The 144,179-nt window shown below is 41.8% G+C and overlaps 1 protein-coding gene across 1 annotated transcript; it reads right to left on the bottom strand.

Annotated features, from left to right (window-relative positions):
• Positions 1-54,231: 54,231 nt before the first annotated feature.
• On the bottom strand, positions 54,232-122,304 carry LOC145395626 (ionotropic receptor 21a-like). Its single transcript, XM_080269193.1, has 8 exons — positions 122,183-122,304; positions 121,431-121,602; positions 119,713-119,789; positions 116,143-116,302; positions 114,498-114,763; positions 113,425-113,559; positions 108,960-109,146; positions 54,232-54,510 (listed from the first exon to the last, which is right to left on the bottom strand). The coding sequence occupies exons 1-8, from the start codon at positions 122,302-122,304 to the stop codon at positions 54,232-54,234; spliced, it is 1,398 nt and encodes a 465-aa protein (XP_080125319.1).
• Positions 122,305-144,179: the final 21,875 nt, after the last annotated feature.

Here is a 144,179-nt window from a genome sequence, read left to right as displayed (position 1 = left end):
TATATATATATATATATATATATATATATATATATATATATATATATATATATATATATATATATATATATATATATATATATATATATATATATATATATATATATATATATATATATATATATATATATATATATATATATATATATATATATATATATATATATATATATATATATATACACACACACAAACTTACACGTACAACTTTCTCGCCCTGTCTCACACACACACGTACGTACATACGTACATACATACATACATACATACAAAGACACCTGTCAGCACCTTCTCACGTCCTCCTGGGTCATTCACTTGCGGGTCATGATGGAGGGTGGACGTACTGAGGAGCCACTGGAGAACTCTACCTCCAACCCACCACCTACATGCAGCATAAGGACCAAAGGTCAGGTCCCGAGGCGCGACATGAGGCCCTCAACTACTTATTTCGAAATGCCTTGCAGAAAGAATGTAAAAATAGAAAAGCAGGGAACACGCTTGAAACAGGTAGCTCGCTGCTTGAGTGAATCATTCATTGACCCGCCGCCTCCCTCCTCCCCTCATCTACCCGAACCAACCATCTCCACACAGCCACAACCACTGAGATATGATTATTGCGAGGACGACAGTGAAAGCAGCTCCATCACCCCTTCTAGATCATCTGTCCCTGCTTCTGCCATCTCAGATCCGAGTACTTCTGGGTACACGCCTGCACCACGCCCACGCCCACAGATCTTAACCCCAAGTAAATACATGCCACTGTTGTTTACTGAGAGCGACGACAGCAGCGGGGACGACTTTGACGTAACTGGGAGGGATTGTGGGTGGCAAGGCTCATCAAGCAGTGGTGAGGAGGATGACAGTGAAGACGGGGATAATGAGGATGAAGGTGAAAACAGTGAGGAGTCACAAGTTACCCTGCGTGAGGACTCAGCGTTTTCGTTTTCCTGGTCAGAGGGGTCAGACTTTGTACCAGACCTACCGAACTTTCGGCGTGAGAGCAGTGGTACAACTGAAGACTGGCCCTGTAACGACGAGGCAAGGGAAAGTGACTACTTCCGTGCCTTCTTGGATGATGAGGTGATGTCATTCGTGGCTGAGAACACCAACAAATATTACCGTTGGGTGTCTCAGCATATGAACTTCATCTCCCCGAATTCCAGGGTACGACAGTGGGTGGACACCACACCCAGGGAGCTCATTGTTTTCATCGCCTTGATGCTGGTGATGCCACTGTGCAAGAAGCATGTTCTTCAGCATTATTGGCGCAATGACCCCTTGACCAACACTCCTCTGTTCCGTAAATACATGCCTCGTGACAGGTTTTTATTGCTGTTAAGTTTTCTTCACTTTGCAGACAATGAAAACCCTAAAAACGATGATCGTATCTGGAAAGTGAGAGAAATATTTTCGATGGTCCTTTCACGGTTCAAGAAATATTTCTACCCTTTTCAGAAGATGGTCATTGACGAGTCACTTATGCTATTCAAGGGTCGTCTCATTTTCAAGCAGTATATCCCATCAAAGAGACATCGCTTTGGCATAAAACTGTTTGTGTTATGTGACTCTGAGACAGGATTTGTGCTCGACATGATCGTGTACACAGGCACAGACACAGATATAGGAATTGTCAGCAAGAAAGACCCCATGGGCATGTCTGGTGCCATCGTCAAAAAGATGATGGCAGACTACATGGGCAAGGGTCATATTCTTTACACTGACAATTGGTATACTAGCCCTGCTCTCTGTCAATTCCTACATGATAACAAGACTGGGTCAAGTGGAACTGTACGGACATCCAGGAAGTTTATGCCAAAGTTCAAAGGAGAGAAGATCCTTATTGACGATCCTAGTTCTAGTGACACGCCAGATGATGAAGAGGCAGCTCACGCCCATCACAAGAGAAGCCAGAAGCGACGAAGGGGTCGAAAGGATAAGTTCATTCAGAAGGAGAAGTCCGGCAAGGTTGTAGCTTTGAAGTGGAATGACAGACGTGCAGTCCACCTACTCTCCACTATCCACAAAGGCGAGCTTGTTCAAACTGGCAAGGTTCACTACCGCACCAAAAAACCAATCATAAAGCCTGATGTGGTGGTCGACTACACACATAATCTGGATCACTGGAGTAGCCAGGTGATGAATTTCCTGTTTGATGTCCCAGGTGCGCGTACGTTGTCAGGGATAGTGCCGTTACATCTCCATCTATGGCTACTGTCTTGCCGTCTAATTGTACCTCATTAGACCGGGCAGAGGTGTTGAAGGACGGAGCTGTATCACTGGACATCCTTCACAAGCAGAAACCAAGTTTCATAGCCATTTCACTGTTCTGTCATGTCAGACTGCTTTCTCTGTGGTGAGCTGCTGACTTTTGAGCCCTCTTCCAATGGTCTACCAGGCAGGTGTATTCCAGGAGGCTGTCCAAGTTGTGAGCAGTAGACAGGGCATCACACCACTGATAGCAGGTGCCACAACACTGAAAAATGAAGACATAGCCCTCTGTACATCAGGTGTGAGACTTTCAAAGCATACGGCCATCCCTACATACCCTCCCAAGGCATCCTCCGAAGGAGAAGGCTGACCTTGGTTGGGAAATGTCAGCCTGGGAAGGAGGCATACACAGAATCACAGAAGTTAGAAACAAAGGGCTGCTACCTCCTCCCCTTTCCCCTGTTGCTCTCCACATGGGACTAGGAAAAGTTCTGCTTAAGGGAACCTCCCTAGCCACATGCCCCAAAAGATGAAACAAAACCCCAGGGACAAATATTAGTGAGGGAAGGGCAGGTAGAGGGGGAAAGAGGATTAAGCAGGAAGATTCCTCATAAGAAAGTACACAGGTGGTCACCCTCCCCTGTTCCTAGAGGAGCGGAGGGTGGGGGTCGGCAACCACGTGGTTGAGAACAAAGAAAATAACACTGAATTACCCACAGAAAAAATCATGGCAGGAACCTAGGGCCGGAGACCTGGGCGAACATGACCTAGGGCAAACAAACTGGGAAGGAGGTAGCCTGCCAGGCACATGTGGCTTGCGGGCTGCACACCATGTGGTGAAGGCAATCACCAAAGTAAGCTTTAAGAAGTAAAGCCATGGCCTGAGCCCCGGGCTAAAGCAGTGACAGCAGTTCACAGTACTTGCTCAGTGTAAACACCATGTGCCACATGGGCCAGAAAGACCAAATGAACTTGGAACTAATGTTAAATTATCCGTCAGGAGAAAACAATGAGTGGAGCCTTGGGAAAACAAGGGAGAGCGTCATATGATGGAAATAGCTCGTCGTGCCCATTCAGACTGAAAACTATGCGCAATTGTGCAAGCCACACACTACTGTACTAGACCAATTATGGCCTGGGTAAACATAGTATGACAGAAGAATTCTGCCTAGCTAGAATACATTGAAAAAGTTGTGAACCTCATTCTCAAACAGCATATTAAAAACTACACAATATTAACATTATGAAGAGCAGAACACCAAAATCTGGCCTGAGAGGAAAAGTATAGCATGATGGAAATAGCTCATCATGATTGGACAGACAGACCACTGTGTGGACTTTGAGGCTTATGGCAATTAAGCCAAAACGCTTGTAACTACAAAAAATAACACAAATGGAACAAAACATGTCATAGCTCCATGCAAGCAGAGTCTAAGATGAGTACCGTGTTGTAGAGGAAGCTTGCCCTACTTGATGAAATCTGTGCTCCATGAGGAGCTAGTAGCCACACTAAAAACCGTATTTTCAGATGTCCTATAGTAAGGCAGCAGTCCAGTCCCCGACAGCCTAGCGTGGCAGAAGCAAACCACTGCAGTCATATCGACTGACAATTTGCACACAGTGTGGGGCTGCAAACCAGATATGAACATACTGAAACTACGAAAGACAAATGACAAAAAAAATGAAACAAGGGCACTTCCTGCAAGATGCAGGCTTACCATGCAACCGTGAAATTAGTAGCACAGAGTTAAGAAGATGTTGGTGCACAGCTTGTAGAGGACTGATGGTGTCCCCAGATGTTGCACATGCATTGCACGGAAAGAGAGAATAACTTGTCTTGCCGACACCAGCGTTGAGCAAAGGAAGGACAGAGAAGGGGTAATGGGGTAAGGATATGGGAGGATTGTCCTCACGTTTGCCAGCTTTCCCTTTTTTTAGGCTGTATTTATTTCCACGATTTTGGGGGCACAGCTCCCTGCTGCGTCCAGCAGAAGTGAAAGGAGCTAACTCTACAGCTCACTAAATACTGACTTGCCCACCTGGTTATTAATATTATTTTATCGAAAGAAAATGGAGAGGGGCACATTCACACACTGGCACTGAGGATCCACACTCTGTTTATACAGTATCTTTCAACTCACTCTTCTTCTTCAGGAAGGAAGATTGTGGGCTACAAGAGAAGGGCACCTTCACTCTGCAGTCCATTGGACTTACCTAAAGATGAGCCTCTGACAACGAAATCAACATTAAGTCTCCCTCTGTAATGTTAAGCCAAATTGTGTTAACATGCAACTAGCAGTGCCACCCATCTTTGCTAGAGTTAGCCATATTATGGAAAATTAATGACTGTGTTTTAGCAAACCTTAAAGGTAAATAAGTTCCTGGATGGACGAGACAGCAAGCACACACATTTCTTCACCAAATAATACACCGACTAATTCATCTACTGATCTTAAAGAACTTTTTTGGGGGGAGAGGCAGGGGCGTCATTTGGTGGGGGGGGGGGGCAGCCAGGGGCGATCGCCACCCCCAAGTTTTCTGAGGGGCCCCCCAAATCAACTACAATTAATGAAGAAAATATAAGGTTAACACAGTGAAATTAAAAGTATTTTGTATTTAGCCTCAATAGGGTTTGTGTGAAATAAATCGTGTGTGTGTGTGTGTGTGTGTGTGTGTGTGTGTGTGTGTGTGTGTGTGTGTGTGTGTGTGTGTGTGTGTGTGTGTGTGTGTGTGTGTGTGTGTGTGTGTGTGTGTGTGTGTGTGTGTGTGTGTGTGTGTGTGTGTGTGTGTGTGTGTGTGTGTGTGTGTGTGTGTGTTCTTACCTACCTAATTGTTCTTACCTAATTGTATCTTTACAGGAATGAGTCAAGCTCGTACTGTCCCGTGTCTTAGACCATATTTATCGTACATATCCTTAAATTTGTGAATTGTTTTGGGACACACTATTTCATTCGGTAGTGCATTCCATTGATCAATTGCTCTGTTTGGGAAAGTGAATTTCCTTACGTCTTTATCACCTCTCTTCTTATGCTGTTTTTTGCAGTGTCCTCTTGCTGATGTTTCTCCATATGTTAAGGAATCATTTATGTCTATTTTCTCCTTCCCTGATATGCACTTATATAGCATTATCATGTCACCTCTTTCCCTTCTCTCCTGTAGTGTTGGTAGATTCAGTTTATTTAGTCTTTCTTCGTAGCTTAGGTCCCTTAAGTTTGGTATCCATCTTGTAGCGGCCCTTTGAACTTTTTCAATCTTGTCTATGTGTTTTTTGAGATGAGGACTCCAGACTACTGATGCATATTCCAGGGTTGGTCTAATGAATGATGTTATTATCCTTCTTAGCATGTCTTCATTTATGTATGTGAATGCTATTCTCATATTTGCAAGCAGAGTATACGCTGATGTGGTCAGCCGGAGATAGTCTGTTATTGATAATCACACCTAGGTCTTTCTCTCTTTCTGATGTGTGTAGGGTTTTATTTTCTAACTTATAATCCCAATCAGGTCTTTTTCCACTTTTACCAAACTTGATTACATGACACTTGTCCACATTGAATTCCATTTGCCATGTACTACTCCATTCATGAAGTTTATTTAATTCTTCTTGTAGCTCTTTACAAGAGTCTGTGTTAGTAATTCTCCTTTGTATTTTTGCATCATCTGCAAACATATTCAGATAGCTCTCATTTCTAGTGTTACTGTTTATATCATTTATATACACTAAAAACCTGATTGGTGCCAGCACCGAGCCCTGTGGTACTCCACTTGTCACTTCTTTCCATGATGAGTAGTTTCCTCTTAGTACTGTTCTCATTTCTCTTTTTATGAGAAAGTCTTGCATCCAACAAAACAGTTTGCCTCGAATTCCTCCTTGATTGTACAGTTTCCATAAAAGTCTTTGGTGTGGTACTGTGTCAAAAGCTTTCTTGAAATCTAAATAGATACTGTCCACCCATCCTTCCCTTTCCTGTATTGTGTTTGTTACTCTGTCATAGTAGCTCAACAAATTAGTAACACATGATTTTCCTTTTCTGAAACCAAACTGTCTTTCTGTTATCATACTGTGTTCTTCTAGATGATTTACCCGAGCTTTTCTTATAAGCTTTTCTAATACCTTGCTTACAACACTGGTCAGTGATACTGGTCGGTAGTTGAGTGGATTTTTTCTATTTCCTTTCTTGAATAAGGGGACAATATTTGCTTTTTTCCAAATATCAGGTAGTTTACCTTGACTCAAGGATTTCTTGAAAATTAAAAATAATGGTTTACTTAACTCCCTTGCACATTCTCGTAGTACCCAACATGACATTTCATCAGGACCACTTGCTTTTCCTCTGTCTAATCTACTTAACTCCTCCTGTATTACTTTTTCTGCTATTTGTATATCTGGTAGTATGTGTGGACATGCATGTTCCACATAGTCTTTCTCAATATTTTTTTCTTATGTAAAAACTAATTGGAAATTCTTATTTAGTGCTTCACCAATATCTTTCTCTTGTGTATAAGTGATTCCCTCGTCCGTAATGGATTGTATTATATCTTTTACTTTGGTTTTGCTTCTGTTGTAGCTGTAAAACAGCTTTGGTTGATCACTACTTTTATTTATTATATCCTCCTCAAACTGTTTTTGGGCTTCCCTCCTTATTCTTGTATAATCGTTTCTTGCCTGTTTGTAATTATTATACGCCCTTTCGCGATTGTGTCTTCTGTATCTATTCCACAACAAATCTCTTCTTTCTTTTGATTTTTTACATTCTGTATTGAACCATTTCTGTATTTTCTTATCTGCTTCTTTGTGCTGTGGGATGTACTTCTGGACTCCTATTTCATAAAATTCACAGAATTTTTTATATACAGCATTTAAATCTTGTCCTCTAAGCTCATTTTCCCAATCATCTTCTAACAAATACTTCTTTAGGTCTTGATAATTTCCCTTTTTATAGTTTAGGCTTTTTACGTAACTGTCATTGCTGTTAACTATGTCATATGCTATCCTGAAGGTATAATTTAGTACTGCATGATCGCTTTTGCCGAGTGGAGGGTGATATATTAAACTGTCAATATCATTTTCTTGCCTAGTAAATATTAGATCTAGCACTGAAGGTACATCAAGTCCTCTTTTTCTGGTGGTTTCCCTCTTTCACCTTTGTCTGTCAACTTGTACCTTTCCTTCTTGCTGGAAGTTTGCTCTCATTCAGCCAGTCCCAAAGAAGGGTGACCACTCCCAACCCTCCAACTATCGTCCAATTGCTTTAACGTCCTGTATTTCAAAAGTTTTCGAGTTAATTCTCAATAGAAAAATTTTAAGGCATCTTTCTTATCACAAACTTCTTTCCGATCGTCAGTACAGTTTCCGTCAGGGACGCTCCACTGGCGATCTTCTCACCTACCTTTCAGACTCCTGGTCATCCTTTCGGAACTTTGTCGAAAGCTTTGCCATTGCACTTGACATCTCAAAGGCTTTCGATCGAGTCTGGCATAAATTTTTAATTTCCAAATTGCCCTTTTACGGTTTCTATCCTTCTATCTGTGCCTTCATCGCTAGCTTCCTTTCTGGTCGTTCTATAGCCGCTGTTGTAGACGGCCATCGTTCTTCTCCTAGATCTATCAACAGTGGTGTTCCTCAGGGATCTGTCCTATCACCAACTCTCTTCCTTTTATTCATCAATGATCTTCTAAGCTGTACATCTAACCCTATCCACTCATACACCGATGACTCCACCCTTCACCTTTCCATTCAGTTACCGCAACGCCCATCTCAACAGTTACTTCAACAAACAAGGGATGAGGCTATGACACACCTAATGTCTGACTTGGCTCGTATCTCTGACTGGAGTAAAAATAATATGGTTGTTTTTAATGCATCTAAGACTCAGTTCTTACACCTATCAACCCGACAAAATCTTCCACAGGTATACCCACTAATGTTTAATAATATTCAGCTTAATCCTGCATCATCCTTGAACATGCTTGGGGTTTCATTTACTCGGGACTTATCTTGGTAAGTTCATATTACATTTCTTGTAAAATCTGCTTCCAAGAGATTGGGTGTGCTAAGCTGACTCTGCTCTTTCTTTACCCCTGAACAATTGTTGACTCTATACAGGGGTTTTATCCGCCCCTGTGTGGAGTACAACTCTCATGTGTGGGGAGGCTCCCCACATACAGCTTTTCTCAATAGGGTGGAGTCAAAGGCTTTTCGTCTCATTAACTCTCCTCCTCTTACTGACTCCCTTCAACCTCTGTCTCTTCGCCGCACTGTTGCATCTTTATCTCTTTTCTATCGCTACTTTAATGGTCACTGCTCCTCTGAACTGTATGCTTGCATTCGTCCACCTCTACGACGGGCGCGTAGCACCCGTCTGGCAGCAAACTCTCATCCCTTTTCTGTCCAACTCTCTAATGCAAGACTTAACCGTTACTCCCAGTCTTTCATTTATGCAACAGGTCAGCTCTGGAACTGTCTCCCTCTGTCTGTATTTCCTGGTGCCTATGATCTCCAGTCTTTCAAATGCAGTGTGTCCAGGCATCTCAAAATGATCGGATCTTGAATTTGGCTCTCTATTGTATTTTGTTTTTCTCTTGGGGGGAACTGTTACTGCGGGCTCATGGCCTTTGGTTCCTTCTTCCTCGCATAAAAAAAAAAAAAAGATGTGTTAGGAAAAACTCTTGCACGAGATCCAGGAGCTTTTGGTCCCGACAGCTTTCGTGACTAATTATATCTAGAGTATTCCAATTTATATTTGTATTAAAGTCCCCAGTTAGTATAATTCTTTCCGATTTCTCTTCCAATTTATGTAGTAATGATCTTAAACTCTGAATTGTGTGTGTGTGTGTGTGTGTGTGTGTGTGTGTGTGTGTGTGTGTGTGTGTGTGTGTGTGTGTGTGTGTGTGTGTTCTTACCTAATTGTATCTTTACAGGAATGAGTCAAGCTGGTACTGTCCTGTGTATTAAACCCTTTTCATCATACATATCCTTAAATTTAAGAATAGTTTTGGCACACACTATTTCATTTGGTAGTGCATTCCACTGATCAGTTGCCCTATTTGGGAAACTGAATTTCCTTACGTCTTTATCGCCTCTCTTTTTATGTAATTTTTACAGTGTCCTTTTGCTGATGCTTCCCCATAGGTTATATATCCATTTATATATATTTTCTCTTTCCCTGAGATGCATTTATATAGCATAATCATGTCTCCTCTTTCATTCTATTCTGTAGTGTTGATAGATTCAGTTTTTCCAGCCTTTCTTCGTAACTTGGATCCCTTAAGCTTGGTGCCCATCTTGTACCTGCCCTTTGTACTTTTTCAGTCTTATCTATGTGTTTTTTGAGATTGGGATTCCAGACTACTGATGCATACTCCAGGGTTGATCTGATGAATGTTGTTCTTATCTTTCTCAGCAAGACTTCATTTATATATGTGAATACTGTTCTCATATTATCATGCATTGTAGACATGTTATGTACCCTTCTCACTGATGTGGTCAGCTGGAGATAGTTTGTTATTGATAATCACTCCTAGGTCCTTCTCCTTTTCTGATATGTATAGGTTGATCTTCCAAACTTATAATCCCAATCAGGTCTTTTCCCAATTTTACCAAACTTAATACATGACACTTATTCACACTAAATTCCATTTGCAATTTATTGCTCCATTCATAAAGCGTATTTAATTCATCTTGCAGCTCTTTGCAAGAATCTGTTAGTAATTTTCCTTTGTATTTTTGCATCATCCACAAACATTTTTAGATAGCTTCAGTTTTCAGTGTTACTGTCTGTGTCATTTATATGTACTAATAACATAATTGTTGCCAGCACTGAGCCCTGTGGAACTATGCTAGTTACTTCCCTCCATGATGAGTAATTTCCCATTAATACTGTTCTCATTTCCCTTTTCCTGAGAAAATCCTGCATCCAACAGTACAGGTTGCCTTGGATACCTCCTTGATGGTACAGTTTCCCTTTCTAAAACCTAACTTCCTTACTGTTATCATATTGTGTTCTTTTAGATGGTTTACCCAAACTTTTTTTTTTTTATCAGTTTTTCCAGTATCTTACAACACTGGTCAGTGATACTCGTCGGTAGTTGAGTGGATTCTGTCCATTCCCTTTCTTGAACAGGGGAACAATGTTTGCTTTCTTGCAAATATCAGGTAGTTGACCGTGATATAAAGATTCCTTGAATATTAAATATATTGATCTGCTTAACTCTTCTGCACATTCTTGTAACACCCAACCTGAAATTTCGTCAGGACCATTTGTGTGTGTGTGTGTGTGTGTGTGTGTGTGTGTGTGTGTGTGTGTGTGTGTGTGTGTAATAATCACAATAAGTTACCAGCTATATTAGAGGATGTCAATGTAAATATGTTCCTAGCCCGCTGTTCAGTTAAATTCAGTATCGAGCTGCCTTTTTTATTGTATTCCGGCTATCATTAAAAGATTTTCTTCATCTTGGGAAGTATGTTCCTGCAGGAAGGAGTCTTAAGAGTTCATTAGGTCATCGGTTCCCAAAGTGGGCGGTGGTCCGGAAAGATCCAGGGGAACGGTGAGGTACTGAGTCTGTGAGGAAAAAGGGGACGGTAGTGGGGCGGCAGGGTGGCATCAGAATCATGTAAGCATTTTTATTTTTTACAACATCTATAGGACAAAATCTAAGTCACAAACACTTAAGTGACATTTATGCTTTACAAAAAATACACGACAGTAAGTTTTATTTTATTTTATGGGTCGAAGTCAGAGTTTAAAGTTCGAACGTTTGCCAATGCTAGAATATCCATTAGTGTGTGTGCCAGGAAGTAGTTGGTTTAATAAATAATTGTATACAGTATATATATTTGTTTACTGCTTTAATTATCTAAATATAGCTTTGCATGTGGCTTCAAAATGGTCGCTCGCCACCCCATCCATGTGGCGAGGTGGGAGTAGCCTATGCCCCCCCCCCCCAAGGAAAATTGAAATGACGCCACTGGGGAGGGGAGATGATGAGGGATCAAGAATCTGAAGTGGAGGTCAGTATTTACATCTACTGGTCCCCATGACCTGTTTTAGTCCGTATTAACTCTTATCCACCAGGGCCTTCCCACCATCGTCCACTCCTCCTTACGGGGAAATTCCGAGATTTTGGGAAAAGTACCCTTATTTCAAACCCTGATGTCTTCTATATTATTATAACTAGAGAAGAAAGTTAAGTATGAGTTGAAGACTGATATGAAGAAGGTAAAGGGATTTACACTCAGGATCGTAAACGTAGACAGGATATATCGTTATTTATGCATATTTTGCCCTGTTTTTAAAAACACAACGGCGGCGGTTTCTTGATATTCCTAAAGAGTTTTTAGTGTCTTGCGGTTCAAGTTTCGCCGCCAGTTTAGTCCCGTCACACTTTTCTGTAACCTCAAATCAAGACTGGCTGGCAACCGATCTAGGCACGAGACTCCAAGAGATGTCCCGCGATTTTCGTATTATTTTTTGAGCCCCACAATGATTATTTGGCGATTCCAAGAGTACTGACTTCTTAAGCATGAAAAGGAAGAGGATATGCGTCCCATGAGACAATGTTTAATTTTGCACAAAAAACCGTGGGCAAGGAAATGAAATGACGTTGCTGGAATAGTGTGTTGTCTCCTGTCACTATGCTCGTACTCCAGGATGTGGTTCCGAGCTGACGTATTCTCTGACAAGTTTTGGCATCCACGTTTTTCTCCTGCTGCCAGCGGTGAATCCATCTGTAAATCGATGAGACACTTGCACCAGTCTCCAGGGCAATGTCTTTCACTGATACGCCTTCCAGCCACATCCTCACTATATGCAATTGATCTGCCATCACAGATGGGTATAGAATTAGGCACTTACGAATTTATTTTACAGTGTCAGACAAAATACTCATGCAGCGTTATTTATATGCTAAGGTATGGTCCAAAAAATAAATCAAAATAAACTATCATTAATTTCTTGTACGATCTTGTGATGTTGGAGTAACAGCGATGCATATTTGCTCTCTCTCTCTCTCTCTCTCTCTCTCTCTCTCTCTCACACACACACACACACACACACACACACACACACACACACACACACACACACACACACACACACACACACACATATATGTCACAAACTTCCATCAACTCCCTTTCAATCCTACGGTTGGAAGATGATAGAGTACAGTAGAAAGCTTTGGTCTACAGTCCACCAGGTTTACTTTCACATGAGCCAAGGGTTGCAACTAATACGATATATACAGTATAGTATAAGTATATAATCAATTGTATATGTTTATGCAGATTATCTCATTTCAGTACTCAGGTTCACAAGATCTGAGTGTGCCTTAACCCAGACTAAGTTACCCCATCACTGGACTAGTTCCCGCAACTTACCTTACCTTACAGTAAATTAAAGGTTATTTATATACAATGCATAGTATACCGGAATTATGAGATATTGCTGCATGAATATAGAGGTAAAAGTACCACTATTATCTCTTCTTTGGTATAGGATAAGGAAATGTGAGTACACAACCTCCCTATGCCTTTATTTCTTCCTGCAGAAATAGATTTGTGTAATGACAAAATAACAAATCATCTTTTATCCTAAGTCTGACCTCTGATCCTCGAAGAAAATAGGAGAAATATATTCCACTCTCTCAGAGAGTATCATATTCCTCTAAGGCAGGGGTTCTCAACCTGGGGTACGCGTACCCCCAGGGGTACGTGAGAGGAATTTTGGGGGTACGTGACAGGTTTCTCAAAATACTTCGGTTTTGAATAACTGCAAACCTGTTTGTAGAAAGTGGCCTACATGTGCTAGGCTAGATGTGTCCTCCACTAGAACCAGGACACTAAGTGACAACATTAACAAGGAAACTCTCGGAGTTATGTCATTTGAGAGAAAGCTCTCTTGGACTACACTTGCCACACAACCTTGCAAACCCATAATACAGTAGTCACCCTTGCTCATTTTCTATCGATCACGTCTCTCCTCACGCGTACCGAACAGGTTCCAAAGTGAGACGCACTGTTCGCCTCTCACTGCCACCCACTCACACTCTTCCCTCACTACCCTCACCCTCAGGTACGTTGAGATCTGCTTCATGGTTTTGTCGACAAGCTACGAGCTTTTCAAATGAAACTCAAACTTTGGCAAGAAAAAGTCACAGCGGGTCGGTATGACGTTTTTGAGAATATGAGCGACAGCTTGTCAGCTCTGTGTAAAGATGATGTGGATGAGGTCAGTGGTCTCATCCAGAAGCACTTGGTTTCTCTCATTCAAGAGTTGGATAACTATTTTACTGATATCACAGACTTAGATTGCCAACTCATTCGAAATCCATTGAAGATGGACCCTAGATCACTTCCAGATGAATTACAAGAAGTATTCGTTGACTTTGTCAGTGACTCAACTGCAAAAGATTCTTTTGATAGTTTGTCATTGACAAGATTCTGGTCAACAATGGCAAGTTCTTATCCTGCTTTAGCAAAGAAATGTGTACGGAACCTCCTGATGTTTCCTTCTACATACCGCTGTGAGGAGGGATTCTCAGCACTGTTCTTGATTAAAAACAAGTTACGTTCACGTCTTGCAGTCAAAGACGACATAAGAGTGGCTCTTTCAAAGACTGTGCCAAGGATTGACTTGTTGGTAGCAAAGAAACAGGCCCAACCATCTCCCTGAAATAGTATATACTTGTATTTTAATGCAGTCACACACACTGACTTCCCCATGAGTAAGTAACTAGTTACTAGTTAGTTGCGAAGCTTAACAATCAGCATTATTTCGCAGTCAGTGGAACACAATGCCTTCTTAATTCTACTTTGTTAATTTTTTTTTCATGCTAGTGACGCTAGTCACGCACACAGTAATTTCCCTATGAGTAACTAGTTATAAGCTGTATATAGCACCACTACCTCACAGTCACAGTTTTTGGAAAAATGTGTCGGATTTAGTTCTGTTTTATTATTATTATTATTTTTTTATGCTATTCACACACACAGTGACTTACCTATCAATGTTACTAGTTACAATTGCAACTAGCTGCAAGCAGCACTAGTTCACTGTCACAATGATCGAAAACTGTCTGCTATAGTTCTGTTTTAGTAAATGTATTGCATGTTAGCACCCAGTCACATAGTGTTTCCCTACGACAGTAGCTAGTTCCTATCAACACTACCTCATAGTGACATACATTAATTGAAAAGTTTGTCTGCTCCACATATATAACACAATTTAAACTTAATAAACCAAGTCAATAAACCATGCATTTCTTTTTACCCTTCCTGATGCTGCATTGTGGGTAAGGGGTACGTCACCAATATTGAAAGACTTCAAGGGGTACATAAGATTAAAAAGGTTGAGAACCCCTGCTCTAAGGAATAAAGTGTCCTTTTTTTTTCTATTTGTAAAGAGGTTCTTCACAAGGACGCCTTTGCTTGGTGACAGCTATATCACAGGGTGACTCCACTTCCTGGTTATACAAACGTTAAACAGCTTTCTACCTGTCACTCGAAACGAGGATGGCGGACTTTAGATGAAACGCAGTTTCAGCCTGCAGTTCACCGGGTTCCCAACCAGATGAACCTGGGGCAGCAAACACTCAGTTTAAACACTGTCAATTTCGAGGCGTGTGTGAAAGTGGCTCTGTTGTGTTGCTCTTACTGTTAACACTATACTGCTGTGGAAGGAATACTCCTTTCTTTGAGGGTTTCTATGTAACATGCAGATCACTGACGTTTGAAGAAATGAGCTTATTGACTATGAGCCGGTAGGTGAAGAAAGGTAGGCTAAGAACCATACCTCCCAAACATTATGTCCAGAGTAGTCAGGCAAGAATAGGTTGCCAGATATCTCTTTAAAAACAAATTATTGATTAATTGGCTGATTAACTGAAATAAAATCTTGCGGTGCAGCTGCCAGAGTCAATTTCCAAAATAATATGAACATGAACTTCAAAGTGAAAAAAAAAAAAAAAATAATGGCCTAGATGGCAAATTTTTATAAAACGATGAGCATTGCAACCGATCGGTGTATATAATGGCCTACTTACACTGTTTGCTGTAGTTAAATGGAGTCAGTGTTGGAGGACGACCCATGCCAATAATCGAACATCGATATTTCTGAGCCATCAGGGGAAGCGTGTGTCTTGGGTGATGAGGAACGTACGTGGATGTTGATATCTGTGAGGGGGTCAAGATTCCGCAACTTTGAGACGTGAGTGAATGCGAATGAGTCTCATTCAACTGAGCAGACTTTGGTTAGGTTACTCTCTCTCTCTCTCTCTCTGTATATATATATATATATATATATATATATATATATATATATATATATATATATTGTTACGGAACAGAGAAAACTGTCATGCAAAGTTCCAGGTTCAAAACAAAAGAGTTAGGTAAAATTATAAGTTAAAGTTTAATGCTCAAACTAACAACTAAACATTCAGAACTCATAAGGATAATGTAATGGGAAAAACAGGTTAAATATATGGTTAACTGCAATAGCCTCTATTAACACGAAATTAGCAAGAGTAAATTTATCTAAGTCAGCCCTGATAAAATGAGAAAACCAGATAATACTCAGTGATTGCAAGATATATTATTACAGATACAAAATATTATTACCACCGCCTGACAATATGAATTACAAAAACTTTACTAGGCCTATTAATCAACACCTTATGCTATACAGTACAAGAATAAATGCAATAACAGTTATACTCAAATTACACAGCTGCTAGATGGCTGGAGACCTCCTGAGCACTCAAAATAATAACAACTGTACAGGGGAGGACAGAGATGTGAGCAAAATGAGGAGTAGATCTAAGTGGCAATTAATGCAGAGACTGAGCTCATTATATAGGGGCCGGTAGAGCTTGATACAACTTGTAAGAAGGACGCGCAAATGAAGCCATGGACACAAAGAGTTGACACTCCTGCTCTGAACAACAGAAAGAACGACTTACTCTACTATAAGGGAGGAGGGGGGGAGTGAGGTAGAACACGCTCGTGATCAAACATGCAGCATACTGTATGTTAGAATTACACAAAGGATGATGAAATCATAGGCTATGTAACACCTCCCCACAAAGAAAAAGAAATTTACAAAGGAAATTTCTTATTACTCTAAAACAATCTGTCTAAAGTCTAGATAAGCAATCTGCAATAACATTTTCTTTCCCCTTGACATGTTGTATGTCTAATGAATACTCCTGCAGAAGTAGACTCCATCTTGTCAATCTCTGATTTTTATCTTTAAACTTACTAAGGAATTTCAGTGGGTTATGATCGGTATAAATGACTATGGGATCAAAACCAGACCACAAATAAAATGAAAAATGCTGTAAACCCAAAATCAAGGCCAAAAGCTCTTTCTCAATAGTTGAGTAGTTCTTTTGAGGTGGAGTGAACTTCTTACTGTAATAAGATACAGGGTGTTCAATACCCTGATCATCCTCTTGCAGCAAAACAGCCCCAGCTCCTGTATCACTTGCGTCAACAGCCATCTTAAAAGACTTAGCAAAATTTGGAGTAGCGAGCACTGGCTGACTTAATAGGATAGCTTTAAGTTTGCTAAAAGAGGATTCACAGTTATCGGTCCAGACAAATTTAACTCCCTTTCTCAGTAGATCTGTAAGTGGCGATACAAGAATTGAAAAGTTAAGAACAAATCTCCTGTAATAACCTACTATTCCCAAAAATCTTTGTAGCTCTTTCCTATTTTTAGGTCTGGGAAGATCACTTATAACCTGAACCTTAGCTGTTGGTGGTGCAACATGTCCATCACCAATTACGTACCCAAGGTACTGAACTTTAGCTTGACCAAACTCACACTTTGATAAATTAGCTACAAGATTAGCATGAACCAAACGCTCAAGAAATTTACTGCCATGGCATAGGTGATCTTTCCAGTTGTCACTGAAGATTAATACATCATCAATATAAATAACACACCCTGCCAAACCCTCTGTTACAACATTCATGAGCTTCTGAAAAGTGGCTGGTGCATTCTTCATACCATATGGCATTACAGAACATGCAAAAGTCTTTCCTATTGTTACAAAACATGAGATATCCCTAGCACGTTCAGTCATAGGTACTTGCCAGTATGCCTTTAACAAAACAAACTTACTTATGTACCTAGCCTATCCGATCTTGTCTATGCAATCTTCCACGCGAGGCAGAGGGTGTCTGTTTTGGTTATCTGATTAACACGTCTGTAGTCGATGCAAAGCCGCTGTGACCCACCTGGCTTAGGGACTAGAGTGACAGGAGAACTCCACTCGCTCTGACAGGGCTCAATCATCTTGTGGTCCAACAGGTAGCGAAGCTCCTTCTGGATGAGAGGGTTTACACGGTAAGGAGGCAGTTTAATTGGCTTTGCGTCTCCAACATCGACATCATGCATCAACACAGTGGTTCTTCCTGGAGTGGCACGGAACACTTGCAGGTACTCCTGCAGTAATGCCGAAAACTCCTGCCTTTCCTCAGGAGGTAGATGAGAAAGCTTAGTCTGGAGATCATTCATGATATCAGGATTCTTCCCCAAACTATCACTCAGGCTCATACTGCATGGGAGAACTTCATTGTAGACTCGAGTGGAACAGCTACAGTGCAGACTGGGTTATTTTCGTCCCGCCTTATATAACTTTAGCATGTTGATGTGACAAAGTTGCTTCTTCTTTCTACGATCTGGTGTGGCGATGACATAGTTGACATGACTGAGTTTCTTCTCCACGAAATAAGGACCACTAAACTTGGCTTGAAGAGGTTGCCCATGCACCGGTAGCAGAATCAAAACCTGATCTCCTGGCTGAAAGTGGCGTAACCTGGACTTCTTATCATACCAAGTCTTCATCTTCTCCTGAGTAGCTCCTAAATTCTCTCTCGCCAGCTGTAAAGCAGTGGACAGCCATTCTTTGAACTTCATCACATACTGCAGTAGGTTGACGTCATCTTCCTCCGACAGCCAGCATTCCTTGAGTAGCTTAAGGGGTCCTCTTACTTCATGGCCAAACAGAAGTTCAAAGGGCGAGAAGCCCAGTGATTCATTTGGAGATTCTCTTGCGGCAAATACAACGAATGGAAGACCTTTATCCCAGTCTTTCTGATGTTCCAAACAGTATTTCTTGAGCATCGATTTGAGTGTTTGATGATATCTCTCCAACGCTCCTTGGATCTGGGGATAGTAAGCTGAAGACGTGATCTGGGTGATGCCCAACTCTTTCAGAGACTGCTTGAAAACATTTGACATGAAATTACTTCCCCGGTCTGAATGTACCTCCTTGGGCAGACCAAACTTGGTGAAGAACCCTAGCATTTCCTTAACCACGTTCTTTGCTGAGATATTTCTAAGTGGAATGGCTTCAGGATAACGAGTAGCCATATCAATCAGGGTCAACACATAAGAAAATCCTGAAGAAGTCTTAGGAAGAGGGCCCACAATATCCACCAACACACGGGTGAAAGGCGCCTCAAAAGGACGAATGGGAACTAGAGGTGCAACCTTTTCGGTCTGATTACACTTCCCCACAACTTAGGTGTGACAAGACTAACAATACCAGGAAACATCCCTGAAAATACCTGGCCAGTAGAAGTGTTTTAAAATGCGAGCCACAGTCTTCCTCACTCCAAGGTGTCCTGCCAACCTGGAATCATGAGCCACTCTAATGATATCCTGCCTACAAACACGAGGGATGACAACTTGATGTACAACCTCCTATTCACAGTCGGCTGATGCTGTTGGGGGTCTCCACTTCCTCATAAGTACTCCTGACTTTATATAATAACAAGTAGAAGCAGTAGCTGACTCTTCCCCACTGCAAGCAGAGTTAGCTAGACCTTTCAACTCAGGGTCAGCAACCTGCAACTCAACCAACTCTTGATGAGACAAATTATCAACACTACGGGGTACTACCTCATCTGGTGAGTGGTCCAAATTAGCAAGAAAAGTGTCAGCTAGGATAACATCATCATCATCATCATCCTCTAAGACACCAGTAACTTTAGACTTAGCCCTAGTGACAGCACATGCAGAGAACACATCAGGGACAACACAATCCTGGGCCGCAGCCACTGGCTCAGTAGACAACTGAGGAGCTGGACACACTTGACTTCCACCTATATCATTTCCAAGTAAGAAAGTTACACCTGACATTGGGAGTATCTCAACCAACCCAACGATAATGGAACCATTAGCAAAACCAGACTCTAAAATCACTGCACAGAGGGACAGAGAAGAAATTACTCCCTACATCTTGTAAGATTACAGTTTCATCAGAGGAATTAACATTAGAGCCTAGAACACTGGTCAGCATAAGGGATTGGCAAGCACCTGTATCACGATATATTTCAACTGATTTCCTGTTATTACTGTCCAGAGGACTGACAAAACCTTCAGACAGGAAATTAGCACATGAACTCTTGAGAGTGTCACCCACGTTACTGCTCAAAAGATGAGCTTCATCATGAGAATTTAATTTACCACTCAAAGCAGGTTCAGTTAACTCAGTTAAAGAATTCTGGGAACTCTTAAGGGTGGACACTAGACCAATTGACTGAATATTTAAAGACTCCTTTTTGTTCACATCACTCTGTCTCCTGAAATATGTCTCAGTAGTATGACCAAGCTTACTACAATAAGTACATTTACTTTTCTGAAATCTAGAGGTGGAGCTGGTATTTACTTCATGAGAAACATCATCTTTATTCTCTTTCCTGTTACCTGTACTCTGAGTAGAGGCAACGTACTTACTCTCAGCTTTGCTTTTTTCTTTAGAATATCTCTTGTGAGTGAGAACATATTCATCAGCTAAAACTGCAGCATCAGACAAATTATCTATTCTTTTCTCATCAAGATATAGGCTTACATCATTATTAATACACCAAAATCATCTGCTTAAATTTACCAAAATCAGAATTCACATTCTTAGAATTTAACCACTGCTCTAACAGATCTTCTTTGATTTTTGCATACTCAACATGGGATTGCTTATCTTGCTTATAAGTTGTCCTAAATTTTACTCTATAGGCTTCAGGAACAAGCTCATAGGCCTTAAGAATCAAGGTCTTAACTACATCATAATTATCAGATTGATCCTGAGGCAAAGATGCATAAGTTACTTGAGCTTTACCGGTGAGAACAGTTTGAAGGAGTACTGGCCAATACATTTTGGGCCAATTAAAACCTGTAGCTACCTTCTCAAACAACTGAAAATACTTTGTTAAATCAGATTCATTAAAAGGAGGGATAAATTTAACATTTTTAGCTACATCAAAATCATCAGAGCTAGATGATCCAGTTCCACCTTGTCTCATGCGATACTCATGGTTTGCCTGAATCCTAGCAAGTTCAATTTGTGCCTGAGCCTGTGCCTCTTGAATACGAACCTTAGACTCAGTCTCCTTAGCACGAGCCTCCTGCAGGGCTAGCTGTAACTTAGCCATTTCAATCTGCGTTTGGTCATCTGGAGGAGTTACATTAAACAAGCTTTTATTAATCATGTCAACAATTTGATCTTTAGACTGATGAGAGCGAACACCAATTCCCAATTGTTGAGCAACAAGCTTAAGTTCATTCTTTGTTCTGTTTTCTACATCACACACTGTTTGCACATTTGACAAAAAATCTTTGGCTTCATCAAGCGTAGTAATAGTAGACATCATGAATAAATCACAGTCACAAAATATCAAGTAATATCCTTATGATAATATCCTGAATATCCTGATAAGAGGTCACCAAATTTATGTTCCGGAACAGAGAAAACTGTCCTGCAAAGTTCCAGGTTCAAAACAAAAGAGTTAGGTAAAATTATAAGTTAAAGTTTAATGCTCAAACTAACAACTAAACATTCAGGACTCATAAAGATAATGTAATGGAAAAAACAAGTTAAATATATGGTTAACTGCAATAGCCTCTATTTACACGAAATTAGCAAGAGTAAATTTATCTAAGTCAGCCCTGATAAAATGAAAAAACCAGATAATACTCAGTGAATGGAAGATATATTATTACAGATACAAAATATTAATACCACCTGCTGACAATATGAATTAGAAAAACTTTACTAGGCCTACTAATCAACACCTTATGCTATACAGTACAAGAAAAAATGCAATAACACTTATACTCAAATTACACAGCTGCTAGATGGCTGGAGACTTTCTGAGCACTCACGATAATAACAACTGTACAGGGGAGGACAGAGATGTGAGCAAAATGAGGAGTAGATCTAAGTGGTAATTAATGCAGAGACTGAGCTCATTATATAGGGGCCAGCAGAGCTTGATATAACTTGTAAGAAGGACGCGCAAATGAAGCCAGAGGGGACAATGAGTTGACACTCCTGCTCTGTACAACAGAAAGAACGACTTACTCTACTATAAGGGAGGAGGGGGGAGTGAGGTAGAACACACTGGTTGTCAAACATGCAGCATACTGTACGTTAGAATTACACAAAGGATGATGAAATCATAGGCTATGTAACAATATATATATATATATATATATATATATATATATATATATATATATATATATATATATATATATATATATTGTTACATAGCCTATGATTTCATCATCCTTTGTATAATTCTAATGTACAGTATGCTGCATGTTTGATCACGATTCGCCTCGTGGCTTCCATAGTGACCAGGCTTGCATGTTCTACCTGACTCCCCCCTTCTCCTCCTTATAGTAGAGTAAGTCATTCTTTCTGTTGTTCAGAGCTGGATTGTCAAGCGCCTTGTCCCCTATGGCTTCATTTGCGCGTCCTTCTTACAAGTTGTATCAAGCTCTGCCAGCCCCTATATAATGAGCTCTGTCTCTGCATTAATTTCCACTTAGATCTACTCCTCATTTTCTTCACATCTCTGTCCTCCCCTGTATAGTGAATTATTATTGTGAGTGCTCAGGAAGTCTCCAGCCATGTTGCTGCTGTATAATTTGAGTATAAATGTTATTACCATTTTTCTTGTCCTGTATAGCCTGAGGCGTTAATTCGCAGGCCTGGTAGGGTTTTTGTGATTCATGTATTGTTTTTAAAGTCAGCCAGTGTGAGTACTGTTTTGTATCTGTGATAATATTATATCTTACTTTAACTGAGCATTATTCGGTTCTCTCATTTATCAGGGCTGACTTAGACAAACTTGTTCTTGCTAAATTCGTATTAATAGAGGCTATTGCAGTTAACCATAAATGTAACCTGTTTTGCCATTACATTATCCTTATGAGTCCTGAATGTTTAGTTGTTAGTTTGAGCATTAAACTTTAACTTGTAATTTTACCTAACACTTTTGTTTTGAACCTGGAACTTTGCGGGACAGTAGTGATTTTAGTATTCTCACTTGAAGTCTTCATTATCTCTCTCTGTTCCATAACATAAATTTGGCGACCTCTTATTAGGATATTCAGGATATTATCATAAGGATATTGCTTGATATTTTGTGATTGTGATTTATTCATGATGTCTACTATTACTACTCTTGATGAAGCCAAAGATTTTTTGTCAAAAGTTCAGTGTGTGATGTAGAAAACAGAATAAAGAATGAACTTAAGCTTGTTGCTCAACAATTGGGAATTGCTGTTAGCTCTAATCATTCTAAAGATCAAATTGTTGACATGATTAATAAAAGCTTGTTTAATGTAACTCCTCCAGATGAGCAAACGCAGATTGAAATAGCTAATTTACAGCTAGCCCCGCAGGAGGCTCGTGCTAAGGAGGCTGAGGCTAAGGAGGCTGAATCTCGGGCTCGTATTCAGGAGGCACAGGCTCAGGCACAAATTGAACTTGCTAGGATTCAGGCAGATCATGAGTATCGCATGAAACAAGGTGGAACTGGATCATCTAGCTCTGATGATCTGATGTGGCTAAAAATGTTAAACTTGTCCCTCCTTTTAATGAATCTGATTTAACAAAGGATTTTCAGTTGTTTGAGAGGGTAGCTACAAGTATTCATTGGCCCAAAAAGTATTGGCCAGTACTCCTTCAAACTGTTCTCACCGGTAAAGCTCAAGTAACTTATGCATCTTTGCCTCAGGATCAATCTCATAATTATGATGTAGTTAAGAGCTTGATTCTTAAGGCCTATGAACTTGTTCCTGAAACCTATAGAGTAAAATTTAGGACAACTTATAAGGATGATAAGCAATCTCATGTTGAGTATGCAAAAATCAAAGAAGATCTGTTAGAACAGTGGTTAAACTCTAAGAATGTAAATTCTGATTCTGATAAATTTAAGCAGATGATTTTGATGGAGGACTTCAAAAGGTGTATTAATAAAGATGTAAGCCTATATCTTGATGAGAAAAGAATAGATAATTTGTCTGATGCTGCAGTTTTAGCTGATGAATATGTTCTCACTCACAAAAGATATTCTAAAGAAAAAAGGAAATCTGAGAGTAAGTACGTTGCCTCTACTCAGAGTACAGGTAACAGGAAAAAGAATAAAGATGATGTTTCTCATGAAGTAAATACCAGCTTCACCTCTAGATTTCAGAAAAGTAAATGTACTTATTGTGGTAAGCTTGGTCATACTACGGAGAAATGTTTCAGGAGACAGCGTGATGTGAACAAAAAGGAGTCTTTAAATATTCAGTCAATTGGTCTAGTGCCCACCCTTGAGAGTTCCCAGAATTCCTTAACTGAGTTAACTGAACCTGCTTTGGGGGGTAAATTAAATTCTCATGATGAAGCTCCTCTTTTGAGCAGTAACGTGGGTGACACTCTCAAGAGTTCATGTGCTAATTTCCTGTCTGATGGTTTTGTCAGTCCTCTGGACAGTAATGACAGGAAATCAGTTAAAATATATCGTGACAGAGGTGCTTGCCAATCCCTTATGCTGACCAGTGTTCTAGGCTCTAATGTTAATTCCTCTAATGAAACTGTAATCTTACAAGGTGTAGGGAGTAATTACTTCTCTGTCCCTCTGTGCAGAGTGAATTTAGAGTCTGGTTTTGTTAATGGTTCCGTTATGGTTGGGTTGGTTGAAACACTCCCAGTGTCAGGTGTAACTTTCTTACTTGGAAATGATATTGGTGTAGGTCAAGTGTGTCCAGCTCCTCAGTTGTCTAGTGAACCAGTGACTGCGACCCAGGATTGTGGTATCCCTGATGTGTTCTCTGCATGTGCTGTCACTAGGGCTAAGTCTAAAGTTACTGGTGACTTAGAGGATGATGATGATGATGATGTTATCCTAGCTGAGACTTTTCTTGCTAATTTGGACCACTCACCAGATGAGGCAGTACCCTGTAGTGTTGATAATTTGTCTCGTGAAGAGTTGGTTGAGTTGCAGGTTGCTGACCCTGAGTTGAAAGGTCTACCTAACTCTGCTTATAGTGAGGAAGAGTCAGCTGGTGCTTCTACTTGTTATTATGTAAAGTCAGGAGTACTTATGAGAAAGTGGAGACCCCCAGCAGCATCAGCCGACTGTGAATGGGAGGTTGCACATCAAGTTGTCATCCCTCATATTTGTAGGCATGATATCATTAGAGTGGCTTATGATTCCAGTTTGGCAGGACACCTTGGAGTGGGGAAGACTGTGGCACACATTTTGAAAAACTTCTACTGGCCAGGTATCTTCAGAGATGTTTCCTGGTATTGTTAGTCTTGTCACACCTGTCAAGTTGTGGGGAAGTGTAATGAGACCGAAAAGGATGCACCTCTAGTCCCGTTCCTCCTTTTGAGGCGCCTTTCACCCGTGTGTTGGTGGATATTGTGGGCCCTCTTCCTAAGACTTCTTCAGGATTTTCTTATGTGTTGACCCTGATTGATATGGCTACTCGTTATCCTGAAGCCGTTCCACTTAGAAATATCTTAGCAAAGAACGTGGTTAAGGAAATGCTAGGGTTCTTCACCAAGTTTGGTCTGCCCAAGGAGGTACAGCCAGACCGGGGAAGTAATTTCATGTCAAATGTTTTCAAATAGTCTCTGAAAGAGTTGGGCATCACCTAGATCACGTCTTCAGCTTACCATCCCCAGACCCAAGGAGCGTTTGAGAGATATCATCAAACACTCAAATCGATGCTCAAGAAATACTATTTGGAACATCAGAAAGACTGGGATAAAGGTCTTCCATTCATTATATTTTCCGCAAGAGAATCTCCAAATGAATCACTGGGCTTCTCACCCTTTGAACTACCGTTTGGCCATGAGGTAAGAGGACCCCTTAAGCTACTCAAGGAATGCTGGCTGTCGGAGGAAGATGACATCAACCTGCTGGAGTATGTGATGAAGTTCAAAGAACGGCTGTCCACTGCTTTACAGCTGGCGAGAGAGAATTTAGGAGCTGCTCAGGAGAAGATGAAGACTTGGTATGATAAGAAGTCCAGGTTACGCCACTTTCAGTGAGATCAGGTTTCGATTCTGCTACCAGTGCATGGGCAACCTCTTCAAGCCAAGTTTAGTGGTCCTTATTTCGTGGAGAAGAAACTCAGTCATGTCAACTATGTCATCGCCACACCAGATCGTAGAAAGAAGAAGCAACTTTGTCATATCAACATGCTAAATTTATATCACAGGCGGGACGGAAATAACCCAGTCTGCACTGTAGCTGTTCCACCCGAGTCTGCAAGTGAAGTTCTCCCATGCAGCATGAGCCTGAGTGATAGTTTGGGGAAGAATCCTGATATCATGAATGATCTCCAGACTAAGCTTTCTCATCTAGCTCCCGAGGAAAAGCAGGAGTTTTCGGCATTACTGCAGAAGTACCCGCAAGTGTTCCGTGCCCTTCCAGGAAGAACCACTGTGTTGATGCATGATGTCGATGTTGGAGACGCAAAGCCAATTAAACTGCCTCCTTACCGTGTGAACCCAGTGAAAGTTCCTCTCATCCAGAGGGAGCTTGGCTACCTGTTGGACCTCAAGATGATTGAGCCCTGTCAGAGCGAGTGGAGTTCTCCTGTCACTCTAGTCCCTAAGCCAGGTGGGTCACAGCGGCTTTGCATCGACTACAGACGTGTTAATCAGATAACCAAAACAGACACTTACCCTCTCCCTCGAGTGGAAGATTGCATAGACAAGATCGGAAAGGCTAGGTACATAAGTAAGTTTGATTTGTTAAAGGGATACTGGCAAGTACCTATGACTGAACGTGCTATGGAGATCTCATGTTTTGTAACACTAGGAAAGACTTTTGCATGTTCTGTAAGGGGATGGGTCTGTTATGATGTGGCAGGGGTAAACCAGTTCTGCTGTCGGGCCCTGCTGTGGATGTCACTGCTTGCATTGTGCAGTTGACCCTTGTGCGGTGTGGTGCGGTGAGGATCTGTCCGTTCTCCCCTTTGGGGCTAAGATGCGAATGAATGTGTTTGAATGGATGAGTAAATGGAGAGTGAGTCGTCCTGTCTCGGCTACCTCCCTTTCCTTGGGGGAAGCAGCCAAGGTATATAGATAGATAGATAGATGTTCTGTAATGCCGTATGGTATGAAGAATGCACCAGCCACTTTTCAGAAGCTCATGAATGTTGTTACAGAGGGTTTGGCAGGGTGTGTTGTTTATATTGATGATGTATTAATCTTCAGTGACAACTGGAAAGATCACCTATGCCATGTCAGTAAATTTCTTGAGCGTTTGGTTCAGGCTAATCTTGCAGCTAATTTATCAAAGTGTGAGTTTGGTCAAGCTAAAGTTCAGTACCTTGGGTACGTAATTGGTGATGGACATGTTGCACCACCAGGAACTAAGGTTCTAGTTAAAAGTGATTTTCCCAGACCTAAAAGTAGGAAAGAGCTACAGAGATTTTTGGGAATGGTAGGTTATTACAGGAGATTTGTTCTTAACTTTTCAATTCTTGTATCACCACTTACAGACCTACTGAAAAAGGGAGTTAAATTTTTCTGGACCGATAACTGTGAATCCTCTTTCAGTAAACTTAGAGCTATCCTATTAAGTCAGCCAGTGCTCGCTACTCCAAATTTTGCTAAGCCTTTTAATGTGGCTGTTGACGCAAGTGATACAGGAGCTGGGGCTGTTTTGCTGCAAGAGGATGATCAGGGTATTGAACACCCTCTATCTTATTGCAGTAAGAAGTTCACTCCATCTCAATGGAACTACTCAACTATTGAGAAAGAGCTTTTGGCCTTGATTTTGGGTTTACAGCATTTTTCATTTTATTTGTGTTTTGGTTTTGACCCCATAGTCATTTATACCGATCATAACCCACTGAAATTCCTTAGAAAGTTTAAAGATAAAAATCAGAGATTGACAAGATGGAGTCTACTTCTTCAGGAGTATTCATTAGACATACAACATGTCAAGGGGAAAGAAAATGTTACTGCAGATTGCTTATCTAGACTTTAGACAGATTGTTTTAGAGTAATAAGAAATTTTCTTTGTAAATTTCTATTTCTTTGTGGGAAGGTGTTACATAGCCTATGATTTCATCATCCTTTGTATAATTCTAATGTACAGTATGCTGCATGTTTGATCACGATTAGCCTCGTGGCTTCCTTAGTGACCAGGCTTGCGTGTTCTACCTCACTCCCCCCTTCTCCCCCTTGTAGTAGAGTAAGTCGTTCTTTCTGTTGTTCAGAGCAGGAGTGTCAACTCTTTGTCCCCTATGGCTTCATTTGCGCATCCTTATTACAAGATGTATCAAGCTCTGGCGGCCCCTATATAATGAGCTCAGTCTCTGCATTAATTGCCACTTAGATCTACTTCTCATTCTGTTCACATCTCTGTCCTCCCCTGTACAGTTTTTATTATTGTGAGTGCTCAGGAAGTCTCCAGCCATCTGCTGTATAATTTGAGTATAAATGTTATTACCATTTTTCTTGTCCTGTATACCCTGAGGCGTTAATTCGCAGGCCTGGTAGGGTTTTTGTGATTCATGTAAAGTTTTTAAAGTCAGCCAGTGTGAGTACTGTTTTGTATCTGTGATAATATTATATCTTACTTTAACCGAGCATTATTCGGTTCTCTCATTTATCAGGGCTGACTTAGACAAATTTGTTCTTGCTAAATTCGTGTTAATAGAGGCTATTGCAGTTAACCATAAATGTAACCTGTTTTGCCATTACATTATCCTTATGAGTCCTGAATGTTTAGTTGTTAGTTTGAGCATTAAACTTTAACTTGTAATTTTACCTAACTCTTTTGTTTTGAACCTGGAACTTTGCGGGACAGTAGTGATTTTAGTATTCTCACTTGAAGTGTTCATTATCTCTCTGTGTTCCGTAACAATATATATATATATATATACTGTATATATATATATATATATATATATATATATATATATATATATATATATATATATATATATATATATATATATATATATGGAAGAAGGAACCAAAGGCCATGAGCCCGCAATAACATTTCCCTCCAAGAGAAAAACAAAATAAAATAGAGAGCCAAATTCAAGATGCGATCATTTCGAAATGCCTGGACACACTGTGTTTGAAAGACTGGAGATCATAGGAAGCAGGAAATACAGACAGAGGGAGACAGTTCCAGAGTTGACCTGTTGCATAAATGAAGAACTTGGAGTAACGGTTAACTCTTGCATTAGAGAGTTGGACAGAAAAGGGATGAGAGGTTGCTGCTAGACAGGTGCTACGCACCCGTCATAGAGGTGGAGGAATGCATGCAGACAGTTCAGAGAAGCAGTGATCATGTAAGTAACGATAGAAAAGAGCTAAAGATGCAACAGTGCAGCAAAGAGGTAGAGGTTGAAGGGAGTCAGTAATAAGAGGAGAGTTAATGAAACGAAGAGCCTTTGACTCCACCCTATTGAGGAGGGCTGTATGTGGGGAGTCTCCCCACACATGAGAGTTGTACTCCACACATGGGGCGGATAAAACCCCTGTATAGAGTCAACAATTGTGCAGGGGTAAAGAAAGAATGGAGTCTGCTTAGCACACCTAATCTCTTGGAAGCAGATTTTACAAGAAATGTAATATGATCTTTCCAAGATAAGTCCCGCGTAAATGAAACCCCAAGCATGTCCAACGATGATGCAGGATTAAGCTGAATATTATTAAATTTTAGTGGTTATACCTGTGGAAGATTTTACTGGGTTGATAGGTGTAAGAACTGAGTCTTAGATGCATTAAAAATAATAAGATTATTTTTACCCAAGTCAGAGATACGAGCCAAGTCAGACATTAAGTGTGCCATAGCGTCATCCCTTGTTTGTTGAAGTAACTGCTGAGATGGGCGTTGCGGGAACCGAATGGAAAGGTGAAGGGTGGAGTCATCAGCGTATGAGTGGATAGGGTTATATGTACAGCTTAGAAGGTCATTGATGAATAAAATGAAGAGAGTTGGTGATAGGACAGAGCCCTGAGGAACACCACTGTTGATAGATCTAGGAGAAGAACGATGGCCATCTACAATAGCGGCTATAGAACGACCAGAAAGGAATCTAGCGATGAAGGCACAGATAGAAGGATAGAAATAGTAAGAGGGCAGTTTGGAAACTAAAGATTTATGCCAGACTCGATTGAAAGCCTTAGAGATGTCAAGTGCAATGGCAAAGCTTTTGCCAAAGTCCCGAAAGGAGGATGACCAGGAGTTTAAACGGTAGGTGAGAAGATCACCAGTGGAACGTCCCTGACGGAATCCCTACTGACGATCAGAAAGAAGGTTCTGATAGGAAAGAGTTTGAAATACAGGACGTTAAAGCAATTGGACGATAGTTGGAGGGTTGGGAGTGGTCACACTTCTTTGGGACTGGCTGAATGAGTGCAAACTTCCAGCAAGAAGGAAAGGTACAAGTTGACAGACAAAGGCGAAAGAGTTTGCCTAGGCAGGGTGTAAGCACAGAAGCACAGTTCTTGAGAACAACAGGAGGGACTCCATCAGGCCCATAGAGAGAGAGAGAGAGAGAGAGAGAGAGAGAGAGAGAGAGAGAGAGAGAGAGAGAGAGAGAGAGAGTGATGGTGGTGATGATGTTGATGATGATGATGATGATGATGAAAAACTTTATGCATCCAAAATGCGGGCAGACCTGCCATAAAACACTGTATTTATCTCCTGTCCGATGACGCCCTTTCAGTGTATTTGTGTTCTATCCAGATAATTTAGTTTCAATTTAAAAAGGATTTCAATGTGTAATGGAGATTTTTACTGGTATATCCAGTCAAGGTGGTTTGGGAAACCACTCCCAATACTGACCGTAATCGTCTGGTGCTGTTAGGATTGAGTGATTGATCGGTGAATCAGTTGAAAAAAATGACTGCGCAACTCCCTTGTGTGGCACCGGACAGCAGTGAAACAGACGATACGATAAAGTAAAAGGAATAAAATTAAAACACTAAAAGCACTAAACTCTAAAACTTACAAAGGAGTCTGGGTGCCTGCACAAAGGAGAGGATTCCCCCATCCCTCCCCATAGCACAAGCACCGGGCTGTGTTTGTAATAACGTAAAGAAGACGTAACATGAGGGACAGGGTTAACCTCAATCCAATGAAGTCTTTTTTAGTTTTATCAAGCCTTCACTAAACAGTTTTACTGCAAGTACGAAGGACATTTATTGAAGAGTTTACTGAAGGTTATATCTAGTCTATTACAAGCTGCACAAAACCGTCAAGATTATTAACCTGGTTACTGCGATGGTGTCATAAGTTTATTGTTACCCTCAAAAGTAATATTAAACTCAGGAAGAATTTCTCGTATTCAAGGGGTTCATGAAAGATAATGTGACCGCCCAAGATCAGGTTCAGATTGTTTTCTCCCAACCTCAATAAAATCGCTTAGAGATGTGAAGATCATATTATGAAAGATATCTTATTCTTATAGCCGGAAAACCAGTTCCTATGTTTACTTATTAACTACCATTTTTTTTTTTTCGCACCTCCAGATAGTTCTTTTGGCAACAGGATAAACTTGTCGGATTGGTGTTTGTACTTTCGTCGGTTTAGGAGCTCCTTAACTGCTCTTCCTTGACGATTTATATCATTTATCGGGATTCTTTTTACTCTTCACCTCTGCTCATTAAAATATTTAAAATACTTTCATTCACAGCACAAACTAATACAGACTGATATTAACCACCCTTGTCGAAAAATAAATCGCTAAGGAACAGGGGTTAGGGAAATTCGTTACGCGAGTAGAACGTGACCCTGGGAGAGTGAAATATAGTCTTCATTAACTTCACCTCTACTAGTGGTCCTTCCCAAAATACTATTAACTGCCAGCAGGAAAACTAATTTAAGACGGTACCGTGATGAAATGTTTAAACGACTTAGGCCCGCATCTCGTCGGCTAAGGAAGTTCCTTAACATCTTTCCCTAGGCGATTTAAGTTATTAGTTACATCTTACCGTCCTCTTCTGTTACAGAAATACTTCCAGTATCGCCATACCCCGCATTAATACCGCAAAAAAAATATATTAACCACTAATATCCATAATTAAATCTATTAGCAGAGGTGTTAGGGAGCTTCCAGAATAAGAGCTTTAGATCTGTCTATTAACAGCTCGAGGATGGTTAAGGCAGACAACTTTTATCCCCGTCTCAGTTTTCCCACAGGATATGACCCGCAGTATCAGTTTACATCCAGGTCCCTAATACAATGCTGAAAAACAAACTCAGGTTCTCCCAGTTGTGAGCTGATTGTACTAACAAATGCACCACCAGCTGGCATGAAAAAATTAACAATATTTCCGAACAGTTTTATCACAAAGAGTCACTATCTTAATTAACGTGCTAGGAATCACAAGGCCGAATTAACTAACCATTTTTTTTTTTTTTTCATATGGCTAGGTGATATATTGAATATTTTGCAGTCCAGTTTCCCGTCTTCCGAGTCCTAGGCAGCAGTCATTCGTAAAATATGAGTGGCCACCGAGTAGGTAAATAGAAAAAGAAACCCTTAACTTTAAAATTCCCATATGTTCCTCATGGTTTCTTGGTCTGTCTTATTCTGCTTGTGGGACGGAGCCACACCGTCGGCTGCCAAGCTCAGTAAGGGTCGTATCCACGTGTTTACTTGGCAGTCGACTGCATAGCTTTATTTCACAGGGATTTTGAAGTCCAGTTTTGTGTGGATCGTTCAGCCTCTGAAATGAATAACAGAATATCGATATCTAAGAGGACGTGTGGCCTAGTTCACTGGTCGTTGCTTCATGATTATTTTAATACTTCACGTTCCTGTTTCTTGAAACTTCCCATTTCATTATTTTATTAGTGAGATGATGATAATTTGTTTTAATAATGATTGCAAAGACCTCATATGTGTGAAATGTGAATATAGCGCAACGTATGAGAGGTAACGAAGTCTGGTCGACATGTCGCAGCAAATAAGTGATAACACTTCATATGGGCGTTATGGAATGGAATAAAAAACATGTCAGGTAATATACCGTATAATTTTATTAAAGGTTAATTATAATATGGGATAGGAGTGGCTTCCTGATGGTAAGATCGTAAGATAAGTCCCATCGGGATCACGGAATAAGGAGTTGCACTTCTTTGTGACTGTTTACTATACTTTCACAGGACTAACCGGCACGCCATGTAATATACCCCCGTTAATTCCATCACATTCAAGCCAGAATGTTTGCGTATAGATGATTCAGTATTAATGTGCAAGATGTGACATGTGATGGTGTATTTCTCACTGCCGAAGTGTCGTATGCACTGCTGAGTCTATGTCACATGTGTGACTATTCCCTTACCTTTAATGGACTGGCTACTATGTGAATCATAATCTCATTCTCCTTATTTATTAATTAATTACGATAAGTGTTCTCAGTGTTGTGCTGTCTCTAGGAAAGGTAACATTATTGCCTGCAAATTGGAATTCAAAAAGGTTGTGGGTACTGGGGGTGTGGATGCTTGGTATTCCTTTAATGCTCTTCACAATGACCGACTCTATACAGGATCCGTATTGTCCCTTGTGCAGTGTACGGACGTCGTGTATGGGCAATATCTGCTTTATAAAACATGTTGTACTAAGGCTTTTCCTTTCATCAACTCCAGTCCTGTCTTGGACTCAGTTCTCTGCAAAAATACATCACTATTGTTTTTGCTAATATGGAGGACACCGTTCATCTGCCCATTCTTTTTCTTATTATTATTTTACTTTATTTTTTTTGGTTGTGCTTGCTTTTACATTGGACCCTTCAGCAATATGGTGTTTTCTGTGCTTGTATTCCCTGTACCTTCAGGCGATGTTATTCATGGTAATCAAAACCTTCGTAGTTATTGTGTTAGAAGCTGTCTCCATCAAAATACGGTTAGTATCACTAATCAATCTATACATTCATCTCTTTTTCTTCTGCCCATATCTTTCATGTATTTAGTAATGGTTAGTTTCATTCCTTCATGCATATTAGTACAGTTGTATACAACTGGAATAGTCAACATTCATGGTGCCATTCCTTTCCCTGTAACACTATAGCCCGTTTTCCCGTCCGTTAACGAAGCTCCCTAACACCTCATCTAAGCGATTTATTTTGCACACTACTCCTTATTATCTTGAAAGTCATTTAAATCACTGAAATAACACCGTAATCATCATGCGTAACATAGAAACTGATAGTAACTAGCCATATCCAAAATTACATCTCCAAAGCAGAGGTGTTTGGGATCTTCCTTAACCGACAATAATACGGGCCTATGGCTGACAGGGGCCTTGTGAGAAGAGTGATGAGAGACTACCAAAGAAATAAGACAATTAGATGTAGAGGCAATGACGGAACAGGGATACCAAAGAGGAGATGGAATGATGGTGTGAAAGAGGCAGGGGCTTCGAAGTACAGAGTCTCGCATATCTAGGAGGAGGTGAGGCGGGTATGGAGCAAAACGGAATGAGATGATATCTGGGGAGGAGAGAGAGAGTTGAGAGTTGCAGTCAACGCTCTGTAGCCAGAGTGAGAGGTGAAGTGACCAGAGTAAACGGCATAACAATCAAGGGTGTCTAACTAGAAATTTGAAGTTAATGTACTGTACAGTGTGGTCGAGGAATAAACATGAAAAAACAAAAAGTGGTGCCGGACACAGGAAACCCGTCCCCGGCAGTCATTTTAGTGCTGACGTGTAAACACAACAGGATACCTAGTCAAAGATGTCACATATAAAATTAGAGTAAATCGGGTGACAATTGACGATATTATGCCCATTTGAAATTTTAGGCCCGACCCACCAACACTGACCCCCCTACCGCTAACTGGGGGGTGACCACCTTGATGCAGTGAGGCATGTTACAAGATGCAGATTTGAAAGATGTATCGTTAGGTTTTGGCGTCATGTCGATGTGATAAATTTGAAAGGAGTTATGTCGAAAAGACGAAATATACATTTTACATTTGGGGGACGTACAGCCTGGGCCTTGGCCCAATTTGGCCCAAAATTTCATCAGGTGATCAGAAGTTCATAGCCAAAATCGCCCCGGTAGATTCACGTAAAATTGTTAACAGACAGACAGACAGACAAACAAACATACAAACAGGAAGACGAACCGACTGAAATCAATACCCGTCCCCGAGCCCCTCCGGGGTGGTGACGGGTAATTAAGACAGACATGATTCCCCACTGCAGACTGGATTATTGTGTATATATTTGGGAATATGTTAACGTTGAACTAACTAGGTTCCTTAATAACTTAATAGGTTTGCTTCCAGTCTGTTATATTTATACTCATTGCATACATAGCCAGTTACACGACAACATAAAGATTACACCAGTAATTTTGGCGACATAGTGTAACATCAGTAATGCAGCCAACTGTTATTTCTGTGTGTGTGTGTGTGTGTGTGTGTGTGAGAGAGAGAGAGAGAGAGAGAGAGAGAGAGAGAGAGAGAGAGAGAGAGAGAGAGAGAGAGAAAGAGAAGGAGAGATGTTGCAAGTGTAAAAAATCACAACACGAAGTATTAACACACCTCTTTAAGGGCATGGCAGGGCCTACCTTGTCTTCGTAAGGTTTCCAAACAGCAGAAACTTCCATCACTCGGATACCTTCCCTACTGAGTGTCTTCTCGATCATCTCACTTTTATACATCAGCGCCAGGCACAGAGCGACGACGCAGAACATGCTCTGCTCTGCCGCATTTTGCTTGGCTTGACATTTTGTTTTCCGGGATGAATAAACAACGTGACGAGAACAAAAACAGCAAACTTACCTTAGAAATAACAGTAAATGCCTCCCAAGAGAACTGATCATTGTTGTTATTATTCTTTCTTTAGTGTATCGAGTCTGGAAAATAGTGTGGTATATGGAGGAATATTTTAGACCATATATCCATAGTCCAGCTCACGTATGATATCACGTAAATGTAAATGAACATAGTTTCATTTGTCCATATGCTTGCTCCAAAATTATCTGAACAGTAGAGATTAATACATTATTTTTTTGGTTATTTCACGCAAAATATTGATGTACAACACAACGGGACATGTCATTCATAATTCACGTTAAATTGTACCAGGAAAACAGAGCTACCAACAGGTAGCAATGCCCTCACTCAGCTGGAATTTGTGTGTGTGTGTGTGTGTGTGTGTGTGTGTGTGTGTGTGTGTGTGTGTGTGTGTGTTTGAGAGAGGAATGTTAATTTCTTACCTCATATTCAAGACTTAAACAAAGTATTTCATAACAAATAAAGATCCTGTAAAGAAATACTCTTCCCACATGTCTGTCTGACACTAAGAATCGGTAATAGTTTGGCACGTCGTGACATCAAGGTTTTCCTGCAAAACCAAATAATTGGCCAATCCATTATCAAGCCGTCCACTGTGACCCTATGTCATACAGGCTGAATGCCAATGATTTTGTGATTAAATAATACTTTCAAAGCTGAAAAAAAAAAAAAGATACAGAACGCTGTACTTTTTTTCCAGTATCAAATTTCGTTACTGTTACTGAAAAAGTCCGACATAAAACAACGGTAGTAGAATGATGAAACGTAATTATGAACGATTTTCTTCCAGCCCAAATATAGCTTTTTGTTATACCACGAGCTACTTCTGGCCACTTCAATCTGTAGATAGTAGAAATCTGGTAAGCACGCTTAATAATACACAATTACATACGCAGCAAACAGTAAGGTACTGTCCATGACAGGAACGCATTGTACTTTCGCGTTTTTCATCTCGAGGAAATATTTGCTGAAGTCGCTTTGACAAGATTTACTGTACTCTCCCTTTGCCCTGCTACCTTCATAGTCAATTCTACCTACTTCTGCATTTCCAATGTATCCTTAAATCTACCCCGTTACATGTTTTGCACCTCTGTTAAATCAGATCGCCACCATCTACACACTGTGTGTAATGCTGTCTTCAGGTGACACTACACTGACTGACAACCCAAATGGTTTCGTGTAGTCCAAACAACCGCATTAAGGCCTGGCGGTCTACTGGTGAAAGTACTATGATCGGATGTGGCCTGTAAGACAACCGAGGAGTGTTTTGGGTTTACGGGCAGGCGGTGGCCGAGAGGGTAGAGAATCGTCCTACAGTCCTTGTGGACCCAGGTTCGAATCCCAGTTTCACTAATGTTCAGTGATAGCTCTTCAGGACTTTGACTTTCAACAGCTGAGTGCTCCACTCTGGCTTCACACTTATTAACACTAATGCAGATGTGTGTGACTACCATTCGGTCTTTTTAATGTGGTTCTTCGCTTCAGCATCAACAATCCTCCAAGTATTTAGCAGAGCATTTGCTTTCGTTCTATGACTTCCTTTCATTTTTCTACACGACCCTTCTTTTTATGAAACAATAAAAACTTGGGAATTCTTCCTGGTCCGTTAGCAACAATGCTTCCATCTCTGTAGTCGAACTAACATGCTTTAGGGTCACAGTTTTTGCCAGTGGAAGTCACCTAAATTAATCTTAACTGCATTGCAAGAGGATGAATTTATTAAGTTTAATTGATCCACTCACCTATATCAACCATTTGAACGAGGCTTAAAATCGTTCATGTCGATAATACTATAATTATCTGTCACAACAGCTGCCTCAGCAAAATTATCCACCTCTTTCTTAACTAGGTGAGTGCCAACGTGCTTGGCAATACTCTTATTCCTTGTGAAGTTCTCCATGATTATAAGTTCTCCCAGCTTGGTGAAATCCTTATTAATTTTCTTTTAGAGTACTGCCACTGATCAAAGCTTTAAGTACTCAAGGGAGTACACCGTAGCACCAGTCGAACAGGGCGGTACTCCCGAGGTGGATGGCAGGCAAGCTGGTGATAGGATAGCTGGAGCTCCCGTTTCACCGGCCCAGGAGCTGGTCCTGCCCATCTGCCTTTGCTGAACATTTTCAGTGCTCTTACTTACACAGAGAGTAGGCCACCATACTCTCATACTGCCTCTACCTTCAACTGTCTACACCACACTACATGCACATTAGATATCACACCTATTTCCATTCAGCCGTAGCAATGGCCGCTCCATTAACTTCAGCAAACGCGGTGGAATCTCGGATTGCCACCACCGCCAGGGTGGGACTGGCAGCTCAGCGTCAACCCACTTGCTATCAAGTGACGACAGCGACTATTGCAAATACAGTTCATCCTCTTCAGCAGAGAAGCACAGGTTCGGCCCAATACTTCACCAATATCCGTGGTATTAGTACCAATTTGAATTCAGTTTACTTTATTTCTTCAATTAGTATCCCCCCCTAGCTTTGTTCCTCACAGAATCCCAAATCTCTTCCCCTATTGAAATATCCTTATTTTGTTCTCCTGGTTACCATCTCCTCACTAACTTCCGTAACAAGGGTGGCACCTGTTGTTATACCAAATCTGAATTTGCAGTTGACACTGTTTTGAACTTCCTTGCAGCTTATTTGATTATTCACTGTATAAACTGAATTATCTCAATATTACCATTTTTTTTACACAAGAAAGAAGGAACCAAAGGTTAGGAGCCCGCAAACCGTTCCTTCCAAGAAAAAAAAAAAAAACAATACAAAAGAGAGCCAAATTCAAGATCCTTTCATTTCGAGATGCTTGGACACACTGCGTTTGAAAGACTGGAGATCATAGGAAGTAGGAAATACAGACAGAGGGAGACAGTTCCAGAGTTGACCTGTTGCATAAGTGAAGGACTGGGAGTAATGGTTAACTCTTGCATTAGAGAGTTGGACAGAAAAGGGATGAGGGTTTGCTGCTAGACGGGAGCTACGCACCAGTCGTAGTGGTGGAGGAATGCGAGCAGACAGTTCAGAGGAGCAGTGACAATAGAAGTAACGATAGAAAAGAGATAAAGATGCAACAGTGTCACGAAGAGACAGAGGTTAAAGGAAGCCAGTAAGAGGAGGAGAGTTAATGAGACGAAAAGATTTTGAGTCCACCCTATTGAGAAGAGCTGTATGTGGAGAGCCTCCCCACACATGAGAGTTGTACTCTAAACAGGGGCGAATAAAACCAGTGTATAAAGGAAACAACTATGCCGGGGTAAAGAAGGTATGGAGTCGGCTTAGCACACCTAATCTCTTGGAAGCAGATTTTACAAGAGATGCAATATGATCTTTCCAAGATAAGTCCCGAGTGAATGAAATCCCAAGCATGTTTAAGGATGATGCAAGATAGAGAAGAACGATGGCCGTCTACAACAGCGGCTATAGAACGACCAGAAAGGAAGCTATAGATGAAGACACAGATAAAAGGATAGAAACCGTAAGAGGATAGTTTGGAAATTAAAGATTTATGCCAGACTCTATCGAAAGCATTTGAGATGTCAAGTGCAATGGCAAAGCTTTCGCCAAAGCCCCGAAAAGAGGATGACCAGGAGTCTGAAAGGTAGGTGAGAAGATCGCCAGTGGAGCGTCCCTGACGGAACCCATACTGGCGATCAGAAAGAAGGTTGTGATAGAAGAGATGCTTTAAAAATTTTTGTGTTAAGAACTGACTCTAAAACCTTTGAGACACAGGATATTAAAGCAATTGGACGATAGCTAGAGGGTTGGGATTGGTCACCCTTCTTTGGGACTGGCTGAATGAGAGCAAACTTCCAGCAAGAAGGAAAGGTACAAGTTGACAGACAAAGGCGAAAGAGATTACCTAGGCAGAGTGTAAGCACAGAAGCACAGTTCTTGAGGACAACAAGAGGGACTCCATCAGGCCCATATGCCTTGTTAGCATTGAGGCCAGTGATGGCAGAAAATACATCAGCTGGAGAAATTTTGATGTCACCCATGAGGAAGTCTTAGGGGGGAAGTAGTGGAGGAACAGCACTGGAATCGTCTAATGTGGAATTGGAGGAGAAAGTCTGAGTGAAGAGATCTGCTTTATCAGTAGAAGAAATAGCTACAGAACCATCAGAATAGAAAAGAGGAGGGAAGGATGATGAGGTAAAGTTGTTAGAAAGGTTTTTGGCAAGGTACCAGAAGGAGCGGGAAGAATTCACTCCCCCAATGCTTCTTCAGAAGCCAGTATATCTGACTCCTTATGCACACAGTTGACAAACCTTAAACTTACCCTTAGCATTGAAATTACCGTTTTGGGTGATGTTAACGTACATATTATAGAATGGTTATTGCATTCTGCCAAGACTGACGATACTGGTCTAGAATGTGAGCTGGTCGCAGAATCATTTAATCTCACGCAGTTGCTAAAGTAGCCAACCTGAATACCAGATAATCCTGACCGTAATGCTTATCTCATAGATCTATTCCTGACAGAAAATCCAGATCATTACAGGACAGTACTCTCACCACTTGGATGCTCTGAGCACAATTTCATCAAAGCCTCATTAGTCAGCTCCTCCAAACCTTCCCGTTCTGAACCAGTCAGGGTGACCCAATGGCACTTTGATAGGGCAGACCGGGATGGATTCAGAAGTGATCTTGCTGACATTCCATTGCAGTCTTTCTTCTCTACTGACACCAAATCTACCAGGCCCACATTAATGGCAATACAAGCTGATATGGAATTGTTCATACCAAGTTAACAGTTCAATAACAGATCGGACTCCCCAAAATGGTTTGATAGCAATTGTGCCACAGCAATGGCCCAAAAATCATTAGCATATAACTCTTACTTAAAATAAATAACATCTGAATTACTCAGTCAATTTAAAATTGCTAGAAACCATGCAAAAGCAGTAATAAACCACTAAATCAAACTTTCTTCAGAACGAATCATCCAAACTGCTAAACAATCCCAGTGACAAGGGAATATTCTTGTCAACTATCATTTCTTTCAATAATAACATTAACAAGTCATCACCCATTCCTCCACTAAAATCTTCAGACGGTAACATTACAAATGACCCACGCGTTAAAGTGAATATCCTTGCCAGTACATTTGCCAAAAACTTTACAGTAGAGAAAATCAAGCAGAACGTCCCAGTACCTGAACATAACTTTACCGAAATTGTTCCACTTAAAATACAGGCTAGATACATAAAATCCATCCTAGACAATTTACCAACCAACAAAGCTCCAGGTCCAGATGGAATTCCTCCATTTGTTTTGAAAAGTGCTCCCGAGAACTTGCTTCTGTTCTAGTTAAATTACTCAGACTATGCATACGTACGTTTGCGGCCAGGAGTTCTTAGCCACCCTCGTCCAGCCAACCCGTGTATGTGGCAGCGTCGCATTCACGAGCAGAGAAGTTGCCTTCGATGCATTTCTGTCGAAAAATATCCCTTCAGCTTTGGGCTTGTACTAATGGATAAAGCAATAGTAATATTTACTTTGAAGGTTTGACTCTGATAACACGAATATATCATACTGATTATTTAATAACTTGTTTCTCGTATAGAGCCAAGCAAGTGACAAATATGTATATTTGGTTCCACTCCACGACTTCCTGTTGGTTTGAACCAGCGAACACAGAGTGAACAAGTTCGAAGCATTCATTTGTTAACAGGAGAGAGAGAGAGAGAGAGAGAGAGAGAGAGAGAGAGAGAGAGAGAGAGAGAGAGAGAGAGAGAGAGAGAGAGAGAGAGAGAGCGTGTATGGTGGGCGCCTGTGAATTTTTGGAATAATGAGGTGGAGGCAGACTGGATTCCTGTGATCCAGTGAAAACAGGCCACAATGTGAATATTTCTTCCATCAGTCACTAGAACATGCCTTGCTTTGTGATATATATATATATATATATATATATATATATATATATATATATATATATATATATATATATATATATATATATATATATATACTGTATATATTTTTTTAAGCATTGCTTTCGTTGGATTAATGAATTAGGAGATGCTGTTGATTTAACAAAAAGCTGTGCTTAAGAAAGTAATTTGCCTCTCTGTCCAGAGAGAGATATCCAGCTACTGAGAAAAATACTCATGAGTTTGCCAAAAATCTCCAGGTCCCAACCACCAGAGAGAGAAAAAAATGCGAACATAAGGCATTTAACAGAAGTTATGCGGCCTGCCAAATTATTTGACGAAGTCAACTGGCGTTACCCAGAATAAAACCCATCTTTCATTTTGTCCGACGAGACGTTATCCTGGGATAAATAAACTCCTTCGTCATCAGCCAAAGGAAAAATTCCCTGTTTAGCTCGAACACCTTATTTACTCATATCGCATAAAATCATGTGTATGTAGCCGGAATGAAGCCCCTTATCTACGGCCTGGCAAACTTCCTGTAAAGAGTACCCGGTACTATTTTCTACCGACAGACTGAGTTAAGCGGTGAGAATCAACTTTCTTTTAAGGAAATAGACTCCGCCTGTGTGTGTGTGTGTGTGTGTGTGTGTGTGTGTGTGTGTGTGTGTGTGTGTGTGTGTGTGTGTGTGTGTGTGTGTGTGTGTGTGTGTGTGTTGAATTGAGAGTCATCTGACTTGTGGAGCATGGTATGCGGGTTGGAAGGTTGGTGACTGGGTGGGTGGATTGGTTAGTGTAGGCTGGTTGTTTCACAGGCGGATTAGGTGGAGTGGGTGGGTAAGAGGGAGGGAAAGGGTTGTTGGGCTGGTTAAGTGGGGTGGAGTGGGGTTCGTGCATTGTTTAAGTGGGGTGGGTGGTGGGGCTACCTGTAGGACAAGGCAAGAGACGGGTTTGTGTCGTCCTACTTTTGAGAGATACTGTATTGAGTAAGGTTGTGGGTATGTGCGTTGATGGGTGGGTGTGTAGGTGGATGGACGGACTGTGGAAAAACATGCCACTGGGGTTAGGTGATTTGAGTTGATGTCCGAGTTGGGAAAATCGGTGCACAGGGGATATTATTCTGGAATCATGCTGAAGTAGGTATATATATCCAGTGGGTTACAACAGGTCCATCGAGCAATACGTCTGTTGGTTAAGAGGTCTGTGTTTCAACTGCACGCATCAGTGGGTGATATAACCACGTCGGATAACAGGTTTATGGGGAAAATAGGTTCATTGTGAAAAATACATCCATGGGTATACGACCAAGTAGCAAACCTGCATCCATGGAGAGATTCAAGGTCGACGGAGAAATTGGTCTGTGGGGAGAAAATACACCAATTGGTAAAATTAGTTTGTGGGAAAATAGGTTACGTAAAATAATAAGCATCTTTGAAAAAAAAAAGTCATTAAGGAAAATAGGTCCATGTGGGATGTGCTCCGAGTGGTGAAAATGTCCATTGATAAAAATATGAGGTGAAAATAGGTCCAAAGGGGCATACACGTACTGTAAACATACATGGGGATATTTACAATAAATGGGACCTAAAATGTCCAACTTTTAACAGCGATCGTTGCCTGGAATTAGGCTTACCACTGCACACCTTGGACCAAACAACCATTAGCCAGTCATTATATTTCATAATTTACCTTCATTTAGACATAGAAAGCCAACCGAAACGAAAGGAAAAATCCCTGTTTACCTGTGTTGAGCACCTCATCTCTCCACCTCATTCCTCTAAAATTCACGGGCACCCGCTACTCTCTCTCTCTCTCTCTCTCTCTCTCTCTCTCTCTCCTGTTAACAAATGAATGCTTCGAACTTGTTCACTCTGTGTTCGCTGGTTCAAACCAACAGGAAGTCGTGGAGTGGAACCAAATATACATATCTGTCACTTGCTTGGCTCTATAAGTGAAACAAGTTATTAAATAATCAGTATATATATTCGTGTTATCAGAGTCAAACCTTCAAAGTAAATATTACTATTGCTTTATCCATTAGTACAAGCCCAAAGCTGAAGGGATATTTTTCGACAGAAATGCATCGAAGGCAACTTCTGTGCTCGTGAATGCGACGCTGCCACATACACGGTTGGCTAGACGAGGGTGGCTAAGAACTCCTGGCCGCAATAGTACTTCTTCATTCCCTAATTCATGGAAAGAAGCCAATATCCACCCAATTTTGAAGATAGGAAGGTCCCCTGACATCTCTGATTACAGACCAATAGATGTCACGTCTTCTCATGGTAAAGTATTAGAAATTGTAATGAATATGCACATAGTTCAACATCTTGAACCCAACAGCTTAATTTGTGATACTCAGTATGGTTATCACCATGAAAGATACACTGATATACTCGATCTCCTGATTCTCACCATCCATCAGTCAATTGACCAACATGGAGAAACTCATGCAGTAGCCCTTGATATTTCTATAGCTTTTGATAAAATGTAGCACTGTTCCCTGTTATCGAAACTCCCTTGTAGTCTAGTCCGGTTTTCAGGTATTTGGACAACTCCAGGCATTTTGGAGTCAAAGTTGGCAGATAAGCTTTTCTAGGGTGTTTTTTTGTGCAGAATCCATTTTTGCTGTTTGCCAAGCTGTATCTCTCAAGCTGGCACCGTCAGACGGGTAAATCCAAGATTTTTTTTTTTTATGTGTCCGACTCTGCAAAGGCTTCAGGGCCTATATCTCGGGGGCAGTAGCCTATCCCAAGGCCCAGTTGTCCTCCTACACCTCCACATGTCACCACTTCGGCGCTAACACCCACCGTCCATATTGAATACATGCTAGGGCTGTCTCATACAGGACTGGTGTATTGGTATTAGCGGGGGTATTTTTACGACATGTCGGCGGGTCATCTGGTAGACCAGGAAAGTCTGCTTCTATGAAATTCAAATCCTTAAACTGTTCCCTGCCCCAGCCAGGATTCGAACCTGGGTCCAAGATGGCCGCCTTAAACCCAAAGCATCATTTTTACAAGTGGTGCCTCGTCCGTATATCATTATGACGACCGTAAAACCTTATTAATACCCACTATAAAGTCACTGTACATTAATTATTTTATTGATATTACTTTTCTCTTAATTAAGTAATAAACATAAACATAAATCCAGGATGGCTGACAACACATTTATATTACAACAAGTTGCAGATTGCAAATTGATGAACAGGCATAGTGGCAGTGTGTTTTACACAGTGTCATTGTTGGGCTTCGACATTGCTACAATCGTCATCGGATGTTCTACATTTGCATGCTGCTGTACAACGCAAGTGGGACTTTTTACATATGCAACGTGCACTCATACATCGGTTGGCGCAGTTGCAGGTGATCAGTTCCACACATGAGTCTGGGACTGGGGGTAGAGACATCAGCGTTGGCACCAGTGATGCACCTTCCATCCTCCATCCCATCGTCTCTGGTTGAGGTAGTTCTGGATACTGTTCGTTTGCCTGTCGCCACACAGCTGTTTGATAGTGAGCTCTTTGGATGTGAAACGAAAGGGCATCACCAGTTGGAGGAAGAGTCTCTGGAGCACTGGACTTCACGAACAGGATTTCACGCGCCTTGTTGACTGTTGTGACGTTGGGGACATTGTACAACTTACAGATGAATAATTCAGCGTTCTTTGCTGTCGCGTCAACGAGTTCACCTTGACCTAGACCTTCAAGAAGGCGAGAGTGTTCTTGAAACACTTTCCAGCAAGTTTTCTTTCCATGCCTGAGGAGGTATGAAGTTGTGTCACTACCAGTGATGGCGTGAAACGCTGTAATGGATTCCATCTTATCGTTATCAAAAGCAAGCCATTCCACAATGGTGTGTATAGGAATATACTTCCTGTTTGCAGCTGTTCCTGCCTTCAACCAAACTTTGTCACTGGGCATTTTGTGGAAATGTGCAAGTAGTAATACCAGGACATCTGTTTCACGTGCAGCTATCACATTGCTAGAGCCTTGAATTTCTGTACAATGCAGAATCATTCTTGTATCTGCCTCTTCGTGCTGAGCTTTGAGTTTGTCTGTGTCCACTTCTGGATTCGATGATTCCACCTGTTCTTCATCGACGAATCCGCCAGATACCACAACAGTTTTGTTTGCTGAAACCTTCAGCATCAGTTGTTGTGAGAGGAAACTGGCCAAGTCTGCCTTGTTTTCAGGGTGTGCCATGAAAGTATCCCACTTTGCTGGGAGTGGAACATTCCTGCCTTCAATCAAACGTCGGATCGCCACTGATGCTTGACCACGTCGTGTCCTTGTTCCCTCTTTGATGGATTTCTCGTAGTATCTGTCAAACACTACATCAATTCGTTTGAACAGTGTCCCACATTGAAGAACAGCTCCAATGAACACGTCAACTAGGTCTCCAAATGTGGCTGCTTTGGGTGGTTCCCAAATGGAACAAACCATTGCTTGACCATCAATTATGTGTGTTGCTGTTTCCCCAAGGTCTGCAGCGCCTATGCTGGGAGGACATTGTATTCCTGAAGTGAGTACTTGAGGTAAGTTTGCTTTTGATCCAGATCGAAGTCTACCGTTTGTCTCAGCCAGAGCCTGGGGGACTGTTAAAAGTTCATGCATCATTACTTCTGACAGGTTTACACGTCGGCCACTTTCGTAGGGAGTGATCAGGCGCTGGATAATTAATTAATATATTTTGTATTTGAAGCAATTCTTCAAAATATGCATTTTCTAGAAAAATGGTGGCCATCTTGGATTTTGTCCGCTAGGAGCAAAACCGCACGAGATACAGCTTGGCAAACAACAAAAATGGATCCAGCACAAAACAAACACTAGGAAAGCCTATTTGACAACTTTGACGCTAAAATGCCTGAGGATTTTTATACAGCCACATTTTCCAGATATTCCACTAGTCTATTGCTATGGAGTAAAGTCTTTTGTTCCTCTGATTTCCTCTTATCTCAGTGACAGAAATATAGCAGTAAAAGTAGATGACGTACTGTATATTCCATTTTCAACTCAATTAACCCTGGCGTGCACAAGGATCAGTTCTGGCTCCAACCCTATTCCTAATTCATATTAACGATCTCTTATCTGTCACTCAGAATCCCATCCATTCATATGCAGATGACTCAACACTTCACAGTTCATTCACACTTAAACACCCATTCACAAAGTTTAATATCTCTAACTCACAAATCGGTACAGCCATCTCCATAAATCAAGACTTATCTAGTATCACTAAATGGGGACAAAATAACCTTGTCTCATGTAATGCTAGAAAAATCAAATATATACAGTATACTAATACACAATTATTGCCAGATTCCTATATTACCTTCAATCCTACTAATCTTCCTATCTCCAAAGAATTGAAATTCTCTGTGCGTCACTTAACAATGCTCTCAGCTGGACCTTTCATGTCAGATCACTTGCCATAACTGCCTCCAAAGTTATTGTACAGAGTTCGTAGCTTCTTTACTGACTGGCAGTTAAATGTAGTTTATTAAAGTCATGTGCACTCTGAGCTGAAATATTGCGTACTCATGTGGAATGGATGTCGAGAGGTTGCACTAAAACAGCTAGACAAAACTCAGACCAAAGCTGTTAGAATTATTAATAACCTTGCTATGACAAATAAACTACCTCCTCTATAGGTAACAAGGACTGTTGCCTTCCTTGCATTGCTTTACAAATACTTTCATGGCAAATGCTCATACGAAGTTGGATCCATTGTACCACCTCTCCTTGCCTTTCCCTGTGCTACACAGGCATCCGGTAGCTCTCATAACTGGACTGTCACATTGCCATATTGCAGAACTTCCGCCTGCCAGGAGTCTTTTATTCCCCGTACTGCATCTCTTTGGAACTCGCATCCCCAGATATGTTTCCCTCCAAACCTCAATCAATAGCTGTTGAAGTCGAACAGTTACAGATTATTTATGATTGGAAGACACCAGTAATCTGATGTATGGATTATTTTTTAATTCACTTTTTCTTTCCTCTCCAGTAATTTTTTAATAACTTACACATATGTCTGAACTTTTTGTCTGTAAGTGGTTCTAAACCTGAGACCGTATACCTCTGGTACAAGTTCATAAACCCCGCGTATTGCATCTTTTACCACCTCATAATCAGCATACTGGTCAGCTGATAAAGCAATATAGGCCTCCTGTGCTGTACACAAAGTGCGCACTGAAGTAATATCGATCAAGAGTTACTAGGCCAGGAAACACGAGCTGCCACCTCAAACATTTGGAAATATTAGTGACACTTTACGCCTAAAGGAAAGACTAAATGTTCTCGGCAGCATCAAAAGAGTTCCTTAAAGAGGCACCACAAGGACTAGATGAACCGCCAAGCTGCCTCAGTCTGCGCTCATGAATTAGTTCACGTTGTTACTCTCGTGCTTGAAGTTGTCTCATTTTGCAGCTGAATTTTAGCTATTCCAAGTTGTTCACTGACATTAGTATTTAAGGCATTAACATCTATTTCTGAGTAGTATGAACGTGCATATGTGGCTGTTGGTACAGTACAAAAACTTAGGATTCTGAACATTATCAACACTGTGAACAGATGACTCATGTTCCCTGAGATCATGACCAGTTGTAGTTATCAGTTTCAACATCTTCACTCACTCTAAGCACTGAGTCATGAATCAAACTAATTAAATTAAGTTTATTATTACTGAGAAGTTTCACTCATAAGACTTGAGTTGTCGGCTTAAGGTCAAATTTAGCAAGATTTTCTGCTTATACTATGTAGGGTCAGTTTGCAAACATGTTCTAACATCACCAATATTTGTCAGTATCATGAAAGATAAAATTTTAGGTTCAGACCAAAATCATTAGGATATCCTGGCAGAGATCGCCATTTTGATTCTGCTATGGACTGGGCTCTTACATAAAGGCGTCCCCCTCCAACATCTTCATTTACCTTAAAGAGACCATTCAACATTCAACTCGAGAAGTTGAACATAGCCCTCACTAACTTGTCTAGTAGGAAGTTACTTCTAAATTGACTGTAATCGTCTGGCAGGTGTAAGACGAACAAAATACGGCCATATGCAGGGTATCGTGGAAGATGGGCATAGCTTTGGGAAATAATATATGAAGTAATTCAAAGTAAAACATGGGCAACACTACGGTTTTATAAATCCCCACCTGACAAAGCACATGCCCCCACCTCCCTGCACACCTACCCAAGCACATAACGGCCCTCACCCCCCCAGTCTTTACTTTTAAAGGTGGGAGTAAGGCGAACGCCTTGAGAACCCATAAAAATGAACGCTTCAGATTCCTTGTGAAGGTTGCATTGAAATTTATGGAAAAATTATTTTTGCTACTTTTTCACACACACAAAAAAAAATTACTTAAGACACAGCATTCTACCTATCGAAAGGCACCAGTTCACTATAAGACACATAACCATGTGTAATTTCATGACTGTGTTGTGAATATTTTTTGAGTTCTGGCCCGGAAACGAAATATCAACGCTCAGCCAGCCGCCCTGCCACCCAGCAGTTATTGATCCCAGTGATAACAACATACTCAGACTCTGTCAGGTGGAGGGTATAAATGTTGATCTACATGGCTTCAATTCTCTATCATTACCGAGCTACATTTACTGAAGACCCCTACCAAGCTATGGTTACTGAAAACCTTATGAGGAAGACCTTATGCAAGACCAATTTCCCCAATTATTTCATCTGTTCACAAGCGAAGGTGTGACGTTGCCGAATCATTCACACTGAACTCACTCCAATGTTGCCAATAGGACTGTATGAGTGAGTGCTGCCAAAGAAAAAAAAAATCAGCCAAGGTGGGGTTGTGTTTGGTGGGGTGAGTGAGTAGGTGGATGAGTGGGTAGGTAGATATGTGACTCCCCAGATAACAAGGCAGGAGATGGACTTATACCGCTAGTAATCATATAATATGTCTCTCTTACTTGGATTTTAGTATATCGTTTAGAAGATGATGGACAAATATTTGAATAGATATGGTACACTTGGGTCATTTTTCAGAATCCTGCTAAAACTTCAAAATAATTTCTTCACATGGAAGTGAAGGTCCGTCTATGCACGTACTAATAAACCTAATAGGATAAATGAAACTACTATTTCACGAGAGAGAGAGAGAGAGAGAGAGAGAGAGAGAGAGAGAGAGAGAGAGAGAGAAGCTTTAGATTTCCAATTCATGCACTTTACAAATCAGTGCTTTGGTGGGGGTAAGGAGAGTATTTATGTGTGTGTGGGAGGGGGGTAGGTGGACATGTGCGATTAACCTGCCCTTTAGTGGCAGACTACTGGCATTCTCCCTGTTTCTTTATTAGTATTCACGGTTGTGTCCGTCCCTGTGACGTAGGGGACAAAATCTAGCCGCATGATGGGATGGTACCACCACTCTGCGATCAGGTTGTTTTAGGAAGAATTCTGCCATCGTATTCCCTGCGTGCCATAAAAGGCGACTAAAAGGGACGAGCTGAAGGGACTAGCGACCTCCTCCTCTGTATTTTTAATTACTACGTTGAGACAGGGCATAGAAAGAGAAGGGGGATTGAGTTATCCCAGTACCCTGAGGACTGGGTTATTTGAATGTGCGTGGATGTTGTACACTTCATCCTAAAAGAGAGGAGATTGGGAGAATGTTTGTGAGAAGAAGCTTGGATGTGTTAGCTTTGAGTGAAACAAAGATGAAAGAGAGAGGTGAAACTACTGTACTGTAAGTTTAGAAGTGTGACTGGAAGGTGGTCAGGTGTTGATAAAGGAAGAGTGAGAGAAGGAGTGGCTTGATAGTGAGCCCGGAAGTGCAGCAGTGTGTAACTGAATGGAAGGTGTCATCGAGACTAACGTGGGTGTAAGCGAAATTTGGACGTGAGCTGTGGGTTTTTGTGAGTGCATATGGGCTTGGTAGGGAAAGGGATGAAGAAGTGAGGGAGTTATTCTGGAATGACGAATGTTTGCAGAGTTTTGGAGCAAATGTGAATGTGAAAATGATGGGATATCTGAATGCTAGGGTGGGAAATGCAGCAGTTGAAGGTTTCGTTGGTATGTATGGTGTGCCTGCAATAAATTTATAATGGGGAAAGTATGATACGGATGTCTGTTGAGCAAGAGATGGCGATTGGAAATACCTTGTTTGGGAAGGAAGATATAAGTATACATGGGTACGACAGGAAGGTGGAAGAGTTGCTGATAGACACTGATGAACTATGTGGTTGTCTCAAGGAATGTAGGAGAAAAATTCCTGGATATGAGTGTTTTGAGACAGGAGGGTGGAGGTATGTCTGACCAGCACCTGGTGGAGGGAAAGATGAGGGTAGGTATGAGATGGGTGAGATCAAGGAGACTTAGGTGTGATAGGGAGGTTTTGAAAATCAGTGAGCTGGATAAAAGAGAGAAAATGATATAGTATCAGGAAAAGTTGAAAGATGAGTGGAATGCAGTGAAAGATCAGAAAATGGCGGTGTGGAGAAAGAATGGCAGTTGTTTAAGTGTGCTGTAGTGGGGTATGTGGAAGAGGTGTGTGTTGTGAGACGAGTAGGTAGTGGTGTAAGAAAAGGAAGTGGACGGTGGTGTGAGGAAGTAAGTATGGCTGTAGCTGAGAAGAGACGTGCATATGAAGTGTGGCTGTAGAGGAATGATGAGGTGTCCTATGGGAGAGATAAGAAAACGAGCAATAGGGTGAGAAGCGGTGTGAACAACGCTAAAGTGGCAGGATATGAGATGTGGGGTAGGCGGTTGACAGAATTTTGAATAGAAAAAGAAAATGTTTTGAAAGGAGGTGAAGAGAGTGCGAAGGGGAGAGTCTGGGAAGGAAAAGCGTGTAAAAACAGAGAATGGAAGGATGTTAATTGAGATGGATGCAGTAAGGAAGTGATGGGCAGAGTATTTTGAAAGACTGTTAAATGTAGAGGAGGAAAGGGAGGCTGAGATTGTGGCAGATGGAAGGATGCAAGGAATAAATGTGTTGGGAGAGCTGAATGATTCTTTGGTCATGACTGAGGAAGTGCAGGAGGCAGTCAAGGAAATAAATGCAGGAAAAGCTGCAGTTTTGGATGGTTGTCCTATGGAATGTCAGAAAGATGGTGGAGCTACTACTGTTGAGTAGTTAGTAAGACTGCTGAATGTGTGTTTTGTTAGCGGTATGGTACCGACTGACTGGGCAAGTACATGTGTGGTTACACTGTATATGGGTAAGGGTGATAAGTATGACTTTACCAGTTTTAGGGGTATAAGTCTGTTGAGTGTTGTGGGTATGGTGTATGGTAGAGTGTTGATTAAGAGAGTTAGAGAGGGTAAAAAAAGAGTGATTGGTGATGAACAGTGTGGCTTTAGGAGAGGAAGGGATTGCATGGATCAGGTGTTTGCTGTGAGACAGGTGTGTGGAAAGTATTTGACGAAAGGTAAGGATGTGTTTTGCGCGTTCATGGATTTAGGGATACCATATGATGGAATTGATAAGGAGGATTTGTGGACTGTTTTGAGATTGTATGGACTTGATGGTAGATTGTTACAAAGAGTGAAAAGTTTTTATGAAAATAGTAGAGCGTGAGTACGAGTGGGATATACTGTGAGTGATTGGTTTCCTGCTGCAGGGATGTGTGATGTCACCTTGGTTGTTTACTATTTATATGGATGGTGTTGTAAGGGAGGTGAATGCACAAGCACTAGGTGAAGGTTTGAGTGTAATGAAAGCCGATGGTAGAGAGTGGAATCTGAATCAGCTGCTGTTTGCAGATGACACGGCACTGGTGGCTGATTCCGAGTGGATGAGACAGTTGGAAGAGGAGTTTGGAAGGGTTGGTGAGAGGAGGAAATTGAGAGTAAATGAGAATAAGAGTAAAGTGATGAAGTGTACGAGGTTGGTAGATGGTAGGAGGATGAATGTAGTTTTTAATGGTGAGTTATTTGAGGAGGTAGAGTGTTTTAAGTATTTAGGGTCACATGTTGCTGTGGATGGAAAAATAGATGTAGAGGTAAACTTTACAATGAATAAAGTAAGAAAAGTGATGGGAGGAATGAAAAAAGTGTTCAGATGCTATTCACATAGAATGGATGTAAAAACAAGGCTGCATGAGGGTGTAGTCATACCAGCTGCATTATATGGGGTGAAACTTGGATTTTGGGTGTAGCAGAGAGCAAGAGTTTAAATGTAATGTACATGAGGTGTCTCAGGAGTATGTGCGGAGTGATGCATATGGATTGAGTGAGAAAAGATGAAGTGCGGAGAACTGGAGTTATGTGCGAGATGGCTGATTGAGTTGAGCAGAGGTGTAACAATGGTTTGGGCATATGAAGAATGATTGGTGAAAAAGATAACTGAACTGGATGTGAGAAGTATAAGGCTGAGAGGAAGACCACGAATAGGATGGATGGACAATGTGAAAAGAATGTCAGATGCACGAGGGATGTTTGTAGAGCAAAGGAGAGTGGCTGCACATGATAGAGATGACTGGAGAAAAATTGTGAATGAATACATGGTGATGCAGCGGCAATGGGATATTCTCCTTCATTTGGTCTGATCAGGTGCCCAGGTTAGGTGTAGGTAATGGGATGAGTCCATTATGATGTGGCAAGGGTAAACTAGCACTGCTGTTGGGCCCTGCTGCGGATGTAGCTGATTGCACTATGCAGTTGACCCTTGTGCGGTGTGGTATGGTGAGGATCTGTCCCTTCTCCCCTTCCGGCTAAGATATGAGTAAATGTGTGTGTGTGTGTGTGTGTGTGTGTGTGTGTGTGTGTGTGTGTGTGTGTCAATGAGTAAATTGGATGTGTGTCGTCCTGTTTCGGCTATCTCCCTTTCTCTGGAGGAAGCATCCTAGGTATATAGATAGATGATTGTTGCTACAGATATTAAGCTTACTGGACTATCTACTGTAGTCATTCAAGCACCACTAAGGAATTCACACTCAAGGCGATTCATTCTAACGAAGCCTCATATAATGCTTCGTTTTAGCGACTAAGGATTGTCATAAGCAAGGAACTCAGCTTTATTAAGCCCCATTTGATGTTTCAGTGTAGCTTCCTAAGGATTTATCACGCAAGTTATTAACCCTTGGGAATCCCTACATGGTACCTGGCTTTATTAAAATCCCGTATAGTCCATATGTGTACTACATTTGTAAATGTTCAGTACTGTAGGTAGGTTTCCTCCCTTGTCGCCGTGAGCCACAGTGGCAGTAGTTACTTGTATGTTTAAGAGTTGAATTAAAGATTCTGAAATACTTGATGTCTTTATCTGAACCATCTGCTTCACTGATACTGTTGTTGTTGTTGTTGTTGTTGGTGGTGGTGGTGGTGGTGGTGGTTGATAGTGGTGGTGATGATTTTGTTGTTGTTACTGTTTTTGTTGCCGCAGGTTCATCTGAATATGAACTCAACAGAGTGAATTTTAAAACTGTCCTTTTATTGAGATCCAGCATTGCCATTTCAGGGGACGGGCTGTTAAGGGACGTTTATAGGAAGGCAATGAAACTGCCCAATTATATCGATGCCACATCATGAAGGCTTCCTTCTTTAATACCTCTCGATAATAGGCTTGTTAAATGCCAACAAAACATTTCTATCTTTCTGTACTGTCACCAGTTCAATGCATGAAGGGTGAAGAAGACAAAAGGACACATTTCTATTTTCTGCTATAAATAAAATAGTAAAAAGTACTTTAAGAATTAGGGTCCTATCTTTCACTTTATAGTATATTCATTGCCTAAAAGTAGCAAGGATATTTAATGTTAACATCTTTCTGTTACGAGCTGTTACAGGCGAAGAAAAATAATCATGTGAATTAATTCGTTTGTATTTTTTCTGATTCTGACTTTACATACACCTCATAAGAGTAAAAGGACTTGTGAACTGTTTTTTTTTTTTCCTTCTTCTTTGGACTAAAAATGCAATATTAATACACTGTGTAGGCTATCCCTGGATGCCTTTTCTACATTTTTCATGTTTCCTGCAAATGATTACTATTATTATGAATGCAACAGTAATGATGACCTAAGGATGAAGAGGTCAGATACTAAATTATGTTCTGTCAATAAAAAACCTGCCTGCGGGAGTCATATGGGAAATTACTTAGTATAATGTTTGTCTCGTAGGTCCAGGTGTATGTGAAGGGTGAGGCTCCGACACCAGCAGCCTCTCCACTACAAAGGCCACACTGCCCAGGGTGATGCCCACCAGGAGAAGCAGCAGAGGTCCCTGCACATGGATAACAGACAGACTCCTGAAATTAGTTTGGCTGTGTTCTGTTCCATCCTGCCCTTGCTGTTTTATTTCTTCCCTCTGTTTCATTCGACTTTCACGTGCAGCAGCTTCCATTGTTTCCTTTTTCCACTGCTCATACAGACCAGCCTGAAAACAGACAATTGCAGTAGTGAGTAGTGGAAGAACCTAAAATAGACTTCGTCAGGTCCTATTGTTGTGAATGTTCTAGTTTTTATGTAAGCCCTGTAGGAATCTCTTAACCAATGGTATTATAACATTGATATTTCTATCTCTCTATCTATCTATTGCCAGACGCCTCAATCCCGTTCGGGGTGGCCACAAACAAATCGCCTCCACGTCGCCCTGTCCCCCGCCATTTCACTGCCCCGCTCCCAACTCACACCCCCCTCCCTCATATACCACTTCACCCCATCCCTCCATCTCATCCTCGGCCTCCCCCTCCTTCTTCCCCCCCTCCACCTCACTCACATACACTCTCTTCGTCAGTCTTTCACCCTCCATCCTCTCCACATGGCCAAACCACCTCAGTGTATTCCTCCTAACGCTTCCTATTACATCCACATCCACACCACAATGCTCCTTTATATCCTCATTTGTCAGCCTATCTCTCCATGTGACTCCACAGGCTCCTCTTAAATAACTCATTTCCACTGCTCTCACTCTTGACTTGTGTCCTTCCAGCAACGTCCAAGCATCACTTCCATACGTTAGAGTTGGTATCACAATACTGTCATGTAACTTTTTCGCTTCCATGCTCACTTCCCTGCTTCTTATCACTGCTTTCAAGGAACCAGCAACCTTTCTTCCCTGCTGTACCCTTTCAAGCACTTCACCCTCCAAGCCTCCATCCTTACTCATCACACTATCCAAGTACTTTAACGTACTCACATTTTCCAAATCCTCACCATCCAACCTCGCTGTACATTCAGTGACTTCACCTCTCTCAAAGACCATCACTTTACTCTTCCCTACATTCACCTTTAGATTCTGTTTCTTACACACTCTCCCAAACTCATCCACCAAACCCTGCAGCTCCCCTTCGTCTTCACTGAACAACACAGTATCATCTGCAAACAACAGTACAGGGAGTTTCCAAACACTACCCTCTCTCACCGGGGCCACTCCAACATCCACTACCCTTCCTTGTACCTCTTTTATTACCCCATCCATGTACAGATTGAACAACCATGGAGACATGACACATCCTTGTTTCAACCCAACCTTCAAAGAGAAAAATTCACTCAGTTCACCATCCACACGCACTGCAGCCTTAGCACCATTATACATACTCTTCACAGCATTCAATAATTTCCCATCTACTCCATATATTCTTAACACTTTCCACAATTCTTGTTTATCCACCCTGTCATATGCTTTCTCCAAATCCATGAAAGGCGCATACAATTTCTTTCCCTTCTCTAGAAACTTTTCCACTAAAGATCTAAGAATGAATATCCGATCTACACAACCTCTTCCCTTCCTAAAGACTCCCTGTTCCTCTCCAACTAATTCCTCTATTCTTTCTCTAACTCTGTCAAAAAGTATCCTACCATACACTTTTCCTATTATACTAAGAAGACAGATGCCCCTATAATTACCACACATGTCTTTTTCCCCTTTTCTTTTGTACAAGGGAATAATTATACCTGACTTCCAATCCTCCGGGACTATACCTTCCTCCCAGGCCAATCTGCACATGTTCCACATCCATTCTACTACTGTCTCTCCCCCATACTTCAGCATTTCACCACACATTCCATCAATTCCTGGGGCTTTCCCCAATTAACTTTCTTCATTGCTTCCACAACTTCTGTCCTACTGATTTCTTCCTGTCTTCTCACCTCCCTCCTTCTTCCAGCCATTCCCCAGCCACTTATACTCCCAGTGCTTCCATCCTCTATGTTCAACAATTCCTTAACCCGCCCCGTCCCGTCGACGTATGGGTACGTTGCAACTATTTGCATTTGCCAGTCCCGGAGACGTACCAGTACGTCGTGCAATTGCAATTTGCATAATTTCGACAATTTTCAAATTTCGCGCTTGATTTGCGGTACGTACCCTCCCCTGACCTTCCCCTACCTGCCACCAGGTGGGGACACTCGGGGACTTCGCGCGACCCGTGCTAGCCCACCACTCGTCCACTCACCTGGTAGCCACGGTCCTGCTCAGACATGGCTAAGAGAGGTCTCTCAGACAGCGAAATTCAAGTCGCCCTGGACACCTTTACCGGCGACAGTGATTCCCCACTGGATGACGAGGATATGGACAAGGATTATGTGCAGCCAGAGGAGGAAGAAACCACCAGCAGTGACGAGGAAGTTCCGTCTCCCAGGAAACGGCAGTACGTGACTTACTGTGCTGCTAGAGAGGGGCAGGAGGCAAAGAAGGCACGTGGTATATCCTATCCCTATCCCCAGCGTGATTTGGAACCAGAATTCGAGGACGAGGACGAGGACGAGGACGAGGATGGAGCCGTGGGACGTGCTGCCACGTGGTATGGACGGGAGGTGATTACACACTGTGGCCCAGAGTGCACACCACGTCGTATGAGCAGGTATGGGCCTAGCATTCTGTTTGGGGAGCTAGGAAGTCAAGTGGAGGGAGTGGGGAGTGAAAGGGAAAGTCCAGGGAGGATTAGGGAAAGTGACAGTGACGTGAGTGAGTCATTGCTCTCCCTATGTAGTGTGAGGCGGCATAGTGGATCACGTGGGCCAGTGCGGGTGCATTCCTTATTACGTGGGGTTGTGAGGGAGGGGGAAGGTGGGGAGGAACCACTCCAAAGCACGTCTTATGCTCCCCAATATCCCCTAACACGTGGTCGAGCTAGGGTGCGTGAGAAAGCACGTGGTGTTGTAATGGAGGGGGAAGGTGGGGAGGAACCACTCCCCAGCACGTCTTCTGCTCCCCAATATTCCCCTATTTCATCCCCACAGCCCCCTAATGTTCCTCAAGGCCGTAAGGGTAAGTGAAAGGGAAAGGGTAAAGGCAGAGGGAAGAGGAGTGACAGTGGGGAAGCCCTCCGCACTCCTTCTCCCCCACCTCCCCAACCAGGATCTCCTCCCCACCCAGACGAAGGCGGTGATGGGGCTGATGGGGACGAGGGATTTGTGTCGTGGGATTGGGAGGATGGGAGTGATTTTTCTCCCCTCATTCACCCCTTCACTGAGCAGGGGCGATCTGGCTGCATTGCACCAGGAATTCACCGTAATTCCACCAGGTTGGATTTTTTCCACCTGTTTTTCAGTGAGGCATTTGTGGATCAGATTGTATACCAAACAAACCTGTTTGCAAGCGCCCAGCGCCTAGAGAGTGAAAGATTGGGAACAAGGAGTAGGCAGTCTATGATCAATGATTACCCTGTCTCCCTTCCAGAAATGTTCTTATTTATTGCCCTGGTCCTTTTGATGGGTATTATAAGAAAGAATAGAATTCCTGCTTACTGGACTAGGGACCCTGTTATGTTTACCCCCATATTTGGTCAAGTGATGAGCTGTAATCGGTTTCAACAAATTTTAAGTCGCCTCCATTTTTATGATGCTCATGACCCTGCAAATGCAAACAACACTGATAAAATGAGGCGAATTCGGTTGGTCTTTGATCACCTCAAGCAAATCTTTCGTTCCTCATTCTATCCCTATAGAGACCTCGTCATAGACAAGAGTCTCGTGTTGTGGAGAGGCAATATTTCATTTAGACAGTATATACCCAGCAAAAGACACCGTTTTGGGTTCAAGGTCTTTGTTATGTGTGACTGTAGGACTGGATACGTACAAGACATAGTCTTGTACACCGGTGCACAGACAGACATAATAGAAGATCGAAGTATTGGACTGTCGGGAGCAGTGGTAAAGACGATGATAGAAGACTACCTTCATCGTGGTCACGTTCTCTACCTCGACAATTGGTACACTAGCCCTCTTCTCGCTCGTTATCTTCACACACATGAAACGGGAGTCTGTGGAACCGTAAAGGTGAACCGGCGTCACATGGCCAAGGTAGGGCGGAAACTTGCAAGGAATGAGGTTGTCTTCTTCAAAGCCAACAACATCCTTGCAACAATGTGGAACCACAACAGAGAAGTAAGCCTCTTGTCCACGGTTCACCGCCCCTTGATGCACCGTACTGATTCAGTAGATTACAGTAGCGAGAGCAGGCGTCGTGTTTGGAAACCTGAGTGTGTCATGGATTACAATATAAACATGCACCTCGTGGACCAGTCAGACTCCATGATATCGACGGTAGAGTGTGCCAGGACCACGATGAAGTGGTATAAAAAACTGTTCTTTCACTTGCTAGATATCACTGCTCTGAATTGCCACCACCTTCACGCCATGACCACAGGAGTTCAGGAAACATTTGAAGGGTTTGTGAGGGAGCTCACAAGAGAAATCTTTGCAAAGTATGCTGTTGAAAGGCCCCAACATCGCACCCGCACTGCCCATATTGCCCAAACTCCCCAGAGAATATCCGGCCGCCATTTCCCCACTCCTATCCCTCCCCAGCCAAACAGACCTAGGCCCCAACGCAGGTGTCACGTGTGCAGTAATTCCCAGGTGAGACTCACGACACAGAGGAAGGACACCCGCTATGAGTGCGTGCAGTGTGACGCGGGTCTCTGTATTCACCCATGTTTTAGTGAATATCACACGTTGATGCAATTTTAGTATGGTGTGAATGCGAAAGGACGCTGAAATTATGAGGTAAATGCGACAGACAGACGCTCAGTGAAATTATCAGTCATGTTGATCTCCAAATATTAGTATAAAGTGCCTACGGGTAGAACATAAGTGAAAACATTGTATGTAAGTATATAAATCTGCCCTAAGTTGAAACTTACATAGCGAGGGTTTTATGATGCGATATTCTGTCGCTCAGTGCAATAAATACGGACCGTAATTATATAATTATTATTATGGGAAATTCTTACGGGTATAATATAAGTTCAAATTATTGTATGTGATGATATATATTCTAAGTCAAATATTCATAGCGTGTGTATAGAGATGCGATTTCCTGACGCTCAGTTGAATGAATAACTCACGTATTAGTCAAAATAAAAGTCAGCAAGTGATAAAGTGAATAATTAGTATATAAGTGTGTGAGTGAATTAGTATATAAGTGTGTGAGTATTATGTTTGTCGAAACATTCCCTGCGAGGATATTTTCAGGCGATATTCTCACGCTCACTTGAATAAATAATGGCAGTAAGTATGTACAGTGCATTATAGGGGTGTAAACGTGTGTAATGTAAGTGGGAAATTATAGGTGGACTGAATAAATAAAGTAGATGATGAAACACGAGTGTTTGAGATCGTGGTTGCTACGTGAATATGCTCTAGCATATCGCTAAATGCCCTCGTAATGAATGAAAATAATTGAAAACCTTTACGGTGGTGGAGGAAAGGTTCTATGTAAAGGGGAAAATAATTGGAAAGTGATAAAACAATTTGGTATGTTGAAATACGAGTCATAGCGAGTGCGCTTACTAAGCTGATGTGCGCTATACTTATGCTGCATGTCATCATAATGAATGAAAACATCTGAAAACACTTACAAACAGTTGTAATTGGTAAAATGTCATTGAAACAGAAGTATACAAGTAGAAAAAATGATAGGTTGACTCATACCAGCCACTTAGCATATAGCATGTTACGACTCGGACCAAACTCGCTATGCTCGCGCAATGGTACAACGCTTATTTTTCATATATATGTGTCTGAAATCCATTATATTGTTACTGTTATTGTTTATTAGTTCAAATTCAATAAATATAGAGGTGTTGTGTGTTGTTTCTCCCATTATTCTTTACCATAGAAAACGTAAACGCATATCCAGCCCATTACTGAACACCATACCTGTGGGGGGGAACTGCACCTGTACGGACCGCTTATAGACCGCGGGAACCACTCTCTTTGTGATTTTCCTTCGTTTCTCGACCTAAGCGGAAGTTTTAGCAAAAAAAAAAATTTTCCAAAAAGGCTCGGGACTGGGGGATGTCATAGGTGCGGAAAACCTCAGGACGTGACGGGTTAAAGTGTTTCCTGCCTCTGCTCACTTTTTCTCCCTTCTCCACTAGTAATCTACCATTTTTATCTTTTACTCCCCTGCTAACTTCACTTCCACCCTGTCTTACTCTTTTCACCTCTTTCCAGAACATTTTCTTACAGTCCCTCCACTTTGCACTCAGATTCCTTCCAAATTCCTTATCCGTTCTTTTCTTTCTCTTACTAATCTTTTCACCTCTCTCTTTCTTTCTACATATAACTCTCTCTTCCGCCTCTCAACTTCTTCCACGTCCCTATTTCTCATCCATTCATTGTATGCTCTCTTCTTTTGTGCCACAGCCTGTCTCACCTCTTGATTCCACCATGCTGTTCCTTGCACATCCCTCTGTCTTCTCTTCATCCCACACACCACATCACATGCTGCACATATTTCTTCTGTAAATATCCTGCACACACCATCCACGTCCCCCATCTGCTCCAATTCATATTTGACCAATCGTTCCTCTACTTCTCTCTTATGCTCTGCCTTTTTCTCATCCTCTTGTAACCTTTCCACTCTCCTTGCAACTACTCCTTCTTCCCGTCCTTCCCTTCTTCTATTTTTCCATTCTAATTGGATCTTGAGTCTGGCCACCACCAAGTAGTGATCAGGAACAGTCCCCCAACCTCTATAAGCTCTTGCATCCATTACACATTTTCGCATCCTTTCATCCACACACACATAATCAATCATTGCCTTCCTTTCATTCAGTTCACCACCCACCCTTCTCATCACTCGCCATGTATACCTGTGGATCATTTTGTGCCTGAAGAGGGTATTGACTATCACCAACCCCCTCCCAGCACAAATGTCCACTAATGCACTGCCATTCTCATCTATCTCAGCATGCACACCCCACTCACCAACTATTCCATCCACCTTCACATTCCCTACTTTACCATTCATATCACCAATCAAAAACACTCTCTCATTCCTTCCAAACTTTTCCATGCACACTTCCACATTTGTCCAGAACTCTTCTCTCACTCTGCTTGCACGATCTTGCGTTGGCGCATACACACACACAATCGCCCACATTTGTATTCCAACTTTCAATCTTACCCACACAATCCTTGACCCAACTAATCCATACTCTTATGCTTTTCTTCCATCTTTTACTCACAACTATACATACTCCTTCTTTTGCCCTCTCATTCTCACCTACTCCTGCACATATACCCCATGCATACTCCTCTCACACTCTCACCTCTGCATTTCGTTTCAGTTATTCCACATACATCAACTTTCGCACCCTCAAGCACCTGGACAATCTCTCTCTCTCTTTCACCTCATCATTCGCTCCCCTTACATTCCACGTTCTAATTACTATGTCCTTTGTCCGGTACTTGGTCATCATCTTTTGGTCAGTCCTTGTCCGAGGCTTATTGTTTGTCTTTTTAGTTAGTTGTTTTCCGGGGAGGGGCACTAACCCTTCGCCAACCCTTTTAGTCACCTTTTACATCAAGCAGGGATACTGGGGGAGCATTCTTGAAAACCCCCCGTACCCCCAGGGGTTTACTCTTCTGTATTCTAATGCATTGGACATACTGAATTTATGCGTAGTCACCAGTTATATGCATAGCGGTACATGCACAGTGTATAATGACAATACAACATGTTAAGAATCTATTTAGCAGTCTGTTCTGCAACTCTGATAAAGCAAAATAATTAAATATAATGCATCAGTCTAGGCTAGTCACTCCTGCCTCTCATTCAAAAAAAAGTGATTGCTTGGGTTATAACTAAGGCAACTGCTAAGAATACTGTACCGGTCCCTCGTACTCAGTGGTACCATCGCTACATTTTATCGGGCGTTTGGACTATTCTGATATACCGTAACCTGGCCTAAAACAATGTGCTCGCTGCTTCTTCTTATGTAGCATGCTTTTGAACAATCAGGCCACGCTATCAGTAATTACTTCTTTATTATTAGAAACTTACTCTTCGTCTCCAATTTATCCTTTTCTTCCTCTTTGTGGAAAATGGTACGGTGCATGTGAATCGTACAAATACGATAATTAGTGCAGTATTTCGCAAAATTAAAAGAAGATATCTTAGTGCAATGAAATGAGATCCTATATTTTTTAATGGTGGAAAATTATCTACATTATATACTGTATAATGCATCTGAAAAGAATGTTTGCTACTTTGTTACAGGGTGAAAATATAAAGACACTTTTTAAATAATATGAATGCTAATATAATTTCTAGTTACATTCAGTAAAAATATGTAAAACACTGGTGTTTTATTGCTGAACGGAGTCTTCTTTGGAACAGATTATCTCATTTAATTCATATAACTTTGGTTCAAACGTGAACCACATCACATTACCTGTATACAAGTAAATGCCAACAATCCTCAAAATTCTTAATCTTTTGATTTAAAGCATTCTTTCATGTTTTGAACTTTGATGATAATTCTTCAGTACATAGGCCTATATAGGACTAATGTGATTTATAGAACCATCTCATATATTCCTATGTATCTCCACTGTTACTGGGAGATACAGGTATAAATTTCAATGAATAACACGTTTGGGCTACATTTGAAGTATATGTCACGTTTTCAAGAGCCACCTGCCACGGACTGACATAACTGTTTACAAACCTGCTCCTACCGGCACATGAAAAGCCACTAGAACATTCCGTTAACACTTCTTGCAAAATCCGTCATTTTTTAGTTTATGCTGATAAAATGCCAATATAAAGCATTACAAATGCCTGTGCATTTCAGTCATCAAATTAAACTTCACGTATTATGCCACCCAGATAAAGTCATTGTAAAAGCAGATTTCAAGGATTTTCGCCTATAAGATCCCTGGGAAAACACATTATAGGAAATGCTTCTTAAAACAAACACAAAGAGAGAGAGGGGGGGGGTAGCTTTCCAAGAAGTAACACCACAGAAGGTCTTACGACCTGTACCTCAGAGGTACCATGAATGAATTTACCAGATATAAGATGTTACTCAATTCGTGTGACGAAAGTATAGCAGAGATGAAGGCTCTCTCCACCCACCTCCTCCCCCTGCAGAACGGGCACGTAAAAAGAAGTATAATTAACCCGAAGGAAGAAATATAAACTATGAAATTGGAAGTAATATTCAATGAACCACAAAGTCAGGTCTGGTATAACCCTAAACTGCTCTGTTGACAAAGTGTCAGCTACCTGTGCTGGAAGATGATTCCAGATACAACAGACCTCATACGTGAAAGAAAAAAATGTGTCTAACGTATCATGTGGAATCATCACTGGAGGGGTATCAACAACCGATTAAAATGGAGCGACAAGGCTATTATAATAAAAGTAACTTAGTCACTGGGTAGTGTTGAAGGGAAAATAACACAATACCGTAAGCAGATCAGTTATATATCCGTTTTACAACATGGTTTTCTCTTCACATGCTGGTTATTTAACATAATTCTGGTATCATGGTTTGATACTCATACTTCAACACACTGTTACCAGACCCAGAAACGGAGCTGGGATGCTACAGACAAGTAATGATTTTTATCATCCGGTTTTAACAAGGCGAGGCGATAGATTGTGTGTGTGTGTGTGTGTGTGTGTGTGTGTGTGTGTATGTGTGTGTGTGTGTGTGTGTGTGTGTGTGTGTGTGTGTGTGTGTGTGTGTGTGTGTTCGTACCTACTTGTTCTTACCTAGCTGTATGTTTACAGGAGTGAGTCAACCTCGTACAGTCCCGTGTTTTTGAACCATTTTTATAATACATGTCTTTAAATTTATGAATTATTTTGGCACAGTTTCATTCGGTAGTGCATTCCACCGATCAACTGCTCTATTTGGGAAACTAAATTTCCTTATGTCTTTATCACCTCTCTTTTTGTACAGTTTTCTGCAGTGTCCTCTTGATGTTGCTTTCCCATAGGTTATGTACCATTTACGTCTATTTTCTCTTTTCCTGTAATGCATTTATATAACATAATCATGTCTCCTCGTTTCCTTCTCTCCTGTAATGTTGGTAGGTTTAATTTTTCGAGTCTTTCTTCATAGCTTAGGTCCCTTAAACTTGGCCCCCATCCTGTAGCGGCCCTTTATACCTTTTCAATCTTATCTAATTGTTTTTTGAGATGTGGATTCCAGACGACTGATGCATACTCCAAAATTGGTCTAATGAATGCTACTACCTTTCTCAGCATGTCTTCATTTATATATGTGTATGCTACCCTCATATTAGCAAGCAGAGTGTACGTGTTCCTTACTTTTTCATTTATGTGGTCAGCCTGTGATAGTCTGTTATTGATAATCATGCCTAAATGTTTTTCCCTTTCTGATGTGTGTAGGGTTGAACTTCCTAATCTATAGTCCCAGTCTGGTCTTTCTTCACTTTTACCAAATTTTATTGCATAATAGTTGTCCACCTTGAATTCCATTTGCCATCAATTGCTCCATTCATGAAGCTTATTTAATTCCTCTTGTAGCTCTGTGCAAGAGTCTGTGTAATCTCCCTTTGTATTATTGTATCATCAGCAAACATGTTTAGGTAGCTTCCATTTCCAATGTTGCTGTCCATGTCATTTATTTATACTAAAAACATAACTGATGCCAGCACCGAGCCCTGTGGAACTGCATTTGTCACTTCTCTCCGTGATGAGTAATATCCCCTTAGCACTGTTCTCATTTCCCTTTTACTGAGAAAATCTTGCATCCAATCGTACAGTATACCTTGGATTCCTCCTTGATTGTACAGTTTCCATCAAAGTCTTTTGTGTGGTACTCTGTGAAATGCTTTCTTGAAATCCAAATATATGCTGTCTACCCAGCCATCTCTTTTCTGTATCATTTCTGCAACTCTGTCATAGTTACTTAATAGGTTGGTAACACATGATTTTCCCTCTCTAAAACCAAATTGTCTTTCAGTTATCATATTGTGTTTTTCCAGGTGATTTACCCAAATTCTTTGTATCACTTTTTCTGACATCTTGTTTACGACGCTGGTCAGTGATACTGGTTGGTAGTTAAGTGGATTTTGTCTTATCTCCTTTCGTGAAAGGGGGAACAATGTTTGCTTTCTTCCAAATATCAGGTAGCTTTCCTTGTTTTAAGGATTCTTTGAATATTAATTGTAATGGACTCCTTAACTCTTTTGCACATTCCTGTAATACCCAAAATGAAAACTCGTTAGGACCATTGGCTTTTCCCCTGTCAAATTTCCTCATCGCTTCCTGGACCTCTTGTTTTGTTGTACGTATATTTGTTAATATGTGTGGGAATGCTTGTTTGTCTTCATCTCTCGCAAATCTACTTTCTTTAGAAAAACTGACTGGAAATTTATGTTTAGTACTTCACAATTATCTTCTTCATTGATACAGATTTTCCCCTCATCCATGGTGGATGGTACTTTAACTTTTGATTTGCTTCGTATGTAGCTGTCACCCAATTTCGGCTGATCTGTACTTTTATTTACAATGTCTTCCTCATACTACCTTTGAGCTTCTCTCCTTATCCTTGTATAATCATTTCTTGCCTGCTTGTGGTTGTTATATGCTCTCTTACTTTTATGTCGTCTGTATCTGATCCACAGCAAATCTCTTTTCTCTTTTGCAATTTTACAGTCAATATTAAACCATTTCTTTATCCTTATTACCGTGTCTTTGTGCAATGAGACATAATGATGGACTCCTATTTCGTAAAATTCACAGAATTTTTTATATATAACATTTATATCATGTCCTCTTAGCTCCTTTTCCCACTCTATATCGTTGGAATACTTCTTTAGGTCATGATAGTTTCCCTTCTTGTAGTTTAGCCCCCTTTTGTAAATTCCATTACCTCTAACTATACCATATGCTGTCCTGACATTGTAATTAAGTACTGTATGGTCGCTTTTGCCGAGTGGCGGGTGACAAATTATATTGTCAGTTTCATTTTCATGCCTAGTGAATATGAAATCTAATAATGAGGGGTCTGTTGGTCCTCTGTTTCTGGTGTTCTCGTTGCGTCGAAAGAGTGCGAGCGGTTGTGTTCTTCACCGGGCCCCCGTGAATGAAAGGGTTAATTTTGATAGCATTTTTTTATAACTCTTCTACAGTGTTCACACTTTGAGGGACCTTGACCTGTTTCTCTAATATTTTCCTAATCTCTTAAATTCCTCTGCATCTTTCTCACAGATTACGTCAGATACTACTTTCAATATGTTCATTATATTTACCATCTCTTTGTTGTCTCTGGTGATTCTGTTTCTTATTTCTTCTTCACCTCTTCCAGTGATGACTGTAGATCTGTAAATCCCAGCTGTTTCCTTTATCAGCCTTGGGTTCTTCCGTAGGATGTCTATCACCTCTTTTGTCATGGCTTTTGCTTCAGCCTTGTTTTTTAAATCTTGACTTGTTTTGGCTACCTCTGCCCGTTTATGTTGTACTTCCTCTGTGTAGTTTCTCATAATTTAATTCGCCTGAGTTATCTTATCATTGTCTCTATTCTGCTCTATCAGATCACCTGCTTGTCTAATTATGTCTTTATCATCATTGTACTCCTCCAAAACTCTTTCATGGGTGACTACTGTATTTTCCATTTCGTTCACTTTCTTCCTCAGAATGTCTACCTCAGCTTGTAGGTCACCTACATTATTGGTGCATCTTTTCTGTTAAATTCCTTTACCAGTTCCTCATTTTTCCCCTTTTGTTGGCACAGTTCCTTCCTTATTTCATCCAATTCCAGTTTGAAAGTTTCTTCCAATCTGTTCACTTTCTCAGCTAATTTATTAAATGTAACCAGTTCCACCAGGTCTGTGTAGTCATCATTTTGTTTCATATTGTTTCCCTTCCTCTTACCTAGTTGCACTTCTTGAAAGTACGCCATCTTATAGAAATATATTTTCTACTTACAGTTTAGCATCTCCGTTCCGTCAGTGTTGGAATTTACCCTGGTCTCGTCTGTTTACCCGACGCAGCTCCTGTTGTCTGATAACGCAGCAAACTCCTCAGGACTCTGACCACTTGATATACTTCCTTTAGAAGTATATCAAGTGTGTGTGTGTGTGTGTGTGTGTGTGTGTGTGTGTAAAAGTTATGGAAGAATATTCACTAAACCATAATGAAACAACAATTGCATGAGTGGACACAAGTGATTAACTTTTGGTTAGGATTTGATTGAAGGTGACTGAATACCAGCCGTCATACATCAAACTGCATGGCGAAAATCTCAGCAATAGATAGAGATATTTTCTTATAATTAGGGTCCAAGATATTTTGCCAGTGATTAGCATTTGGCCTCCAAATGCTTTTGTTTTTTATTTCACTAAAAGTTTAAACAGATTTCACGAGATTTCTAAGTTTAACGCAGCAGAAACCATTGTTACCCTGGGGTGACGGTTTGGCGCATTTTCAAAACATGAATAAGGAGGGAACCCCAGGTTGGGTCCTATGATCTTTGGTACTATGACATGATAGATGAATGGTAGTAAGTTAAGAACCTTCCCCACAAAATCCCATCTGCAGCAACTCAGGGTTTTGGAGGGTTAAGTGTAGCTGCAGAGTATGTCTTTCATGGTATTCTTTAGAAGCTGCAGCAAAATTCTGTTATCATTTGCGTGAAGATACTCTGCCATGCCTCGTCCTGTAATAGCTGCTCCACAGTGGAACTGTTGAGGTGTTTGAGCAAATTGGGAGGAACTTCAACTGCCCATGTCAGAGTTTCGTCTTCTGTGTTTGCCTTCAGGAGACTATGGTCAGAAACAAGACTCTCTCTGCTCTAAGAGGATATACAGTTCTCCACTCACCAGCTGTTATGGACTGTGATACTCGAGGTGGCTGTCCTCTACTTTGCTGTAGCCTACTGTCTGGTCTCTCCTTCAGGCTGTGGCTGTTCAGTTACACCTGGGGAGGAATTACATATTCTGTTGTCTTTATCTATCCCCCCCCCCCTTTCACGCCGCTCTGTACCATGACTACTTTATTCGTCAGCTTCGTAGGTCGTTTGTTCTTCTAGGCGACGCAAATCTTTTGCCATATTTGTGGAGTGAAACTATAGTATATGTAACACCTTTGGTGATCTCCTGGCATCTACTGCTGAGGATTTGGATCTGGCTCCTCTGAGCACGGGAGAGCAGATACATTTCATGTACAAACTGGCATTCTATCTGTTATTTATCTTACATTGGTCTCCCGTGATTCTTCACTGAACTTTTCATGTGAGATTTTGTCTCATTTGAATGGTATTGATCGTTAACCCCTCTTGTGGCTAAAGCATGCAACCCTGTGTTGGCGAAGTGTGTCCTTCCTTCCCTGGTGTTTGGGTTTGGCTGACTGGGGAGAGTGTGCAGAACACTATAGTCTTGACTGCAGTGTTCCCAACTTTCAAACGGGTGATGATGCAGAGCAGTATTTCACAACGACTGTACATCAGGCTAGCCATTCTCTTATTCCACGAACGTCTGGAAAGTTTTGCAGGTGACATGTGCCTTGGTGGGATGAGGAGTGTGCTTTAGGCAGGTGTGTCCATAAGGCTGCTTGTAGGAACCTTAGGAAAAATAGAGATGTGTTCTTATAAACTCATCTTAAGAAAGCTTGTACCCGTTATCAGTGGGTTCTGAAGAACTCGTGTCAAACCTTGTGGAGAGCCTATGTCTTTTCAATCACCTTATCCACTCCTTTACCATTGGTCAGGAAGGGGTTTTTGAAAATAACGGGTAAGTAGTCATCTTCTCCCTTGGTGCTTAAAATTCAGAGATCTGCTTTATCCAAGTCTCTGAAGTAGCGTCAGCCCTGGCAGTGCATTTTTACAGTGTTTTTTGTTCACATCCGTCCAAACCATTCAGCTTATTCTGGCATCAACAGGAAAGGTTAGGTATTTTATTTCTGTGTACTGAATTGGATCCTTATGTTTTCTTTGCCGTCTGTGAATTCAAGGCTGCTCTCCAGCTGCTGGACTTAATGACATTCCTTATGCTATGATTTACCATTTGTTGTACGATTCTCTAGTTTTATTAGTAATTTACAATAGGATAAGTATCCACTAACTGGAGGATGAGTATTGTTCTTCTGTTTCCTAAGCCACTTTAAAACTATTTTAATGAGTCTAATTATTGTCCCATTTGTTTGACATCATGTGTATATTTACTGCTTGAGAAGATGGTTAGCGGCAGACTAGTTTAGTAACTAAAGATGTTTCTTTTCTCTGTGACAAAGAGGGTTTCATTGGATGAGATGTACAGTCACCAAACTTTCCACTTGGGCCACCTAGCCGCGAGATGTGGGTAACGGGTGCTGGCAACAGTGAACCTGTTTCTTCGTGAGTACATGCTCGGCGAAAGTTCGAATCCTCAACTCTCTTCGTCTGCAATGAACCTCCATCAGAGTTCATCCCATAGATGGCTGAGTACGGAGTTGGGTGGGGAGAAAAATGTCTCAGGAGTAAGGCAGCTCTCCCATCGGCTCACCCAGTTGCATGAAACTGGTCGCACGGAAAATTGTTATGTGCCACAGGTCACGCTGACCAAGACCAAATAAATATGACTATATTAAACTTATAATAAGGTAATATTTATAATATTATAAAATAAATATATACTATTATATATAATCTCAGGGGAGGATACATCACGTCGGTCGACTCATGACTAGCTGACTCGAGGCAGTAGGCTATTCTGCCTCAGTGAACGAGTTTCAACCTCCGACATATACAGTTCTTGTCTCTCCTCCTTCGTTTAAAGTAATATAATCCCAGTCAGTAATCCTGTAAATAGAAATGACCTAACTTATTTGATCATGTCTCGGATCAAGAATGGTATTTCAATAGGTTCAATCAAGACCAGCCCAAGGCAAGGAAAATGCAAAACGAACAGACACCGGCATCTATTTTTCTACCGTAATGGCTGGTCTCACGATGGTTCTTCTCCCCAGTATTCAGTAGACAGTTTTTAGCCATGGGTTTATCATGTAATAATGAAGAAGAACACGTTTATTAATATGTGATATATGTAAAGATGCGGTCTTTTAGATGATTTTACTTACTGTTTTCAGTACTCGCATTATCTAATACTTTCAGGAAGTTCCTTTGAAATTTTATCAGTAAAAAATTGTTGACTGAATATTGGGATGAACTCTGAGGTTCACTCACTGAGCTCTATAATATGGAGAAGCTTTCTCATGGGTAACACAGCATAATTTATGTAGCCGCCGTCAGGGCGGCGCTAGTGTAGTGGCAGCCATGTTACACCACGCCTGATGCCCGCGTTTTTGTACTGAGCTGCTCTGTGGGTTTTTGATAGCAGCCGATGATTCCGGAAAATATAGTGCGATTGTCCACTGTGCAGCTTACGGATACAGAAATGGGCACAGGAATTCATCGAAGAGAGATGGTACTACATTTCAAAGCAAGAAATATATCTTGTTGCTAATTCTTTAACATTACTGCCCCCTGGGGTGGGGTGGGAAGATTCTTCCCCAGTATCCCTGTTTTACACTCATTGGCTAAATGTACCCAATATAATTCGTTGAACTAGGCAGAAAAATAATCATAATCTATATATGTTTATGTATTATATGCGACGAGTGTATCTTTATTAATAACCACTGCTAAGTGGAAATATAGTATTTGAATTTGAATTTGAGTGCTGGTGTTCCAATATGGTGGCCAAACTCACACTCTTGCATCGGAGATAGCGTCTCCATTCTATTGAGCTCAGTGGGTTCACTACGGAACACGAGAGTTGATGATCCGAACTTTCGTCGAACTTGTACACACGAACAAATAGATACACTGTTTCCAGCACCTGTTACCCACCTCTCGCGGCTAGGTGGCCCAGGTGGAAAGTTTGGTGACTGCACATTGGACTACTTTATTGGATCTGAGTCAGCAGTCTTTGAGGCTATTGCATCTGGGCAACATCTCGTAGCTTTGTTCCTTGACCTTGAAAAGGCATATGATACAGCATGGCACCATGGCATTTTGAATTAACTTCACAATTTGGGGCTGCAAGGTCACCTGCCATTGTTCCTTAGTGACTTCTAGTTGAACCGCAAGTTTCAGGTCCGAGTGCTGTCCTCAATCTGTCCTACGAGTTCAAGCGGAAGGTGTTCCACAGAGGAGTGTGCTAAGTGTTCCTTTACATGCTTGTCACGAATCAAATTCGCGACATTTCCCTTTTGTGAGAAGCCACGAACTATTAGTGGAAAACTCACTGTGTATTGTTCAGTTAACCGCTCATTCGGACGGAAGCTTTGTCAAATCAATTTTTCATTGTCATATGTGATCGTCTTTGTGTGAGACATTAGCGCTTCCGCTGAGCGATTTGTTTTGGGCGCGTTTCGCTCACTCGATCGTTAGAAAAATGCGGCCTAGTGCTCCGCTTTTGTTTCCCACGACTTATTCAGTCGAGTGTTTGCTGTGACGGAGAGAGGTCCTGTGCTCCAGAAGTGGGAGTAGAGAGAGGTCAGCTAGTACCCAGACTCCGCTTGACACAGTTTCTCCAAGCTCCCACCCTTAGCTCTCCAGCTTTGGGTGATACACCACATTCATCGACCAGTATTTCATTTTTGTATTTTCCTAGGTTTTGGAGTTTAGTTAAGTGTGCTGTTTCTTTACATGGTGGCCGGCTGCACCGCATGTTATGTTTTTCTAGGCGTAAGAATTTAGCTCGTGTGTGAGTGAGTGAGTGCGATCTCATTAATTTGATTTGAAATGTAACGTTAAATTTATTTTTGTAATCAATAAATTTAACAGTTCTTTTTCTTGAGCTTAATTTAATGTAAACTCTTGTTTCATTTCTCCACAATTAAGCTTATTTTCCATATAGCTCCTAGGTTGCATAAACGTTTTGCTATTCATAACTGGTACTTAGGCCAGTCTTGTATTAAACTTAAAATCCGTTGTGCCTCCTAGGAGTTAAGCACCAGCAAGAGCCTGATATTATTATTAGTATTAGTTATTTATTGTCAGGGGTGAAGTAACATTCTCCAGAGGCTAACAGTACTAAGAAACAGCAATTGAGTAATTAGTCTCTCCTGTGTACTGTTCAGGAAGTTTATAAATTCTCGTTCTTGGAGAATCGTGCGAAGAAGTCAGCATAAAGAATCATTGCTTGATTTAGTAAGACAATCATTGTCCCTGCACTTCAATATTATTGAATATTATTATCAATTAAATAATATTATTAGCATTTATTTTAAAAACCCTGTGATATTTTATAAAAACCCTGTGACAATTGGCGACCTCATTCCAGGATATTAACTCCTAGCTCTAAAGCTATTCACGAGATAGTGCTCACTCGTTCATATTTAGGAATTTATCATTAAAGTTTATAGGCACAAGTTTACTGGTGGTTACCGTTAATTTAGCAAGTGAATTTTTGCTTTATTAATCAATAGAGTACTTAACTCTAGTTTATTCTTGGTAACGCCAGACGATTTTATTCGCTCCTTGGTACCCGCTGTACCCATTGTGTTAATTATTGAGTCTTCCCAGTTATTTGCGTTTTTGCTTTATTCCTTTCCAGTTAACTAGATAAGACTGGTCACCACTAGCTTGTGTCTGTATTCTTTACTTGTGTCATTAGCATTCGTTTGCGAAGCAGTCAGTACTCAGTTTCGTTTGCTTAATAAATTAGCGCCATGGCTACTACTGTATTTTTACAGGAAGCCAAAGAAATGGGTCTTTCGTACCCAACCGAAATTAAAGAGTATATAGTTTCACGGCATAATCAGGAGCTGCAGCGCGAGAATGATGCCCGTGAAGAGCGTAAGATTCGGCGCGAATACAAGCGAGAACAGCGTGAGGAACGCGAAAAAGAGCGCGAATACAAGCGAGAACAGCGCATACACGAACAGAAACAGCGCGAACTCGACTTAGAACATGAGCGAGAACAGCATGAGAAACGAGAGAGAGAACGTCAATACGAGTTACAACAACGCGAGATAGAACGAGAGCACGAACGTGCCGAACGTGAGGCACGCGAAAAACATGAACTTGAAGTGCTGAAGCTCAAGCGATATTCCTCGGCTTCAGACACGTCTGGTGCGGTTAACCCAAGCTCCACTAGCGCTCTTCCTTCACATGTCCTGGCGACCCCATGCATCAAGCTTCCCTCATACAAGGAAAGCGAGCGAATCGAGCCGTACATAGCTCGCTTTGAGGACATGGCAGACATGTATCAACTGGATGAGGCAGCTAAGCGGATCCAGTTTCTTAGTTTATTTGAGGGCCCTGCCCTCGATATTCTCCACAGAATTCGTGGAGACAATCTCACTTATGAGATGATGAAAGCTGCACTCATTAAGGCGTATGGTCTCACAGTAGACGACGCCAAAGTTCAGTTCATGCGAGCTCGTCTCCAAAACAAGGAGACAGCTGTTCAGTTCCTCGATCGTCTCACTGCTTACTTAAATGAGTGGATGGAGAAAGATGAAACTCCTTCAACGCATGAGTGGATAATTGACCTTATGCTGTGTACACAGCTAGAGAGGTCGTGGCCTGCTGAGCTCATAGCACAGCTTAAGATCTGCCAGGTGAAAGATGCCAGCCAAATGGCAGAAAAGGCTGACGCATTCTTTACTGCATACGGGTATCAAACTCGTAAGCAAAACACCTGGAACAGCAGAAAAGATACTGCCAAGTCTGGGAAGCCGTCTCAGACTGAACCCCAGCAACAAGGCCGTTCTCAGAGTAATGGCCAAGGTCCAAGCAAACCGCAGAAGGACCAGGGGCAAAATACACAGCAGCCTGCTTGGAAGCGGTACAACAAGCACCCCAACCAGCAGCAGTTCCCCAAGCAGCAGCAGCAATACAAGGACAAGCCACGTAACCCTCAGTCAGGTCAATTAGTGTATCGGAGGCAGGAGGCAAATGCTGCCTTCATTCCACAACAAGTACCCGGTGGTGCCATCTCTAATAGTACAGGTACTTCCCAACAGTTCACAAGTCTCCCTCCGACCATGAACTCTCCTCAGACACCTAGTTCCCAGGGCGCCACGTTTCCTACATCGGTTGGTCCGCAGTCTCATGAATGACTGGCTGCTACCTCCTCAGACCCTTCCACCAGCAACACTGCCTTTCTTGTTCAGCCAGGGTCTGTGGGAGGTGTTTCTGTAAATGTTCTGAGGGACAATGGTTCCTCAGGTTGCTCTGTTAACCAGAGTTTAGTTCGGCCTGATGAGTATACAGGTCGGCAGATCCAAGTTAGACTTATTGATGGATCAGTGAGATTGTTCCCTGAGGCACGTATCCAGGTGGCATCTCCATTTTATACTGGTACGACAATTGCAGTTGTCATGCCAGAACCTTTATTTGACCTCATCATTGGCAACATTTATGGTGTCAAAAATAGTTGCACCGTAGATGTTGCTACTCAGACTTTGGCTGCTGCGATAACACGAGCCATGGCCAAGGCTCCAAATCGCGTCACTCGGTTGACCGTCGCAACTCCGCAAGATCTGATTCGTAGTCAAGATGTTGTCCAAGAGCAACAGACTGACTCGACACTTGCCTCAGTGCGCAAGAAGCTGGAGGGTAAAGTGATCAAGTATTCACGGGGAGGACAAGCCAGGTTCCTTCGTAAGCAAGGACGGGTGTACCGTGAGTCACAGACACCCCAGGGTGAGGTTCGACTGCAGTTTGTCGTTCCTGCAAAGTATCGCCGAGCAGTGTTTTAATTAGGTCACTGTTCAGCGATTGGAGGTCACATGGGTCAAAAGAAGACCTCTGACCGCATTCATGCTGACTTTTTCTGGGCAGGAATGGGACGGGAAATAACGAGGCTCGTACGTTCATCTGATGTGTGTCAGTGTACCACGGACCAGGGACGTGTCCGTCCTGCGTCATTGAAACCAATGCCCATAATCTCTGAACCGTTCGAGAGAGTAGCAGTTGACATAGTTGGGCCAATCTCTCCTAGGGCTAGTGATGGATCAAAGTATATCCTAACTATTGTTGATTTCAGCACACAGTGGCCTGAAGCCGTGGCCCTTAAGAATATAGAGGCCGTCACTGTTGCTGAGGCATTAATTGGAGTGTTCTGTCGTGTAGGTATCCCTAAGGAGGTCTTAAGTGACCGGGGATTGCAGTTCACTTCAGCAATGATGAACGAAGCGTTCAGGTTGCTGTCCATCCTAGGCTTACGGCCTACGCCGTATCATCCCATTTGTAACGGGTTGTGTGTGAGGTTCAATGGAACTCTCAAGAAGTTGTTGAGGCGCATGACTGCCAAACAGCCAAAGGAATGGCCACGGTTCATTGCTCCTCTTCTGTTTGCTTATCGAGAAGCCCCACAGGATTCATTGAAATTCTCATCCTTTGAACTGGTGTATGGAAGGTCAGTCCGGGGCCCACTTCAAGTCCTTCGTGAGTTATGGGACGATGAAGAACCCGACCCTGAAGTCAAGACCACCTACACCTACGTCCTTGATTTGGCTGACCGCCTCCATTTGACGTGCGAGTTAGCTAAGGAAGAACTGATCAAGGCGCGTGAAGTGCAAAAGGCTTATTACGATAAGAAGGCAAAGCTTCAGAAGTTTAATCCAGGCAATAAATTCTTGGTATTACTCCCCACTGCCCAGAACAAGTTGTTGGCGCAGTGGAAGGGTCCATTTGATGTAGCAGAGCACATTTCAAACCTCAACTACATAATTCAGATGGGGAATCTTCGTAAAAGGTTCCACATTAACATGATGAAGGCTTATCATGAGTCTGACCCCGAGGAGACTGGCCTATGAGTAGCTGATGATAGTGACCAGCCACTGGAAGAAACTGGGGCAGCCGCGGTGATCCCAGCTGATGACCATGATGACGAGCCCTTAACCGCTCGGTCCCGTCAGGAAGAGGCTGTCTAAGATGTTTTACTTAACCCTGACTTAGCAGTAGGAGACCTAAATTGCCTTATGGTCACTGCTTTGTCAGTATGCTGATGTCTTCTCAGACCAACCTAGACTTGCAAAGGTTGCGTGTCATAAAATTGAGTTGACCAGCAATGCTCCTATAAAGGTTAAGCCATATCCGATTCCCATGCGACTACAGGATGCAGTAGATAAGGAAATTGCTGACATGGAGACTGCAGGCATTATCGAAAAGTCCTCATCTCCTTACTGTAGTCCGATGGTAGTAGTCCGCAAGAAAGATGGTTGAGTCAGGATTTGTGGCGACTATAGAAGGCTCAATGCAATCACCAAAGTGGATGCTGAGCCAATGGGTGACAATATTGCCATCTTCTCCAAGCTGGCAGGGTCACGATATTTCACGAAGCTCGACCTAGCGAAGGGATCCTTCCAGATTCCCCTTCATCCTGAGAGTCGTCAGTTCACTGCCTTTGCTACTCCTAGGGGGTTGTACCAGTATAAAGTCCTCCCATTTGGACTTACCAATTCCCCAGCAGTATTCAATCGTGCCATGAGACAAGTGCTCCATGGTATTGTAGGAGTAGAGATGTTCGTTGACGATGTCCTCGTTCATTTCGCCACGTTGGAGGAGCACCTCAGACTCTTGGAAATTGTCTTCAGTAGACTCCAGAGTTTCAACATGATTGTGAAGCCTAGCAAATGCAAGATTGCTCACAGTGAGGTGGAGTTCCTCGGTCATATTGTTGGCAACAATTACTGCAGGTGTCAGGGTGACAAGATCAGGAAGGTTAGAGAAGCCCCGAGACCCGTGACCAAGAAACAGGTTAGGGCATTTCTTGGCCTAGTGGGATATTATAGGAGTTTTATCCCCAATTTTGCTCTCATTGCCCAACCGTTGTACAAAGTGCTACGGAAATATGCTCCAAACACCATTGAATGGGGAGAAGCGCAAGAGAGATCTTTTGCCACCCTCAAGAATATGTTGTGCAAGGAGCCTATCTTGCAGTTGCCTGATTCCAGCAAACCTTTCATACTGCGCACTGATGCTTCACAAGATGGAGTAGGGGCCGTATTGATGCAGGAATCGGAAGGTGGAATCTTCCCAGTGGCATACCACAGCCGTAGGCTAAAACCCGCCGAGAGGAATTACAGTACTGTTGAGAAAGAACTCTTGGCTGTGGTTGATGGTGTTAAAAAATATTATTATTATTTATTTGGGGCATCATTTACTCTGGAAACTGACCATATGCCACTCACTAGTCTTAGCACGACCAAGACGGCTAATGCAAGATTGACACGCTGGACACTGTATTTACAGCAGTTTAACCTTGTTGTGAGATACATCAAGGGAAGTGATAACGTAGGTGCAGACCTGATGTCTCGCCTGCTAACTGCTGACTAACATGGGCAGTTGTTGTATGCTGGGTTCCGTGATAGGCATCCTCAGAGATTTGAGTAATCCAAGGACCAGCCTGGTTCCCAGTCAAAAGTGTAGACCTGACGTCTCACTTGTTGGCCCCACAGGACACAGTATGTCCAGGGCCTGTACATACACGTGTACTGTAGGTTAAGGGGGAAGAGAGAACTCCGCAGAGGCGACTCGAGGCTATGGAAGACCCGAGTTTGCACAAGGATTCTCAGCTCCCCGATACTAATATAAGTACTGTAGGTTAAGGGGGAAGTGAGAACTCCGCAGAGGCGACTTGAGGCTATGGAAGACCCAAGTTTGCACAAGGATTCTCAGCTCCCTGATACTAATATAAGTACTGTAGGTTAAGGGGGAAGTTTGAGACAGAACTCCGCAGAGGCGACTCGAGGCTATGGAAGACCCAAGTTTGCACAAGGATTCTCAGCTCCCCGATATTAATATAAGTACTGTAGGTTAAGGCACAGGTTGAGGACCCGTGTGCAGTTCGAGGCTATGGAAGACCCGAGTTTGCACATGGATTCTCAACTTGCAGACAGTAATCGTGTGCTATAATTAATGGCGACCTCGAATGTACAAAGCTTAGGCTGTCACTTGTATTTTTCAGCCAGAGCGTACTTTTCGTAGCATGTACTGATTGCTAGGCAGAGAGAGTAATTGTAACTTAATAAGAATTTTGTCTCATTGACATTTTTGATGCTCCACCTTAATTGGTTTTGCAGGTACAGCAATGGGTGTAGTAGTTTTGCTGTGCGGGCCAGCTGATCGTCTGCCGCACGCTGCCGCCTCATCTCCTGTGCCCTCGTTGTCATATTATTATTTATTTGGGCTCCGACAGACTCGCAAAAAATATTTGCCAAAAAACAGTTATTAGTCCTAGAATAATAAAATTACATATGCTTATGGCACATCCCTTCGGCTTTCTCCTGGAATGATATTTGAGCCTTCGTCTGTTACCGTAGGACTTGTGGAGACCTCTGAATTAGGGTAACGAAGTCTCCACTTTACACTTCCCGACAACCCGTAATATGATTACCACAGCCAGATACAAACACTATAAACACTATTCTACAATTTTCAAGTAGTTTGGGATTCATATTAAAAAAAAAAAACACTGTGAAAGCAATGGAAATTACGAGCGCGTCTGATCGTCGCACTGGCACTAGTTCGCTTTTGTTACTCTGTCATTTATTATTCATAAAACCCCTCACACTTTATATTTCTATTACTATATAATACTTATATATATCTACAGTCTTTATCCATAAGTTTCCTTCAGTAGTATTAGTTTATTGTCACTGTAGGGATTCAATTTCTTTCAGTAAAATACGTAGCATTCACTTTCTCGTCCTGTATACTGGCATTGAGAGTGAATGTCACTTTCATCTTCACTCTCATAACTCATAGCATTCAGACATGCTAGAGTGAAACTTTCACTTTCATTACTCCTAGGGTATATACTCGTATTCTTATAATACTACTCATTTACATTTCTATTTACGTTCTCTATTTTATTTACGTAATTTTCATTTCTATTTTATTTACACTGTGTTGTGCACTGTCACTTGAAATAACTTATAAAACTATTTTCCATTGTTCACGTTTATTTACATTCATTACTTTCACTTGCTGTTTACACATTATTTACACATTATTTACAATTCCACTTGCACTGTTTTACTCAATAGAAAGATCGTAGTCACTCTTTTATCAATTGTCAGCCCTTTACCTCTTTCCACACGAGGTTTAGTAAGGGGTAAAGGTCACAGGGCCATTTGCATGGGGGTGAAAAAAGGCCTTGAAGTCAGCAAGAAGAAACATACGTACCCTCGCTTCGGAAGATGAGAGTAAACTGATAATGGAGGGTCAGCGTGGAGGCCTGCTTAGGGGTTATTCAGAGTTACCAATATTGGTTCTTGAAACAGCTAAGTCTAGCACTGATATGATTGGCAGGAAATCTAGACAATACATTATAAATTAGGTAGTTCCAGGTGAATGTAAATATCACTTAGGCTTCTCCCTTCCCTCTTTACATGTATATTTATTACGAAAATAGATTAGAGGCCTACTTAGGAGATATATATTCAGAGCTACCAATGTTAGATCTTGAAACAGCTTTGTCTATCACTGATATGATTGGCAGGAAATCTAGACAATACATTATAAATTAGATAGTTCCAGGTGAATGTAAATATCACTTAGGCTTCTCCCTTCCCTCCTTACATGTATATTTATTACGAAAATAGATTATACGGCATATTTCAAGGGGAAAAAAACAGCGAAAATTAGCGAACGAGTGCACGTGAGGTGTTGTCAGGTGATAATTAGCCAATTCCAGGTGTATGGCACTCTCACTTACCTTATTTCTTTCTTGTATATATTATTTGGTATAAGAATAGGACATAGGGCTTATTTCAATGGATGAAATCAATGAAAAATTCCAGGGAAGATTTACTTAGCGTAGCACGGCCGGGCAGGCGAGAGGATAGGGTAATGGAGGGGGGGTAGGGAGGGGAGTCAAGAACGGGGAGAAATGGCTAAATTGTCAACAATGGATGGGAGTACAGATGAGATTAAGAGTGCTGACTAGTGTTGGACATTGGCAGTACTGATAGATGATACAAGCCCCCACTTGGAAGCCCGGGTGAATTCAAAATAACAGAATCACAAAAACGACACCCCGCAGTATGATCCCTTGCTCCCAAGCGTCACGAAAGTGACGCCCCGCGGTTAAGGGGTTAACTGTATTGTTATGAAACTGATGCATGTTACAAATGAATAAGTGATCTTCCTATTGAATGAAAAAAAAAAAATAAGGATGTAAAACTCCATACTTTGTCGTTCAGTAATGTATTCATTTACTTTCTGACATACAGTATATACAGTGTGTAAGTACTGTATATATGTCAGAGAGTAAATGAATACATTACTGAAAGACAAAGTATGGTGTTTTACATCCTTTATTAATTTATTTATTATTCATTCATTAGGAAGATCATTTATTCATTTGTAACATGTATCAGTTTCATAACAATACAGTTAAAAATTAGGGCAGGGGATTGAAATGATTGTAATCATTTTTCGATGCCACACAAAGCACTGAGTAAGGAATGCAGGGAGCGTGAGGCCTGGGCGGGCGAGAATGGAATGATTCCAAACAGTTCACTCAGAGCGGCCAGGTGTGATGAACGACTATTGTTATTCCGGATGCCATTAAAAAAAAAAATCTGGTATAGCTGGAAGTGTAATTTTTTACGAAATGGATCGCAGATAAATGCTCTACAATATTCTATAATCATCGCCAAAATGTTTGTATGTCTGAGAGTAAATGGGCATTAAATAAATAAGTGAATGATAAAATATGGCAATTCCTTTTTTTTGTTCATTAGGAAGATCAAACAACAAATTGTAGTTAAAAAAAAAAAAAATCTAGCAAATTATATGGTTGGACTCAATCTACTTCGAAAGAGTGCGAGCGGTTGATTTCACTTCGACGAATCCTGAGTCAAAAGAGTGTGAGCGGTTGGATTTCACTTGGACGAATCCTGCGTCGAAAGAGTGCGAGTGGTTGAGTTCTTCACCGGGTTCCCGTCTATGAAAGGGTTAATTTTGTTATCATTTTTCTTATAACTCTTCTACAGTGTTCACACTTTGAGGGACCTTGACCTGTTTCTCTAATATTTCCCTAATCTCATAAATTCCTTTGCATTTTCTCACAGATTACGTCTGATACTACTTTCAATATGTTCATTATATTTACCATCTCTTTGTTATCTCTGGTGATTCTGTTTCTTATTTCTTCTTCACCTCTTCCAGTGATGACTATAGATCTGTAAATCCCAGCTGTTTCCTTTATCAGCCTTGGGTTCTTCCGTAGGATGTCTTTCACCTCTTTTGTCATGGCTTTTGCTTCAGCCTTATTTTTTAAATCTTGACTTGTTTTGGCTACCTCTGCCCGTTTATGTTGTACTTCCTCTGTGTAGTTTCTCATAATTTAATTCGCCTGAGTTATCTTATCATTGTCTCTATTCTGCTCTATTAGATCACCTGCTTGTCTAATTATGTCTTTATCATCATTGTACTCCTCCAAAACTCTTTCATGGGTGGCTACTGTATTTCCCATTTCGTATACTTTCATCCTCAGAATGTCTACCTCAGCTTGTAGGTCACCTACATTATTGGTGCATCTTTTCTGTTAAATTCCTTTACCAGTTCCTCATTTTTCCCCTTTTGTTGGCATAGTTCCTTCCTTATTTCATCCAATTCCAGTTTGAAAGTTTCTTCCAATCTGTTCACTTTCTCAGCTAATTTATTAAATGTAACCAGTTCCACCAGGTCTGTGTAGTCATCATTTTGTTTTTATAGTGTTGCCCTTCCTCTTACCTAGTTGCACTTCTTGAAAGTACGCCATCTTATAGAAATATATTTTCTACTTACAGTTTAGCATCTCCGTTCCATGGTATTGGAATTTACCCTGGTCTCGTCTGTTTACCGGACGCGGCTCCTGTTGCCTGATAACGCAGCAAACTCGTCAGGACTCTGATCACTTGATGTACTTCCTTTGGAAGTATATCAAGTGTGTGTGTGTGTGTGTGTGTGTGTGTGTTCTTACCTAATTCTTACCTAATTGTATCTTTACAGGAATGAGTCAAGTTCGTACTGTCCCGTGTCTTAAACCATATTTATCGTACATATCCTTAAATTTGTGAATTGTTTTGGCACACACTATTTCATTCGGTAGTGCATTCCATTGATCAATTGCTCTGTTTGGGAAACTGAATTTCCTTACATCTTTATCACCTCTCCTCTTATGCAGTTTTTTGCAGTGTCCTCTTGCTGATGCTTCTCCATATGTTAAGTAATCATTTATGTCTATTTTCTCCTTTCCTGATATGCATTTATATAGCATTATCATGTCACCTCTTTTCCTTCTCTCCTGTAGTGTTGGTAGATTCAGTTTATTTAGTCTTTCTTCGTAGCTTAGGTCCCTTGAGCTTGGTATCCATCTTGTAGCGGCCCTTTGAACTTTTTCAATCTTGTCTATGTGCTTTTTGAGATGAGGACTCCAGACTACTGATGCATATTCCAGGGTTGGTCTAATGAATGATGTTATTATCCTTCTTAGCATGAAATCATTTATGTATGTGAATGCTATTCTCATATTTGCAAGCAGTGTATACATGTTCCGTACCTTCTCGCTGATGTGGTTAGCCGGAGATAGTCTGGTATTGATAATCACACCTAGGTCTTTCTCTCTTTCTGATGTGTATAGGGTTTTATTTCCTAACTTATAATCCCAATCAGGTCTTTTTCCACTTTTACCAAACTTGATTACATGACACTTGTCCACATTGAATTCCATTTGCCATGTACTACTCCATTCATGAAGTTTATTTAATTCTTCTTGTAGCTCTTTACAAGAGTCTGTGTTAGTAATTCTCCTTTCTATCTTTGCATCATCTGCAAACATATTCAGATAGCTCTCATTTCCAGTGTTACTGTTTATATCATTTATATACATTAAAAACATGATTGGTGCCAGCACTGAACCCTGTGGTACTCCACTAGTCACTTCTTTCCATGATGAGTAGTTTCCTCTTAGTACTGTCCTCATTTCTCTTTTTATAAAAAAGTCTTGCATCCAACAAAACAGTTTGCCTCGAATTCCTCCTTGATGGCACAGTTTCCTTAAAAGTCTTTGGTGTGGTACTGTGTCAAAAGCTTTCTTGAAATCTAAATAGATACTGTCCACCCATCCTTCCCTTTCCTGTATTGTGTTTGTTACTCTGTCATAGTAGCTCACCAGATTAGTAACACATGATTTTCCTTTTCTGAAACCAAACTGTCTTTCTGTTATCATACTGTGTTCTTCTTGATGATTTACCCAAGCTTTTCTTATAAGTTTTTCTAATACCTTGCTTACAACACTGGTCAGTGATACTGGTCGGTAGTTGAGTGGATTTTGTCTATTTCCTTTCTTGAATATGGGGACAATATTTGCTTTTTTCCAAATATCAGGTAGTTTACCTTGACTGAACGATTTCTTGAAAATTAAAAATAATGGTTTACATAACTCCTTTGCACATTCTCGTAATACCCAACATGAAATTTCATCAGGACCACTTGCTTATCCTCTGTCTAATCTACTTAACTCCTCCTGTATTACTTTTTCTGCTATTTGTATATCTGGTAGTATGTGTGGACATGCGTGTTCCACATAGTCCCTCTCAAAATTTTTTTGTTCTGTAAAAACTAATTGGAAATTCTTATTTAGTGCGTCACAAATATCTTTCTCTTGTGTATAAGTGATTCCCTCGTCCGTAATGGATTGTATTATATCTTTTACTTTAGTTTTGCTTCTTATATAGCTGTAAAACAGCTTTGGTTGATCACTACTTTTATTTATTATATCCTTCTCAAACTGTTTTTGGGCTTCCCTCCTTATTCTTGTATAGTAGTTTCTTGCCTGTTTGTAATTATTATACGCCCTTTCACTATTGTGTCTTCTGTATCTATTCCACAACAAATCTCTTCTTTCTTTTGATTTTTTACATTCTGTATTGAACCATTTCTGTATTTTCTTATCTGCTTCTTTGTGCTGTGGGATGTACTTCTGGACTCCTATTTCATAAAATTCACAGAATTTTTTATATACAGCATTTAAATCTTGTCCTCTAAGCTCATTTTCCCAATCAACTTCTAAGAAATACTTCTTTAGGTCTTGATTATTTCCCCTTTTATAGTTTAGGCTCTTTTTGTAACTATCATTGCTGTTTACTATGTCATATGCTATCCTGAAGTTATAATTTGGTACTGCATGATCGCTTTTGCCGAGTGGAGGATGATATATTAAACTGTCAATATCATTTTCTTGCCTTGTAAATATTAGATCTAGCACTGAAGGTACATCAAGTCCTCTTTTTCTGGTGATTTCCCTCACATGTTGCGTTAAGAAAAACTCTTGTACGAGATCCAGGAGCTTTTGATCCCAACAGTTTTCTTGGCTATTTATATCTAGAGTATTCCAATTTATATTTGTATTGAAGTCCCCAGTTAGTATAATTCTTTCCGATTTCTCTTCCATTTTATGTAGCAATGATCTTACACTCTGAATTGTACTCTCTGCCAGGTCCTCATATTCGTCTCTTTCCCATGTGTTTGATCTGGGTGGCATGTACAAATTGGCTACAAGTACTTTACCTTCAGATGTGTCAATCTCTACTGCAATCAGTTCTAATTGTGATGGTATATCTAGTTTTATTTCCTTGACTTTTAGATTTTTCTTAGTTAATATTATAATTCCTCCTCCTTTTTTTAAATATCTGTCTCTTCTCCATATATTGTATTCCTCTAAGTTTAGTATGTCATTTGATATCCTTGGTATTAATTTTGTTTCAGTTAGGCATATTATTTGTGGTTCATTTTCTCTGACATAATCATTCATCTCTAGTAATTTAGATACCATTCCATCCACATTTGAGTACATCAACTTTATCATCTTGTTTATATACTTGTCATGACATGGTTCTACTACCTTCCTTCTTTTTCTTCCATCCTGTTTGTGTATCACTTTCGTACCTGCAATCCTTTTACTTTGTAAAAAAAATTTCTTCTTCTCCTCTTCTGATCTTCCCTGATTTTTTATTTTTGGTTCCTCCCTTTTCTCTTTCAGTAATTCCAGCTCCTCTTGTGTTAGGCATATTTTTATCCATACATTTTTGAACTCCTCTTTTTCCTTAAGATTCTTTGCATTTTTTAGTATCTCTTCCACAGTGTTTACACTCTGGAAAGTCACCTTTAGAGGTCTTGTCTTGCTTTTCTCGTATTTCCCTAACCTTTTGTGTTCCTCTATGTCTTTACTACAGATTTCCTCTGATACTTCTTTCAGTAAGCTCATTACATTTGCCATCTCCTTTTTGTCTCTTGTGATCTTGTTTTTAACTTCATCCTCTTCTATACCAGTGATTACTATTGATTTGTTTATCTCTACTGAATCTCTGACTAATTTTGGATTGTTTTGGATTATTCTTTTCACCTCCTTTTTAATGCTTTTTTCGTCCACCCTTGTTTCTAAGTCTTTCTTTACTTTCACCATTTCAGCATACGTGGTTTCTACATCATTTTTGTGGCTTTGCACAGCTTCATTTACTTGTGTTATCTTCTCCTCAATATCACTGCTCTGGTCAATAAGACTGCTAACTTGCCTAATTGTCTCTGTGTCATTCTTGAACTATTCCATAACACTCTCGTGATTGACTACTGTACTTGCCATTTCACTCATTTTCTTCCGAAGTGTACTCAAATCCACGGTTAGTTCACTGATGGTTGTGTCTTTCTTATTGGCCTCCCTTCCTAGTTTTTCTATTTCTTCCTTTTGCAAGTGCATCTGCTTCTTTATTTCATCAATTTCATTTTTGAAAGCCATTTCTAGTTTGTTTACACGTTCAACCAGTCTATTGTGGGTCTTTACTTCAACCAGTTCTTGGTAGAAATCATCATTTTGCTTTTTACCTTTATCCCTTTTCTTTTCCAAATTTGTTTTACTGAAGTATGTATCCATTTTGCAATACTTAAAGTGCAAAGCATATACTTACAATCTCCGTCTTGTTGTACTCTAAACAAACCTCAGAGATGACTCAGCGTATTCTTTTGTCTTGGTTTTATTTCCTGTTTTTACAAGTCTTGTTGAAACTTATTATTTTTTTCCTTTTTATAATGAAAATCATTTAGTCTAACCTGGTACTGAGCTTGACTCATACAAAGATACTATTTAGGTAATGCCACTGGCCGTGATGATTTGGTACGGAGCGCCGGTGTCACATGTCCGCCTGGATTGAATCCCTGTGTGTGTGTGTGTGTGTGTGTGTGTGTGTGTGTGTGTAAAAGTTATGGAAGAATATTCACCAAACCATAATGAAACAACAATTGCATGAGTGGACACAAGTGATTAACTTTTGGTTAGGATTTGATCGAAGGTGACTGAATACCAGCCGTCATACATCAAACTGCATGGCGAAAATCTCAGCAATAGATAGAGATATTTTCTTATAATTAGGGTCCAAGATATTTTGCCAGTGATTAGCATTTGGCCTCCAAATGCTTTTGTTTTTTATTTCACTAAAAGTTTAAACAGATTTCACGAGATTTCTAAGTTTAACCCAGCAGAAACCATTGTTACCCTGGGGTGACGGTTTGGCGCATTTTCAAAACATGAATAAGGAGGGAACCCCAGGCTGGGTCCTATGATCTTTGGTACTATGACATGATAGATGAATGGTAGTAAGTTAAGAACCTTCCCCACAAAATCCCATCTGTAGCAACTCAGGGTTTTGGAGGGTTAAGTGTAGCTGCAGAGTATGTCTTTCATGGTATTCTTTAGAAGCTGCAGCAAAATTCTGTTATCATTTGCGTGAAGATACTCTGCCATGCCTCGTCCTGTAATAGCTGCTCCACAGTGGAACTGTTGAGGTGTTTGAGCAAATTGGGAGGAACTTCAACTGCCCGTGTCAGAGTTTCATCTTCTGTGTTTGCCTTCAGGAGACTATGGTCAGAAACAAGACTCTCTCTGCTCTAAGAGGATATACAGTTCTCCACTCACCAGCTGTTATGGACTGTGATACTCGAGGTGGCTGTCCTCTACTTTGCTGTAGCCTACTGTCTGGTCTCTCCTTCAGGCTGTGGCTGTTCAGTTACACCTGGGGAGGAGTTACATATTCTGTTGTCTTTATCTATCCCCCCCCCCTTTCACGCCGCTCTGTACCATGACTACTTTATTCGTCAGCTTCGTAGGTCGTTTGTTCTTCTAGGCGACGCAAATCTTTTGCCATACTTTGTGGAGTGAAACTATAGTATATGTAACACCTTTGGTGATCTCCTGGCATCTACTGCTGAGGATTTGGATCTGGCTCCTCTGAGCACGGGAGAGCTGATACATTTCATGTACAAACTGGCATTCTATCTGTTATTTATCTTACATTGGTCTCCCGTGATTCTTCACTGAACTTTTCATGTGAGATTTTGTCTCATTTGAATGGTATTGATCGTTAACCCCTCTTGTGGCTAAAGCATGCAACCCTGTGTTGGTGAAGTGTGTCCTTCCTTCCCTGGTGTTTGGGTTTGGCTGACTGGGGAGAGTCTGCAGAACACTATAGTCTTGACTGCAGTGTTCCCAACTTTCAAACGGGTGATGATGCAGAGCAGTATTTCACAACGACTGTACATCAGGCTAGCCATTCTCTTATTCCACGAACGTCTGGAAAGTTTTGCAGGTGACATGTGCCTTGATGGGATGAGGAGTGTGCTTTAGGCAGGTGTGTCCATAAGGCTGCTTGTAGGAACCTTAGGAAAAATAGAGATGTGTTCTTATAAACTCATCTTAAGAAAGCTTGTACCCGTTATCAGTGGGTTCTGAAGAACTCGTGTCAAACCTTGTGGAGAGCCTATGTCTTTTCAATCACCTTATCCACTCCTTTACCATTGGTCAGGAAGGGGGTTTTGAAAATAACGGGTAAGTAGTCATCTTCTCCCTTGGTGCTTAAAATTCAGAGATCTGCTTTATCCAAGTCTCTGAAGTAGCGTCAGCCCTGGCAGTGCATTTTTACAGTGTTTTTTGTTCACATCCGTCCAAACCATTCAGCTTATTCCGGCATCAACAGGAAAGGTTAGGTATTTTATTTCTGTATACTGAATTGGATCCTTATGTTTTCTTTGTCGTCTGTGAATTCAAGGCTGCTCTCCAGCAGTGTAATGACTCTGCTGCTGGACTTAATGACATTCCTTATGCTATGATTTACCATTTGTTGTACGATTCTCTAGTTTTATTAGTAATTTACAATAGGATAAGTATCCACTAACTGGAGGATGAGTATTGTTCTTCTGTTTCCTAAGCCACTTAAAAACTATTTTAATGAGTCTAACTATTGTCCCATTTGTTTGACATCATGTGTATATTTACTGCTTGAGAAGATGGTTAGCGGCAGACTAGTTTAGTAACTAAAGAAGATGTTTCTTTTCTCTGTGACAAAGAGGGTTTCATTGGATGAGATGTACAGTCGCCAAACTTTCCACTTGGGCCACCTAGCCGCGAGATGTGGGTAACGGGTGCTGGCAACAGTGAACCTGTTTCTTCGTGAGTACATGCTCGGCGAAAGTTCGAATCCTCAACTCTCTTCGTCTGCAATGAACCTCCATCAGAGTTCATCCCATAGATGGCTGAGTACGGAGTTGGGTGGGGAGAAAAATGTCTCAGGAGTAAGGCAGCTCTCCCATCGGCTCACCCAGTTGCATGAAACTGGTCGCACGGAAAATTGTTATGTGCCACAGGTCACGCTGACCAAGACCAAATAAATATGACTATATTAAACTTATAATAAGGTAATATTTATAATATTATAAAATAAATATATACTATTATATATAATCTCAGGGGAGGATACATCACGTCGGTCGACTCATGACTAGCTGACTCGAGGCAGTAGGCTATTCTGCCTCAGTGAACGAGTTTCAACCTCCGACATATACAGTTCCTGTCTCTCCTCCTTCGTTTAAAGTAATATAATCCCAGTCAGTAATCCTGTAAATAGAAATGACCTAACTTATTTGATCATGTCTCGGATCAAGAATGGTATTTCAATAGGTTCAATCAAGACCAGCCCAAGGCTAGCGAAATGCAAAACGAACAGACACCGGCATCTATATTTCTACCGTAATGGTCGGTCTCACGATGGTTCTTCTCCCCAGTATTCAGTAGACAGTTTTTAGCCATGGGTTTATCATGTAATAATGAAGAAGAACACGTTTATTAATATGTGATAAATGTAAAGATGCAGTCTTTTAGATGATTTTACTTACTGTTTTCAGTACTCGCATTATCTAATACTTTCAAGAAGTTCCTTTGAAATTTTATCAGTAAAAAATTGTTGACTGAATATTGGGATGAACTCTGAGGTTCACTCACTGAGCTCTGTAATATGGAGAGGCTTTCTCATGGGTAACACAGCATAATTTATGTAGCCGCCGTCAGGGCGGCGCTAGTGTAGTGGCAGCCATGTTACACCACGCCTGATGCCCGCGTTTTTGTACTGAGCTGCTCTGTGGGTTTTTGAAAGCAGCCGATGATTCCGGAAAATATAGTGCGATTGTCCACTGTGCAGCTTACGGATACAGAAATGGGCACAGGAATTCATCGAAGAGAGATGGTGCTACATTTCAAAGCAAGAAATATATCTTGTTGCTAATTCTTTAACATTACTGCCCCCTGGGGTGGGGTGGGAAGATTCTTCCCCAGTATCCCTGTTTTACACTCATTGGCTAAATGTACCCAAGATAATTCGTTGAACTAGGCAGAAAAATAATCATAATCTATATATGTTTTTGTATTATATGCGACGAGTGTATCTTTATTAATAACCACTGCTAAGTGGAAATATAGTATTTGAATTTGAATTTGAGTGCTGGTGTTCCAATATGGTGGCCAAACTCACACTCTTGCATCGGAGATAGCCTCTCCGTTCTATAGAGCTCAGTGGGTTCACTACGGAACACGAGAGTTGATGATCCGAACTTTCGTCGAACTTGTACACACGAACAAATAGATACACTGTTTCCAGCACCTGTTACCCACCTCTCGCGGCTAGGTGGCCCAGGTGGAAAGTTTGGTGACTGCACATTGGACTACTTTATCGGATCTGAGTCAGCAGTCTTTGAGGCTATTGCATCTGGGTAACATCTCGTAGCTTTGTTCCTTGACCTTGAAAAGGCATATGATACAGCATGGCACCATAGCAATTTGAATTAACTTCACAATTTGGGGCTGCAAGGTCACCTGCCATTGTTCCTTAGTGACTTCTAGTTGAACCGCAGGTTTCAGGTCCGAGTGCTGTCCTCACTCTGTCCTACGAGTTCAAGCGGAAGGTGTTCCACAGAGGAGTGTGCTAAGTGTTCCTTTACATGCTTGTCACGAATCAAATTCGCGACATTTCTCTTTTGTGAGAAGCCACGAACTATTAGTGGAAAACTCACTGTGTATTGTTCAGTTAACCGCTCATTCGGACGGAAGCTTTGTCAAATCAATTTTTCATTGTCATATGTGATCGTCTTTGTGTGAGACATTAGCGCTTCCGCTGAGGGATTTGTTTTGGGCGCGTTTCGCTCACTCGATCGTTAGAAAAATGCGGCCTAGTGCTCCGCTTTTGTTTCCCACGACTTATTCAGTCGAGTGTTTGCTGTGACGGAGAGAGGTCCTGTGCTCCAGAAGTGGGAGTAGAGAAAGGTCAGCTAGTACCCAGACTCCACTTGACAGTTTCTCCAAGCTCCCACCCTTAGCTCTCCAGCTTTGGGTGATACACCGCATCCATCGACCAGTATTTCATTTTTGTATTTTCCTAGGTTTAAGAGTTTAGTTAAGTGTGCTGTTTCTTTACATGGTGGCCGGCTGCACCGCATGTTATGTTTTTCTAGGCGTAAGAATTTAGCTCGTGTGTGAGTGAGTGAGTGCGATCTCATTAATTTGATTTGAAATGTAACGTTAAATTTATTTTTGTAATCAATAAATTTAACAGTTCTTTTTCTTGAGCTTAATTTAATGTAAACTCTTGTTTCATTTCTCCACAATTAAGCTTATTTTCCATATAGCTCCTAGGTTGCATAAACGTTTTGCTATTCATAACTGGTACTTAGGCCAGTCTTGTATTAAACTTAAAATCCGTTGTGCCTCCTAGGAGTTAAGCACCAGCAAGAGCCTGATATTATTATTAGTATTAGTTATTTATTGTCAGGGGTGAAGTAACATTCTCCAGAGGCTAACAGTACTAAGAAACAGCAATTGAGTAATTAGTCTCTTCTGTGTACTGTTCAGGAAGTTTATAAATGCCCGTTCTTAGAAAATCGTGCGAAGAAGTCAGCATAAAAAATCATTGCTAGATTTAGTAAGACAATCATTGTCCCTGCTCTTCAATATTATTGAATATTATTATCAATTAAATAATATTATTAGCATTTATTTTAAAAACCCTGTGATATTTTATAAAAACCCTGTGACAATTGGCGACCTCATTCCAGGATATTAACTCCTAGCTCTAAAGCTATTCACGAGATAGTGCTCACTCGTTCATATTTAGGAATTTATCATTAAAGTTTATAGGCACAAGTTTACTGGTGGTTACCGTTAATTTAACAAGTGAATTTTTGCTTTATTAATCAATAGAGTACTTAACTCTAGTTTATTCTTGGTAACGCCAGACGATTTTATTCGCTCCTTGGTACCCGCTGTACCCATTGTGTTAATTATTGAGTCTTCCCAGTTATTTGCGTTTTTGCTTTATTCCTTTCCAGTTAACTAGATAAGACTGGTCACCACTAGCTTGTGTCTGTATTCTTTACTTGTGTCATTAGCATGCGTTTGCGAAGCAGTCAGTACTCAGTTTCGTTTGCTTAATAAATTAGCGCCATGGCTACTACTGTATTTTTACAGGAAGCCAAAGAAATGGGTCTTTCGGACCCAACCGAAATTAAAGAGTATATACTTTCACGGCATAATCAGGAGCTGCAGCGCGAGAATGATGCCCGTGAAGAGCGTAAGATTCAGCGCGAATACAAGCGAGAACAGCGTGAGGAACGCGAAAAAGAGCGCCAATACAAGCGAGAACAGCGCATACACGAACAGAAACTGCGCAAACTCGACTTAGAACATGAGCCAGAACAGCATGAGGAACGAGAGAGAGAACGTCAATACGAGTTACAACAACGCGAGATAGAACGAGAGCACGAACGTGCCGAACGTGAGGCTCGCGAAAAACATGAACTTGAAGTGCTGAAGCTTAAGCGAGATTCCTCGGCTTCAGACACGTCTGGTGCAGTTAACCCAAGCTCCACTAGCGCTCTTCCTTCACATGTCCTGGCGACCCCATGCATCAAGCTTCCCTCATACAAGGAAAGCGAGCGAATCGAGCCGTACATAGCTCGCTTTGAGGACATGGCAGGCATGTATCAACTGGATGAGGCAGCTAAGCGGATCCAATTTCTTAGTTTATTTGAGGGCCCTGCCCTCGATATTCTCCACAGAATTCATGGAGACAATCTCACATATGAGATGATGAAAGCTGCACTCATTAAGGCGTATGGTCTCACAGTAGACGACGCCAAAGTTCAGTTCATGCGAGCTCGTCTCCAAGACAAGGAGACAGCTGTTCAGTTCCTTGATCGTCTCACTGCTTACTTAAATGAGTGGATGGAGAAAGATGAAACTCCTTCAACGCATGAGTGGATAATTGACCTTATGCTGTGTACACAGCTAGAGAGGTCGTGGCCTGCTGAGCTCATAGCACAGCTTAAGATCTGCCAGGTGAAATATGCCAGCCAAATGGCAGAAAAGGCTGACGCATTCTTTACTGCATACGGGTATCAAACTCGTAAGCAAAACACCTGGAACAGCAGAAAAGATACTGCCAAGTCTGGGAAGCCGTCTCAGACTGAACCCCAGCAACAAGGCCGTTCTCAGAGTAATGGCCAAGGTCCAAGCAAACCGCAGAAGGACCAGGGGAAAAATACAGCAGCCTGCTTGGAAGCGGTACAACAAGCACCCCAACCAGCAGCAGTTCCCCAAGCAGCAGCAGCAATACAAGGACAAGCCACGTAACCCTCAGTCAGGTCAATTAGTGTATCGGAGGCAGGAGGCAATTGCTGCCTTCATTCCACAACAAGTACCCGGTGGTGCCATCTCTACCAGTACAGGTACTTCCCAACAGTTCACAAGTCTCCCTCCGACCATGAACTCTCCTCAGACACCTAGTTCCCAGGTCGCCACGTTTGCTACATCGGTTGTTCCGCAGTCTCATGAATGACTGGCTGCTACCTCCTCAGACCCTTCCACCAGCAACATTGCCTTTCTTGTTCAGCCAGGGTCTGTGGGAGGTGTTTCTGTAAATGTTCTGAGGGACAATGGTTCCTCAGGTTGCTCTGTTAAGCAGAGTTTAGTTCGGCCTGATGAGTATACAGGTCGACAGATCCAAGTTAGACTTATTGATGGATCAGTGAGATTGTTCCCTGAGGCACGTATCCAGGTGGCATCTCCATTTTATACTGGTACGACAATTGCAGATGTCATGCCAGAACCTTTATTTGACCTCATCATTGGCAACATTTATGGTGTCAAAAATAGTTGTGCCGTAGATGTTGCTACTCAGACTTTGGCTGCTGTGATAACACGAGCCATGGCCAAGGCTCCAAATCGCGTCACTCGGTTGACCGTCGCAACTCCGCAAGATCTGATTCGTAGTCAAGATGTTGTCCAAGAGCAACAGACTGACTCGACACTTGCCTCAGTGCGCAAGAAGCTGGAGGATAAAGTGATCAAGTATTCACGGGGAGGACAAGTCAGGTTCCTTCGTAAGCAAGGACGGCTGTACCGTGAGTCACAGACACCCCAGGGTGAGGTTCGACTGCAGTTTGTCGTTCCTGCAAAGTATCGCCGAGCAGTGTTTTAATTAGGTCACTGTTCAGCGATTAGAGGTCACTTGGGTCAAAAGAAGACCTCTGACCGCATCCATGCTGACTTTTTCTGGCCAGGAATGGGACGGGAAATAACGAGGCTCGTACGTTCATCTGATGTGTGTCAGTGTACCACGGACCAGGGACGTGTCTGTCCTGCGCCATTGAAACCAGTGCCCATAATCTCTGAACCGTTCGAGAGAGTAGCAGTTGACATAGTTGGACCAATCTCTCCTAGGGCTAGTGATGGATCAAAGTATATCCTCACTATTGTTGATTTCAGCACACGGTGGCCTGAAGCAGTGGCCCTTAAGAATATAGAGGCCGTCACTGTTGCTGAGGCATTAATTGGAGTGTTCTGTCGTGTAGGTATCCCTAAGGAGGTCTTAAGTGACCGGGGTTTGCAGTTCACTTCAGCAATGATGAACGAAGCGTTCAGGTTGCTGTCCATCCAAGGCTTACGGACTACACCGTATCATCCCATGTGTAACGGGTTGTGTGTGAGGTTCAATGGAACTCTCAAGAAGATGTTGAGGCGCATGACCGCCAAACAGCCAAAGGAATGGCCGCGGTTCATTGCTCCTCTTCTGTTTGCTTATCGAGAAGCCCCACAGGATTCATTGAAATTCTCACCCTTTGAACTGGTGTATGGAAGGTCGGTCCGGGGCCCACTTCAAGTCCTTCGTGAGTTATGGGACGATGAAGAACCCGACCCTGAAGTCAAGACCACCTACACCTACGTCCTTGATTTGGCTGACCGCCTCCATTCGACGTGCGAGTTAGCTAAGGAAGAACTGATCAAGGCGCGTGAAGTGCAAAAGGCTTATTACGATAAGAAGGCAAAGCTTCAGAAGTTTAATCCAGGCAATAAATGCTTGGTATTACTCCCCACTGCCCAGAACAAGTTGTTGGCGCAGTGGAAGGGTCCATTTGAAGTAGTAGAGCACATTTCAAACCTCAACTACATAATGCAGATGGGGAATCTTCGTAAAAGGTTCCACATTAACATGTTGAAGGCTTATCATGAGTCAGACCCCGAGGAGACTGGCCTATGAGTAGCTGATGATAGTGGCCAGCCACTGGAAGTAACTGGGGCAGCCGCGGTGATCCCAGCTGATGACCATGATGACGAGCCCTTAACCGCTCAGTCCCGTCAGGAAGAGACTGTCGAAGATGTTTTACTTAACCCTGACTTAGCAGTAGGAGACCTAAATTGCCTTATGGTCACTGCTTTGTCAGTATGCTGATGTCTTCTCAGACCAACCTAGACTTGCAAAGGTTGCGTGTCATAAAATTGAGTTGACCAGCAATGCTCCTATAAAGGTTAAGCTATATCCGATTCCTATGCAACTACAGGATGCAGTAGATAAGGAAATTGCTGACATGGAGACTGCAGGCATTATCGAAAAGTCCTCATTTCCTTACTGTAGTCCGATGGTAGTAGTCCGCAAGAAAGATCGTTGAGTCAGGATCTGTGGCGACTATAGAAGGCTCAATGCAATCACCAAAGTGGATGCTGAGCCAATGGGTGACAATATTGCCATCTTGTTCAAGCTGGCAGGGTCACGATATTTCACGAAGCTCGACCTAGCGAAGGGATTCTTCCAGATTCTCCTTCATCCTGAGAGTCATCAGTTCACTGCCTTTGCTACTCCTAGGGGGTTGTACCAGTATAAAGTCCTCCCATTTGGACTTAACAATTCCCCAGCAGTATTCAATCGTGCCATGAGACAAGTGCTCCATGGTATTGTAGGAGTAGAGATGTTCGTTGACGATTTCCTCGTTCATTCCGCCACGTTGGAGGAGCACCTCAGACTCTTGGAAATTGTCTTCAGTAGACTCCAGAGTTTCAATATGACTGTGAAGCCTAGCAAATGCAAGATTGCTCACAGTGAGGTGGAGTTCCTCGGTCATATTGTTGGCAACAATTACTGCAGGTGTCAGGGTGACAAGAGCAGGAAGGTTAGAGAAGCCCCGAGACCCGTGACCAAGAAACAGGTTAGGGCATTTCTTGGCCTAGTGGGATATTATAGGAGTTTTATCCCCAACTTTGCTCTCATTGCCCAACCGTTGTACAAAGTGCTACGGAAATATGCTCCAAACACCATTGAATGGGGAGAAGCGCAAGAGAGATCTTTTGCCACCCTCAAGAATATGTTGTGCAAGGAGCCTATCTTGCAGTTGCCTGATTCCAGCAAACCTTTCATACTGCGCACTAATGCTTCACAAGATGGAGTAGGGGCCGTATTGATGCAGGAATCGGAAGGTGGAATCTTCCCAGTGGCATACCACAGCCGTAGGCTAAAACCCGCCGAGAGGAATTACAGTACTGTTGAGAAAGAACTCTTGGCTGTGGTTGATGGTGTTAAAAAATATTATTATTATTTATTTGGGGCATAATTTACTCTGGAAACTGACCATATGCCACTCACTAGTCTTAGCATGACCAAGACGGCTAATGCAAGATTGACACGTTGGACACTGTATTTACAGCAGTTTAACCTTGTTGTGAGATACATCAAGGGAAGTGATAACGTAGGTGGAGACCTGATGTCTCGCCTGCTAACTGCTGACTAACATGGGCAGTTGTTGTATGCTGCGTTCCGTGATAGGCATCCTCAGAGATTTGAGTAATCGAAGGACCAGCCTGGTTCCCAGTCAAAAGTGTAGACCTGACGTCTCACTTGTTGGCCCCACAGGACACAGTATGTCCAGGGCCTGAACATACACGTGTACTGTAGGTTAAGGGGGAAGAGAGAACTCCGCAGAGGCGACTCGAGGCTATGGAAGACCCGAGTTTGCACAAGGATTCTCAGCTCCCCGATACTAATATAAGTACTGTAGGTTAAGGGGGAAGTTCGAGAGAGAACTCCGCAGAGGCGACTCAAGGCTATGGAAGACCCGAGTTTGCACAAGGATTCTCAGCTCCCCGATATTAATATAAGTACTGTAGGTTAAGGGGGAAGTTCGAGAGAGAACTCCGCAGAGGCGACTCGAGGCTATGGAAGACCCGAGTTTGCACAAGGATTCTCAGCTCCCCGATATTAATATAAGTACTGTAGGTAAAGAGGTAATTGAGAACTCCACAGAGGCGACTCGAGGCAATGGAAGACCAGAGTTTGCACAAGGATTCTCAACTTGCAGACAGTAATCGTGTGCTATAATTAATGGCGACCTCGAATGTACAAAGCTTAGGCTGTCACTTGTGTTTTTCAGCCAGAGCGTACTTTTCGTAGCATGTACTGATTGCTAGGCAGAGTAATTGTAACTTAATAAGAATTTTGTCTCATTGACACTTTTGATGCTCCACCTTAATTGGTTTTGCAGGTACAGCAGTGGGTGTAGCAGTTTTGCTGTGCGGGCCAGCTGATCGTCTGCCGCACGCTGCCGCCTCTTCTCCTCTGCCTTCGTTGTCATATTATTATTTACTGTGTCATTTTACACATAGGTACAGTTACACTACAACTGTCACACCTACACCGTGTATTACATACACCACGCTACACAACAATTAGTTGTCAGTGTAAATGTAGCGAATTTTCGCTCAATTTGACCTGAGTACAGGATTTTCACCGTCGTCACGGAGTTTTTCCCTCAAGCTTGCATCTATTAACGTAAATACGAGGTTTTTTCGCTCACTGGCGACTGCGACTTTCTCCTGTAGCAGGATAGCACACACACCACAGTGTGAATCTTGTGTGACTGAGTTAGGATGTGTACATATATATATATATATATATATATATATATATATATATATATATATCGACAAATTTTTTTCCCATAACGAAAAAATTTAATTTTGTAGGGGCATAATGTCACGAATCAAATTCGCGACATTTCCCTTTTGTGAGAAGCCACGAACTATTAGTGGAAAATTCACTGTGTATAGTTCAGTTAACCGCTCATTCGGACGGAAGCTTTGTCAAATCAATTTTTCTTTGTCATAGGTGATCGTCTTTGTGTGAGACATTAGCGCTTCTGCTGAGCGATTTGTTTTGGGCGCGTTTCGCTCACTCGACCGTTAGAAAAATGCGGCCTAGTGCTCTGCTTTTGTTTCCCACGACTTAGTCAGTCGAGTGATTGCTGTGACGGGGAGAGGTCCTGTGCTCCAGAAGTGGGAGTAGAGAGAGGTCAGCTAGTACCCAGACTCCGCTTGACACAGTTTCTCCAAGCTCCCACCCTTAGCTCTCCAGCTTTGGGTGATACACTGCATTCATCGACCAGTATTTCATTTTTGTATTTTCCTAGGTTTAAGAGTTTAGTTAAGTGTGCTGTTTCTTTACATGGTGGCCGGCTGCACCGCATGTTATGTTTTTCTAGGCGTAAGAATTTAGCTCGTGTGTGAGTGAGTGAGTGCAATCTCATTAATTTGATTTGAAATGTAACGTTAAATTTATTTTTGTAATCAATAAATTTAACAGTTCTTTTTCTTGAGCTTAATTTAATGTAAACTCTTGTTTCATTTCTCCATAATTAAACTTATTTTCCATATAGCTCCTAGGTTGCATAAACGTTTTGCTATTCATAACTGGTACTTAGGCCAGTCTTGTATTAAACTTAAAATCCGTTGTGCCTCCTAGGAGTTAAGCACCAGCAAGAGCCTGATATTATTATTAGTAATAGTTATTTATTGTCAGGGGTGAAGTAACTTTCTCCAGAGGCTAACAGTACTAAGAAACAGCAATTGAGTAATTAGTCTCTTCTGTGTACTGTTCAGGAAGTTTATAAATGCCCGTTCTTAGAAAATCGTGCGAAGAAGTCAGCATAAAAAATCATTGCTAGATTTAGTAAGACAATCATTGTCCCTGCTCTTCAATATTATTGAATATTATTATCAATTAAATAATATTATTAGCATTTATTTTAAAAACCCTGTGATATTTTATAAAAACCCTGTGACAATTGGCGACCTCATTCCAGGATATTAACTCCTAGCTCTAAAGCTATTCACGAGATAGTGCTCACTCGTTCATATTTAGGAATTTATCATTAAAGTTTATAGGCACAAGTTTACTGGTGGTTACCGTTAATTTAACAAGTGAATTTTTGCTTTATTAATCAATAGAGTACTTAACTCTAGTTTATTCTTGGTAACGCCAGACGATTTTATTCGCTCCTTGGTACCCGCTGTACCCATTGTGTTAATTATTGAGTCTTCCCAGTTATTTGCGTTTTTGCTTTATTCCTTTCCAGTTAACTAGATAAGACTGGTCACCACTAGCTTGTGTCTGTATTCTTTACTTGTGTCATTAGCATTCGTTTGCGTCAGTACTCAGTTTCGTTTGCTTAATAAATTAGCGCCATGGCTACTACTGTATTTTTACAGGAAGCCAAAGAAATGGGTCTTTAGGACCCAACCGAAATTAAAGAATATATACTTTCACGGCATAATCAGGAGCTGCAGCGCGAGAATGATGCCCGTGAAGAGCGTAAGATTCAGCGCGAATACAAGCGAGAACAGCGTGAGGAACGCGAAAAAGAGCGCGAATACAAGCGAGAACAGCGCATACACGAACAGAAACAGCGCGAACTCGACTTAGAACATGAGCGAGAACAGCATGAGGAACGAGAGTGAGAACGTCAATACGAGTTACAACAACGCGAGATAGAACGAGAGCACGAACGTACCGAACGTGAGGCACGCGAAAAACATGAACTTTAAGTGCTGAAGCTCAAGCGAGATTCCTCGGCTTCAGACACGTCTGGTGCAGTTAACCCAAGCTCCACTAGCGCTCTTCCTTCACATGTCCTGGCGACCCCAGGCATTAAGCTTCCCTCATACAAGGAAAGCGAGCGAATCGAGCCGTACATAGCTCGCTTTGAGGACATGGCCGACATGTATCAACTGGATGAGGCAGCTAAGCGGATCCAATTTCTTAGTTTATTTGAGGGCCCTGCCCTCGATATTCTCCACAGAATTCATGGAGACAATCTCATATATGAGATGATGAAAGCTGCACTCATTAAGGCGTATGGTCTCACAGTAGACGACGCCAAAGTTCAGTTCATGCGAGCTCGTGTCCAAGACAAGGAGACAGCTGTTCAGTTCCTCGATCGTCTCACTGCTTACTTAAATGAGTGGATGGAGAAAGATGAAACTCCTTCAACGCATGAGTGGATAATTGACCTTATGCTGTGTACACAGCTAGAGAGGTCGTGGCCTGCTGAGCTCATAGCACAGCTTAAGATCTGCCAGGTGAAAGATGCCAGCCAAATGGCAGAAAAGGCTGACGCATTCTTTACTGCATACGGGTATCAAACTCGTAAGCAAAACACCTGGAACAGCAGAAAAGATACTGCCAAGTCTGGGAAGCCGTCTCAGACTGAACCCCAGCAACAAGGCCGTTCTCAGAGTAATGGCCAAGGTCCAAGCAAACCGCAGAAGGACTAGGGGCAAAATACACAGCAGCCTGCTTAGAAGCGGTACAACAAGCACCCCAACCAGCAGCAGTTCCCCAAGCAGCAGCAGCAATACAAGGACAAGCCACGTAACCCTCAGTCAGGTCAATTAGTGTATCGGAGGCAGGAGGCAAATGCTGCCTTCATTCCACAACAAGTACCCGGTGGTGCCATCTCTACCAGTACAGGTACTTCCCAACAGTTCACAAGTCTCCCTCCGACCATGAACTCTCCTCAGACACCTAGTTCCCAGGGCGCCACGTTTCCTACATCGGTTGTTCCGCAGTCTCATGAATGACTGGCTGCTACCTCCTCAGACCTTTCCACCAGCAACACTGCCTTTCTTGTTCAGCCAGGGTCTGTGGGAGGTGTTTCTGTAAATGTTCTGAGGGACAATGGTTCCTCAGGTTGCTCTGTTAAGCAGAGTTTAGTTCGGCCTGATGAGTATACAGGTCGACAGATCCAAGTTAGACTTATTGATGGATCATTGAGATTGTTCCCTGAGACACGTATCCAGGTGGCATCTCCATTTTATACTGGTACGACACTTGCAGTTGTCATGCCAGAACCTTTATTTGACCTCATCATTGGCAACATTTATGGTGTCAAAAATAGTTGTGCCGTAGATGTTGCTACTCAGACTTTGGCTGCTGCGATTACACGAGCCATGGCCAAGGCTCTAAATCGCGTCACTCGGTTGACCGTCGCAACTCCGCAAGATCTGATTCGTAGTCAAGATGTTGTCCAAGAGCAATAGACTGACTCGACACTTGCCTCAGTGCGCAAGAAGCTGGAGGGTAAAGTGATCAAGTATTCACGGGGAGGATAAGCCAGGTTCCTTCGTAAGCAAGGACGGCTGTACCGTGAGTCACAGACACCCCAGGGTGAGGTTCTACTGCAGTTTGTCGTTCCTGCAAAGTATCACCGAGCAGTGTTTTAATTAGGTCACTGTTCAGCGATTGGAGGTCACATGGGTCAAAAGAAGACCTCTGACCGCATCCATGCTGACTTTTTCTGGCCAGGAATGGGACGGGAAATAACGAGGCTCGTACGTTCATGTGATGCGTGTCAGTGTACCACGGACCAGGGACGTGTCCGTCCTGCGCCATTAAAACCAATGCCCATAATCTCTGAACCGTTCGAGAGAGTAGCAGTTGACATAGTTGGGCCAATCTCTCCTAGGGCTAGTGATGGATCAAAGTATATCCTCACTATTGTTGATTTCAGCACACGGTGACCTGAAGCAGTGGTCCTTAAGAATATAGAGGCCGTCACTGTTGCTGAGGCATTAATTGGAGTGTTCTGTCGTGTAGGTATCCGTAAGGAGGTCTTAAGTGACCGGGGTTTGCAGTTCACTTCAGCAATGATGAACGAAGCGTTCAGGTTGCTGTCCATCCGAGGCTTACGGACTACGCCGTATCATCCCATGTGTAATGGGTTGTGTGTGAGGTTCAATGGAACTCTCAAGAAGATGTTGAGGCGCATGACCGCCAAACAGCCAAAGGAATGGCCGCGGTTCATTGCTCCTCTTCTGTTTGCTTATCGAGAAGCCCCACAGGATTCATTGAAATTCTCACCCTTTGAACTGGTGTATGGAAGGTCGGTCCGGGGCCCACTTCAAGTCCTTCGTGAGTTATGGGACGATGAAGAACCCGACCCTGAAGTCAAGACCACCTACACCTACGTCCTTGATTTGGCTGACCGCCTCCATTCGACGTGCGAGTTAGCTAAGGAAGAACTGATCAAGGCGCGTGAAGTGCAAAAGGCTTATTACGATAAGAAGGCAAAGCTTCAGAAGTTTAATCCAGGCAATAAATGCTTGGTATTACTCCCCACTACCCAGAACAAGTTGTTGGCGCAGTGGAAGGGTCCATTTGATGTAGTAGAGCACATTTCAAACCTCAACTACATAATGCAGATGGGGAATCTTCGTAAAAGGTTCCACATTAACATGTTGAAGGCTTATCATGAGTCAGACCCCGAGGAGACTGGCCTATGAGTAGCTGATGATAGTGACCAGCCACTGGAAGTAACTGGGGCAGCCGCGGTGATCCCAGCTGATGACCATGATGACGAGCCCTTAACCGCTCAGTCCCGTCAGGAAGAGACTGTCGAAGATGTTTTGCTTAACCCTGACTTAGCAGTAGGAGACCTAAATTGCCTTATGGTCACTGCTTTGTCAGTATGCTGATGTCTTCTCAGACCAACCTAGACTTGCAAAGGTTGCGTGTCATAAAATTGAGTTGACCAGCAATGCTCCTATAAAGGTTAAGCCATATCCGATTCCTATGCGACTACAGGATGCAGTAGATAAGGAAATTGCTGACATGGAGACTGAGGCATTATCGAAAAGTCCTCATTTCCTTACTGTAGTCCGATGGTAGTAGTCCGCAAGAAAGATGGTTGAGTCAGGATCTGTGGCGACTATTGAAGGCTCAATGCAATCACCAAAGTGGATGCTGAGCCAATGGGTGACAATATTGCCATCTTCTCCAAGCTGGCAGGGTCACGATATTTCACGAAGCTCGACCTAGCGAAGGGATTCTTCCAGATTCCCCTTCATCCTGAGAGTCGTCAGTTCACTGCCTTTGCTACTCCTAGGGGGTTGTACCAGTATAAAGTCCTCCCATTTGGACTTACCAATTCCCCAGCAGTATTCAATCGTGCCATAAGACAAGTGCTCCATGGTATTGTAGGAGTAGAGATGTTCGTTGACGATTTCCTCGTTCATTCCGCCATGTTGGAGGAGCACCTCAGACTCTTGGAAATTGTCTTCAGTAGACTCCAGAGTTTCAACATGACTGTGAAGCCTAGCAAATGCAAGATTGCTCACAGTGAGGTGGAGTTCCTCGGTCATATTGTTGGCAACAATTACTGCAGGTGTCAGGGTGACAAGATCAGGAAGGTTAGAGAAGCCCCGAGACCCGTGACCAAGAAACAGGTTAGGGCATTTCTTGGCCTAGTGGGATATTATAGGAGTTTTATCCCCAACTTTGCTCTCATTGCCCAACCGTTGTACAAAGTGCTACGGAAATATGCTCCAAACACCATTGAATGGGGAGAAGCGCAAGAGAGATCTTTTGCCACCCTCAAGAATATGTTGTGCAAGGAGCCTATCTTGCAGTTGCCTGATTCCAGCAAACCTTTCATTCTGCGCACTGATGCTTCACAAGATGGAGTAGGGGCCGTATTGATGCAGGAATCGGAAGGTGGAATCTTCCCAGTGGCATACCACAGCTGTAGGCTAAAACCCGCCGAGAGGAATTACAGTACTGTTGAGAAAGAACTCTTGGCTGTGGTTGATGGTGTTAAAAAATATTATTATTATTTATTTGGGGCATCATTTACTCTGGAAACTGACCATATGCCACTCACTAGTCTTAGCATGACCAAGACGGCTAATGCAAGATTGACACGCTGGACACTGTATTTACAGCAGTTTAACCTTGTTGTGAGATACATCAAGGGAAGTGATAACGTAGGTGCAGACCTGATGTCTCGCCTGCTAACTGCTGACTAACATGGGCAGTTGTTGTATGCTGGGTTCCGTGATAGGCATCCTCAGAGATTTGAGTAATCCAAGGACCAGCCTGGTTCCCAGTCAAAAGTGTAGACCTGACGTCTCACTTGTTGGCCCCACAGGACACAGTATGTCCAGGGCCTGTACATACACGTGTACTGTAGGTTAAGGGGGAAGAGAGAACTCCGCAGAGGCGACTCGAGGCTATGGAAGACCCGAGTTTGCACAAGGATTCTCAGCTCCCCGATACTAATATAAGTACTGTAGGTTAAGGGGGAAGTGAGAACTCCGCAGAGGCGACTTGAGGCTATGGAAGACCCGAGTTTGCACAAGGATTCTCAGCTCCCCGATACCAATATAAATACTGTAGGTTAAGGGGGAAGTTCGTGAGAGAACTCCGCAGAGGCGACTCAAGGCTATGGAAGACCCGAGTTTGCACAAGGATTCTCAGCTCCCCGATACTAATATAAATACTGTAGGTTAAGGGGGAAGTTCGTGAGAGAACTCCGCAGAGGCGACTCGAGGCTATGGAAGACCCGAGTTTACACAAGGATTCTCAGCTCCCCGATATTAATATAAGTACTGTAGGTAAAGAGGGAAGTGAGAACTCCGCAGAGGCAACTCGAGGCTATGGAAGACCCGAGTTTGCACAAGGATTCTCAGCTCCCCGATATTAATATAAGTACTGTAGGTTATGGCACAGGTTGAGGACCCGTGTGCAGTTCGAGGCTATGGAAGACCCGAGTTTGCACAAGGATTCTCAACTTGCAGACAGTAATCGTGTGCTATAATTAATGGCGACCTCGAATGTACAAAGGTTAGGCTGTCACTTGTATTTTTCAGCCAAAGCGTACTTTTCGTAGCATGTACTGATTGCTAGGCAGAGTGAGTAATTGTAACTTAATAAGAATTTTGTCTCATTGACACTTTTGATGCTCCACCTTAATTGGTTTTGCAGGTACAGCAGTGGGTGTAGCAGTTTTGCTGTGCGGGCCAGCTGATCATCTGCCGCACGCTGCCGCCTCTTCTCCTCTGCCTTCGTTGTCATATTATTATTTACTGTGTCATTTTACACATAGGTACAGTTACACTACAACTGTCACACCTACACCGTGTATTACATACACCACGCTACACAACAATTAGTTGTCAGTGTAAATGTAGCGAATTTTCGCTCAGTTTGACCTGAGTACAGGATTTTCACCGTCGTCACGGAGTTTTTCCCTCAAGCTTGCATCTATTAACGTAAATACGAGGTTTTTTCGCTCACTGGCGACTGCGACTTTCTCCTGTAGCAGGATAGCACACACACCACAGTGTGAATCTTGTGTGACTGAGTTAGGATGTGTACATATATATATATATATATATATATATATATATATATATATCGACAAATTTTTTTCCCATAACAAAAAAATTTAATTTTGTAGGGGCGTAATGTCACGAATCAAATTCGCGACATTTCCCTTTTGTGAGAAGCCACGAACTATTAGTGGAAAATTCACTGTGTATAGTTCAGTTAACCGCTCATTCGGACGGAAGCTTTGTCAAATCAATTTTTCACTGTCATACGTGATCGTCTTTGTGTGAGACATTAGCGCTTCCGCTGAGCGATTTGTTTTGGGCGCGTTTCGCTCACTCGACCGTTAGAAAAATGCGGCCTAGTGCTCTGCTTTTGTTTCCCACGACTTAGTCAGTCGAGTGTTTGCTGTGACGGAGAGAGGTCCTGTGCTCCAGAAGTGGGAGTAGAGAGAGGTCAGCTAGTACCCAGACTCCGCTTGACACAGTTTCTCCAAGCTCCCACCCTTAGCTCTCCAGCTTTGGGTGATACACTGCATTCATCGACCAGTATTTCATTTTTGTATTTTCCTAGGTTTAAGAGTTTAGTTAAGTGTGCTGTTTCTTTACATGGTGGCCGGCTGCGCCACATGTTGTGTTTTTCTAGGCGTAAGAATTTAGCTCGTGTGTGAGTGAGTGAGTGCGATCTCATTAATTTGATTTGAAATGTAACGTTAAATTTATTTTTGTAATCAATAAATTTAACAGTTCTTTTTCTTGAGCTTAATGTAATGTAAAAGTCTTGTTTCATTTCTCCACAATTAAGCTTATTTTCCATATAGCTCCTAGGTTGCATAAACGTTTTGCTATTCATAACTGGTACTTAGGCCAGTCTTGTATTAAACTTAAAATCCATTGTGCCTCCTAGGAGTGAAGCACCAGCAAGAGCCTGATATTATTATTAGTATTAGTTATTTATTGTCAGGGGTGAAGTAACTTTCTCCAGAGGCTAACAGTACTAAGAAACAGCAACTGAGTAATTAGTCTCTGCTGTGTACTGTTGAGGAAGTTTATCAATTCTCGTTCTTAGAGAATCGTGCGAAGAAGTCAGCGTAAAGAATCATTGCTTGATTTAGTAAGACAATCATTGTCCCTACTCTTCAATATTATTGAATATTATTATGAATTAAATAATATTAATAGCATTTATTTTAAAAACCCCGTGATATTTTATAAAAACCCCTTGACAATGCTGTTGCCATCAATGACATACTTGATTCCCTGCCACAGAGGATGTCTTCTTCCTTTTATGTGGATGACCTAGTGATATGGTTATCTGGTTCCTAGATGTGTGCTATTGAAAGGAGGATGCAGCTGGTGCTGGAAAGGGTCGCCAGCTGGGTAGACTGGGGAGCTTTCCATTTTTCTTCAAGCATGAGTGTAGCAATCCACTTATATAGAATAAAGGGGCTGGCAACTGCTACAGTGCATGGAGAAGACTAAGTTTCTTTGACTGTCAGGTTACTTGAGTGTTACATTTCAAACTTCTCTGTGTCATGTATGCGAGCAATGAATTTTTTGAAGGTACTGTCTTTATATCTCACACCTAGTGGGGTGCTGGTCAGAGTACACTCTTTCACTTGTATCAAGCCTTAGTGGGATCTAAGCTTGCCCATCGTTACGAGGTCTACGCCTTCCGTGCTGTACCGCAACTTAGTGTCCTCAGCCCTTTGCATGATGCAGTTTTGTGTCTTGTCACTGGTGCTTTCATATCCTACCCAATTCCTAGGTTGTGCAGGCTGATGTTCCTTCCTTTTGTGTACAGCACAAGTGGCTAATCAGTTGTTGCCGGAAACGCGTAAGATATATTCCAGAGTCGTTTATTGCTGCTTGTGTATCATGGCAGTAATTTTTCCAGTATCATGTTTCTCATCCTCACACTCCACATTCCTTTGGGTACAGGGTTATGGGGGATTTGGGTCTCTCTGCATAGCCTGTCTGCCCCAGTCGGTTACAAAGAATTGCACAATGGTACCTTCCCGAGGGACAAGTGTGCAGGGATTTTTAGGATACTAAATCTTCTTTCTCTTCTCTGATGCTTCATCAGCCATCAGCTCTTTTTGGAACATTCCATTCACAGAGGCACCCCTCCCTGTATATAAATATGGTTCAAAATGACACACTTATTCATTCTCATCGTTGCACTCCACATTCCTTTGCGTACTGGGCCAGGTCGATTATGAAAGATGTAGGTTTCTCTGCACTATGTCTGTCCTGTCCAGCTCAGAAAAATCGCCCCATGGTGCCTTCCTAAGGTGCAGGTGTGCATGGATTCTGAGGTTACGAAGTCTTCTGCCTCTTCTTGGGCTCTCCATCAGCTGTTTAGGAACATTCGTCAGTTCACAGAGAAACCGTCTTTGTATACACAGATGGTTCAGAGTCAGACACTGGTATCAGGTTTGGGGTGAAATTCCCAGATTTTGCAATGGCAGGAATTTTTCTAAATTCCACTAATTTTACATTAGAATTTAATTCAGCTCATCCCCTGTCCTTGCCGTTCTCGAGTAAGGCAAGGGTTCATTCGCATGTCAGTGTGGACGGCAGTTAGATGGAAGATACACTTGCAAAATCTGTTTCTTCTCGATGACCCCTGCCAACTACTCCCATCCTGCTTCCGATATGAGACCAGACTTGAAGTATGTGATTCTTAATGGCTGACAAAGCCTGTGGGATGCTGTTGTTAATAATAAATTAAGGGATGTTTTTCAGAGGGTGCTAGTATGGAGGGTTCTCCCCTCCATGTCTTAGCGATTGCAGGTGGCTGTTGCCCAGTTACGCACTGGCACTCATGGCATAGTCATGAGTTCCTAATGTGTGGTGGGGCTCAAGCGTATTGTGCTGATTGCTTTGTTCCCCTTACTTTCCATCACATGCTAGTCCTATGTCCGAGTCTGGGGGACCCGTGGTGGAGGTTTCTCCATAGGCATGGCAGGACGGATGGTTCCTTCTCACTGTCCTTCATACTTGCGGTGGCTTTTCAGATTTTAATAAAGAAGGGAACCCCACTGTAGGGACCTATGAGCTTCGCGACTATGTGCCAATAGGCGGAGGGTAGTAAGCTTAGTACACTGCCACCAAAATCACTCCCACAGGAACTTTGGGAGCTAGTGGGTTAAAGATGTGAACTTCTAACACCTTTTATAGTTGATTCATGATTGACTTACTGTGTTGCCATTTTTTCCTTGTTAGAGGCATCGACTTTGAGTAGCCTACACAGGTTTTAACGTTTATTCCTCATCACATAATCGAGCTGTTGCAGCGCCACAATATATATTTCCAATTATTCAGTTTAATTCTCTTGTCATCTACGGAAAATTTTTAATCATCTCAGGATATAACTCTTGGAAGACTTGGAATTAGTGATGACTCGTTCACTACTAGGGATTTGTCTGCAACTGGGTAAAAGTGCTTGGAGGTTGCAAAAACAGAATATATAAGACATCATTCTTGTGAAATAAATAACTTTTTTACTACAATGATATCTTTAAAAATATTGCTATCTTAAGTTATTGTGACTCAGATTTCGTGTATAAAACATATTAAGCCAGAAGATAAAATTCTCTTACCCACCTGCGATATAATCCTCAGACATTTATCAATCTGAGGTGTGTAGGGGGCATCATGAGGGACTGGCCAGGCTAACGAAAACTGTAGCAGCTTTTCCTTGCCTATATACAAGGGGGAAGTGCCATCTAGTTTAGCAAAGTTCCGGGATATCATCTGCTGCAGGGTTAGACGGGCACCAAGATGGGCACTCCTGAAATAAACACAAAAAATAGTATAAAATTAGAATTAACCCAGACGCTTTCGCCACCTAGAAACAGCATGAGGTATGATATAATAAGCCGGAATATTCGGTACTGGGAGAATATTGCATAGCATGGCCAGCAGAATGGGTCACATAATCATTCGTACATCATTCAGTCCTCTGGAATCCGGGCGCTTTGTCACATGCCAAACCATCTACATGTTTTTTTCTCCTTCAAATTCAGCTGACAAATGGCTTTTCAACTGGTTGTTAATATTAAAAGGTAAAAAACGATAAAATCATATTCAGTGCTAACAAACAACTTCACGTGAATGAACCACTTCTGCAAGTAAGGACATAAATAATGGTTCATTTAGGCTCAAACCAAGAAATATTTATTCAGATGAGAGACATATGGACAATGAAAGGATTAAACAACGGCTGTACAACATCTTAGTTTGTTTGTTTGTTTTTTTTTCAAGTCTTTCATTTTCAAAGTTTCTCTTAATTCCTTTACTTGTAGGACGCATTTCCTATTTAGTTCCACTTAAAGTCAGATCACTGTATTCAGCCTAATATGAAGGGATTATTGAAAGCTGTATCTGGCTTTTCATCCTCTAAAGGTCTTCACTATAATCGTGTGGGGATCGTAAGATGTTAACATAAAGTATTTGGTGAACAAATGTAGCATGAAAACTAACCTGGACTGTGGCGATTTAGTCCACAGTTTCTTCGTTTAGAGGTTCCTGTCACTATTCCACCGAATATTTTATTGCAAAGGGAAAATATCATTTATAAACGTGTCGTATTTTCTCTCTGTAATAACTGACAGTAATGCCAGATAGTACTCTAAGTTCACTCTGCATGACATATAACAGACTCACTTCATATAACAGGGGTCACTGTTTGAATAGCTATTGTGGCCCGTATTGTCGTTGGCTAAGGAAGCTCCACAACATCATTTCCTAAGCAATTTATTTTGCTTATTGCACTTTACTGTTATACTTCGTGTTATATGAATCCTCCAAACATCGCCGTACTTTGCATAAATAACGTACAAAAGGATATTAATCAGCCACATCCAAAAATAAATTGCTACGAATGATGTGCTAGGGAGCTTTCTTACCCAACAAGAATACGGCCTGTGTCTGAATGAGATGCATTATTTTGAGAACAGACTAAATATAAAAGAAGTACTTTTTCGCTATTCTGGAAAATTGTATCAGTGTGCTTACCTGCATTTTTTTAAACTCTCGGATCAGTATGATAAAGTTTTGGAAATCCAGAACCATAGGCAAAAATGTGTTTATGAAATATTGTGAAAAATTACAAAAGAAGAGAAAAAAATCTTCATAAGTTTTGCTCAGTTATAGTTATAATTTGTGTTCCTCCAGCTTTATTTGTTCATAAACTATTGCCATGACTCTTTGTGAGGTCAAAATACCAAACAAATTATCTCCATACAGAATTATAGTTTGTCATCTCCGGATAATAAGTAATTGTTTTAAGTAATTACATCACATGGAAGTCACTGCTATAAATGGTCGAGAATAAATACAGTTGACAGAAGCACTAGCGAGACCCCTACGTTCTACTGTTACCTTCAGTCCGCTGACACTTGACTTTTCAACCATGCAATATCCAAGCAATGGCATTCAGGTCTGGAGAGATTTTTCAAACAGGTGAGGACGGATCGGACATCCATTTACCCCTTCATGACAAGAGATCTGCCTAAAGCCGAACAATGTCGTCTGAGGAAACATGAATAAATGAAACAAATGCATTCGAGGGCCGAATGCTAATCGCCTGCCAAAATATGTCATTGGATAAGGTACAAATTACCCACAAAATAAATTTAAACAAGATTCACAAAACTCTACTGAATTCAGTCACCGCACTTCGCAAAAAAGCCCGTCGATATTAAAAAAACAGGCAACAGTTTATGGATTTGAAATTCGTTAAAAAGCAGACTTTACTGATCTGCTATCAGACCCGCTAACATGTCGAAACGACAACCTCGCTGATACCAGTACACCAGTCCTGTGTGAGGCAGCCTTAGCATGTTTTAAATATGGATGGCTGATGTTAGTGCCGAAGTGGTGACATGTGAAGGTGTATGGAGCAGTCCGTAGAGGGACTGCTGGATCTCAAGGAACGGGGTCTGGTGCTTACACCCTGATTCGGACACATTTTAAAAAATCATGATATTAAATTATCTTTCCTGGAACAGTAACTTAAGACAATGTATAATATCCGGTATGTAAAGAACAAAAAATACTTGTAAATAATTGATAATGCCGGTACATTTTTCTTTTCTTTTCCACTTGTTCATATACAGTACAATAGTTATTTTTTCTACTGCAAATGTATATGACAAAAGATTTACATACATTAAAGAATCAGATTTATTCATGCAAGCATCCCAGTAACTTTAATTATCATATGTCAGTCAACGTATCTCCGAAATACCAAAAAATTATGTAACAAGTCATCACCCATTCCCCCACTAAAATCTTCAGACGATAACATTCCAAATGACTCACGTGGTAAAGCGAATATCCTTACTAGTACACCTGCAAGAATTGCTACGATACAAGAAGTCAGCTACAATGTCCCGGTACTAGAACTTCTTTCTCCCGTAATTGCTCCACTTACTCTAAATTACGGACTAGATACATACAATCCATCCTAGATAATTTACCAACCAACAAAGCTCCAGGCCCAGGTCGAATTCCTCCAATTGATTTGAAAAAGTGCTCCCCAGAACTTGCTTATGTTCTAGTTAAATTATTCAGGCTATGCTTACGTACTTCTTCATTCCCTAATTCTTGGAAAGAAGCCAATACCAACCAGTTCTGAAAAAAGGAAGTTCCTGTGACCCCTGTGATTACAGACCAATATCGATCAGGTCTTCTCTTGGTAAAGTATTTGAAATTGAAGTGAATAAGCACATAATTAAACATACTGAATTCAACAACTTAATTAGTGATAAGCAGTATGGTTTTCGCCACGAAAGATCCACTATTGATATACTCAGTCTCCTGACTCACACCATCCATCAATCAGTTGACCAACATGGAGAAACTGATGCAGTAGCCTTTGATATTTCTAAAGCTTTTGACAGAATGTGGCACCATTCACTGCTGTCTACAGTAAACTCCCTATCGATGTACTAACATTTTTTGTTTTTCTGATTTCCTCATATTTCAGCGACAGAAATATAAAGTAGATGATGTATATTCAAATATCCTTCATTGACCAACGGCGTGCGACAAGGATCAGTTCTGGCTCGAACCCTATTCGTAATTCATATTAATGATCTCATATGTCACTCATAATCAATTCATTCGTATGCAGATGACTCAACACTTCACAGTTCATTCACTCTTAAATATCCATTCACAAATTTTAATCTAACTCACAACTCAGTACAGCCATCTCCATAAATCAAGACTTATCTAGGATGACTGAATGGGGACAAAATAACCTTGTCTCATTTAATGCTAGAAAAACCAAATATATACAGTTTACTGATAGACAGACAGTGCCAGATTCCTATAATATCTTCAGTGCTACTAATATTCCTATCTGCAAAAGTACTGAAATTCTCGGTGTTTCACTTAACAATGCCCTCAGCTGGACCTCTCATGTCAGATCATTTGCTAAAGCTGCCTCAGAGAAATTTGGATTATTGTACAGAGTTCGTAGTTTCTTCACTGATGAGCATTTAGCTATAGTTTATAAGAGTCATGTGCACTCTCAGCTGGAATACTGCTCACCCTTGTGGAATGAAAGTGGACAGGTTGCACTAAAAGAACTAGACAAAATCAGAATAAAGCTCTTAGAAATATCAGTAAGCTTGATATTACAAACAGACTTCCTCCCCTACAGGTAAGAAGGAGTATTTCCTACCTTCCATTATTTTAGAGATACTTATATGGCAAATGCTCAGACGAAGTTGCATCCATTGTGCCATTTCTCCATACCTTCCCTTGAGCTACATGGACATCTGGTAGCTCTCATGACTGGAATGTCACAGTGCCATATTGCAGAACTTCAGCCTATCAGAAATCTTTTATTCCCCGAACTGCATATCTTTGCAACTTGCTTTCCAAGAGTTGTTTCCCCCCAAACTTCAACCTTCAGCTGTTCAAGCACAACTGTTACAGATTTTTATGAATCGAGGAGACCAGTAATGTGGTGTATGGATTTTTTGTCATTTGTTTTTCTTTTCTCTGTTCTGTTATTTAAAAAAAAAAAGTATCACTGTAAGTAAAACCAACTCACTTCATCTTCAGAGCTGCGTTGAGTCCGTCCATATCATCTCCCTCGACCATCATGCTCCCAAGTTCTCTAAAGGCACTTGATTCCGAGGTTAACCAGAACTTCGTGTATATACCACCAGAAGATCTTGCTGTCACCCTGTAACATGTACAAATAAAAATTGTTTAATTAGTATTACTACTGAGGCCCCTAGAATAACGCAACACCAAAGCTTAATTTCAAGATACATTTATTTATTTATTTTTATTAACTTTAAAATTGGCCTAAAAATGTCATATTTGCATCTCGAATGCTAACTTGTGACAATTAATTAAAACCAAGATATGATGCTAGTCACGAAGAAGTGCTATGGAAAGAAAGCAAGATGTAGTATTGTCTCTTCCTGCCACTGAGTTTCGTGAAATAAGCTACAGATAAAAAAAAAAAAAATAACTGGGGCAAGTTTAACTGAAAGACCTATTGAGCTATAGTGTATTTATTTGGTCTTTCTGTCTACCGTTTATTACAGCACATTCCTTGCATTTATCCTATTATAGTATAGGAATAATAAAAATAAAGTTATATAACTGTCTGAATATATGATACGCTATGAACTGAATAATTTCCAAAGTGCTATAGGATGTGCCAATCTGGTCCACGTATTAAAGGCAGACAGTGGAGGAAGCATAAGCGAAAGACCGTACGGCAGTGATGTCTCTGGAGAACAATGCTTGTGGAAGTGAATAAGGTTGCGACAGCGGTGAGCACAAAAGCAAAGAAAAAAAAGAAGAAAAAAGTAAACCCGGATGATGTATTACGTGGTACTTGAGAACACCATTTATTGAATCTTTCAGTGTTGCCCTGCTTCTGAACAATCAAGGCTGAAAGTACCGTATCGAAGGATTTCAATAAAACACCAGCTGCTGTGTGAAAACTAATTCACTGTGTGATGTGTTGGTGAATGAGGAGGAAAATAGTACTGGGGGTTTAAGATCTTTGATGCAGTGATAGAACATAACCAAAGGGCGCAGCATTAACTAACGTTTCAATTTCATCCAACACCTTTGCATCCAAACGTTTGTTCTTCGATATCTCACCTGTCAACTACTTTGACCAGCTCCTCAACTGTCTCTGGTCTGGGTGGCATCCTTGGGAGGGTGAGGGAAGCCATGAGGCTGGCTCGATATGCTGTGCCAACCACCACACTGAAGAACAACCAAGTGCCGACCAGGATGTGGTTGGACTGGCTGGTTGAGAGGCGTCCGTACAGTCCCTGGCCCAACAGGGTGCCCACAGACTCCAGCACCACCGACCCAGTACTCAGCACTCCATGCCGCGTTTGCCACGTTTTCCTCCTCGTAATCTGTAAAACATACATATACAGTGATATACGTACATATACAATGATATGAATGTGTAGCTGTTTCATTATTGTGTCATAGGGGCGAGCAGTGATGTTTCGGACAGTGGAATGGTTTTGATAATACGAGCCATGATAGAAAGTGCACCTCCTCGCATCTGCTACCGTCAGGAAGACACAATTCTAATGAGGTCATTCGAACATTATTTTTTTTTATTTTTTATTTTTTGCGGAGCTGCTTGGTCTGTCCAGTTTCGTAAAGTAAATTTGATCTTTTTCTGCATTTCTTAATGTAATTTTTCGGCTACATATAGCACGCTGTAAAAGAGTGAAAATGTCATGGAATAGTCAGATATTGGTCATAGTGAGGGTATGATTTATTATTCATTATTTTAGAGTTCATTTGATTAGGAATGGCTATAGTTCTTTCTTCGTCGAAAAAGGCAGACCAAATTAAAACTGTATGAAAGCAAAATTAATTAATAATTCCATGTTGTGGTTTCAAGAAATCAACAAGTGTGAAGTAGCCCACCACTTACATGACAGTGGTGGCTGTAGTATATATAGGCTCGGGGTGGCAGTAACAATCCGAATCCATTCTTTACTCATCTATACCATAAATATGTATTCCAGCAAAGTGTTTAAGGATATGTTGTATAAAAACAGCAATATATATTTTTTAATTTCTTATTGCATGAATCTAACATCATCCAAGAAGAGTCGTTATACTTATAGCTGTAAAATGTAACTAATATTTTTCCATTACACTTCTTTATCGCTCGCTCTGATTTTCACCTGTGAGTCTCATGTTAAACACTCACTTGAACCTATCGTCTGGAGGTAACTGGAAAAGATAATAGAATTAGCCTGACCAAGGGAGTGTTCATGGTACCAGAATAAGCAACTGTCTCCATTGACACATTCACCTAAATAAAAATCATATACTGTTGGCTCATGTGATATAAAAGGGAAGAACAAGAAAACGCGACCATGAGAGGGTTAAATGCATCATTGTCCTCGGTGAGTATAAAACAATAAAGAACAATGGCAACAGACATATTTGGCACCATACGGGACTTCGCTAAACTGAAGAACAATATTGTGCTTCGCTAGAGTAAAGCACATTTGTGTAAAAATCCTGAAAGTGCTAAACTGAAGCATTGCCTTGTGAAAATATATTTTCGTATGTGTAACTAACACTGGAAGACGGCCCTGGGCTGCTAACTGAGAATGTCCCACGTCTATCTTATTTATGATAAACAACAACCACAACAACAACAACAACAATAATAATAATAATAATAATAACATAAGGAACCGTTTTCTGCTGCCTGTTATTACTAATACTGGATGCGCCCGTGCCTGACCACTTGCATGTTTACCTTGACAAGTGTGAAGCAGACAGTCAGCGTACAAGCCAAGACACCGATCCACACTTGGCCACTTAATGGGTAGCAGAAGCTCAGCCAACTGGGTGTTATGACCGGCGTGGCCATGGCGAATTTACCAGCACTTTGATCATAGGCGAAAGTGAAATCCAATCTGGAACCATTGGTATAATTAAAGAGGCTACGTTTGTAGATGTTATAGCCATTTGTTCCATCTAACCATAGGCAAGAATCTGTTCTCGAACAACAATAATAATAATAGATATAAAAATAATAAAAAAAAAAATAATAATAATAATAATAATCTATCTATCTATCTATCTATCTATAGCCCGACGCCCTAATCCCGCAAAGGGTGGCCGCAGACAAAACGCCTCCAAGTCACTCTGTCACCCACCATTTGACTACCCTTCCCCCAACTCACCCCCCCTCCCTCATATACCTCTCAACTCCATCCCTCCACCTCATCCTCGGTCTACCCCTCCCTCTCCCTCCCTCCACCTCACCTACGTACACCCTCTTAGTCAGTCTTTCATTCTCCAATCTCTCCACATGTCCAAACCACCTTACTGTATTTCTCCTAATCTTTTCAACCACATCCACATCTACCCCACAACGTTCCTTCACTTCTTCATTCGTCAACCTCTCCCTCCACGTCACTCCACATGCTCCTCTCAAGTAACTCATTTCCACTGCTCTCACTCTTGACTTGTTCCCCTCTTGCAAGGTCCACGCCTAGTTTCCATACGTCAGGGTAGGGATCACAATACCATCATGCAGTGACTTCTTAACTTCCATACTCACCTCCCTATTTCTCATCACTGCTTTCAGTGTACCAACAACCTTTCTTCCCTGCTGTACCCTTTCACGTACTTCATCCCCCAAAGTTCCATCCTTACTCATCACACTACCCAAGTACTTGAATGCACTCACATTCTCCATATCCTCACCATCCAACCTCACTGCACACTCTGTGACTTCATTCCTCCCAAACAACATAACTTTACTTTTGTTTACATTAACTTTCAGCTTCCTCCTCCTACACACTGTCCCAAATTCATTCACCAAACCTTGCAACTCCCATTCATCTTCACCCAACAATACTGTATCATCAGCAAACAGCAACACCGGAAGCTTCCAAATCTCACCCTCATTCATTAGGGCCACCCCCACATCCATTGCCCTACCTTGCACCTCCTTTACAACCCCATCCATATATATATATTAAAGAGCCATGGAGACATCACACACCCCTGTTCAGTCCCACATTGAGATCAAAGAACTCACTCAGCTCACCATCCACTCGCACCGTAGCCCTAGCTCCCTCGTACATACTTTTCACAGCACTCAACAATTTCTCATCCACTCCATATATTCTTAATACCTTCCACATACCTTGCCTATCTATTCTGTCATAAGCTTTCTCCAAGTCCATGAAGGCAGCATACACTTTCCTTCCCTTCTCTAGATACTTCTCCACTAAACATCTTAGAACAAATATCTGATCTACACACCCTTTTCCCTTCCTAAATCCCCCTTGTTCTTCTCCAACTAGCTCCTCTGTCATATGCCTAACCCTATCAATGAGTATTCTACCATATATTTTACCAGTCACACTAAGAAGGCAAATACCCCTATGGTTACCACATACTTCTCTCTCCCCTTTTCCTTTGTACAGAGGAACAGTTATAATAATAATAATAAATTATTGATATTAAAAATAATAATAGTTATAATAATAATAATACCAATAATAACAAAAATAATAATGCAGTAATTAAGAATGAAAGTAAAGCATTCGGAATCCGGATGCTAATTGCCCACCAGAATATACTGCTGGACAAGTCCAAGATTTTGGCCATATCTTGATATGCTGAAGGTATCATGTTGATAGCTCAAGCCGTTTATGAGATATTATTGTGCCACAGGAGGGCTGTAAATAATACTTGATTTTTGGCAGCCATGTTTCTGACCTAAACCTGGACCCCGAGTGCCCATTTTCGAACTCGGCCAAGATTTTTGCCATATCTCGATACCTTGAAGGATTCTTGTTGATATCTCAAGCCGTTCATGAGATATAATGGTGCTAAAGGCGGGTGATAAAAAGTAATTGACCTTTGACAGCCATTTTTGTGGCCTTGACCTTGATCCCGTGTGGTGACTTTTGAACTCGGCCAATATTTTGGCCATATTTTGAGGCCCTGAAGGTTTCATGTTGATAGTTCAAGCCGTTCATGAGATATAATGGGAACACACACACACACACACACACACACACACACACACACACACACTGAGGCACGGAAAAACATTATTGCTCCATTTCGTAAGGTGGAGATAACTAGAGGCTCTCCCAGTGGGGGAATCACACCAGCCGTAAGCCGATACATATCTAGCGCGGCTTGGAATATGACCTTGACCTACTTTAACCAATTTCTAACTCGTTGGTTTTCATCCCTACTACACACCTGTAATATTTTGTGATGATATCTTGAGCGGTTGCAAAGTTATCATGGTAACAGACACACAGATCTTGACCTACTTTCACCAATGTCGAACTCATTATCGATTTTTTATCTACTACAGACCCGTAAAATTTTGTAATGATATCTTGAGCGGTTGCGAAGTTATCATGCCAACAGAAACACAGACAGACAGACAGAAAGACGGACAAATTGAAAACTTAATCAGCTTCGCTATTGCAGCTAATAATAATAATAATAATAAAAATAAAAATAATATTATTATTATTATTATTATTATTATTATTATTATTACAGCTGAAACTGAAGTCCCATCTGGAAACTACCGAACTGTTACATATTTTTTATATTAGCAGCTTCATCATCTTCCCATGGCTCCAGGCATACCCTCCAGATCATTTCCTTTACAATCGAACATTGTCAGACTACAGGAAGCTACGGTATATTATTTACAACTCCATCATCATCTTCCCATCCATCTATCCTTCCAAGTCCTGTTTATTATGTTGGGAAAACGAAAATAACCAAGAATTAGGCGCAGGTAAAATATTTTTCTCGTCGATAAACCTATAGTCCTTCTTGGACGCACTGCCAGACTATAACATGTTGGTACTGACATTTTTGTTTTCATCGATTGAAATAAGATTCTTTTTAAAAGATGAGTTAACCGAGCCAGTTTCTAACCCCTTCATTATGGGTTGGACTTTCTTAGGCTTACTAATGTTGCTTAGTAATATAAGTGAACCAAAAGAAGTGTCATTACTGAGAACAAGCAAAAGAATGCACTTCCATATTTCTAAGCAGTCATTAGAAGAATGCTCATGACTTCTGTGCACTGACAGGTTCATTATCTAGTTACTCCACTTTAGCAAGTAAAACAAAATTCAAAAATTATTTTCATCACTTACGTTATCTATCATTAATAAAACAATAGGCAATTTTAGATTCCATAGGCTATCTCTATCTTTTGACAATGTACAGCTTTTCTTTGCTGCATAAAACTATCTGGAATTGAACTGGATTATCCAAAAAAAACAGTGAACACTGCAGTGCAAAGGTTACCCTTAGCTTAGAATCTCACCTCTCTAGATCTTGTGGAATAACAGCATGCATCACCGTTGCCATGAATGATTTACGAATATGCACCTGATGTGTCACCTGCAAGTAAATATAACACTAAAATATAGAAATGAAAGTCCCAGTTTATATATATATATATATATATATATATATATATATATATATATATATATATATATATATATATATATATATATATATATATATATATATATATATATATATATATATATATTCTCGTGTGTCATTTTTACCATAAACTCTTTCACGGAAATGTTTCGAACTAAAAGTTATGATGTAGCATTCCTTAAATCTCATCAACAAGATGCCTTTCCTAATTTGAAAGAAACTGATCATTTTAGTGCATAATAAAGTACGAGCCAAAGGCTCCAAGTATAATAATGTATTGTTCTTCCTAGGAAGAAAGAAAACAAAATTCGTCACGTTTATTTCGAGATGTCTGGACTGGACACATAGTTTTAAAGTTTTGAGGTCATAGGCAGTGTGAAATACAGAATGATGACAGTTCCTGATTTGATCATTTTTATACTTGAGGACTGAGAAAACCTGGTAACACTTGCAAACAGGAGAGGGGGACTAGGGTTCACTGCTTGGCGGATGTTATATGGCTTCCGTCATTGGGGAGGGACAGAGGCTTTCACTTCAAAAGAGTTATGATCTTTGAAATGTCAGTAAAATATGGCAGGATATGCAACGCTTCAGTGAAGTGCGAGAAGCATGATGCCACAAAGAAGCAGGGGGATGACAGGAAGTTATTCCTTTACCTCCACTGTGTTTTGAATAAGAGAGAGAGAGAGAGAGAGAGAGAGAGAGAGAGAGAACTCCTTACAGAGTCAAAATTATCCCTTGGACAAAGCCAGCAAACTGTCCAGGGATAATGAACGATCTAAGGCAATTTTCTTTTAATTTTCTAGTTTTACCAATTAGGGAATAAATAGTCAGAATGAAACATGAATTATTGCTTTCGGTACCAAACTTTTTGAAAACAAATATAATAAGATCCTGTAAATAATAAATTTAATAACATCCTGTTAATAATGAGATATATATCAAAACAGAGGTAGAGTCGGAAGAAACCCATCGGTGCATATCAAATCAAGAAAAACGACGTCACTCACAAACAGCGGTGCACTATGGTTGAAATTATCTATGTACATACGGAGGGTTCATAAAAGACACCAAATAGGATATCCCTGGGTTTATCATGCAGTTTTAGGTGGCACTGACGAGACCGATGCCAGCGACAGTTTGTACTGTATGTTTCACTGATCGACATCGATCATCACTGAGGGCAGTGGAAAGGTTAAAGTGCTGTTTCAGTATGATTACACATTTCATCTAGGATGATACTGTAAAACACTGATATACTGGAGCTGAATTGAGTTTGAACATCACCTTAAAAGAGATGACATGTTATTTGAAATTAAATTTATGGCAGTAGCAGCCAAATTGAGATCAAATCCAAATCCTTTCAGTGAATACTTTTTGAATATTAATTTTGTGGAAAACAATGCAGTTTCTGTAGAGATCGTATATTAAATAATCGCTAACATATCACATAAGAAAGTGAGTGGGCTACTAAATATTGCAAAACGAGGCTGATATTAAACTCCGATGTAATATTCAAATTAATTACTTTACAACAGCAACAGATAGTAACAGCAAAAGTTTGAATGTAGACTAGTATATAATTCTCACCTCGTTCCAGCTGCGTGATGGAAGGACACGGAAAGTAAAATTCAGGGTCTGGGCAACCGTAACCAGCTGGTTGTAGTCAGTGCCTGAGTACCTGGTGGTGTTGCCCTCGATGGACTCTTGCCAGTAGGGTTCATATGTAAAAGCCGTCACGTTTATCGTCGCGCCATAGAAACTGCCAAAAATAATGTAATATTCTGATCGGACGGAAGTTGCAGTGCAGCATTAGGTGGAAGTGACTTTTTATTCAACCTATGATAATGCTGTAGGAATAAAGGCTATTGCGTAGTATTCAAAACAAGTATAGGTTCTCCATGAAAATTTTTTATCATTATTACTGGATTACTATGTTTCTTGGCTCGATGTTCTCTTTGATTACATTGTCCATAACATGTATATTGTCAGCCACAAATTATACCTGTTTTACACTAATCTGCACTAGATTTTCAACCGTTCACAACATATTTTACATACCTCAGATACAGAAAAATTCAAAGCTGTGTCTCTATTTCATTTCCATAACACTTTCACATGACTAGCACCATATTCTAGTGTTAATCTCTTGTTAAACCCATTCAAGATGAAGAGATGACAGTTTAAAGCCAAATTAGAATGAAATGGGTATAGCTCAGTGTATACTCGTGAGTAATCTGGATACATTACTTATATATTTCGTGTTTTGTAATGCCTAGTAATTTCAACAGAGTACATAAGATACTCCAGTTCTGAAATGGCCAGTAATCTGTACACATTACTTGGTGTATTTCTCCGGGAAAAGGGTGGGAGGTGTGAGATAGCGTAGACCTGATGTGGGGGACCAGGAAGCCACTTGCAGCACCCGGGCACCGTCAGGACTGTACGGCAAGTGAACCAACATGCTGTACCTGCACAGTACATTTGAAGTTATCAGGCAGAATGAATTATCTTTATTCCCTCGACACTACAAGGGTATAATTTTACATTTCCTTTAGCTACTGAAGAGACAGTTTCATGTAGTTTTTGGAAGTTATATCTAATTGAATCTATAATTTAACCCCTTCGTTATGAAGTATAACTAACCTCTCAGTCTGAAAATTGTCTCCTGAGTGAAATATTCTGTCGGTACCAGGAATGAACGAAAATTGTATGAACTTAATTCCACTTGTAGTCTGTTCATCACATAGGGCCATCTTTTCGATGCCTTGGATGTTTTCTAGTAATAAATCTTGCCCAGTTATTTGCTTCCTACGTGAGCCAATGGTTCTGTATACTCGTCACTGTTTTTCTCTCGCCGAAACGAAGTCGTATTCAGGGTTTCTCACGAGATATAGACCACTTACTCTACTCTTTTCTCATTAACTTGGCCTAATATTATCACCTCTCCATCCTGAAGGCTAAGCTGTAACTAGATATCAGCACTATGATAAGTTGCTGGTCATGAAAATTGTCAATGAAAGGATATATAACCATCAAAATTGTTATTCAGCAACTTAGCTGTGTGAAATAAGATTCAAAAGGAAAAAAAAAAAAGTCTGGGACAAGTTATAATGAAGGGAAAAATGAGAATACAGACGGACAAGTAATAAGATCATTGTACATTGTTCTTTCTTCAGTCCAACAAAGCTTTGAACTACCAACTCAGCACTGGACAGCAGGCTTTTATTCAGTGTGGAACTCTGGCTACGATTTCCTTGTATTAGTTGGGAAAATTAGAGGGTTGGCAGATACTATTGCTCAAAAGTGTTCGTGTATATTAGCCACCTAGATATTACAGCGTCTTTATTTTTTTCTTTTTTTTTGGGGGGGGAGGGTGATTCCTACAATCGCTAGATGATTTTATTAAACTTTGGAGAGTTTTTAAATACTGGAGTGAAAAATAGCCTCCCTCAAATCATTCACAGCGAAAACTTCTTCCAAACTCAATTTATATTCTTTGGTATTACTCTCGATTAAAATTTATGAGACGTTACGGTTCTGAAGGTGCTAAGATCTCGTCTATGATTACGTATACGTTGTTCTTAAAGCTTTTTAAATGACACACAAGCGCATAAGAGGGTGTCCCACCCAAAATTAGTAAAGAAAAAGAATGAGTCTACTCTAGCTAGGCAATGGGGACTCGACACAAATGACAGTACACTTAAATTACAAAGGGGAATACGGACTCCTAGATTATAACAGAAATTTACGCAAGTCTTTGTACGTGGTGCAGGTGCCCATTGCCCTAGTTCCCATCAGTCAAGTGTGGGGACTATCAAAAGTACTGTGTGAAAGGAGGGGAAAGGGTTTCAGCAACGGAGGATGCTTTTGATGATCCTCAGGCAAGTATTTGGCCACATTTTCCGAGGACAGGCAATTCGTGCATCATGGATTTTTCACCGTACTTTTTTTTTTTTTCATTGTCCGTGAACGAATACCTGGGCACAGGATCATTATCGCCAGAAACTCTCCCTACACTGGATTATCCCCTTCTGTGACGAGAGTAAACATGACTGAATGGTATCCTGTTGAAGTCGGTGAATTATACGTGTGGCAAGGTCTGACCGTACTGATGGCACACATAAAAAAGACATGTCATACAGGACTTGGATCATCAACGACCTCACAGCCACACCTGTCTTTGGGAGGTACATAGCACATTACAGAGTACTTTGCCATATTATGGTTCCTGCACTTTTCCCCAAACGTGTGACCTTACCCAGAGACAGGGTGTGGAAATTTCTCCCAATTCTGACCATGCTAAAAGGTTCTTCCGTTTTTTTTCGCCTTTCCATAGAGCTGTGGCGGTTGAGTTGCATGTATTATTCTGGGGTTGATTGGCATTTATCCAATAAACATCGTCCAACGTCATCGCTTATGCATCAGTCTTTGTTGCTTGTGACTGCAAGATTGGATATATGCTGGACTAGTAGTTATCGTCCATCTAGCGAGACGATAATGTAACCGCCTGCGTATCTCCTTGTATCATATAACTGCTAAGTTTGTCCGTGGAGATGGGACAGGAACCAGCGGTACTGTCAAGCCAAGTAGGAAACACTACCCTGTTATCCCTGCCAAGACCGAGAATGATGCATTACTCATCGAGAAATGGGGTTACATGTTGGTCATCCACTGGCATGACAAGTGGGATGTGCTGCAGGTGGTAATAGAAGATGTTCCTACACCTTTCTGCTATCACTTGTGAATGCATTCGTGTTGTTCAGACAGGTTGTTGGCATAACTGCTGCATCAAGGACACAGTGCTGCATTAATGCCTGACAGGGTCACCCAGGCAGGCTACCTCACATGTCACCGCATGGTGAACCTGGGCACCTGCAGGTTAAAAACTATCCAGGCAGTGCCATGTCTGCCTGAACTGTCAGTGATGGCAGCAGGTTTACAAGCAAATGCTCTACCACTGCAGTGAGTTAAAGGAGATTTCTTCAGTCACTGGTGTGTGGGAAAGTGTAAATAGTGTATAAACTTACTATATAAGAATTTGTTATCATCATCATCATCATCATCCGGACCTCCTTTCCCACCCTAGCACAAGGTGAGGAGTAGCAGTGTCCAGACAGCCCAAATTTGCCCAGTCCAATGGGCCACACTTCCATTCACTCATCATTAAAGCCCCAGGAATCCTGGCTCTTTCGGATACGCCAAAAACATTCACCACGTTCTGTAGCTTCACATAATCGTATCCGATAGAGTAAATCCGGACGCTGCCACGTTAAAAGGGGTGCCAAATCACCGATTATGCACTTCTCACAACATTCATTCAGCCAGCTCGATCTCTTGTCATGTCCCTAGCATCACCGACTTCCAAACCTCTTTTCCTCACACACTCATCCACCATATCTCTCCACTGTCTCCTTGGCCTACCTCGCCTCCTCCCTCCTACGAATGAGCTCAGATATACCTTTTTCACCACTCTGTTGTTATCCATTCTCTCCACATGACCATACCATCTCAGTACACTCTCTTCGAATCTGGTGTCCACCGACTTCCTGACTCCACATTTTTCACGAATCACATTATTTCGTATCCTATCCACCCTCTGTACTCCACATACATTCCTAAGCAGTCCCATCTCCATTGCTCTTACTCTGGACTTTTCATTTTCATGCCGCACCATAGTCTCACATCCATATGTTAAAGTTGGCACTAACACTCCTTCATGTAAGCCTCGTGCAGTTGCAACATTCAAGCCTGTTTCTTATGAAGGCCTTCATTGTACCAGAAACTTTTTTTACTTGTGTCACTCTACTTTCAACTTCTTTTGCACATTTTCCTCTCTTTTCTATCACTGTACCCAGGTATTTGTACTCTCTCAGCAATTCCAGTCTCTCTTCATTCACTTTAACATCGCACTGGGAGTCACCCTCTCTCTGAGTAACCATCACTTTACTCTTTTCTACATTTTCTCTCAAGGCATGACACTCGCAGACATCAGCAAAACTCTGCCCTACCCTACTAAGTTCTTGTCTGGTACTTGCACGCAGTACTGCATCATCAGCATACAACAAATTTGAGATATTCCATCCATCACCATTCATTAGTCATTACCAACGCCATCCATCTCTCCATTACTCGTGTTTTTATTTCTCTCATCATCCCATCCACATAAATATTGAACAACCATGGGACATCACACAACCTTGTCGTACGCCCACATCGATCGTGAACCATTCACTTAGATGCCCAGTTACCCTTACACATCATAAAAACTCCTGATGGCACCTAGCAGCTTACAATGTACACCGTACACGCGCAAAACTTTCCACAATCCTTCTCTGTCCACTTTGTCATATGCTTTTTCCAGATCCATGGATGCCATAAACACCTTATGGTCCTTCTCACAAGCCTTCTTTACTATCTGTCTCACTGCAAATATTTGATCCACACACCCTCTGCCACTGCTAAAGCCACCCTGTTCAAAACTCTTTAGGACTTCTGATATCTCTCTTTCTCTTTAATAATTCTTCCATATACCTTCCCTACCACACGCAATAAACTTATGCCACGATAATTCTTGAACTCACTCCGCTCATCTTTATTTTTGTACGGGGGTACAATCACAGCCTTTTTCCACTCTGCAGGCACAGTTTCACTCATCCATGCCTTCTTACATATCTCCAGCAAGCACTTCATTCCAATCTCTCCACAGCACTTAAGCATCTCCGCATACACCTCATCATCCCTAGCTGCTTTCTCATTTTTCAGTGGCTTCACAGCTCTCTTCACCTGTGCGAGTATCACGTCTCCTGGCAGTGCATTCCTTCTCTGCACACCCCCTAAACCAAGCATGTTTACAGTCACTCTTCCTCCTCTGTTCCCAGTCATCAGGCTTTCAAAATATTCTTTCCATCAGGTACTTACTTCATCCCAATGGGTTAATTATCTACCTACATCCTTCACACCATCACATTTCTTTCCACTTTCACTTCTACATTTCTGGACCACTTTCCAGAATAACTTCCTATTTTTAGAGTAGTTCGCATTCATTTTTCTTCCTAGATCCTCCTTTATCTCCTTCTTTTTCCTCTTCACTAATCTCTTTACATGCTTCTTGTTCTGAACATATTCAGTTCTTATTTCAACTGAACCCCTTCCTGTAACCACTTTAGCCACTTCTTCCTCTTTTCCTCCACCACTCTCTTAACCTCCTCATCCCACCATGCCGTACCTTTCATCTTTGTTGTTACTCTTGCCACACCACACATCTCTATAGCATTCCTAACGAAGCAGTCCCTATATGCATTCCACCGGCTGTCCAGATCCACTTCATTCCAATTCACTAATTCTATCTCCTCCTCGACTTTGATCCTGTAATCATGTGCCATTTCCTTGATCCTCAGCTTATCAACTTTCAGTCTTTCTCCCTGACTTCTTTTCTCCCTCCTGGTCCACCTTACTCCTCTCAGCGTGATCTTGCATACCACTATAATATGATCTGACAGAGCTCCACATCGTCCACTCACGTCCCTCGGATCAGCAACCATTCCCAATGACCTCTCTACGAGCATGTAATCAATCTGGCTTCTTTCAACACGATCCCCGTTCCCTCTATACCATATATACTTATGTGCATCTCGGTGTTTTAAATACGAGTTACAAATGCACAACCTCCTCTCCTGGCACATATCCTTTAGTCTCTTCCCATTATTATTTTCTCCTGATACTCCATAACAACTCGTTATGTCATCCTCAGGACCATTGCCTGCTCTTCAATTAATATCCCCCATTACGATCACTTTATAGTTCCTGGGCATTTCTTCCACTATTTCATCCAGCTCATCCCAAAACCTGTCTTTCACTCCCTCATTCCTGTCCTTACACGGTGCAAATGCTTCAATCACTACCACTTTCACCTTCTCAAACTTGAACTTGACATAGATACACCTCGAGCTTACACATTTGTAGTCTCTCATTCCACTCTGCCACACCTCCTTCATAAACAATGCAACTCCTTCCTTGCATCTTCCTCGCCCAGTCATCCCCAATCTTACACATTTCATTCCCTCCCACTCCTTCACTTCACACCCTATTATCTTCGTTTCACACAATGCCATTACGGCATATCTCGTACTCTTGAACACATTCACCACTTCCACCCTCTTTCTCTCGTCATTCACACCTCTCACATTCCACATGGCCACGCGAGTCTGCCCATTTGGTTGGGGCCCAGGGCAGGTATTGGTCTCTCCGAGGCTCTCTGAAGCGACTGCCATGACTAATTGATTTTGGATAAGGGAATCTGGGGGACACTTAACCCTGACAGAAACGCCGGTTATATGGTTACCACCCAGCGTAGTAAATGGTTTCCTGGGTACAAGAAACCATTCGGCTTGTCACTCAGTGTAGAGATCATATGGCATCTCTACACTGAGTGAGTGGATGATGGGCCCCCCAACCTACCATATAAAGAGTTTATAATAAAAAATAAAAAAAAAATGTATGTATGGGTTTAAGAAAACACTCAGATTACAGTGCTAGTGAACATTCAGTACAACTGCAAATATGTGTTTTGGTAATACATTGCAATATACATGCAAACTGGATTTGTTGTGATAGTGAACTAGAAATTACCTTGTGCTATTCCTCTAGGTCACTAAGAAATCGCCCTAGCAAGTTAATTTACCAAGGAAGAATTTAGAATGTAAGAAAAAGAACTGGTGTAAGGAAATGATCTCAGGATATGGTGCATGAACTCGCAGTAGAAGTGCCAGAAATAAAGAAATTATTTTCAGGTTATAGTGGAAATGAACTTGCATTACAAGTGCAAATATGTGCTACGGTAATATAGTGTAATATTAGTGCAAACTGGTTTTGTTTTGATACTTTTTATTTATTTCTGCACATGCGCAACCTTTCCTTTATTTTAATCTCTGCTGAACACCACCTCCCTCCCTCAAAACCTCATCCTCTGCCAAGTACTGAGACTCAGCTGTCTAAGGCGACTTAAAGCAAACCCTTCTCTGTATCCTCCTACTTTCTGTATACTCACTTTACAGAAAAAAGTCGCTGTTGTGTAGATGTACATAATCAACATACCGTGCACCCATGTTCCTGTACTTCAGTCTTCTGAATTCTCTAGTCTCTAGGTTCCTCTATCCTACCATTCTCTGACTAAGTATATCTGCACCGTTTGTTATCTGCTACTTCTGCTGATGATGACAGATTCTTTGACAATTTTAATAATAAAATGGAACATCCTGTCAGTTTCTTCTTTCCCTGAAGTCTCCATTCTAGGTGATTTCAGTGTTCACCACCACCTTAGGCTCTCCTCTCCTGTCACTGATCCACGTACAAGGCTACATCTTTTCCATCCTTAATGTCCAAGAGCAGCTTGGACAGCACCCGACCTATATTGCTAACAGTCTTGTAGAGAGTCCCAGCATACCTGACCAGTTCCTTGCATCTAATCCTTCTGCTTATGCTGTTAATGTTTTCTTTTCATTGGGGTCCTCTGACTGTAGTCTTATTACCTTAACTGTCCTGTCACCTCAGTAAGGCCTGTGAACCATCCCAATAAGCGGTGACTTTGGCATTTTGGAGTTGCTGATTGGGAGGACCTCAGACAGCACATATTTTTTATTCCCTGGAATGATTATTGCTTCCATGGCCGAGAATCATCTGAATGTGCCTCTCGCATTACAGAGGTTATTCTCTCAGGTATGGAATCATACATTTCTCTCTTTTATCCTGTGACTAATGAATTAAAAAAACAATCTTTAATTATGCTTGTTCAAATGCCATCCACATCAAGGAGAGGGCCTTCAAAAAGGTACTGGAGCCAGCTCTTCCTTGAATTTCCTCTCTTTTACGTTGCTGGCTGGAATCGTGTTAAGTCCGTCCATCACTCTGCTAAATATAATTTCAGTCGTACTAACTCAAATTCCTCCTGCTCCTTCTGATGCTTGACAAATACGTTTCTAACAGCTTTACTTAGTTATCCTTTCCTCCTATTTCCCAATCTGACGACTCTGCAACTGTTTCTTCTACGGTAAAGCAGAATCTTTGCTCAGAATTTCTCCTTCATTTCCACCTCAGACGATTCTGGGGCTGTTCCTCTATCACTTCCTCCCTCTTACTTCCTCATGGCTGACATTAAAATTTCTTCAGTTGATGTGTCTTTTGCCATCATTGGCGTTAATGCTGACAAGGCATATGGGCCGGATGGGGTGCTGATGGGATCCCTCCAGTTGTCCTCAAGTGCTGTTCTTCTGTGCTTATTTCCTGCCTAGGTAAACTCTGTTCCGTTTGTCTCTCAACTTATACCTTTCCTCCTTGCTGGAAGTTTCCTGTTATGGAAGGTTGATCATTTTCAGCCCTCTAACTGTCGTCCTATCATTTTAATGCAAGGAGGAAGCAACAAAAGGCCAGGAGCCTGTGTTTTTCTCCCTCCAAGGAAAAAATAAACACAAGATAAGAGAGCCAAATTCAAGACTGTTCCTTTTGAGGTCCCTGGACACACTGCGTTTGAAAGGCTGGAGATCATAGGCAGTAGGAAGTACAGACAGAAGGAGACAGTTCCAGAGGTGACCTGCTGCATATATGAAACACCGGGAGTAACGGTTAACTCATCCATTAGAGATTTGGACAGAAAAGGGATGAGATTTTGTTGTTAGACGGATGCTGTGCACACGCCATAGTGGAGGAGGGGTGACCATTGAAGTAGTGACTGAAAAGAGATAAAGATGTAACAGTACAGCGAAGATACAGAGGTTGAAGGGAGCTAGTAACAGGAGGAGAGCTGATGAGACAAAAAGCTTTTGACTCCACCTTGTTGAGAAGAGCTGTATATGAGGAGCCTGACCACACATAAGAGTTGTACTCTACACAGGGGTGAATCAAATCCATGTATGAAGTCAACAACTATGCAGGGGTAAAGAAGACACGGAGTCGGCTTCACTGCCATACTAGCAAGATGTCCTCCTGGTCCGTTCTGAGAATACCCACAGCTGAGTGCCTTGTTTCAGTGTTTTGTGTGTGTGATTACAACAGTGTGATAGTCCTGAGTTTGGATAAGTGATGTGACTGATTCTCTGGTCGCTAAGTGTAGTTTGGGAAGTGTAATTACGGTTTGTTCAAAGTCTGTGAGTATTTTTGGTGGATGGGTGTTTGATTAGCTTTGTTTAATAGACGGTATTGAATATGAGACTCAGTTTATTTCTGTGAATCTCTGTGACTGAGTGTAGAGTGCTTTGGACGGTGATCTGCACTGCTGTAAGGTAAGAAAAAACAATTTATACAATATAAATAGTTATGTTTTATCTTGGCACCCCTTGCTGAGGGGGGTCACCTTGACGTGGTGGCAGGGCTTGAAGCGCAGCTGGTAGTGCCACCTACTTTGGAGGCACGCCTACCTTTGTAGGGTTCGGTATTTGTCGGCCTCGTGGACCAAGCACCCCCCTACATCACTGGTGAAGGAGGCCTGCTGGTGATGTTAGTCCCTGCCCATTTGCCATCTAGGGTGGGACTGTTGCCTCCCCACGTGTTTGCCGTGCGTGGCGTCCCGTAATGCTGGGAGACAGGAGTCCTGGGGGTTGGGTGATGCCTGGTGGCTACTATCATCCTGGAGTCACCCTTGTCTGGGTCCCCCAGTGGTTACCTGTTCCTCTGCTACCCCTGGGGTCGTCAGTGGTTCTGTCCATGACATATGGCCTCCCCCTGTTGGGCTCCATGGTGGGTGGGGGGGTGGGGGAATGAAGTTCTTGTGGGTTGTTTATGGAGGTTATTAAAAACAAAACTCCTGTTGACAACAAGGCATCTGTCCCTGGCCATCCTTCGGACTCCACCTTACTTATTGCCACTCTGGAGCCTTTCCAGGCCCATGGTGATTATCCTCCACTGCCCCAGCGATCACATGGGACTGGGAGGCAGTCGCGTCGGGTTGGTGGAACTCTGGGGCAGGGCATAAAAGAGTCTGTGCCTGAGGTGTATAGTAAATATCTGGTACTGAAATCCTCTGAGGGGAAGTCAGTGCTAGATATTGATATTTTTGATCTGCTCCGAGCCATAGTTTCTACATGTGGGGGGGAACCTAAAATCTCAACACAGGGAGACGGAAGCATCCTGGTTGAGGTGTCCTCCCCAGAAGAGAGTACCCGTCTAATGGTTTTAAAGTCTGTCACAGGTTCTAATATTTGCTGTGTACCACATGCTACTTTTAATAGCTGTAGGGGAGTCATATTTTCCCGAGACCTATTCAGAAATTCAGAGGCGCGGTTGTTGGAGGAACTGCAGTTGTCAGGTATTATCAAAGTTGAGCGTCTGCAGAAGAAAATAGATGGTGTCCTGACCCCCACTCCGACTTTGTTCCTGACCTTGAACAGATTGACTTTGCCTGCATCAGTGAAACTCGCCTGGCTATCTGTTCCAGTAAAGCCGTATGTGCTGATCCCAAAGCGGTGTTTCCACTGTCAAGGTTATGGCCACGTTAGCCGCTTTTGCCGCCGTGCACAGGCTGGCCTTCCCGCTGTATGTGTCTCTTGTGGCGGACCAAGTCATACCAGTGACTGTCCAGGGCCCCTTAACCCGCCCCATCCCGACGTTTTGTGGGCAGTGGTAAGCCCCAGTCCCGACATTTTTGGACCTTTTTTTTTTTTTTGGCTGAAACATCCGCTTTTGGTGAGAAACATCAAAAATTCATAAAGAAATCGCTCACCTGAAGTTTAAAATACTCGATCCAGGTACGAGTACCTTCTGACCTGACTGGGTTTTCTAACAGGCTGGCACCAAAGAAAACGAGTTCTATGGGAGGGTAACTATTTTATCCACTCATAAACAGTATTTATTTATTTACTTGCTACAAATTTATATGTAGTACAAGAGTATATTGGTTTTCAAACAGTAATATGGGCATTATAAGCATTGTTTCACTCACTAACTCATCACCATTCATGACCTTCTTTTTTCCAACATTACCTGATCATCATTTCTGACTGTTTCTTCCTCTAATGCTATGTAAACTTTGTCCTCCACATTGTCATCGATTGGGGAATCACTCTGGTCCTGAATGTCTTTATTGGCCAGGTCACTGGTAACAGGTGAATTGCTGAGACAATGGCGTGCAGGGGGGGGGAGAGGTTATGCGGTATAAGGCATTGTCCCTGCTTGGCATCTTGTAGAGGAATAGAGGAAGGTGTCCTGTGTATATGTGCCAAAAATCACTCGCGAAATCACTCGCGAAAATTGAAAATTGTGCAAATTAGGGACCTTGCAATCTTGCCGCGTTAATTCACGTCGCCGGGACATGAGTGCACATCATGTGCAGACGTTAATTCACGTCGCCGGGACGGCACGGGTTAAATGCTATCACTGTGGGGGTCCTCATGCTGTAAATTCTAAAAACTGCCCATGCTACTGCCTAGAAAAGGAAATTTTGTCTATTAGAACAACTGAGAGGGTTTCGTTTTCTGAAACTAAGAAGTAAGCCCAAACTCACTTTTTCCAGCCCAGAGTTAAGCTGCTGTCCTTGCTGGAGTGTCGGTGAGCCGCCCTGTATCTCACAGGCAGCCTCAACGTATTCCAGTAATCACTCCTTCAACTCGTGATCTGGAGGATGCTGTCCCCATGGTTGGTGCTGTTGGTGAGAGTGAAGTTTGCCTGACCGCTGCCCCGACTGCTTCCGCCTCCACTGCCGTGGCTGACAACTTTCATACTTATGTGGTGGTGGCAGAAGTCCATGTTGACCAGACTCCTTCTCCTGTCTTACCCAGTATGACTGAGGCTCCATCTGTACCTGGCAAACGTCACCGTTGTTCGTCAGAGTCCTCTGAGGATGAAGACCAGCCACCTAAGGTCTCTGTTGTTGACCCTTGTGTCGACCCCTCTCCTGTTTCCTCTGCCCCACAGGCTGAGGAATCTAGCCAGGTGACAGCTGAAGCTGATGGTTCACCGCTGGTCCAGTCCCCACCTGGGGATGTTGTTGTCCTCCTTAAATGATTCGAGTCCTGTGGACTCTACTTCCGCTCCTGGGGCTTCTGGTGGAGGCACTGGCCGTCCTACACCTCCAAAGGCTGCCCCCAAGCCACCTTCAAAACAAACTGGTATGCCCACTCCAAAAAAGAGTGTTGTAAAACTTACTTCCCCATCTTCACGTTTGTCTTCAGATATTAGACAGAGGGTGCGGTTTTCTGGTGCTGGGCAGGCTCCTGTGAAGGGTCTTCATAAGCATCAATCCAAACCTGTTCACTTGTCAGGTGTACAGTCCCGCACTTAATCTTCATTCCTCCATTATAGGTTCCATCATCCAGTGGAACTGTTGGGGTTTACTTGCCAGCTATGAGGAATTGTGTCATCTTGTTTCTCAATTTACTCCTCTGTGCATGTGCATCCAGGAGACCATGGTGGGTGATACTGTTCCTTCCGGTCCTTCTGGCTACCATGCCTTTTATTCTGATCCTGTGCCTGGCCAAGGTCATTATGGAGGTGCTGCTATCTTCCTTTCCAAGGATATTCCATACAGTCATCTGGACATCTCCACTCCCCTGCAGGCTGTCGCTGTTCGGATGTTTTTATGTCGACAATATACAGTCTGCAGTCTTTATCTTCCTCCTAGTGCTACTGTTGAAAGGGCGGATCTGGAACGCCTTATTCATGACCTTCCTTCTCCCTTTCTGTTACTAGGATATATGAATGGTCACCATCCGCTATGGGGAAATAGTGAGGCCAACCCTAGGGGTGTAATGCTGGTATCTTTAGTGGAAGATGAGGAGCTAGACATTTTCAATACCAATAAAATGACTTATTTCCATAGTCTGGAACTTTTACTGCCATTGATTAGTCTTTATGATCAGCTGATGTTTTAGATTTTACCTGGGATGTGTTGCCAGACCTGTATGGCAGCGACCATTTTCCGTTACTTTTAACTGCTAGTGCTGGTGGACCTCAGCCACGTCTTCCTCGCTGGCTTCTGGGTAAGGCTGACTGGCCACATTTCAGGGAATTAAGTTCCATTTCCCTTTCTGTCAACGAGTTTGGCTGTCTTACTGAGGCTGTCATATTTCAATACTGTGTTGCACTCAGCAGCCCTGTTATCTATTCCAAAAGCGAAGGATCAGTTTCCCAAACGTCCAATTACTTGGTGAACTCTGAGTGCAGTTCCGTAGTGAGAGCCAAATGAGTCGCCTTCTCTCAACTTCGTCGTCACCGTGCAGATCCTCAGTATTTGATGGCTTATCAGAGGGCACGAGCTCATAACAGGCGGATTTTAAAGGAGGCTCGGCATTCATCCTGGAAGGGTTATGTTTCCTCCATCAGTTCGAGGACTTCCATCACCCAGGTGTGGAACTGGGTAAGGAAAATTTCAGGAAAATTTACTGTTCCCTCCCCTCCTGTTTTATCTGCAGCAGGTGGAACTGTGGCTGATCCATTTGCTGTTGCAGAGTTGGTTGCTGATCATTTTGCCAGTGTGTCAAAGAAGGATGCAGATACAACTTCGGCTTGCTACCGTCGGCGCCTAGAGTCTCGTGGTCTCAGTTTTGCCTCTGCTGGAGGAGAGCCTTACAATGTTCCAATTTCAATTTCTGAACTCCAGGCGGCTCTGTCGCGGTGCCATGATTCCTCTCCTGGTTATGATGATATTCCTTATGTCTTTTTACGCCACTTGTCTGATGAGTCCCTGTTGTTTTTGCTTTCACTGTTTAATAAGATCTGGTGTTCTGGGGAGTTCCCGGCTTGTTGGGAGGTTGCTGTAGTTATCCCCATCCCCATACCAGGTAAGGACCACCTACAGGCAACGAATTATCGGCCTATTTCTTTGACGTCTTGTATATGTAAAGTTTTGGGAAAGATGGTCAATGTTAGGCTTGTGTGGTTTTTAGAGAGAGGTGATTTCTTATCCCCTGCCCAGTATGGTTTTCGAAAAATGCGATCTACCTCTGATGCACTACTGTCCTTGGAATATTCTGTCACTGAGGCTTTCTCCACTAACCAACACCAGGTCACGGTCTTCTTCGATCTGGAGAAGGTGTATGGCACTGCCTGGCATCATTGTATTTTACTCTCTCTTCATGAGTTTGGTCTTTGTGGATGCTTACCTATTTTTATTCAACCGTTTTTATCTAACCGAATTTTAAGGGTGCGAGTGGGAGGAGTGCTTTCTACTGCCCGAGCACTAGAAGATGGAGTACCACAAGGGAGTATCCTTAGCGTTACTCTGTTTGCTGTAGCCATTAACAATGTCATTAATGTACTTCCTGACGGTGTAGGAGGATCACTGTATGTCGATGACCTCTCGATTTCCTTCACCACGTCTAGAATGTCTCTGATAGACAGGATGTTCCAGCTGGCTCTCAGTCGAATTTCTGACTGGGCAGAAACTCGCAGTTTCCATTTTTCTTCAACAAAGACAATGGCTATGCATTTTTGTCGTCTTTGAGGGGTTCACCCTGACCCTGACTTGTATCTCTATGGTAGGAGAATATCCTGTCTGGAAGAGACACGGTTTCTGGGTCTTCTGTTTGATAGACGACTAACCTGGGTCCCTCATCTTTGTTCCGTTAAGGTGGCTTGTCTTAAAGTTTTGAGTCCTTTAAAGGTTTTAGCTCATACCTCTTGGGGTGCTGACCGTCAGACCCTCCTTCTCTTGCATAGGTCTCTTATCCTTCCTAAACTTGAATATGGGTGTGAGGCCTACTCCTCTGCAACAGATGCCCTTCTCCTGTTGTTAAAGTCTGTGCATCATGATGGTGTGTGTCTGGCAACTGAGGCATTCAGATCATCCCCAGTTCCAAGTTTGTTGGTGGATGCTGGTGTACTCCCCTTGGATCTGCGACGCCAGTTGCTAATGATGAGGTGTTGGTATCATCTTCACCGCATTCCAGACTCAATTTCTTGTGCCATCGTCTCCCAGGATTCCCGATCTTCTGTTTTTGACACCCGTCCTAATTTCCCAAAGCCATTTGGTTACAGGGTCCAGTCTGTTATGTTAGCCCTCTCTGTTCCGAAACTGGCAATTTGTCCACATCGGATACCAAGGGTGGGTTCTTGGCTGCTCCCTCGTGTAACATTCTGTAGGTCTGTTGTTGAAAAAAAGGGCTCACTTTCCTCTCAGGTGTCCCTCTCTCTCTTTTTAGAACATGCCTCCATTCATGAGGGTTCTGTCCCCGTCTATACTGACGGGTCTAAGACTGATACTGGAGTAGGATTTGGTGTTGTCTTCCCGTCCTTTAGTAGGGGCGGTAGCCTTCCCGGCATTACTTCAGTGTATACAGTGGAACTGACTGCAATTTTATATGCTGTTAAAATTATTTTTTACTCTCCTCCAGTCCTTTTTTTGTGATTTTTAGTGATTCGCGTAGTGCTTTGTCTACACTGGAGTCTTTTAATGCATCCCATCCGTTGGTTTTACCAATTTTAGAGTGGCTTTTTCTTCTTGGCCGTCGTGGCCGCAGTGTAGACTTCTGTTGGGTACCCGCACATGTTGGTGTAGTGGGCAATGAGAGGGCAGATACTTTAGCTAAAGCTCCGTCTTCTCAACAGCCCCCAACCGACTACCCATTTCCTGCTTCTGATGCAACACCTTAATTGCGGTATGCAATTCGTACTTGTTCGCAGAGAAAGTGGGATGTTGTTTCTCACAATAAACTAAAAGAAATCATTCAGAGAGTGGTTGTGCCAAGGGTTCTTCCCTCTATGTCTCGGCAGTTGGAGGTGGCTCTTGCTAGGCTTTGCATTGGGCATTCGCGGCTTACACATGGGTTCCTGATGAATCTCAAGTGTACTGTGATGACTGCCTTGTTACCCTTACTGTCCGTCACTTGCTGGTTGAGTGTCCGAGTCTGGGGGACCTGCGTCAAAGATTCCTCCATAGGCATATGGGGGCAGATGGTGTCTACTGTTTGTCTTCGATGCTTGGTGAAGCCTCTAGCGATTTTAGTGATGTTTTTAGTTTTCTTCAGGAGGCGGGCTTCCTTTCACTTTTATAAGTAATTGATATTTTATAAACTATTCTTTTATTATTTTCTGTGTTTTATTTCTACGAGCAGATATTAACTTTAATATGAATATGCACTTTTTATTTTGCTGTGTCTTTTTAATTTGTTGCCCGGCGGCATATGACCCTGGCAGTTGCGCCGCCAGATTTTAATTATTTGCAATCAATCAATTACCTTGGCACCGTCTCTTTGTCCCTGATACACAGTTACTTCAGCCGTTTCCTGGCAGAGGGCCGGACGAGTTACCCTCGGAAAACAATAAGAATTTGCACTTTGTATATGTATTTTTGGTCTCAGAAATAATTTAGTATTAATGGATTAAGATAGCATTCTTTACCAGTGATCCATTATTTCATCATTATAAACAATTAGTAAAACAAGGGATCACGGCAGCGTTTGTTTACATTTTCGACACAAGGCAAGACTTGCTGTTATTGCCCAACAATTTTTTCTTTCTACTTGCACTAATTTTTACAGTGAAATATCTCTCCCATTTCTTTACAGGTAACCGTGTTGTGACTTTATTGTTATATTTCAGATTGTAGTATAATTTTATTTCTCCATTCCAGGTAACAGTTAGCTCTCCTTTCTCTGGAATAGATTACTGATAAATACTCTGCAGGTACACTCGGGGAAAGATTCGCCTGATTCACCCGCCGACACGTGAATCTGAGACAAGTGATACTGAAGCAGGTGCCAAGTTCTCACCTACATGGTAACAGTGAATGAGGAGAGGAGGCGTCGGGGCGGGGTGGGTGGAGGAGGGTTTGGGACGCTGACATCACAGTATCAGTGACCAGTCATAATGCTTGTGATGTACGGTCATAGTGCAAAAATTATAAAGATTTTATGTAGTCCCATGTAAACGTCATCTACGTGTGAACATTTGCTGAAAGTATAAAGTTAAGACTCATCATCATATTCAAGGGTATTGTGAGTATTACATAGCATGTCGTTTTAGCTTGTGTCTGCATAGTTTCATTAAGGACATGTTACACAGGGAAAGCTAAATTGATTATAAAATCGGTTTTAGTGTATATCTGTAGTATATATCAGTGGTATTAGATATAATTTCCATTAAGCATTATTTTCGAAATGAAAGTCAAGATGAATATATTTAGATGGTAAAGCTGTGCTATATTATTATATCAGATGGAACCAAAGGACATAAGACTGTTAAACAAATTCAACATAACCCTTCCCCCTCCTTCCAACCCCTCTCCTCCTCACTCACGAGAGTACGGCAGCTGCTTCAGTGTCACATGTCTCAGATTCACGTGTCAGCGCGTGTATCAGGTGAATCTTTCCCCGAGTGTACATTGCTAACCAGCAAGGTAGTCATTTCTGTAGTTTTAAACAGCAAGACACCCACCAGTGAGACCTTCACCTGTAACAATTACATAAAATGTAATTGTTTTACAAACAGATTTTTATAAAGTATCAGATTATTGTTCCAGTATCTCTTCCAGGTGCTAATCAGCAATATCTGATTCTGTTTCTCTTTTAAGTCTTCACAATAACTTTGAATTTCAGAATGCCTTGGAACATTATCTGCGTAGCCTGTTCCGGTAGTTTCACTGGATCCATTTATACAGACCGTTCCTTTGTTTGCAGGATGTGCGAACTATATCAGAGCTTGGAAGACAAGCTGACCGAAGCCACAAATAAAATTAACAGCCTGACCCATAAAGTTGATGTGCTGGAGGAGTTCATTGTCAGCAACATTGGATATACTGTGGAGGATAGCCCCAATGCTCAGCCAACCGCTGTCCAGGGGTGTGGGGCAGAGCACAGCACCACACACACGTCTGTTTCATACGCTGCTGTGGGATTCTCAAGCCAGATGGAGAAGGTGGACGGAGTATGAAGACAACAACTGAAAGACACACCCTCGCTTCATACACTGCTGTGCTGAACCAGAAAAATGGCTGCTAAAGTTGTGGGCCAGGTGTGTTGGTTCCACGTACGGAAGGGGTTTGGCTTCTTGACTCGCCGGGACACGGGGACGACATTTTTATACATCGTTCGTCCATAGTGGCCCCCAACCCTTCCCACCCTGTGCCTTCGGTTGAGGCTGGTGAGGTTGTGGATTTCGTCGTGGTGGCGGGAGATAAGGGTCCTGCGGCTGCCTCCGTCACTGGCCCTGCTGGCCAGGCGGTGCGGGGCTCTCACCACGCCCTCCCCCGTCGTCGGCGCCGTCGTCAGCCTCGGTCTCCCTCTGCTGCTTCTGCTTCTGCCTCTGCCTCTTCTGCTTCCACCCTAGTCACCATGTGCGTGGAGGTTGCTAAGGCTTTCTCGGGGGGTGATATGGCAGTTCTCGCCCAGCGCCTGCCCGCCATCTTCCAGGCAAATGGGCTTCCTGCCATACTCATCCCAGAGTCTTTCTCCTCCCCACCTGTGGTGCGGAAGAGGCCTTGGAGGAGGGTCCCTCGTCGTCCTTCGGGGCATCCTGTGACCTCCACCAGCTTGGTCCCGAGGGTGCTGCAGCTGCAGCCCTCAACTCCACCTACAAGGCTCCAGCTGGCCGGACGTTCAGTCTCTCGCCAGTCTGCCCCACCGCCACTACCCGTGGTACCTATGGAGGTTGGGGATGCGGCGCTGCCTTCCCCACCTAAGGCTGCTGTTTCTGATGCCCTTGTCTCCCCTGCTCCTACCGTGGTACACGACGAGGTGGAGTCTGCTCCACCTATGGGGCTGGCTCCAGTGGATTGGAAGCCTTCTGGTCCAGTTCATCACCTCACCTGGGCAGACTTTGCTGCCCTTAATGAGTCGGAAATGGACTCCGTGTAACGCCATCTTCACCCGTACGAGGACTCTGCCCCTGTGACTCCAGATGAGAAAGACTTTTCCAAGGGGGATTTCTGGTGGGCTATGCTCTCCTTCACCGAGCTGCGCCGGGGATCCCTCCAGACCATCAAGGACCCTGACGAGGTGAAAATCCTCAACCATATCCTCCAGGGGGTGCAGTCTGTCTCTACGTCCGACTCCGCCTCGGCCACCAGCTCGGTTTAACTTACATCCTGTGCCCTTCTTCCTGCCATGTTTACGTCCTGTGCCCTTCTTCCTGCCTCGTTCGCCATTGTGTCTTAGAGTGACTGTTTTCAATCATTTTGGACTTTTTAAAAATTTTGTTGTGAATAATAGATTGTTTGGCCTAATACCCAAAATAATGGGTGATGGCCTTAAAAAAAAAAAAAAAAAAAAAAAAACAAGCTGTCCAGGCTGACCATCATCCTCCTGCTGTGGTTACTTCCCCACCATACAGAATGAGTTCCAGCCAGTGCAGAATGGTGCCAGGTTTGTGAGAAAAAGGAGAATCAATCCCAAAACCACATATAACAAATTTCAGATTCTCGCAGAAGTAAAGGAAGAGGCCCACGAGGCACGGGTTGTGGAGGACTCCATCATCTGTGGTCAGTTGGTGGAACTTTGCAGCCGGGCACCCTCTAAACAAAAGCGTTTTTGTATTCCAGGTGCAGGAGTAGATGACGTAACAGAGGCTGTTGATGACGTTTTTGAGAATGCAGAAAATGACAACCTTGTTATCATTCATACAGGTACCAATGATGTCATATGAACCTGATCAGAGGAGCTGATGGAGAAGTACAGAAAGATGATTTGACGCTATGAGGAGAAAACTAACCATATTTTAATTTCAGGCATACTCCCAAGGATTAATGCAGGGAATGCCTTCATCAGTAGAGCATTTAGTATAAATAACAGAGTCAAGTCACTTTGACCACAGGAAGCTGAGTTCATCGACACGTGGAACCAGTTTTATGAGCAGCGAACACTATTTGCGAACGATGGACTACACTTGAATGCCGTTGGTTCTGCCCGTCTCGGTCGTTTGCTTAGTGATGCCGTTAGTTTTTCTGGAGAAAAAAAACAAGCATCACGGGAGGCAAGCGTAGATGTCATACGATCTGATAAATCAATAAATAATGGAAGCTCCCCACATCGGAAAGGAAAATACATTAAAGCAATCCTTGTAAATGCGCATAATCTACATAGTAAATTTTCTGATTTAGAGGCCCTTGTCTTTACTGAAGATTATGATGTAATTGGTGAAACAGAATCGTGGCTAAATACTGATCAGAGAGATTTTTTAGCAGAGTTTAATTTACCAGGCTATCACATTTTCAGCAGCGAAAGGATGAATCAAGCAGGGGGAGGAGTGTATTATATATTAAATCAAGATTTCATCCAGTCAAAATTACCAAGCCATGTATTGAAAACATTGACACTATTTATATTCAGCTTAGAAATGAGTCTTGTCATAAAATCACTCTTGTGTTAATTTATCGTCCACCCGGTCAGCCACTCAACATCGCTAATGAAATCTACAATCAAATTGCCGAAATATCTTGTATGCAAAGCACTGTAATATTTGGTGACTTTAATTTACCAGTTCCAAAACAGGGAGAAGCCTTATCCTCACACACAGGGTTAGACCTATATACAAACTTGCAGGAAAGTTCTTTGTATCAATTTGTAAATTATCCAACACGTGGAGTTAACATCCTAGATCTTGTCTTAACCACATCAGAAAATGTAGTGGGTAATGTTATTGTAGAAGAATTTAGTACTAGTGATCATCGCATAGTTACATTTAACTTTAAATTAAGTGAAGACAGTGTCAAGGCCAATTGTGAGAAAGTGCCCGACTTTAAGAAAGCAAATTTTAAGAAATTAAAGGAAATTGCAGGTACAGGTGACTGGCATCCCATTGTCGAAGCTTTAGATATCAATGATGCATGGAATTTTTTTTTTACAGAACCTCTGAACAGTACCGACAGGTTACGTACTCCAGTGCGCAACGGAAGGCCTGCCAAAAATTCTAAACCCAAATAATGGAACTTCGACATTAAACATTGTCTAGAAGCAAAAAAATTTGCGAATAAGAATTATAATACCACAATGAGTTACAGTGATAAAAATTAATACGATGCCCTACGGTGAAAAGCCAAAAAATTAATTAAACTCAGTAAGAAAAACCTTGAGAAACATATTGCAAGTATCAGTAAATCAAATCCCAAAGAATTTTTCAGTTACATAAGAAGCAAAGAGGTAATAACTCTATCAATAGGTCCCTTAATCACAGAAAACGGAGAGTATACTCATGATGAAACTATGATGGCGAAAATTCTTAATACTTTCTTTACGTCAGTATTTACAACAGAAAATATACATACAATTCCTGCTGTTTCAAATCCTACAGAAGAGGGCAACATCATCACTGACATTACAGTTAACGATCACAACGTACTGCATGCAATAAACATATTAAAAGAGAATAAAGCACCAGGACCAGACAAAATATCACCGCATATATTGAAGGAACTACAGAATGAAATATCAAAGCCTTTATCTGAACTTTTTAACTTATCACTTAAGAGCAGTAAGGTGCCACAAGAATGGAAGCTTGCTAACATAACCCCAATATTCAAAAAGGGCAGCAGAGCCCAACCAGAAAACTACCACCCACTTAGTTTAACATCGGTGGTTTGCAAATTACTTGAAACTATTATCAGAGACAAGTTTGTGAAACACTTAGAAACAATCTCATAAAAGATTCGCAACATGGTTTTCGTAATAATCACTCCTGCCTCACGAATCTGCTGGACTTTTTCAACGATTTACTGAACATGTACGAGACTAAATCTGTTGATGTGGTCTACCTCGATTTTCAAAAGGCTTTTGACAAAGTTCCACGCAAAAGACTCTTTCAGAAGCTAAAGGCAGATGGTCTCAGTGGCAGCTTTCTCGGGTGGGTAGAAGATTGGCTCACCGGATGAAAGCAAAGAGTTGTAATAAATGGAAAAAAGTCAGACTGGATAAACGTTACAAGTGGAGTGCTGCAGGGTTCAGTGTTAGGTCCTATTCTTTTCTTAACCCATTGGATCCCAGGGGTGCTGGGCTAGGCATGGCACTGGGTGGGTACAAAGCATACCACCCTTCGCCTATCGGCTCATATTCGCGAAGCTCATAGGTCCCTACCCGGGCGTTCCCTACTTTATAAATCCTTGAAAAATCCCAGTTCTTTCCGGTACTCCGGACACTGGGCTCCAATGGGTTAACATATGTAATTGATATTAATGAAGGATTGTGTTGTAAGATTTCAAAATTTGCTAATTACACTAAAGTAGGTAACAGAGCAGATACAGCACTGCAAAAGCAAGCAATTCAGAGAGATCTTGATCAACTGTTTAACTGGGCCCAAGTCTGGCAAATGGATTTCAATATTAATAAATGCAAAGTACTTAACATTGGCAGTAAAAATGTAAGAGCAGGTTATAGCATGAATAATGTCCAACTTGATAGGGTAAACCATGAAAAAGACTTAGGAGTT

This window comes from Coenobita brevimanus, chromosome 32 (genome assembly GCF_032717465.1).
Source record: "Coenobita brevimanus isolate Jiangsu-jjx chromosome 32, ASM3271746v2, whole genome shotgun sequence".
In the NCBI taxonomy this organism is placed as follows: Eukaryota; Metazoa; Arthropoda; class Malacostraca; order Decapoda; family Coenobitidae; genus Coenobita; species Coenobita brevimanus.
This window is presented reverse-complemented; position numbering and strand designations above follow the sequence as displayed.

Excerpts from the sequence above, each read along its gene's own strand:
- LOC145395626 (XM_080269193.1), bottom strand. The coding sequence starts at position 122,304 with ATGTTGGTTCACTTGCCGTACAGTCCTGACGGTGCCCGGGTGCTGCAA. Across the intron at positions 119,790-121,430 it reads CATCACGCAGCTGGAACGAG|GTGACACATCAGGTGCATAT; the intron begins GTGAGAATTATA and ends ATTTACTTGCAG. Across the intron at positions 113,560-114,497 it reads CTGGTCAAAGTAGTTGACAG|GGTGACAGCAAGATCTTCTG; the intron begins GTGAGATATCGA and ends TACATGTTACAG.